The sequence below is a fragment of the Plectropomus leopardus genome, chromosome 22, assembly GCF_008729295.1.
Source record: "Plectropomus leopardus isolate mb chromosome 22, YSFRI_Pleo_2.0, whole genome shotgun sequence".
In the NCBI taxonomy this organism is placed as follows: domain Eukaryota; kingdom Metazoa; phylum Chordata; class Actinopteri; order Perciformes; family Serranidae; genus Plectropomus; species Plectropomus leopardus.
The window spans coordinates 4,023,041-4,130,385 of record NC_056484.1 but is presented as its reverse complement, the minus strand read 5'-3'; the positions used below and the strand labels follow the sequence as shown (position 1 = coordinate 4,130,385).

Below are 107,345 nucleotides of genomic sequence, written 5' to 3'. Positions count from 1 at the left end.
GAAAAAAATCAATCCAAAATTCAAATTGCTCTGATTTTAAGAAGTTAAAGTACAGTACTTCAGTAAATGTACTCAGTCCTACCACTGCATCCATTGCAAAAGGTTTACAGCTCAATTTACTCATATTTAGGTTGTTTTTTTCATTACTTTTTACTGTAGATAGAAAATGCGCAAAGAAATCTGAGTATTTTAGTGTTAAATGCAGAGTTTCTTAAAGCAGATTTATATCTACATTAACCTAAAATGAAAAATAAAAGCCGTGATCACAATGCAAATATCTGAACTTGGGGTATTACCACCCTGATGAATATTTGGTGAATTAGTGTGTAGGAGAAGAGTGCTTTAATTTTCATGACCTTGGATACAGAAACACTCCCAGTTGGAAACAAAAAACTTAACAGATTATAACGATTAGATGAGATTTCTCGAGTAGAAAAAAATGTATAAATATCTGAGAGTCAACAGAAGTTAATAGATGACATTTAATTGCTCCCTCTGGCATTTTAAATATATGCAAACTAAATATATTAACATTTAGGAGTCCCAAATGATGAGACTCAGTTAATATTGAGATCCATGTTTCAGCCTCAAGCTGCATATTTTCACTTTTTTTGTACTGTTGTTTTTTGTTACAACCCCACAGTGCATGAAAGGGGTTCACAGGCATTATTTTCAAACTTTATTCACCATGTAGCAGCAACATAAACAGGTTTAGACGGATACTTTGTCGGCTGAGCTGCTTGCTTCTTAATAAAAATCAAATATCAGCCACTGTCATTTAGTGTAGCCTAAAACCTCATATAAAGCCTGCCTTTCTCAGTATGAGGAGCTACTAACAGAGCTATCAGCTCAGCAAAATTTTTATTAATAATCTTTACTTGGAGTTAAGGTGACCCATAATGATCTATTTAAGTACTACATTTACATTTTAAACCCTTTCTGCGGAGCTGAAGTCCCCATTAAACTTAAAATGATATTTAAATCGTGAAATATTAAATATTGACCCCTCATAGAGAATGAGCAACTTGAGGCTGCACTTATTATCTCTCAGACGCTAATGATGATAATGATGTTTGATGAACAGCGTTAAGTTCGGCGTGCAGCATATTACAAATGCACAAGTAATTGTTATGCACATTAAATCTGATCATCTCAAGGACTTATTTCCATAACTGTTTGCCAAATAGCCCCATTAGTGTGAAGGAATGCACGCTCCCCGTCCCTGTGGGCTGTCATGGTGGTCTGAGGTCAACCCACCGCCTCGCTACTGTCCCCTCACCCCTCTGCCGACACTCTGCAGCCAGGAACCGTTCTCTTACAGCTGTTCTAACACCTGTTTATGAGTCATACCCGGAGACCTTTAAATCCAAGGTCGCCGCCTCAGAGGCTTTTAACCTCAACTTGAAAGGACGAGCTCCACCTTTAATTCTGACACCCCACTACCTCCACTCCCGCCCTCGCCCTCCCCGCAGTCACATATTAGATCACCCTGTCCCCTCCAGACATCTGCACACCGAGCTCGTGTCCGTGCACATTTGTCCTGGATGGATGTTAGTGTCGTTCGCATAGAGCATTACAAACCAGAAATTCACCACACATCATCGATTAAAGTAAGAATTTGTAGTCTTTTCTCATCACCAGTCGCTGTATCACAGTTGTGATTTTGCCTGTGAGCAGTTTGTGAAGCGATGGGATGCATTTATATTTAGGATGTGTTTGGAATAAATGCAATAAGAGCTGGTTAGTTAGCATAAAAGGTGACAGCCACCAATGATGAATACAAAGACAGAAGAACTAAGCCCCAGTGTTTCTACTTTGAAAGCTTTGCAAGCTACCAATTACTTAACATCAGAGGAAGATAAACTACAGCAAAGCTACCCCAGCGACAGGTCTACTGTTTGATCAGGCTACTTTGAAAAGTAGTATAACCCTTTGAAACCTGAGCAAATTTACTTGATTTCTTTTTAGAAAAAAACAGGGGAGGAAGGTAATGGGCAATGAAAGAAGAATTGGCCCAAAAATGAGCAAGAAATATGTAAAAAGTACAAGAAATTTACCTAAAAATTCTTAAAATAATAATAATAATAATATGTAATCATGATAATTATAAATATGTTTTTCCTCTAATATTTTTCTCCACTTAAAAAAAAACAATTATAAAAATCTACTAATTTCTTGGCATTCTGATAACATTTCTTACCAAGTTGCTTATTGCATGAGATGAACCCACCTTAAATTTCAATATGACAACTTTGACCACTCCGTCTGTTTTTATTGTCTCTCTTGGGTGACATACACTTTATTGAGGGCTGGATCCTCAGGCATTTGAAAAGGTATATTAATTTCAACAGGATTATATGAACTGCATATATTCTAATCCTCTCTTGGAGAAAAACACATAGCAAAATGTTTTCTGGGTGCTCCTGCAGCACTGACAAGCCTGACAAGAACTCAGTGCACAAACCTGATATATTATATCCCATAGAGAGACTTTCACTTCAGCCTGCTCTTTTTTGTTCTGAAAATGTAGCCATGCAGCTCTGTTCAGTTGATAAGTGCTGCTGGATGGAACAACGACTGACAACAACCCCGCCCACAAGTGCGAGCACTGTCTTCAGTGGAAACACTAAACAGATCTAGGGTCTAGGTACCTGTCCGTAGGTGTTACTTTTGGTTTCAAAGGTACTTTATCAAAAGGTTTCGATGTAAATGCAACCTAAGCTAAGTATTCTCTCTTTTTACCTCGGGTATGGTCGCCACCAGCTCCTGAAGGAAGTGTTTAGTACCCAAATACTTAACACTGTTCATCAGCTAGTCTCTTACTGTGTCTGTGTGCTGTTTGGTATGGTGTAGGATACATATACTGGGATACTGCAGGCTTCTCACAGGCAAGATTCATCAACATCACTGTGTGGCAGATGCACTGCTAACCGCTCACACTTTGAAAGCATCATTAGCATCCGAGTACGGGACATTCTGCTCACGTGCTCGGCTCAGAGGGCAGGAAAAGCAGCACAGACTGCTGTTTGATTCCTGTTTAATGCACCATGTGTTTAACTGCCTTCGCCCGCACCGCCTCAGCTGGGCTTCCTCACCTCCAGGGTCGGCCAGTCGGACGCTGCCAGAGGTTAACATGTGGCTTGTAACACAGTTGCTGCCAGCCGCTCGCAGTCATTGAGCGGATTTCAGTGGATTCTGTGGCATAATTTCCTCCTCATGTGGTGTGATGTGAACAGATTGATCTACAGAGTCGCTGAGGAACATGAGTGTGAATCTGCTTCATCAAGTGTGTGATGATTGCATTAAGGGGGCTGCTTATAGATATTATATTATATATATATTTTTAAACACTTTCTTTCTACTGCAGACTTCAGTTTATCAGAAACAGGTGCAACAACCTGCAAGAGCAGTTTGCCTGTCGTCTAAAGTGCAATCAGCCTCTCTGATTTATGCATGCATTTAACAGATGTGTCTGGTGATGGTCTATATTTTTCTCATTGCCCATAAATCCCAAAGGTGCAGGATAAACTAAAGCAATGACAGGCAGGTAGTGGATGGACACAGAAAGTTTCATTTTCAGGTGTATGTGCAGATTATTCCTTTACACTGCTGCAGTAACAGAAGTCTTTCATATATCAGTTCTGGCACGGTGGTTCCTGAAACATCTAGTAGCCCCCGGAGCGGGTGAAGTATGAGCCAGCGCAGCACGGATGAAATATAAGACGGCAATTCCTCCAACGAGGGCGTTGTAGATAAATAAATTCCAGCGGTTATTACATCTCAGACAGATGGAGTGTCTGTTTTATTTGGAAGTGTGTCCTCCTCTTAACACGTGTACCGCAAAAAATAACACGGAGGTCTGAGAGAAAATATAATGAACATGTCACCACAAAAAGCACCAGGGGAGAACAACAGTGGATTATTTCAAAAATAAAAAAAAAAAATTACAGCATGAGGGGAAATGTGTGTAGCCAAAAATAAAATAATATATTTGGGCTACAACAAAGAGTGAGGGAACTCTCGGTGATCTGCTAATGCACTGTAGTGATTTCGCTCCTTAAAAAATACATTTACAAAGGTGCATTAGGCTGCAATTACCTGCAGACTTCAGGTATGTACACTCTGCTCCAGCTTTACTCGACAGAAAGGGTGGGCCTCTCTAAATCCAGTCCTAAATTCTTTGTGTCTGTGGTGACGGACATATGAAAATGTGCAAGATGGATGGAAGTTCACCACACTTCATTGACACATATGACCCACATCGATATGATACCATGCTTGCTGAAAAATGCTTAAACTATCCCTTTAATACAGCTGAAAATACATTTGGTTTACACTGAGAGAAATGGAAACGGCCTTTTTTTGCCATGTTTATGACTGCTGTTCACTTCTAGCGTCTTTATAGTTAAGTTATTTCTGTAAATAAAAACATAAATTACGGATTTCTTTCATCTGAAAAAAACATGCAGAGGAGGACGCAGTTGTTTTTTTTGTCGGCACTAGGCTTTGCACAACCTTTACCAATAACAGGCGACACCTGGGGCAAAGCAAGTCTGCAAGCACTTAGTGCTGCTTATACAGTAAAGCTTAATGCTTCCAGAGCATTTTAATAAATTATAATTTAATTAAACAAGCATTTCAATATTTCTAATTCCTCTCTCATTTTGTGCGTTGGTAGCTGGGCAGTAAGAAGACATTGTTTAGAGCAATATTAGTGAGTAAATCAAGCGTGTTTGGAGATGCCTTTGGTCCCAGTAAGAGCTCTATTTAATTTCTGCTAATGCACACTGAACATCTTCTGCTGCCACTGCTCCACACTGAAAGCATTTTAGCCAATGTGACATTACTTTTGCACTGTTTGTGAGGGCAACTAAAAGACAAGTGATGCACTGAAAGTTTCATGTGGCTCTTCTCAGCTTTTGTGCTGCTGCAAGAACAGTTTTTATGTTGTAAAACAATCCTGCAGAATTCCTGCCGAGTTCAGTAACAGCAGGGGCCAGATGCATAAAACTCTGTGTAGATTCATGACTTAAATTATGTGTGCGCATGAAGACAGAAATATGCACATGCATTCTTTTCAGCAGATTTATAAAGTCATGTGTAGGCCTGATTCTGTTATATAAATGTCATGATTGTGGCGCAGGGCGCACAATCACGAGCCTCATTTCCACACTCACAGTTTACCATAACTAGAGAAACATCAGTTTGCATATTGAAACGTCTGCTCCTCCACCATTCGTTACACCTCAGTCAGTGCGTTTACATGATGTTAGAAAAAGTTGCATTGTGTTAGTCTGACTATAACTGTACTTTTACGTGAGAAATCAGTAAAGAAAGTGCATCTTCACCAACTGTGTTGCATCAGCGTGGTTCTCTAATGGTGCCACAGCATCTGTCATTACGGCTGTGGATATTTGTGGTGTCTCTAATTCATCACGTCCCTGCAAACTATGCGGTGAAATCTGGATCGTCATTATTATTAAATGTCAGAAGGATGATCAATGATTCATTCATAGCACTCATGTGGAAATTAGTTTCACAAAATGCTCCACATGAATGTATCACACATAAATAACTTACGACTGACATTTAACAAAATACAGCATAAGCTACAATAAAGAAATAAAATAACATTAGAACAAAATTAGTGGCAAACAACCTTAAAATATTGTTTTTCATCTCTCAATTTATACTTAATCCCCTTCTTATCAAATTACCTGCAGATATCTCAGCTAAAACTGTGTGTACACGTGCTCTGAAGTATGCACGAAGTGTGCACATTTTCACTGAACGTTCCTCCTTTATAGATACCAATTCATAATTGGGAAAAAGTGTAGCGTGGTTTTTGTGCGTACACATTGATTATACATCTGGCCCCAAATTAACTGTTTTCATATGTATTTCAGTAATTAGACTGCCAAAATACAAGAATATTCAGATATCCTCGGTGTTGGTTAACAAAGCGGCTGTGGCACTGAGTGTAAGGGTTACAGAATGCGGCAGTCATCGCAGCGGTCGGTTTATTTACTGTAATTAGGCTAATGTTCAGAATAAGAAATATTGTGCTAATGATAGGTTCATGTCAAAATGTTGCGTGCACCCTCCTCTGATATCACAGCAGAGACCTGGAACAAACGGATGACAGGAAGCAGGTGTTTCACGGTCAGACGCTACGTCCCCACATTCAAAATCAACACATTTAAACAGTTTGGATTGAAATCAATTTTAAGCTATTAGCTCAATATTGGAACAATAAACAAGATCACTTGAAAGTTAAGTGGCCACACAGAGCTGGTTGTCGGAGCAATTTCACACCCGACTTGTTTGGTAATTAATGGATGATAGAAGAGGCTGTTAAAGAGCAACATTCATCACTTTATCCATAATTTGATTCTCTAGAGGTGGAAAAATAAGTCTTTTATTTTCTGAGGTCACTATTATTTAGCCGCTCATCGTATTTCATGCCTGTGTCCGAGGGAGGGGAGCAGATCGCCGATGGCAGATTTGAGCAGTTGATGTTCTGGGTGTCTGCACTTTTCCTCATTTGTCATGACGCGTTGCCTTAAAGGATACGAAAACTTTCTCTGCCTGTTTTCTTTCATGTGCCACACTCTGTATGTGTGTGTGTGTGTGTGTGTGTGTGTGTGTGTGTGTGTGTGTGTGTGTGTGTGTGTGTGTGTGTGTGTGTGTGTATAGGCTCTATAGGCGCTGAGCTGACATATTGTGACCAGGTGTGACAGAGAAAGGCCGTTCATCTGTCAGCACAGCAGCCGCCCTGCAGGTCAGAGAGCAGCCACTAGGCAAATAAACGGAGTAATGTAATACAGTGCAGACCTCTAACAATGGGGCCCTCCATTCCTGAAGCTGGGTGTGCCTCCAACACAGAGGAAATATTCAGAGTGGACCTATTTTTAACATTCCTCTCATTAATTTTGATTTTTTAAAAAGAATACAACAACTAAGTACCATATACAGTATTTTTCAACACTGGTCCAGGAAAGCACATTCATCTTATCACCAGAGTGCAAACGTGTTAAACAGTGGTGTTATATATGAAAAAAACAATCCCTCAGCTCAGTCATTTATCTTCATGCTCAACTTCACATAATTGCCAGAAAATATAAAAATTTCTGTCAGTTTTACAGAAAGATTACTTCTTTCATCAGTACGGTATCTCAGCTTCCAACATGAGCTCATCCCAACTTGTCATATTTTTCATCTTGGGTAGAAGCCCCGTCATTAATAAAATGATGCCGGGGCAGCCTTTTGCGTTGTATCTTGAGGCAGAAAGGATCCGCAGTAAGTTGTCATGTGCAGTAGATGGATTAAACAAACCCTGGACTTTCATGTGTTCACTTCCTGTCTGAATGTCGAATGCTTTTTGCCTAAACCTAACCATCTGTGCCAGCGTGTGTTTTTGTTTATGTCCCAGCATTGGTTTCCTCAATATAACTACATGCAGCAGCATCCCACCATGTGCATTGTTGCAACACAATATCGCCATCCCGAAACGTCAACAGCAGATGCAGAAGGATACCTAGAGTTGAGAATCAATCTTTTTAATGTCAGCTTTCCTGTTTACTTTTTACTCCTTCACAGCCGTGTCAGAGCTGGACGTAATCATTGCAAATGCAAATCCGACATTTCCTACTGCTGCTGCCAAAAATTAATTTCTTCTTAAACCACGTTTTAGAGAAATGACAAATAAATCTACCTTGTGCCTTGTATGAAAAGCATTTAGCGTCCTTGTATTATGAAGCAGTCACAGGAAACAAAACATATTTGTCACTGTGGTTTGCACTGACAGTGATTGGTTATCAAACTCGTGTTTACATAACAAGACAATGGTTTCATTTTCAGTATTTTTTGACAGTGAATCGGTTTTAAATATTGCAGGGAGTAATGGAACAAGGAGCATCAAGTATGAACTCAGATCCATCAAAAGACTTCTTTATTAAAAACAATTTGTTTGGCTGCACTGTAACAGATACGGCAGATGATTTCATTTGTATTTATGACAAAGTAGCTTCTCAGTGACTGTTTGCTGTAGTGTTAAACTCACCAAATCAACCAGGACTAAAATTTGACAAATTACAACTTTATGCTACATCGACCAAATGATCGATTTGTGCCTTTTTTTGACAGCTGAAGACGTAATTGTCACTTTGAGTCTCAGGATGATATGTTGATGTGTATCACAGCCTGTGTGCTTTAAACATTCAGGCATCACTCTCTCTGTATTTTCCCGGGCTGACAATAGCCGGCTTGAAAAATGAGTCATCGTGTATTCTGCTGTGCATCGGCAGAGAGAGGAAAAGTGCTTATTCTTCAGGGCTGAGTGGATTTCACAAAGAGAGGAATCCCTCTCCGCTTGCAAATCTGCAGGAGTTGTGCGCTGGTTTGGAAGGGTACAGAAAATTGCACAGTGATGGCGATGTTATTTTTCTTCTTTTTCTACTTTTTTTTCAAGGAAGCAATTGCATTCTGAATACCTTTCTAAATATGATTTTAGCTGGTGTCCATATGCTTCAAATTTTCATCCATAAACAACCACAATTCTCATGATGGATTATCATTAAGCCTGTCGAATTCTTTTATAGCACACTACATTTTAACAGGATTTCATTAATAACACTGTGACTCAGGCTACCTTTCCCATCGTCTCTGCTCCATTATCCCACACTCACTATATGGATGGGAGATAATGGGCTAGCTCCACTCACACTGGCTAAGGAGCTTCACTGGGAGGTGTTACATTTCATCTGGAGACCGTCCATGCCAGTCCCATTTTTCATCATATTAGAGTTAAAATACTTCTCCTGCTTCGTCATGCATCATCTTTCCTAATCTCATATCTGACCCACTTCTCAGCACGGGTGATAGAAAAGAAAAAAAAAAGGAGAAAAATGAGTCAGTCAGATTTATTTTGTCTTTTTTCAGTTTTCTTTTTTTTTGTTTTGTTTTGTGTCCATCTACCACCATGCATGCGTTGCCTGTCGGTGTCCTTTTTTGTTTATTTTTTTGTACTGCCCTTTGCACTCACTAAAAAAAAAAAAAATCTCTTACGTTGACAAAAGCTCATAAAAATGCACTCAGAAAATGATGCAGTTTAAGCAGTAAGGTTGCATTTCATTGCTCCTTTTTAACTCATTCGACCACTGCAGCGGCTGCTGATAACGTCACCCTCACGTCCTTTTCAGTGTCTCTCTCTAATGGACATGTCAAGGCAGAACCGTATCTCAGCGCACCGGGAAAGGTTCCCGCTGTCATTTAGTCCTCTTCATTTCATTTTCCCCGTCCTCTCAGAGGTCTGCTGTGCCATTCACTCCCTCATGTCCGTCCATCATAGAGACATCGTGGTTTAAAAAAAAAAAAAGTTGACTTGGCTGTAAAGATGAGGCTGGCTCATTCAGTCACTGGAACAGGGTGCGGCCATTTTCCTTATCTGTCTCCCAGCACCTTTAGGAGGACGGTGGGGGCATGCTGACACAAACAACCCATTCTCCCAATCCTCCAGACACACACCTCTTCATCTCGCACAAAAGACACATGCTGGAAAATCTTGTAGGCTGTTGCTGCATGCTGCAGTAATTACGCGAGGCTGGATTCATTATTGTATAATGGTTTAACGTCCCTCGATACCTGCCACAGGATCCCACTCGCTCATCGCAGCTCGCTGCTGCAAAGATTACAATGACGATTAAAGAGCTGTTTGAGGGATACCTGGAGTATTATTTTCAAATGGAAGATGTAAGAGCTCATTTTCTTGGATAAATCAGTCAGACACTGGGGGTCTTTCTCAGTTTGTGTTCTTGTGTCTTCAGAAACATGGTGTTGGTAATTTCAAGGTCAAAGATATTAAGTTAAAGCAGAATGAATGTGACTGACAAGAGAAAGCTTATGTTTTTATTTTGATCTTCATTTGTCTCCACAAAGTGGTCAGTAGTCTTCATGGGTCCACACAAAAACAATAACAATAAAAACAATTTCAAATCACACAATTTCAATTAGACGATGAATGAAAGTAACTGTTAATCAAAGGATGATCTAGTGTGCTTGGCTTTGGTAAACTGCAAGTCAGATGATGTCCAGGTTAAACTAATTCAACCCTAGTTATTACCGACTGTACAGACCAGCTCTGTTCAAACTTTGTTAATGGGTTTGTTGCACAAAACTAGGTATTTTTTAACAATACGTCAGGACATTTACAGTTATTTGTTGCAACAACACTGGGTGTTTTTTAACGATTCGTTGGAACATTTCCAGCCATGTTTGCTGGGACAAAATTTGGTATTTTCTAACAATTGTTTGCATATTTTCCAACCCTGTTTAGTCCGACAAAAATGGGTATATTTTAACAACAAATTGCAATATTTCCAGGCGTATTTGGTGCAGAAAAAAACAGTTTAAAAAAACAAAATACATCATGCTATTCAATGCCGTGTTTGTTGCAACAAAACAGGGTATTTTTTAAACAACATTTTAGGATTGATGATTTGATTCTGGTGATTAGGACGACGAATCACATCCATTAGTTCTTATTAGCAAATGTTTGCTATGCTGACACACACAACCTAAAACTGAAAGATGTTAGTTCAAGCTAACAGATCTGTAAGTTAGCCATCAGTTCAGTTGGGTTGCTGTTATTTTCCTTTAGCTTCCATCCTTTTTTCCTCTCATCTCTCTTCCTAAAGCCTTGGGATAAGTGACAGGTTTTGCTTAAGTCGAAACATTTTCAGCTCACATTGAGACCTCACAGCTCCCAGATAAGTCGTCCACTTGTGTCTTTGCATTGACTTTATTTACAAGCTGTAAATATATCTTCCTGTTGGTCTGAAAACTTTCAGCAAGGACAAATAGCAACTTTCTCATATTTGTTATTCACCTTGGATCTCACTTCAGAAGCATTACTGGATGTCCTTTTGTCCTCCATAATCCATTGACAAAATTTCTAAAGGCTGATGTTCGATTCCACAACACAATGGAAGAACAAGGACAGACGGTGGATAAAGATCTCAGCAGTTTACTTGCCAGCAGCGGAGAATGCATCACATGGCGACTTGGCCGGCGGCAGCGATTGGGGGAAAGACGAAGGAGAGCCAGAGACTCACTTAAAGAATGACCCATCAAGCCCAAACAACTGTGTACTCCATTGTACAGCCCCAAAACAGCAGCGTGACTGATTATACAACATCAAATACAGGACCAATTTAAAACTGTAGGAGGCTTCTTGTTCTGGTGAGAGGTTCCTTCAAGGACACAAAAATTGACTGAGGACTCTTGAAGTTTATCCACAAACTTGTTATTGGAGATTAAGCTCTGAATACTTTCTTGCATGTTCATTTATAAGGTCGGTGGCCTCCGTTTATGTCTCAGTCTCAGTGTTGTCATTTGATCACGCCGTTGCTATGTTCGTGCAGCCAAAGCATTGGACTCTAATTAAAGTCTATTGAACGTACTGCATTTCTAACGAGTGCATGCGACTGCAGCGCCATGTGTGAGCGCTCAAGTGTGCAACATCTTTCCGGAGAGGTACAACACCCACAGGCAGATGTTCATTAATAATTATTACCCATCAGCCTGACATGTGAGAGCTGACGATGATACTTGAGCCTGCCTCTCTCAGCTCCTTGACTGCGAGTGACTTCAGCGGCTAAGGGACGAGCTGAAGTTACCCGAGTTTAACATCCACTTTACACTCAACTCCTGCTGCAATGAGACGACGGACATTACACCGTAGACTTCGCAGCGGTGCTGCTGGGAGATAATGCCGGCTTGCTAATTGAGTGTTTTGGAGGGAGCCCAGAAGGCTAATGGAAGTTTTGGGGTAATAAGGCGGTGAATTGAACAGGCTGCTCTTAGTTCTCACCTCACTGTTTCTGGAAAAAAGAGGGAAAAAAATGACAGGGCAGCTGTTTGGAGGCAAATACAAGCAGCGCTTTGATGAAAGAGGACTTCACGAAAGAGACTAATAGCTGTTGGTATTTGGACTGAACTCCTGTCATTAAGAGGGGCGTCATTCTCTGGATTCACACACAGCCAGTTTAACATCGAGTCATCATTCATCTGCTGTAAGAGGGCACTTTAATGTTCTCTGATGTTAGCTTTTTATTTAGCCAAGTCCTGACATACCGGAGCATTTTTACAACGTTATTGATGATTATAATATGTGGAGGTTTTTGAGTCACTGGGCAGCTCGAATTAGTATTTGAGAAAAGTTTAAGTGTTATTTTATTTTGAAGTGAAAAACTGGACACTAATTCCATATATAAAAAGGCTTGACGATGATTTTTTTTTTTTAATTTCACCGTGCAGGCGTCAGCTGTGTCTGGGGCATTATGTTTTTAGATTGTCCGTCCATCTCTGTCTTGTTAACGTGGTATCTCAACGAGGGTCAAAGATCCTGACTCCACAAAACATGTTTTTGTTCATATCTCAAGAAATCATACAACAACAATGACAGAATTTCAAACAAATGGGGGTCAGAGGTCAAGGTTACAGTGACCTTTTGTCTCGTGAACACAATATCTAATGTTCTTGACTGAATTTCTTCAATTTTTGCACAGATGCTTACTTGGACTCAGCAATGAATTGATAAGATTTTATTTATTATTAATCATCAAACTACATTCTGCCCACTCTCTTACCTGTGTTTCTTATTGATACTGCAAAAATGCTTAATGGGTGAACACTTATTTTACCCATTTAGTATACAGACTGTAGTTTACAGTGGCTATAACACACGTATGCACAATCATGTACCAAATATTATTAAAAGTGTAATCTTTTTTTTACCTAAGCAGCATGACTCCTGGTAGGCCAATGCTGTCTTTTGTTGGTGGTCCACCACTTTGGTCTAGACTAATACATCTCGACAACTTTTGTTCGAAATTTGGCACAGATATCTGGTATTCCCTGATAATGTATCCCAGTAACTTTGGCAATCCCCTGACTTTTCTTTTAGCATCACCATGATATTCACATTTGTAGTTTTTTTTTAATCTGTTCGATGGATTGCCATGAAATTTGGTAAACACATTTATGTTAACCTCATGATGAATTGTAACAACTTTGTTCATCCTCGGACATTTGACTAAATATTTCCCAAACCAATGACAATCCCATAAACCTTATCTGAAACTTTGTTTGTTCGAATTATCAAATGTTAGCATGCTAAGGTGATGAACATGATTTAATCGTACCTGTTGTTAGCATCGTCATTATGAACATGTTAGCATGGTGACATAGCATGTATCTCAAAGCACCACTGTGCCCAAATACAGCCTCGAAGAGCTGTTACCATGCCTTTACACTCTTAATCTTGTTATATATTCTACCATAAAGTTGTATTTTGTTGTATTCATTTCGCCTACACACTTCTTTTTACAGTATATGAGCTGTTGCTGCTGGTGCACACAAGTAGCAGATTAGTCTCTACAAAATGTTATTTTAATTTGATTTGTTGCTGCGTTTTGTTAACAGCAGGACCAGTAATTTCCAGCAGTACTGTAATTGTGAAGCATATCTTAAAAAAGGGAACAAAAGTAAGCCCTTGGCTGAAATATGAATGGCGCAGCACTATTTAAGCACATTTGATGCAGTGGATATTTAAGACCACACACAAGAAAGTTATTTATTATACACTGCAGCAGTCTGCAGCTTCTGTAGATCTTCACAGAAGAGCCATTAAAGTCCCTAAAAGAGCCATTAGACTGAATAAAGTGGCATCCATTTAGAGGTCCCCTCCTGTGAGTCGCAGGAAAGATGATGACAATAGAGCGAGAGAGACAGTTTGTGTAATCTCCTGCTCCATCTCCGCAGACTGGAAATATGTGGAAAAACTTAGACAGGATGATGAGGCAAAATGAAGCTACGGTTCAGAAGCCTCTGTAGACTGAGAGGAGTCATTATCAAGAAGGGTCTCATATTACTTTCAAGTTTTGCAGTAGTCGTTAATGAGCTGACTTTTTCTGGGCATCTCTGGGATTTTTACAAATGAACCATTGCAGATTTTTTCTGGTGTTGTCAGGTTGCTTTTGCTCACAGTCATCAGTCCAGGAGTGGACACCTGCAGCAGACGGGGGGCTTCTGGGATGCCGCAATGGCCAAAAAGAAGGAATTGTGGTTGTTTCTGCAGCACCAGTGCTATCAAATATGATGCAGAAACAGTGCAGAGATGAGCGCTTGACTTTCTTAGACGGGGATTTCACAACATTTGCAGCATCTTGCATCATGGGACCTTCCACATATTTAGTCAGAATATCCTCCAGGGAGGACGGGGGGTAAACTCTGGACATTTGACCTCTGCTTTCCCTGCTGATCAAACGAAAATAGAAATCTAGCCCTCTGAACTTCTTTAAATGAATCTAATATTTCTGAGATAATTTGTAATTCAAAACTAAACATTTCAATGAATTATTCTGTGCCCCACTGTTCTGTTGGAGGATCCTGGGGTAAAACAGATGGTATCATGCTGCTGCTGCCTTCAAGTGTTCCCTTTTAAGCGCCCACCTCCAGAGATAGACTCTTCTGTGCTGTAGTGGCTGCTTACAAACTGCACATTATCTCAGTTTTCAGTAGTTCATTAATAAAGTTGCAGGATCTGCATGCAACTTTGGAGAAACATTTAAAGATGCATTTATTACTTTTTGGCCACTAGGGGGGGTATAACAGGCTGAGACATGGTCAAAGTTACTAAGCAATCTGTTTTATCTTTTTTAAATCATTATAATTGCACAATAATCTTTTAGCACATCCTCTAGAGTATGTCAACCCTGTGTTTAACCCATAGACCAAGACATTCTCACTCCAAACTCAGTCAGTGATCTTCCACTTTATTAATTTAATTAATTTTTCTTGCTCCGTGATTACCATTGAATTCTCTGTCACTGACATAAGGTTCATATTCATCTTATTTTTGCCATTTTTGCTTTTAATGTGTTGTTCTGTCATACATTTGAGGATACATGTGAGTAATGTGTGATATTTTCAGACTCGGTTCAAGGCAGCACAATAGCGGGAGCATCGCTCGTGCTGCTCTGATGTCTGGTGCTTCAGAATGAATGAATCATTGGGTAGTATTTGTAGCAGGGCACTTTATTTGTCCTCTTTTTGGTTGTTCTGTTTTTTTCCCGCTCCACCTTTGCAGATGGTTCCCTGCTGCTTTTCCATGTTGCTGTGAGTTATTCAGAACACAAACAGTGTGTCACATTACTACGAGTTCAGTGCATAAAAAGATCAAATAGAGGATGCGTCAGTGGTCCGCTCGTGACCGGCCCTCCCTTTCCTACTTCTGCGGAAGAAAACACATTCGGATATATTTTTACCCTTTTGTTTTGTTCTTGTATTGCTCATCCGTGGCTCTCAGATCGACTGGCCCAACAGTAAATTCCCAGAAATGGTCACTCAGCCTCTGTTTCGCATCCTTCCTGGGTTACTTTAAAAGTGTGACTTTTAATTATGAAAATATCATATATATTTAAAGTCCCAAAAGCAGCTCCTGCAGTGTATCTGTCAATGGATCCTCTGCCTATTCAAACACTTACTGACCTCCCTTCACATGTCCCGTATTAAATGAGTCTACTGGTGATTTATTTCCACTTGAGCAGCTCTGGTAAAAGTATCTGCTAGTTCTGTGTTGATGATGACATGTCCTGTAATTGACTGTGATTAATAGTTGCCACAGAATTGCTAATGTGCCCCAAAGGCAGAGCTCTGAGTCGGTCGTATTACCAAGTGATGATTAAATGTCCTCGGTTCGGCCCCCGGGGAGCTGTAGGCCATGACAGTGTGTCAGAGGACAGCGGAGGAATCTTCCATCTCAGTCGTCCATTAGGGAACACAACAGTTGTCTCGCCGTGATAATCTCGGGTCACATTTGATAAGAAGTTCACCTCACTTTGTCTGCTTGAATTACAGGCTTGTTTGCCGGCTATGATTTTAGTTACGGGCAATATGCTCTTTAAAAAAAGCAACAACACTTACATCACATCTGCTCAATTAGATTTAATGCATGTCAGAATTTAAACTGTCATTTAAAAGAATCACAAATATGCCTTATTTAACACCCTAAAAGCCTAGAGTCTGCCGTGTGAATGGGTTTGATAGTAACACACAAAAGTTTCACACAAAAACTTTCAGCTGTTTCTGAAAAAGGAAACATTTCATGCTCAAAATTAATGTAAAGCGTCTATAAAACATGCTTTTGTTTAAAGAAGCAACAGATCAGAAAAGTGCAGCTTGCAGGCATTCGACCTTTACTGAAACGTTTTTGTTGAGTTATTTTTTTCAGTTGATTTTTGATGCCAGATACATTATCTTTAGTTTTTTCACAACACAAAACAGCTTGAAAACATCCAAAATAGGCCAAGTGTCTTCAGTCTCAAGAGTTTTCAGTTCAGTTTCACTTCCATAAAATGTCTCGTGCAGACACTAAGGTTTTCCAGAAAACTTTCTGCCCCTTCTAGCTGGTTTAGGGTTCATAAGTCAGCAGTCAGTGAAGGTATAAAACAGTCAGTAAAACATATTTTCAGCAACTGTGAATGATCCAATTCAAAGGATTATGTCGATAGAGCAGAAACGTGACGCCGCGTTAAGTTTGCTGTTCAAAAGTTGTGTGCATTGAGCCTGTTCAGAGATGAAAAGATACAAAATGCTGCCGTGCATCTCATCCATCTCATTATCATTAAACATTTTGCTATTTTGATGAATTCTGACTTTCTCTTTCCCAGACAGACTTCACACTGAGTTATCTGCAGGAGGTCAGTCTCCTGAATTTCCACATAAATACATTTTGAACTCCCATGAATAATTCTGCGAAAATACAGAACAGAACGAATAAAAAAACAGATATTGAATATGAAATATCAACATGAAATCTGCAGATAAGTGACAACTACATTGAAAATATCTGACATTTAATGATTTAAAAAGGTGTATTATTTGACTCATAATTATATCTTTTAATTCTTGTGTATTGCAAGAAGAACTTTAACATAGTTACTCTCGGTCAAAGTAAACGCAGTAACTCAACCACATCCCTGTGGCTTCTCTTCATGAGAACATAATTATGTTGTGATTAATTGCACCTGTTGCAGAGGAGTACATTAAGAAGTCAAAAATACATCCTGTGAAGTGAATGTTATTTCATCAATCTTTACTTAAAAAGAGAAACATTAATCCATAAACTGACACCAAGAAAAGAAAAGAGGTGTTAAGATGTACATTAAAGGTGAAACAGATACACTTTAGATTTAAATGCCGATCCTTTCATTTTCTAGCCAAAACTTCATGTTTACCAAACACTAACCACATAAGGGGTTTCATACTTAAAATTAACCAACCGTTAGCCACAGCATTGTCACAACATGAAATTAAAACATAACACAAAGTTTCAACAAACCTGAATGATGTATGAAACGTACAATTTTAACAAACAAACTCTGCCAACACTTATTCTGGCATTTGAGTTTGAAATTATCTTGACAGCTATTCGATGGATTGTCGTATAATTTGTTTCACACATTCATGTCCTCCTCAGGATGATTTGTAATAACTTTGGTGACATTATGACTTTTCATCCAGCATCGTCATCAGGTCAAAATGTCTCTTATACTTAGGTTTAAAACCAGATACCTGTAAACAAAAACAAGATTAATAGTTATATTTACTTAAATATTTAAAGGTTCCCTAGATTTTTTTTAAAGAAAATCATCTCGTCAGATTTTATAGTGTATGTAAATAGTAATAGAATTGGAGATGACACAGATTGGCTGAAATCATGTTACGCTCATAACACACTACGATTAATGAAGGGACTAAATGCAACCTCTTTGCCTCCTTTGTGCCCGAATTATGCACCACTTAACTAGCAAAAGTGGGATTGGACACGCCCTAAATGCACTTTAGACCATGATCCTTTAAATGGAGCTGGGAGTCTTGTTAAAGTTTTGTTTTGGTGGAAAGGTGAAGAGAGGTGCTTTTCTCGTGTTACATGAAAACATTGAATCATAAACTTACATTACGTGCTATGCATCGGCTGTAATGACGTCGAGAAGATAATTCCAGGTTTTGGAGCTGCTGTATGACAGAATTTACAGTGTTGACATTTCATTATAGCTGCAGAGAGTTTTTGCTCTGTGCTGTTCCACCATTATTTCTCAGGGAATAGGGAACAAAGTCCTGTTCTTTAATGAGTCCTTCCAAAAGGGAAGGACTTGGCTGGGAGAGAAAGAAGACACTAAGCTGTCCCCTATGATTAATTCAAAAGAGATGAAGCATGAACCCCATAGGAGTGTTGCTTAGATAATTACAGCAAAGGAGACGGGAGCAAATGTTGTCCTGCTGACAAAACCAAAGTCACAAGAACAATTAATGACGGCACAGAAAGCTCAATGATCGGCGCTGACTTTTAGCTCAAAGGGACAACAGAAGTTTGTTGTGGTAAAAACTAGTTGTCTGTTATTTATGGACGTGGTTATAGAGTTCTGTTTTTCCTCAGCAAGCTCTGCAAACCCCCGAGGGGCCCGATTTCAGTTGGTAGAGTTTGTTTCTCTGTTGTCTGCTCTATGGTTAGCTTACATTGTTTCCCACTGAGCGGGGGATTTTATGATGTAAATGCATATTCCAGTCGTATTTGCTTTATCTCCTTAATCTGTATTAATGTCTCGCTTCCTCTTAATATTCAGAGCAGTAGCACACTGCGTAAACTCACACTGAGTAGCAGGGGGACTTCCTGAGTACCTGGAGTGGAAAGGTTTTCTGTGCTGAATGAATTGATGGATGTTTTAAGATAAATGCTACTGAGCACCAAACAAGCTGCACAGTCGAGGAGAGAGCTGCAAGAAACGATTGCTGCATTCATTGATTAATGTATTGATTTTTTGTTTTGTTACAAAATAGTGGAAAAGACTTGTGACATGTTCCCAGAGCTCAAGGTGGCAACTTCAGTTTGGTCAGCAGTTCAAGTATCTTGTTCGTTATGATATTGAGCAGAAAAGTAATAAATCAATGAGATTTCACATTGCAAAGTTGGACAGGAGCAACGTTTGGGATTTTTCTTTGCTAAATGACTTAATAAATCAAATCATGACAAAACTGTTTTGAATAAATTAACTTAATATTTTAGTGGTTATGAAACGTATTGCACATCTTTATATAATAAAATAATAAAAGCTTCACATTTAAGTTTATTAATTGTCATTCCATCCATATCTGTAAGAATACATACATCAGAGTGAAATAACAGTTAAAGACAGACACAGTTAAAGATACTGAGCAGCAGTTAAAAAGAGACAAGTGCAATAGATAATAAAGTGCACGCAAGTGCCTGATTTAAAAAGTTAAAATGCTTGATAAATACTACTAAAAGGTTAAAATATTTTATGTTTGTGCAGGTTACAAAGCAAAAATATGCATGTTAGATATGCAAAAATATGTTGTTTGTGACTGCCCTTCAGAATGACACAAGCACGTGGTTTCTGATCATTTCTTCTCCAAAACCATCACAAATCACAGTTTCTGATGAGGAAAACCTGTATTTCTAGGGCCATCTTCATAAAGCCTCCTCACATAACCCTCAGTGAAGACTGCTGGAGTCGAGAGTACCGACCAGGTCTACCAGACACCTGCGGCCTCTTCACATGCATGAATGCCGACAGTGGAGGACTCTGGGGCCCTTTGACACACCAAACAATAACCACGGACAAATCATACATTCATGGTGAAATTTAATAAATTGCACCTTTATATATATATTTTAAATCTGATGCTTTTATTGGTTAGCTTAAAGGTCAATGATAGTTTGTGTTTTTGTCGTTTTAATCCCCTAAAACCTTGGCTTCATTTCTCAATGACAGCTGCAGCACTGGCTGTAGGTCAGACTGAGGGCACGTCTTGTCATGGTTTCTTTGCACTGAGCGCCTTCAGGAGCTGCCCCCGCTCCATCTGACTAATTGCACTACGTGACCAAACCTAATCATGTTTGTCTAATATGTCATACCTGCAGCTGGGAGTCTTATCCCGTCACACATCTTCAATTATAGAAAATAGGACACGATTCCCCTTGTTTTCTATTATTTATTGATATATTTAATTCTTTCTAGATAACCGTCTAGGGTGCTCCCTGGAGCCGGAGTGCAAACTGTGCTGTGAGCATCGTGCTCTGTTTACGTGTGACTGCCTGTGAACTCTGTCAGGGGCCTTTAGTCTGACAGATGGAGAAGCTTGGAGCGCACACTCACCGTGTCATTCTGTCTAAGCAATGAGGTTTCAAGACAGGCCAACTTTCCTCAGACTGGGTATTTTTGGGATAAACAATCAGACAAGATCAGAGAGAGAGTGTGTGTGTGTGTGTGTTTACTGTTGCACTGCAGAGCTTCACACATACTGTTTTATTCACATATTACTTGCGTATTCAGTAAGAGGATGCACAAACTCACAGATTCAGACTGCTGTTTTCTATCTGAACTCAGTGCCTGTGTTCTCCTTACGAGCCCGAAACCTCCCGCGTTTCCATAACCGGAGTAAATAATTAGATCAATGGGGATATTAATTTTTCTGAGAAATCGACCCTGCAGGCTCTCACTGCAGTATTTTCCCTCTTGGAGCAATATCGTTATTCTTAAATGCATCACTAATGACCTCATCGATAAACTGCTGCTAAGTTGCCAAAATCTTAAATCAGAGAGTTATGACTTTCTGAATGTCAGCGCTGAGTATCTGCCTCTGTTGCACACAGGTTTGGGATTTCAGTCTTTGAAATTCATACCTCCTCTGGTGTTCAAAACTATTAGAATTGTGGAATTTCTCTCTGACTTTCATTCATTCCCCGCTCCTGCTGCGTACAGACTCCGCTTGAAATCAGTTCATACTGAAAAGCAATGGACCACATTTATCAAGAAAAATAGCTGAAAATGTTCTCCGTGCGGCCCCCGAATAAAGGTTTACTCAATCTCTGTGGTTTGTGTAGTTTTTACAGAAATCCGTTCAGTCATGTTTTTTTTTAATGTGTGACTTCTCAGTATCTCGGGAATAATATTCAAAGATATTTTCCATCATGAATAAAGTGAAGTTTAGCTTTACTGAACAAAATGTTTGAGTATTGATTCCTCAAATACACACAAGAGGACATTTCATTAAATATCTTGGAGTCACCCTGATCAGCTGCTTCTTTAGAAACTTTTTATAGTGTTCGTACACCAAAACCAAAAGACATAACTGAATTTTAGGAATTTAATCATGCTTTTGGAGTATAGATGACAATGATGCTAACAGATCTGTTTTTGACAATTTTTTATTGCTCTCACCAAATACTGCTGCAGTTTCTGTGTCATTTGTAAATGATGTTGGCGTAACAACTACTTCACTCTATCAAAATAAGAGCGCAGTGCATTACTCACTCTGACTCATCACAAAACTGTTGATTTGTTAACAACCTGTTTGATTTTTTTAACCTCTCATGTTTAGTCATTCATGGTAGAAACATTATTAAAAAGCTACAGAAATACCTGTACTATGTTCTCAAAAATCAAAATGATCCCTGAATGTATCTGTGAACTTTCCCAGTCTACACATTTCAAATAACAGGAAGTTTACATGGTTTTAAATCGCTTTCCATATTCTTTTGACATTTTGCAGTGACACAGATACTGTAGTTTCTCCACAACTCTCCTTATGGTCATGTAAGCAAACTGGGAAAAAATAAGAACTAAAGATAAAATGAGGACAGAGTAAGAGCTTAGACTCTTAAGCGATTTACTGAGCGAGGCTTCATGTGCGTAAGATTTAATTTCAAGGCAGCAATTTCCCACTCAGCGAGGATTGTGTGGGCACATGTGTATGACTGAATGTGCGGTGAATCAGAGGGTTTGCGAATGAAGGAGCACATCTCTACCTCATCACAGAAGTGCTGCGAGTACTCGCCTGACAAAAGACAAAAATGAATTTGAGAGTAATGCGTAGGACTTTGTTATAATGACTGGATCTTCCCTCAGTGTTCTACACCATGTTATTATTCTGAATCTGTTTTTGTCAATTTTATTTTGCCTGTTTCTTTATCACATTATGTTGGTAAAATCCGTGCAGCGCTCTCATTTATATGAAATTATTCTCCAGGTGATTTGGTGTCGCGGGCCATGCATCTCCTGCAGCCGCTGCACATCAAGAACCCCAGCAACGGGACTCCAGTCCACCAGAAGACCACCAACACCGGCGTGCACTGGGAGCCCGAGGCTCTCTACACCCTGTGTTACTTCATGCACTGCCCACAGATGGAGTGGGAGAACCCCAACGTCGAGCCCTCCAAAGTCACCTTACAGACGGAGAGGTGAGTCCAACCAAAACCCTGAAATGATGCTACTCTCACACTTTTAGTTTAGTCCAAATCCAAGAACAGTTTGCCAAAAAAAATCTGTTATTAAGATTTATTTTTTTCTGTGGACCAAGAAGCCATATCCAAGTCCACCTAAATGTGGTGGTCTCAGATTAGTTACAGTTGAACAGCAGTTCAGTTTGGTTACTGTTACTGGAGAAAAATTCAAGATTGCATGAATTGGTGACCTTTGTAAAAAAACAGGAAAAATGAAGAAAAATACATTTTTGTCTTGTTAGAGAAGCAAAAACATGCAGTGCTTGTTCTTACGTATTTATGGCCTGTATGGATTTTTCAGTTTCTTTCAGTTGTACTCAGGTTTCTGTCTTGTTTCCCTGTGTATGTAAAAATGGGCATTATTATCTCTCAACAATGGGGTGAGCAGCTGAACTATGAAGAAATAATTACACTCATGCTGTACAGACAGCCTGTTCTCACTCTGAAGAATAACAGAACCGATGGCTTTGTTATTACACACCAGCGGACGCCAGGACGGCACGGGGCGGGTCCACATGTAACATGCACGGGCAACATCACTTGAGAACCGGCTGCGTGCACATGAAATGTTGAAGGACAGCGTCGGGTAATAAAGCTGCCGGTAACCCCGTAAGGAGCACGAGTGGGCTTATCGGGTGGGCGGGAGCAGAGGTGGATGGGTCCCACAAAACAAATGTAAAAACTGACTGGAACATAAAGGATCAGGGGAACTGAGGTTTTGGATTTGAACAAACCAACCCAGTGTGGAAGCTAACGCGTTATCGCTCCCAACACCCAATCCAGCATCATTACGAACACTGAAGTGGCTTTTTTGTTTGCCTAATTGAAGTGATTTGCGAAATTTACCTGATTTTCCAGCACCTGTGACTGTAACTGTGATCCAAAGACAAATTTGTGGTAAACATGTTACACTCATGATATTTCTGTACTCTGCTAGCTGTCAAGTTTCGTCTCTTTTAAGCAACGTAACTTAGCACAAAGGATTCATTTAGGCCATAGAAAGCAGCATGTCTTAGCTTTTTTGGCACAGACCTTGGCAGACACCTAATGGTCCCAAAACTGAATTTGTCCCCTAAGAGCCAAAAACAAAGAGTCATTCTGAAAAGATATTCAATTTTGTCAATTGGTTGACTTGTTCTCGATGATGTGTGGTCCTTTGACTTGAATTAAGCAGTAAGATGATTTCTGTTTGTGAGAAATGTTTGTATAGGTTAAGATCCAATATCCAAAAACGTCCCACACTTCTGGCAGAGTGTACACACTGTGAAAGCACTTAATTCAGCAGGCACAAACTCCAAAAGCTCTCCATCTTGATACGAGACACATATATCCTTTCAGCCACTCCACCTCTGTCAGTTAGCGGCACACCGGAGCTGCAATGATTTCAGCTGGTCTTAAAGGTTTAGTGCAGACATTCCTACTTTCTTGCACAAGTTTTTCGCCCCACAAGCGATCCCTATGTTAGATGCTGCGTGGGCTGGTCAGCGCTGACATGTCCCTAGGCATGGAGCAGATTGATGGGAACCAGAGGGACTTCACTTGGATGGACGGATGGACAGATTTTCCAACATCTTTCCTCCACTCTGATGAGATAAAACTCCATCCTGACGACCCCGGGGAGCGCAAGGAATGTCAGGCGGAGTGACATGTCAGCAGGCTCTCGGGTCCCCGGAGAGGAAATTCTCTATTTAGCATTCTGCTGAAAGGTTGAAGACGAGTAGAAAGGGCCTGAATAACACAGCAGGATGAGAGGGAGGGAGAATATGATTAGATGACCACCCTAAAATAATATTTTAGGGTGGTTTTGTTCAGTTCCAGATAAGCCTCTTGTAAGGTGAAAAATTATTGTAGGGAAGCAAATTGCTGAAATGACTTTTACACCTTTTATCTGATGTTAAATTAGAGGTAGAAAATTGGTTTATCGCCCCGTTATTTTGAACTTTATAAGAAAAGGGAAGAATCTGGAAGAATTTAAAATAGTAGCAGAGCTGCAGCAGATTATGTTTCGTGATAGATTCAGTGTTTTGGTCCAGGGAAGAATTTTTACTCCGGGCAGCTCTGGGTGTTGGTTGTCGCTGCAGGCCTGCTGTCTGTATGGATGGATAACATTACCCTCAGTGTTTTCGTTCCAGATCAGGCCTTTCTTTTGCAAACATTAGATATAGATACAGATGGTATTTATGGAAACTCCCACAAAATGTCACAAACTTTTTGGCCAAAGGGGAAAACAAAGTATTCGCCACCATGTGTTAAGAGTTACTATTTGGCTTTCCACACTTAAAATATACTTAATAATCCAGAGTTTAAGGGTATTTTACAACCTGGAACCTACTTTCCTATATTTTTGTGTCTGTCTGACTAATGGGAAGAAGTAAAAGTAAAAACTTTGGGCATGTTCACATCGTTTATTTATGTCCACTGAAAGTGCTTGTTTTTTTCTGACCGGCTCAGATTGTTGTTTTAAGTGTCTGACAGGATTATTGAAAGGAGATAGGCTTCTTTGTTAAAGAGTGAGATCCTCTTTGTTGAACTTAAAACGGCCTCAAATTTGCCATTGTCAAACCCACTATGCTCCATAATAATTTCATCATTTTCATTCAAAGTCAAACAAAACAAAATAAAATTGTGCCTATTTAACACACAGGTCTCAAAAGCGTTAAATAGCACCGCTGTAACTACCTGTGGAAATTAGCACCGCGCTTTATGAATTAGATAGTATTTGCAACAAGGCTTATTTGCATAGCAAGGGGTCAATTTTCTGCCAGTTTTTAAAATATTCATACACACAAATGGCACGGACGCACCCAAGACACTGTCTGCATGCAAGTGAAGTTTGCGTGCATTTCACCCTGTGTTTTCTCCCGTCACCACACCCCATAAATATGACTAGACAGCAACTGTATCTCATCAGTTAGGGAGGAGGTCTGAATCGTTTTATTAGTCAGACTGCTTAACGCTCAAAACCCTCGCCAGAGTTCAAATTCCTGGCAGACTGTAGGTGTAAAAACAAAGATAGCTTCGATGGTGGAAAGTGATTCACACAAAACGTAGACTAGTCAAACACAGTGTGTCAATATCTGAGAGCTGCTGCCTTGATTAAACATGTGCTCACAGCAGAATTACAGCAGGACCAGGCAGCTACAGACATGGTAAACATAACAGTCCCAAATGATTTCTCTGGTTGGTTACGTGCTTCTGTTTGGATTTTTGGAGAACTTGCAGTCGCCAGAGGGTCATGAGGGAATAACGCTCTACAGGGACCTTTACTGATGGATTCTTAATATAATTTAACTGAGTCTAACATGAAATTATCTCATTTGATTTAAGGTTTTCTACTGTGCGCCTGAGACTGCTTTGTGGTTCTAAAAGCCTTGAAGCAAAATCTGTCTTATTATCAAAAACTGAGATCTGGTGAGTCAGAATTATTCCTAACTCTACCATAATTAATGTTTCTTGTAGAATAAGTACATTTGTTGCTAAAAGTACCCTGAATAGCTGAGTTCACAAAGAGGGCATAGTCCTGATAGCAAAGTACAAATGAAGAAAAAAAATCAAGCTTAATATCTGCTGAATGAGAACCTTGTGAAAGAGATTCATCAAGTGTGTCCTCTTTACCAACGAACTGGAAAAAAGCCTGTATATACTATAAGCCATATATACCAAGGTTTTTGTGCTTATTAGTTTCTTTAATGTGGAGGGGAAAGGACCATTTTTATGAGCCTGAGAGGATAATTATTATGAATGACGAGGATTCACTGAAGGCACACTGCCAGTGGATAGACTCATAGCAATAATTTAGATCTATGAACATCATCAAGTCCAGGAAAACAATAAACTTTGTCATTTATGTTTTGTGTACATAATATTTTATAATGAATCGTGGCCAAATGAAACAAAAACACAGCTGATGAGGCAGTTAATGTGGTAATAAGTGTTTGATAGATTAAATATCGACAATAATATAAAAATACACAGTAGGTCATTTTTATGCCTCCGCGCTGACAATAGACGCGACATTATTTTATGTTTTTGGGTTGTCCGTCTGTATGTCCTTCATATTCTCATGAATGCAATATCTCTTAAACCACTGGAGGGAATTCCTTCAAATTTGGCACAAACGTTCACTCTGTCTCAACTATGAACTGATTAGAATTTGATGGTCAAAGGTTAAGGTCACTGTGACCTTGCAACCATCTCGTGAGCGCTATATATCTGAAAAAGGTCTTGAGGGTATTTCCTAAAATTTGGCACAAACATCCACTTCGACTCAGTTCAAGTTCTAGGTCACCATGACCTTGGCTGTTGCATTCTCGTGAGCGTGATATCTGAAGAACCCCTTTAGGGAATTTATTGAAATTCTGCACAAACTTCAATTTCGACTCATAATTGAGATGATTAGATTTTGGTGGTCAAAGGTCAAGGTCACTGTGAACTTGCATTTGTCTCATTTTTGTGGATGCAGTATTTTAAGAACATCTTGAAGGAAGTTCCTCAAATTGGGCACAAATGTCTGCTTGAACTGAACAATGAACTGGTTAGATTTTTATGGTCAATGGTCATGGTCAGTTATATATTTAAAATTATGTTACAAAAAAAAGTTATTGTAGCACTTTCTTGCAGTCGTTTCTTTGTTGTTTTTTGTTTGTTTGTGTATTGTTTTATTGTTGCTTTTTTTCTGGCAACATTACTATTTATTACTGTTTTTGTGCTATTTCTTGAGAAATCGAGTCAATTTATCAAAGGATTAAATTACCGGACATCACAGCTTGTCAAGAAGTGTTAGAATAAATATCTATGTCCTACTTTTGCCCAGATAATCAAGCCCTCTTGGATATAAAGAATGATTTCACAGTTCTTCTTACTGGTATTATACTGGGAAGACGCAGCTGAACAGGACTAAGAGCATTCTGACCGGTTTTTCTGTCTGGGTTCTTTTTTGTAGGTTATTTTTTCGTCTTGGTTGTGTGATTGTCCTTATTGTGGTGTGAAGTCAGTGTGACTGAATGGATGTCAAAGAACACCAACAATGTGCTAAAGAAGCACTTCACTTTGAGAGAGACATGTCATTTCATGATAAAATTGTCACCATTTTTCCAGAGTTTTGGCAGTTGTTCTGGGAACCTTCAATGATTTTTCCTCTCATAAAGAACTGAATTATGGGATTGTTCTCTTATAAAAACATGAAAGTGTGTCGACCTGGGCTATTGACATTTTCCAAACGTAATATATTCTAGTGTTATATTTGGTTTGATCAATCTAACTGTAATTTCTCCATGAATATAATGTGCTGCAAGCTCGAAAAACTTCAGCTGTTGATCAGACTGGGTTTTCGGTCAACTCAGGCTTTAAACATTAGCTTGCAGACCTCTGTGGCCTAGGAACTATGCTATGTTGAAACTGCCCCTATAGTAGTTATTTGCTGATCAACGTTACACTGCCTAACTTTATGTTACAATTATATCAAAATATTAGGTTGTATTGTTTCCCCTGGTGTTATTGGTAACAAGTGTGAGGCTTATACAAACTAATGAACACGTGCTATCATAACGTTAGGACCATAACGTTACGGTGTTTGTGTGTGCTGTTTTTCTTTTTTTAAACAAGGAGTTGGAAAGTCATACAGGGAGGATAACAAATTTATATTAGTGTCCTTTTTTGTAAAGCCCAACAGCTCATTTTGCTTGTGCACTGATGTAAAGGGGTTAAATGTCTGATGAATGACTGACCTGAATTTTGCTGCTGTTGCACTGTGAAGGAGAGAAGATAAATAACAGACAGAACAACATAAAAATGTGTTTGTGTGTATGAGAGAAAGAGAGATTAGGTGATTCACAGGTTATGTGATTAAAGACTACACACACACACACACACACACACACACACACACACACACACTATTCACACTATATATGATGAAATATGAACATGTCAGCCAGGCAAAGACCCATTACTGATTTTGATTAAAGAAGGTAATAACAGCATTTAGGGAGGTTTCAGCATCCAGATCTCTTTCTGTTCTGGACCATCTGAGTAATAAATTATGAATATTGATTTGGTGTAGTCGCCTTTTCGGTTATCTGTGAGCGCATCTTTAATTAGAAAGTTTGTGTGTTATCAGCGTTGGACCAGAGTCTCTATTAAGTGATTTTATTTGAAAGGGGAAAAGAGCAGCAATGTGTTTTTCAGGATTAGGTGATATTAAATCACTTTGGCATACAAAGGTCACATTAATCATGATAATGTATATTGATATGGTGGGTAACATTCTGTATGTTTACATTTGTATATGTGAATGAGTGGACTTTTTTAAAGTATTTCTCTTTTAATGCCTTCTCGAGACCTGTTTTTGTGCATATAACGTTTTTAGCTTTTGATTTGTACATCTTTATGTCACCGCTTTAGCAACAGCTGCGTCAGGAGGCTTTAAGTTTTCAGGTTGTCTTTCCGTACATATGTACATTTGTGTATCTCATTCTTATTAACGTATCTCAAGACTGATAAACTCACTGATCAGTGGACTAGATTTTGGTGTTCAAAGATCAAAGGTCAAGGTCACTGTGAACTCATTCAGATTATTCTTGTGAACATGGCATTTTAAGAACACCTTAAGAGCATTTCTTTAAATTTGGCACAAACGTCTATTTGGAGTCAAGGATGAACTGATTATATTTGGTGATCAAAGGTCAATGTGACCTCACAAAATATATTTTTGGCTGTAACTAGAATTTATTCACTAATTGTGTTCAAATTTCACACAATTTCTAATGGGATAAAATGATGACATTTTAAATCCAAAAGGTCAAAATCAACTTGACATGATAATGTTTGCATGGAGTCGTAGATGCTACAGTTAAAATTTAGTAGGTCAAAGTCTCTTAACACTTCATGGGGACAGTTAAGGAAAATGCAGGAGTGCCACCGCTCCACCCGGCTTAATCTCACAAAGGTGCTAGAAATATTAACAAGTCGAAACTGATAGAAAAGATTTTCACACCTTTAGATCTAAGATCAGTGTTTAACTTTATTGAGATTTCAGAAAAAAAAGCAAAGTGTGAACAGTCAAGGAAAAACAACATCTCACAGTATTACTTGCTCAAAAGTAATACCTCAAAAATACAGCTTATCTTTTTCACCAGGACTGTGTAGACGTGGTTTGATCAGATTTTGATTGACAGTGACCAAACAACTCACCGACAGTCATGAGATTCAGATTCAAACGTTAAATCCTGACTGGTGCACAGAGATATGTCACCTTTTTTCCCCTACAGAGTCCCACCTACTTCAAACCAGCAAAAAGAGAAATAGAAAAAGAAATCTCTCATGAGAAATAACCCAAACTGTTTGGTAGAAAATAGTGCCTTTATGTGGGATCCCATTAGTCATGGTAAGAAACTGATAATAAAAATAATAAGCTTTCAGGGCCTTCAAGGTCATCCTTTTCATTTTTTAAAATCCTTTTGTACCTAATAGGTTTAAATATTACATTAGTATGTTATTATTTATATCCTTTCTGCTTGTGGAAAATCCCATTTAGCTTTCAGTTCAAACAAATCACAATGATTTGCACATTTGATGTGAGCAAAACAAACCTCTGTTTTCCACTGCAGGCCGTTCCTGGTACTGCCTCCGCTGATGGAGTGGATCCGGGTGGCGGTCGCCCACACCGAGCATCGACGAAGCTTTTCTGTGGACAGCGATGACGTGAGGCAGGCCGCCAGGCTGCTGCTGCCCGGTGTGGACTGTGAACCACGGCAAATAAAGTAAGGATATGTTGCTAATAACAAAGTTTTACTGCAGCAAGCGAGCAGCTCTTGAGGCAGAAATGATCTCAGTGGTTCAGTTAAACGTCAGTGAGTGAAAACAGTGTGAGTCCATCTCACTTCTGGAAGTGTTTAATCATCATAAACTTTTGCCCATAAGTCTCGGTAGCTCAACTCATAAATCTCTCATGGCATACTAAAGGTCCAGCGACAGTGTACACACATCTGTTCAAATCCTCTATAAATTCTCTCTCAAGAGTGTGTTCATATAAATCTATAAAGCCATCTGTTGGACTGGAACTAATTATAACACGCATGTTACAGCAGCCAGATATCCACACTGTCATAACAACGGAGAGAGGGAGACAGCAAAAAAAAGGTTTATAAATGTTGTGTATAATTTTTTTTTTCTGTGTTGGTGTGGATGTTTGATGTGGTTGTGCATCATCTGTAAAGTCGCCACCTCAGAATTATACGGATTTATCTGTGTTCTTAGCAGTTTTGAGATATTGAATACAATGAATACAAACAATTCTGTTTTCTAAATAAAAAGTCCAAAAAAAATGCATTAAACTTAAAAAGCACCTCACATAATGTCAGAAAGTTTTCACAGAATGAGAGTATATGTATAACTCTATTTTGGCAAAATGTCACACAGAACCTTTTAATTCTCAGGTGGCAACTTTCTGGCACCGATTGAGATCGATCCCTTTATCAGTACAAAAGTAGGTCATGTTGTACGAGGTCTGTCTCTTTAAGGACAGTCTGGTCAGCCAGGTCAGTGTTAACAGGTACTTTTCTGCTCAAACAGATCATAGTGTTAAAGTACTATCATTTAGCCTGCATTGTCAGATAAGAGCAAGAGTCCAATGAGATCATTTTTTAGAAATATCTGAGGCAAGAAGTGGGTTAGATTTAATTTTAGCTGTGCTAGCTGCATTTTGGGATTGTATTTTGGGTTAGTAAATCAGTCTACCACATTAATCCAAGACTAAAATATCTTTTATGTGTTTCAGACCAGCTGGTTGACATTTGTGGTCTTCAGTAAAATGTCTCAAAAGCTAGTGAGTGGATTACCATGGAATTTGTTACACACAGACATGGTCCCCTCAGGATGAATTGTAATCACTTTTGCGATCCCATAACTTTTCATCTTTTCATCTTTTGTCAAAACGTGTAATTATGCCTTTCAGACCAACAAATACACAAAAGAAATCATAAGCTTTTCAGCAAAAAGAATGTTTTCTCAGGATTTCCCTCAAATTAATTTATTTGTGGCCCACAATTAAAACATCTACACCTATGTATTGACTTTCCCTTTTCGAAACCGGACCGTTTATAGGGAATGCCATTAGAATATATATATTGTTCAGTTATTCATCGCACCACGTTCTCTGAGCACAGAGTGTACTCTGGGCACAGATGGAGCAGCAGAGCTCCAGGTACAGTGAAAGTGAAACTTTATCTTTTAATTTATTGTGTCTAAAAGTTTGCTTTGCCTCACCTCTCTAGCAGCTGCTCCTCTCATCCATCGATGTGATCTGATCAGCTGTAATCAGACCGACAGATCAATCATCAGCCCTGCAACCTCTGTGCGAAACACAGATTCTGAAGTTATAATCACCAACATTTTGATTAACTGTAGTTTGATTACATATTTTTTCTCAGTACCTGTGCCAATCACAGTTACATTTATTTTTTTAATTATGAAACATTGTTGCATAAATAATTATTTCCCAACACAGCTTAGAAGTTTGTTCATGAGATGTTGCAGTTACTAAATGAAGTCCCTCTTTCAGTCACCCATCTGCCAGCTTCGTGACTTGGGGATAAATCTTCTCTCTGCGTGCTTCTGTCTCCTCCTGTTTCCTCCTCTCTCCCCCCACTCTCTTCTCTCATGCACAAACACACCCCAGCAGTCACGTAGCTGCGCTCAATATTTGTCACATGGCGGCTCCGTCAGCGATGTTGTGTTGGTGTCAGTGGGTTAAGAGTCGTATCACATCCTGAATACTCGCAGAGAAATAATTAATGAAACACTGAGAGGTGTGAATTGCCAATTAACATCTCTTTACACATGTCAGGTGTAATTGTCACGTTACATTTGACAAACATCATGAAACGGCTCCTCCGCGACCCCATAGAAACATCAGCTGTGGCAGCTGCTTGCAGCTTGGATTAAGAGGCTTTACGGGAGACATGAATGAGTAATAATGAGTCACCGCAAAAGCCTTACCTGGAGAAAAGCTACTTTAGGAAAGGAAGAAAGTAGGGAACTAGACGCAAGCAAAGAGAAGTGATAAATGCAAAGTGGATTGAGTTTAAATGCAAACAGTTTGAAATAAACTTAAAAAAGTCTCAGTTAATTTTGTAATATCGAGAGTTTAAGTAGCAGAGCAGCAGTCATTTTCAGTTTCCTTCAGTGTGAAATGGAGCTGTTTATCCACAGATCTCAAAATCCATTGGCGAGATAAGCTCCCACTTAATCACAGTCATGGATCTGCTGTTTCCATCTGCAGAGCGGAGGATTGTTTCTGTGCCACCAGAAAGCTGGATGCCGCCTCCACAGAGGCCAAGTTCCTGCAGGATCTGGGCTTCAGGATGCTCAACTGTGGACGGACGGACCTGGTCAAGCAGGCCGTGAACCTGCTTGGGCCCGATGGAATCAACAGCATGAGCGAACAGGTCCGGCACTTAACACACACTCCTACATGCACGCACGGCATCAGCATCACACACCTACACAGCGATAGTGGAGAGTTAAACACAATGAATTTCTAACAAGTATTACCTGGCAGTCTGTTCACACACACACATGCTGGGCGCAGGCTGCTGCCTATGAGTCATGCATTGTGCTAAAATCTCACGGTTTGATACAACTTTTCAAAATTCACATTACTTACAAGAAATGTTGGTTTCTTTGTGTCTGTGTACAAAGGTGTTTGCAGTAAGCTTGGGCAGTATGTAATATTTCATACCTACGTACCTTGCTGAAAACTGAAACACACACACTCCTTATAATTTCAGATCTTGGCTTTTAATAGTGCCTAAACTAACAATTACTTTCATTATCAAGTTATATGCAGATTTTTGGGACCCAAAGTGTTATATGCCCCCAGGCCTTCACCTGCAAAATGGCACTTAAATTAACAAGTACTGACCCGAAAGAGACTCAAAAAGACCAAAAAAAGATGCAAAGGAACAGCAAAGATTTTTTTTTGCAAAACAACCACAAGGACATACAAATACAAAATGTGATACAAAAAAACAAGCAAAAAAGATTTCTTGACTTTTTTTCCTACCAGCACTTAAAAACTCAAAGATAGTTTGTGTATGACAACAAAAGACAATAAAAGCAGCAAATCCTCAAAATTAATAAGATGGAGCTAGGCATTTGTTTACAGTTTTGTTTGAAAAATGTCTCTTGCTAAATTTATTATTAAAATAGTTGATTATTTTTCTGTCAGTTTACTAATTACTGAATCCATTAACTCTAGTTCTTAATTATTATTTGATACTGAAGACTTTTTCTTCAAATCCAAATCAGATATAAATAAAGATATTTTGGTGTAATAAACAGAAACTTATAGTAGCTGTGCATCATACTTTACTGTTTATCCATAAAAATGAAGAAGAAAGGATTGATGTAATGGTCGTTTTCTTCCTGATGCTGCAACACTGATCCTGCACTGAGCTTTGATGGGTTTGGTTTGACCATCGGGTCGATATCTCAGTTTTACTGCATCCAAGTGTTAATATCATTTGGGATTTTCCACCTTCTCCAGTCAATGGAAATATTGGTTATTTCTTGCACTCTAAGTGGAAGCTAATAGTGGAATCTGATATTCGGTGGTCCGGCAGCTGTGCTTGGTTGAGTTCAGTGAAGCTCTTGGCAGTTATCCACTCAGATACTCTAAAAAACTCAATGAAAAGCATCAATACTTGTACAGAGCCCCATTTTCGATCTTTTTTCATCTACATGTTTCTCATCTTCATGAAACCTAACATTTCTTTACATTTCAACAAAACTGTGTTAAAAGGTGCGCTTAGGTTTAAGTATAAATACCACTTGGTTATGGTTGGGGAAGAACATGTTTTAGCTTAAAATAACCTATTTCGGGGGCACAAACCCCTCTGGAAATGCTGTGATGTCTCGCTAAAAAAAGGATGCTTTTAATGGCTCTGTCCCAGCCGGAAATGCAGAGATGTATCAGTAAAAAAAAACAGCTTTTCGTGGTACTGTCCCCTTTGAATATGCAGTTGTCTCTGTAAAAAATGTTGCTTTTTGGGAAACACTATCCCTGCTGGAAATGCAGTGATGTTTCAGTATAAAACAGCTGCTTTATGTGGCGCTGTCCTTTCTGGAAATGCAGTTGTCTCAGTAAAAAAACAGCTGCTTTTTGTGGCACTGTTCATGCTGGAAATGCAGTAATGTTTCAGTAAAAAAAAAAGACAAACGCTTCTGTGGATATGAAGTTGTCTGTTAAAAACAACTACTGTTTGGGACACTATCCCTGCTGGAAATGCAATAATGACTGCAAAATAATACCCCATTTTTCGGTCACTATCCCCGTTGGTAACTCAGTGATGTGCCAGTAAAGAACAGCTGCTTTCCTTGCACGATCCCTGGCGGAAATACAGTGATGTCTCGTCAAAAACAGCTCCTTTGTTTGTGGCATTATTGCTGCTTGAAATACTTCAATGTCTTTGTAAAAAAGAACAGCTTTTTTAAGCACTATCCCAGCTGGAAATGTTACAATGTCTGTGAAAACAGCTGCTTTCCTTGTGGCGTTATACCAGCTTGAAACACTGCAATATCTTGGTAAAAGAAAAACACTTTTTTTGGCATCATCCAAAATGGAACACAGTTGCACAGTAACATTGAAATCATATAGGATGTAATTTCAGTATAACATTTCCCTGAAACTGAACCTTTTTTGATTTTATGTGACGAATAAATTTGATTGACTGACATTCATTCAGATTATTTGACTGGAACAAACCTTAATTAGTTTTCAGTATTTACAGGTCCTTATGAATGTGACAAATTGTATTGACTGACACATTTTCTCGCCTCTCTCCTCACATAAATAACAAACCGTGGTGACACACACGCTTTTTTATTCACTTGTAAAACCAGCTAAACAGTGCAGGCGACCAGGCAGCGCTTCAGGAGTAATAAAGTAAAAGCTGCGAGCCGTCATCGCAGCTGAGAGTCATTTGAACTCATCACGACGATCATCAGCCGTCTATCGCCCTTTCACTGTCTGCTGATTAAGTAGATTGGTGTCCAGGAAATATTTAAGCATGAATCACCACAAAGGGATATCAGTCTTCAACATAAAGTGCTCTGGTGTGTTATGAGCGAGTCGTAAAAGGCCCATGTTGAACATAATGGCCCAGATCAGACATATGATTGAAGGCCGTTTGATAGAAACTCGTCCACTTTAAACACGCTCTGTTTTAGGGCCGGATAGTCTGACAAATGGGAAGAACCTGTCACCTGTTTTTAATATAAAGTTCTTTTGTTATTTTTTTCTTTGCAATATCACTTCGATAAGGCTTCACCCTGCGGCTCGCAGCATATTGTGTGTGGGTTTGTCAGGCTCAAGAGAGCGCTCTGTGGATCCGGTGGCATGTAGAGATATATAAGACGTTATGTTAGGATCCCATCTGCTGTTGCTCTCATTGGAAAGACACGGTTATTTCGAGGTGGTTATGATTATGTCTGGAAAATTGGACCCCCAGAGAAACTGCTGGAAACATCTCTGGTTGATGAGGAGAAAATGGGCACTGAGTTGTATGTTATGTGTGAAAACTGAGTGTATTTTAGTGCAATCTTTAGTCATGGGGCTGATTAGTAGCCAGCAGGGAACACACAACATGAACATATGGTGCGTCAGAGGTTCCTCGTGACAAAACAGTGATTTAAAGAACATTACCTAAAGAGAGATTTGGACACTAAATGATTCTATGTTGGTTTCCTATAGAACTAACGAGCACAGCTGTTGGCGAGCTCCTTATAGATCTGCTAATGGTCTCTTAAGGGCTTTTCTGATGGCGCTGAAATGCACATTTTTCACCGCATAGTTAAGAGAAATGACCAGAGACTCATGTTTGGTGTTTGTAAGTTATGATAATGAATCAAGATGCTCGACTCCGGCAGGCGAGTGCACTTAATTAGGCGTTAAATACTTGAGAAACAGATAAACAGCAAAATACAAACAGAACAGCACTCCAATCAAGCCATTTTTTAATGAACAAACAAAAAAAGCAAACATCAGTTCTCGCTGAGAAAATGTCAGTAGAAATGTGGTTTGAAGTCTTAAAAAGGCAATAAAAACATGTCTAACTATTTTTTGGTGATGTCTGGATAGGTATTTGTCCATCCATCTTTTATGAAAATTGCCTAATTTGTGCAACAACCTATTCTTTTTTAGGATCAATAATTCTAAAAAAAAATCTTCTAAATTTAGAATTAATTGGCAAACTGACCCTGGTGCTGCCATTAATGATCGAGTCTCTGCCTTGATCTTCTAAAGCAGACGCTTTCGCCACTGATAACCTCAAATAAGTGTTTCTTAAATGGGAGTCTGCTGCACGGGGTGTGTGAGATTCTTTAAGAAAAATATTCCAGACATGCATACTTTCTAAAATAATTATGCAATAAGTTCAATAAAAAATCAAATGTAAGTACAAAATACCAGATTTTAGATTCATTATCACTTTTTTCATTGCAGTCAATCACTTCTGTTAACTGAACTTTAAGCTGCTGCAACAGATACAATGTGTTTATATTTATATCTCAGCAATGTGGTTTTTTTTTTTGGGAAAAATTGTTTTGCACTGATCAGATCATATTTGGCTAAAATAATATTTAAAAAGGTGTCCGCTCTCCTCCTTCCTCCTATCTGTCTTTGTTTGTGCTTTATAATATAGGCAAAAAAAGCCCCAAAATTAATTTTAAAAAATCAAAAGAAATAGAGACCAGTTCCCTGGAAATCATAATTTTATGGCACCACTGTTTAAACAGTTTTGTTTATTCAAAGAGCTGCTCAATAAAGACTGTTTTGTTTACCGTTTTGAAATAACAAATAGATAAAGTCTGTGATGGGCTGAAAAAAGACTCCAAAAAAATGAAAAATAAAAAAGCAGTTCATTACATCTCCTCATCCTGAATCCCAAAACTCTCTCCTCCTCCCTCCACAGGGAATGACCCCTCTCATGTACGCCTGCGTCCGCGGCGATGAGGCCATGGTTCAGATGCTGCTCGACGCCGGAGCCGACATCAACAGCGAGGTCAGTGTTCACGAGACACCATCAGTCTGTCGAAATGTCACATTGATTCCACATTTTTGTTTGTTCTTTTTTTTGTGTCGGAAATGTTCATTTGCATTTGTTGTGTGAAAACGATGAACCCACTTTGTGTTGCTGTCCCCCTCCTCTCTCTGTCTCCATCGTCTCACCTGCTGCCGGCATGCTCTCTGTTCTCTTGGCAGCTTATTACACCAAGTGCACTGATAAGCAATAAAGGAGGATCGTTTGCACAGTAACAATGATATACCATAATAATCCACTGATAGTCTCTCAGAGCAGCCAGTTACTTGATTACATTTTACACTGTAGACGTTCAGCAGCAGTTTGCTTTAAACTGCATCAATAATGCATTTCTGTTGTACAAGCGTGTGCACTTAGTGTAACTTGCTACCACAGACTGTACATGAAGCATGGACTTCTGTGCACTTGTGTTGAACTTCAGTAAAAGTAACAGTGAACTCTTATTGTTTTAAATCCTGATTGTGTCTCTGCAGTGTGTCCAGTGTGTCCTGTGTGTGTTTGTAGCTGCTTTAGATGGCAATAAGAATAATCCAGAATAGAAATGCTTCATGGACTCTCCACCATGGTGACCTCATCGTTGATTGTTGTGATTGCTCCGTTGGTTTAGTGCCTGTGTTCAGTGCAGGGGTGTTGACTCTAAAGCAAAGTGCTGCTGGAATACATAATGTAAAGCATCAGTTCGCCCAAATTACAGGAAACTCTCAGGTTCTCAGGTTTTTCTAATGGAGTCTGGTCGAGCAGATCTTTTTATATGCAGAGGTTTTTAGATACATTACACATCAGTGATTTCGGCCATCACGCCAATACAGTGGAGGTAAATGGACATTACTTTGTTTCCCTCCAGTACTATCGAGTACTGGATTTATACTCAAAGCAACGGGTTAACAGGAGTCCTGCCGCAGATACCCACAACATCAGATTTCACCCGAAGTACTAGTGCAGCTCTACTGTTGTGTACTACATTACCAGGCCAGATGGTGCGATGATTAAATTCACCAACATTAATTGTGTTTACATTCTTTCATTTACCTTGTGGTGTAGAGCTTTAATGGGCAATGCACGTACTTATGTAACAAAAGTTTCATCAACATAACTTGTATTTTGCCTCCTTATTACTGAATAGCAGATTATGCTTCTATTTACTGTGAGAGAGCAAGAATTGCAGAAAGGAGAAGGTTTGCAGTGGAGACGGGTTTGTTAGATGTGTGTTACTGAAAATGAGATTTCTTCTTTTCAACAAACTTCTTGTTAGCTTCACTCTCAACAATCTCCACCAGCATCAGAAACTTGGAGCAGAAAACTCAAAGAGCCTAAGTGTATCACTTACAGTTCTTTCGGTCTTAAAGTTGCATCTCTGTAACCCTACATGTGTAGTTACATTTTGAAGAAGTGGCATGTTAGTTATGGCTCACTAGATCGATTTAACCCCTTAACACTGCATCGGTTGGAATCCACTGACATTGATAATCCCCCAAACTTTAACAGGTGGAAAGGTTACTGTAAATGAAAATTAACCACAAAAGTGACTTTTCAATCACCTCCATTTTATTAACATGGCGAGAATCTCAAAACCTCAACATATAAAACCGAAACTATCTGTTTGGGAAGTGAGAAAACCAGCTGATGAAGGAAGTAGAAGTAGCCACCGTGATGTCGCCTTCTCATTTTTTCGACTCTCATTTTGAAACCCTGAGTTTGGCATTTAACCCGTCGCCTTCTTATTTTCTTCTGGCGTTGACAGTCAGAGATTGGAGTCATCAGTCTGAAACCCCTCAATCGACTGAGATTGCTTCAAGTCGAGCAGTTGTTTTTTTTGCTGTTATGTGTGCTGTGCAGTGTGCTTCAGGAAATGTTGTATGGAGCGAGCATTATTGACTTTTACTCTTTGGTACAGACAGCTGCGGATATGACGCAGCAGCTCGAGGAGGAGAGGCTTTGCACCGTAAGGCTCTAAGCTAAAACGATTTTCTCCCTTCTGCTGAGAAGTGGTGAACTAACAGCTCACAGCAACTTAACTCGACACCGCCTCTGGCTCTTATTTGATATCTAGTGTTGGCAAAAAATGTTGTTGCACTTTTGTGATCTGTCGTCAGCGCGGTTAGCTTGTTTACTCTAAAACATGTATGGCGCTGTCACACTGAACACTGAGCCCATTCAATAAATTGACAATTGAATTGACATGTATTTGTACTTTAGGGCGTAATCTGATTCGACTTACATAATTCAGGTACAGCCCTAGATCTGACTGAGAACCTGAAGGAACATGCCAATCACAAGGTAGCCTTGCCCCTGAACCTAGCCTGCTTTATTGTCCATTTTATGCTAAATAGGGCCATAATTTTTTTTAATGATTATCATGCTGTAATTAAGAAGACCTGAAACTAGTGGTTCGGACCATTAAAATGTTTATTGAGGCAATAAATCAACTAAGAAGTAAGGTCATTTTCACACAGACTTCTGCTCTATTAGACATCTTTTTGCCCCCTGCTGGCCACTAGAAGTAATGCAGGTTTAAGCAGTTTTCAGCCCCGGAGATAACTTGAGTGTAATTTGGGTGAACTGAGCCTGTAAGTAACATAAAAGCAGACAATGTAGCAGATCACTGATTAAAAATTCTACTAATTAAAACGTCTTGTTAAAACACATCTCTACAGTCTTGATATTGTAAGATATTGCAGTCATGCGTCTGCTAAAACGGCCTCATATTGTCAGCTAATTAATAATTAATCAGTGCAAACACAAAAACACTAAGAGTCCCACTGTTAACATCAGAGCTCAAATGAAATGTGACATTACATTAAACGTCTGTCGAAAAAAAGAGCCCTCCTCCAGGCGACATTTAGAAATAATTTTTGGTAATTTACTCTGTGATGAGGCCACTTTTGAAATCGCAGAACAACATCGGGGCTGTATGCCTGTTTAATTTTACCCCGACGCTGCTTTGTTCATGAGTCAGCACCGCCCGTCTTGACAGTGTTTGTAGTCTCTGCCAGTGTTGTGTTTTCTCTCTGGTTTCATTCCCCTTTGAAATGAAACACTAAAGATGGAGCTCGGCAGATAGTACAAAGTGTGGTCAGAGAGCCATGCCCAGTGCAAATATACTCTGAAGAGCGAGGACTGAGATGAGAAATAGAAGTCAAGCTGCTCAAAGATTTTTCTGTGAAACTCAAGAGGAAAATCTCCCTCTGCCATCCTGCCCTCTTTTGCTTACACTCTTCCTGCATACTGCTTCTCGCTCCCCTCTCCCTCCCCCTCATCTCCCGCCCTGAGCTGTGAATGTTAATGGCTGTATATCTCTCTCCCTGAACTTCACCTATGACTTCCCAGGTGCCAAGCACAGTAAACAAGCACCCCTCAGTTTATCCTGAAACGCGCCAGGGGACGCCACTCACTTTCGCCGTGTTACACGGACACGTCCCTGTCGTGCAGGTAGTGACGTTTATGACCTGTAACCATTAACCTGTGGCCCTTGCCCTGACCCTGAAAATGAGGATATAATGATGATGATTATTATTATTTTGCATTATAATAATAATAATGCCGTATGTCGTTTTTATTTTTCTCCTCCTTGATCCTGTGTAGTGATTATGTGGAGAGGATTTGGTCGAGACAAACTCTCCAAATTAAGTTTGTTTTTAATAATGTATGCTTTTAAATGGTAAATTCTGTATTTTTAACCATGACTCTATTTCCCATGTTTATGTGTCTAAGTGACTAATGGAAAGTTTTGAAATTGGTAATGTTACCACTGCGGACATTTGTGCATCATCAGTTTATGTCCGCTGAAAGTGTTTGTTTTTACCACTGACAGGCTCAAAATATTATTCCGAATGTCTGACAACATAATGAAAATAATTCCCACAGAGATAGACCTTAATATTAAAGAGCAAAATCCTGTTGTTAAGCCTTTGAAACCTGGGCATATAGGCTTGATTTCTTTGAAAAACATAAAGAAATTGTACAAAAATTAGCAAGAAATTATTAAAATGTACAAAAAATTACCTGAAAATACACATAAATAAATAAATAAAATGGGAAAGTTAAAGAAAGGAAATTACCTGAAAAAAGTGCCTTAAAAATATAAAAACTTTCTGAAATAATTTTAAATATATAATTCTGATAATTGTAAACATATTTTGTTTTAAGAAATATTTCCCTAGCTTTTGAAAAAAAAAAAAAAGTATCAATTCCTGACAAATTGCGTGACATTTCTTAAGTTGCTCATTTCCTTTTTCCCATGTTTACGAAATAAATCAAGCCAATTAGCTCAGGGTTTAAAGGTTTAAATTCCTATGACAGACATCTAAATACAGCACAAGAAAAGTGCTGTCCATCATAGGTTTCATAGGGTTAAGCAGATTTTTTTTTTTGATGCTAATGTTACTGTTTATTTATATGGGTTCTGGCGAGTTTTCTGATAGTGATTTCGGGGTTGTTTCTGGTTAAACTAAAAGGATCTTACTCTAGAACCAAACAGTCTAAGTCTGTAGGGATCCTTTCCATAATGTTATCAAACAATTAACAACAATCTGAGCCTGTCAGTGGCAAAAATTAAGCCCTTTTAGTGGATGTAAATAGAGATAGATATAGAGAATTTATTATCCACCTTAGAGGAAATTCAGTTTGTTTGTTCAGTTCATACAAACACATAATACAATGCACCATTAAAAATGCACAAATGTACAATATAAAAGAGCTCATCTTACAGAATAGTAGTTTTCTGTAATACAGTTATTCTGTGGTCATTACCTGACTGGAATAAGGAATAAAGCACAAATGCCCCGAGTGGTTACATTGCAGCTTTTTTGCTCAATGCTGAACCAGTGTCAAAAATTTGTGTTCCCATTATTCACTTGACACAAAAATGTCAAAAAAAAAAAAAAGGGTCCAGGTTGAAAAATACAGAAGTTACCCTTAAAGATGTGTAGATGAGTCACACTGCCCCCCCTGGTTTAAACCATAACTGAATCCAAGGATTGGTCCGACAGCAGCAGTGAGAAACGTCCGGAGGCGAACTCAACAGAGCAGAGCTCAGCCAGCCTGATACACAGCCTCAGGGGTGCCAAATTTCAGTGTTTTGTTCATTTTTAATATATAATAAATGTTGTTGCAGTAGTTATTGTATGAGCTGACATTGGCTGAAAGCCTGATGAACAGCGTCGCCCTCAGGAATTTTTCAATTATTAATCTTCACCACTGCAATCAGAGGCTTTTTTTTTTTTTAATAGAAACAGAAACCATTTTGATTCCTCCTCTCTCAGCTCAGGCACCAACAATAAGAAGCTAATGAGGAAGTGGAGATAGGAGTGTGTTTAGTATCCAGAAGTAGGACAATCTCTAAATGAGGTGGTTTAGGTTTCCATCAGTTGAGGCTTTCTCTTCTTGCCAAGCCCGAGTGTAACACACCGTCTCCCCCTCGCCTGTTTTCTCCCTCCCTGCTCTCCCTCCTGGTTTGTTTTCCCCTCCCTCCTTCCTTCTCCACCTCCCTCCCTCCCTCCCCATCACAGTTGCTGCTGGATAATAGAGCGAATGTGGAGGGCGCCCTGCAGGATGGGGCGGAGAACTACACGGAGACCCCGCTCCAGCTGGCCTCTGCTGCAGGTAAACACACATACAGGCAGCAAAGACTCATCCTCACTTTCACATTTTTATATGGTCACATGTGACCCGAGTGTTCTCATTCTTGATACGGCGAGTGAGGGATTAGTCATGACATGCTGGATTCAGAGTTCACCAGAAGGCATTCTCACTCCGCTTTAATCATCTAATTAATTCATCACTTTCAATTACGATCTGAGATTCAAGAATGCAGCACATTTTAAATGCTGCTCATCATCATTGTGTTGCTGTGCACCACAATGATGCAGAGGCATATAAAAGACAGTGATGGAAAAAGTATTTAATGCCTTACTTTAGTAAAAGGACAAAAACAAAGACTGAAAATACTCTACTACAAATAAAAGTTCTGCATTGAAACCTTACTTAAGTAAAAGTACTCATTGTGCTTTAAAATATCAGTATTTCCCTATTCTATCTGATGTTTTTGGATTAATGTTAATGTTGCATTAATGTGTATGTTGCATAGATTACGTTTATTTGAATTCCTTTATTTCCTTTTGGGTAGTTTTACTCCACAGTGGTGCATCAGATTCTGTAACATCATCATGATCATATATTCGTAGCGTGGCTGTGCTTTGAGAATCACGTATCTCTAAAAAGTCAGAAAAGCAGCCCCGTTTTCAGCTTTGTGACGATGCATTTTTTAGCAGATCCAAGAAGGTTTTTAAGGAGCTTATTTAGCTTAAGAAGTAGGAGAATTTTCTCAACACATCCTTCAGTTTGTCTAATAATATTCAAATACTCAAATTCAAAATCACCAAATCTGGTTAACAGGGGTATGAAAAATTGTAATTTGAAAAGTAAAGCTGTTAGACAAATATGGTGGAGTAAAAAGTACATTTCCCTCTGAGATGTAGTGGAGTAGAACTATAAATTTACATAAAATGGAAGTAAAGTACCTTAAAAACCTTGAACTTTTACTTTGGTGCAGTACTTGACTAATTGTGCTTATTATACCACTGATGGAAGAATATGCAGTTTTATTCAGTCAAAATGAGCTTTAACCTTTCTTTAGTTATCTGTCAAATTTGAACCAGATGTGCATTTGAAGGAATGGTTTGGCATTTGAAGGAGTGTGTGCACTTTCTTGCTGAGAGTCAGATAAGAAGATTTGTAGCACTTTCTTATCTGTTCATTGAATATGAAGCTAAAGCCAGCAGCTGGTTAGCTTAGCATAAAGACTCCAGCTGCGATCAGAGCACGAGCTTTTTTTGTTGATGCCTGCCCTGATCAGACAGAGAAGTTTTTTCAGCTTACTGCGTTTTTTTTTCAGTGTAGCTTAACCGCTATTTTGCTGTTAAGTCAACTTATATAGCTGTACCTTAAAATCAGCATAAAAATGGACAGATGGAGGGAAACGGAGATCTGTGTGGGTACATGAGACCGTTAGAAATGGGAGAAATCACAGGGAGTAACACCAGCTGGACCAGGATGAGGGTGAAAGTGTGCTTATGGTAGTGTAACACTTGCTTTTCTTCACCAAAAAACAGCAGTGACAACTTGAGGCGTTCATGGCACTCCTGCCAAATCATGAGGTGCGTAGAGCAGAAAAAATGTGAGGTGTTTAGCAATGCAAAAGCAGCGAGCAAAACACTTTACTCTCCTGAAAACAATTACTAAAAAACATCCCCAGGCTGCTAAAATAGCTCCGTCTGATCGAGGTCTAAAGTTCACTAATTGACACTCGAAGGCCGTAGTGTTCAATGAGACAAACTAAAGAAGTCTTTTCATCAGTTTGAGGCTACTAGACAACCATTAGAAACTCACGTCACTGTGCCCAGGCAAGAAATAGCCCTGCACATGTTCTGACACTGAGATTTTTTATCAAACAAAATATAACGTGTTAATTAGTGAGCTTTAGAGGTGCTGGTAGGTGGAATTTGTTATCATTGGACAGAACTGGCCTGGCTGTTTTTTCCCCTTATTTACAGTCTTTTTGTTAAGCTAAGTGGCCACTGCAGCCACATATTTACCACACAGACGTGAGAGTGATGTCAATCTTATTGGAAACAAAGCAAATAATTAGTTGTACTGTTCCTTTAACCCTTAGGGGCCACTTTAGTATTACACACACTCATGTGAACAAAATGTGCTTTTTTAAAATCAAGTTTTAAAAAATATGATACATTAATATTATTTCCTACTTTCATAGAGTTTATTTTTAACCAGCATCAGTCCTAATCATAAATATCAAATATTCATTAATTTTCTGAATTTTAACCCTTTAAATGCCAGGTAGGGATATGTCAAAGATTTGCAGCAACATTGATTGTGACCGTGCACCTAGTGGAAATAACATTTATTTTCTCCAAATGCCAAATATGGTTAAAAAAAAGACATCATCATGTGGTAAATAGTTAAAATGACAAAGTTCAAGGCAAAAACCCAGAATGACACCCAGAAATAATAATAATGTTTTAATGCTTTGATGGCTGTGGGATCAAAAATTGAGGTTGAATGACTTACAATGGCACATTGTATTTAATTTTAATACTTTAATTTAATTTTGCATTTAACAACAAAAATACACAGTCTTGCTAAAATGTATGACATATGCACAATCACAGCCAAATTTATCAAAAAAATGAAGAATGAAAAGCACGTAAAATGCTGCAGACAGTCCTAAAGTGTTAAATACATCACATATTTCCCTCAGGATTGACTTTTTCATTCACAAGGCTTATCCACATTGCTGCCTTTTAAATTAATCTAAGTTAAAGTTTTAGAAACATAAATCCAAGTTGTGTATCTCCATGTTACAGTGAACTCAGGAAAGTATGTGCAGGCAGCCGTGTTGCCACGGTAACAAGTGATTTAAAACACACAGCCAGGGATAATGAATACTATTAACATCCAGCTCATTAAATAATAAATAATGTAGATGAAATAAAGACCACAATCCCAGAGCTGGAATGTGTTAATGAATAGCAATAAGTGGGAGACTTTCTAAGCACAGAATGATTTTACTCGGGTTCAGGCTTTTATTTTACTTCACATTAACTTTACAGGGATATAAAAGCTGGAGTAAGCAGTGTATCAGTTGGTTTTAAATGAACTGTGTCTTCTTGACTGTATCAGATAAGATCAGTATTGAAGTCTTTAAACTGGTGCGTACAGTAGTTCCCGCTCTTCTGCTCAGCAGAGTGCATCAGGGATTAGTTATGAGTTGTTTTGTTCTCAGCGGAGCAGATCTCACTCGATTTAATTTACAGCGACCGTGTGGAATTCAGTGAATGTAAAAAGGTGTTTTGATGCGTAATGTTTTGTTGTTGTGCGCTTCAAAGAACTTAAAAAGCTCCCTTTACCTCAAACAACAAACACTTTCAGCACCAGTGTCAGTGAAGAAAGAAGCCTTCAGGTCCTTTATTTGAGTAAAGTATCAAACCAATGGACTGAATATTCTGAATATATAAGTAAAATACTTGAGTAATTGTACTTTTTTACATTCCACCACTGATCCACATGGTCGCAGAGCATTAAATGTGTGCTGTATTTTAGCGTATTCACCCTTTACTTGTGTGTTTCTTCCCGTTTAGGTAACTTTGAGCTGGTGAGTTTGCTTTTGGAGAGAGGGGCCGACCCGATGATCGGTACCATGTGTCGAAACGGCATCTCTTCAGCCCCCCTGGGAGATATGAACTCATACAGCCTGGCAGCAGCACACGGCCACAGGTAATACAGGCAATCACACACACATATGGGGACACATAGACACACACACAAGCGCCAGCCAGCAGAGACATATCTATTACAATGGTATTGATCCATTTACACACTGTGTCCTGGTCCATCTGCCTCTCACAGAATCCTGCAGTATATGTATGAGAGGCAGATATCTCGCTGTCAGACAGAAGGCGACGATAAGCGCCGCAGTCTATTCAGCAGCACTTATGGCTTCGGTTTGACATCATTTCCCCGCAGCTGGGTAAGATAAAGCCCATTAACATTCAGGGCAGTGAGAGCTGTCAGGAAGGAGCTGGAGTGGTAAGCCAACAACACAATGCAGCATTATTAAGACAATCAATTATAGTATGATGATGATGCTGCTGCAGCGCGTCGTGACCAGGTTCAAACTGCATCAGGAGCGGTGGTGAAATGATGGGGCGGAAAAGTTCACACTTAACACCAAGTTTGCTTACAAAGCAGAGAGAAAAAAAAGAAGAGGGAATGAGACAGCATCATTTACAAATATAATTATATTTTTAACATTTTGTAGGAATGTGACTCAAGACATGTCTAGACACCTAACTGTAGAGCGACATTATTCAGGTACTGAAAGCAAAACTTTATGCGAAATACACCAGTTTGTAGTCTTACAAAGTGTTACATGAGATGATTTTTTAAAAAAGTTGCACAGCCAGCCTGGCATGCATACTACAGCGTTTTTGTTGTTTTTGCGGATCCGTGTACACGAGGATCGTTTTCACAATGTTATCATATTATCATATATATCATATTTTAGCTGCTCTCCACTGGCATTTCAATACAACAGGAAAGTTTGGCCAAGAAGGTCTTCCTTTACAGATGTCTTTATGACTCTTCATTGAGTATATTTACATGCACAAAATACTACAATTTTTGCCCTTATTCTGAAAACAACAACATTCCTGCTAAGCTGTTTACATGTCCAATGAAAATGCAGTTCAGTGATTGATATGATTGACAGCTGCATTCTCTAAAAACGTCCTGTGATTGGCCAAAGAAAATAGAGCCAAGCAAAAGTTAAGAAGTGTAGAGCCCCGACCTCAGCCTCCATCCATCACCTTTGGACCGAGAGTCAGGCCTTATCACCCAACTTAAGTGCTGGATCTCGCTAATGCTCTTGTGCCTTAATGGGAACAAATCCCTGCAGCCAGTCTCCAAAATCTTTCATAAAGCCGTCCAAGAAGAGTGGAGGCTGCTTTTAGTATAAGTTAAATGCTCAAAGTTAAGGAGTGAGATGTTGAAAAATCCCAAAAAGATGTAACGTGTTGATGTCTGCAAACCAGAGAAAATGCAGATTTACACTGATGTATATTCAAAATCAGGGGACTGTTAGTGGAGATCAAACAACGTTTAACGAACAGCTTCAAAGTGACGGCAGTGAGCCTCCCTCAGTGATCAAACAAACTCAAAAACGGGATATGATGTCGTGTTGGACTTGGCCCCTAAACAAGCCCCTCCTCGCTGAAGCAGATGGTGCAGTGATGCATTCACTGGCTGTGATCACACTGCGTTCGTTACGTGGTGTTGCAGAAACAGTGCGTTGCAATGTTGTAAACATCACTAATGTATCTCAAAAAACTCAAATGTTATATTGCAACTTTTTTTTTTTCTTATTAGAGGTGATAATCAGTTTCAGCTTCATATATTTTGACTCAACAGGACAGCGTAGGCAATCAAACTTAATCAAGTGTATGAGAATATTTTGAGTGCCATCACAGCTCGAGAGCTGGATGGCTTTCATGTGGAGTCAACGCAGTGCGTGTGTGCTTAATTTAGCACTATTTTCCGGTCTGTGATCATCCACTTCACAACTTTCTTCCTAGTATTTGACCCCGGGTCGTGCTAGGTGTTTTGCAGTTTTCTCACCACCTCCTGACAGCTTGTTTCCCTCTTTTTTTACCTCTTCCCCTGACCATAAACTAATCTGTCACTCCGCTTCTCTTTAATCTCTGTCTGGGTTTTTATGCCTCCACACTAATGAGAGACGTGGCTGAAGGTATTATGTTTTTGGGTTGTCCATGCGTCCCGTTCTTGTGGATGTGATATCTCAAGAACAGCTTGAGGGAATTTCTTGATAATTAGCACAAACGTCCATGCAGACTCAAGGATGAACTGATCAGATTTTGAGGGTCATAGGTCAAAAATCAAGGTCACTGTGAACTTTTCTGTTGCATTCTTGTAAACATAATATTTTAAGAACACCTTGAGGGATTTGTTTTTCTTCAAATTTGGCATAAACATTCACATGGACTCAAGGATGAACTGATTAGAGACCTTGCATCTGTCGCATTCTCATGAATGCGATAGCTGAAGAAGGCCTTTTGAGGGAGTTTTACTTAAATTTGGCACAAATGTTCACTTAGACAAAAGGATGAACAGATTAGAGTTTGGAGGTCAAAGGTCAGAGGCTGAGATCACTGTGATCTTGTGTCCGTCTCATCTTTATCTTAAGGCCTTTCAGTGGTGTTTTGCTTAAATTTGGCTCAAATCCATTCGGACTTCTGAATGATCTGATTATATTTTAGTGGTATAAGGTCACTGTGACCTCGTCTGTCTCTTTCTTGTAAATGTGATATTGGACTCAAAGATGGAAGATTCGATTTCGGTGATAATAGGTTGAAGGTCGAGGTCGCTGTGACCTTGGGTCCATCTCATTCTTGTAAAAGCGATATCTTAAGAAGACCTTTCAGTGGTGGTTTCCTTAAATTTTGCACAAACGTCCACTTTGACTTAACAATGAAGTGATCAGATTTTGGTGGTCAAAGGTCACTGTGATCTCACATATGGGTTTTTGGCCATAATTCAAAAAATCATATGCTAATTATGACAACATTTTAAAAAATGACGAAAGGATGACATTTTATATCCGTAAGACCAACTTCACAGTGACATCATAATGTTTTCTGGCCATTATTCAACGACATAACTCAGGAGCAGAAGAAGAGATATTTGGTCAGATATTGATATGGTGACACTAATCTTGGGTGTCTCGTATCGATCTTGTGTGTCGCCGGGAGGAACATGTGTGTGAAACATCCATGTTTTCACAGACATGGATGTAAAGACTAACTGCAGCTTGACCGGTGTGTAGAAGCATAAATCCACACGGTGGTAACTCTGGTTATTTTCTTCCTCTGTCCCTGTAGGAATGTATTCCGGAAGCTCCTGTCCCAGTCGGAGCACGAAAAGGGGGACGTGCTGTCCCTGGAGGAGATCCTGGCAGAGAGCTCGGACCACGGGGAGAAGAGGTTGGCGCTGCAGGCCAACGGCGGAGGCACGCTGCGAACAGGAAAGGCCAAACTGAGGGCCCTGAGAGAGGCCATGTACCATAGCGCAGAGCACGGCCATGTGGACATCACCATAGACATCCGCAGCTTAGGTCAGATTTACTAATACATGCTTCACTGGCACACATGCATCGCTCTCTGGTGCCTCCAGCTGTCCTGGAGATGTGCTCATGCTGTGCCTGTCCTGTCCCGTCCTGTCCTGTACACTCTCTCAGCTGCTCATCCGACCATGAAACAGTCGTAGGACTTTTTATAGTTTAGATAGATATAGAGTTTTTTGGGTCAGAGGTGTGAAGAGGATGATGAAAAAGTGTCTTAATGCAGGGCTCATTCTATGCATGTAGCAATCATCAGCTTTCACCCAACATTGTCCAGGTAATTTGGAATTAGACTGAATGTAACTGATAAGGATTAACTGACTTAATTTATTTTAGTTGACAAAATAATCTCACCACAAGCGCATTTAGTAGCTCTTTTGAACATTTTGGTCATATTCATAGACTGTATATAAAGATGGTTAATGCATCTCCACTTCCTCCCACTCTATAAAGATTAAGCCAAAATATCCCAGATACAGGCCCTGCCATCCTGTGCTTGTGATGTCATTTGGAGCCAGAGTCTACTCAGTAGTGATTGGCCGGTGGAGCGATGGTATCGAAGTCGTCCTGTCCATACACCCGCCTAACTCAATCAGGAGTCAGTCATGATGTCACTCTTCATTTCATAGTGTCAAATAAAGAGCTATACTGCAGCCAGCCACCGGGGGTGATCAGGATACTTTGGCTTCACTTTTGGGAACTGTTATGTTATCCATCTTTGTATACAGTCTATAGTCATATTGCACAATCCTTAGCAGATGGAGTTTACTTTAAGTAATCCATGTTCAATTTAAGCTTGACGCTTCGAGAAATACTCTTATTTGCCCTTTTGCTGAAAGTGCAATGAAGAGATTGATTTTCTCAATATGAAGGCAGCACAGGCAGCAGCTGGTTAGTTTACCTGGTATAAAGACTGAAAACAGAAGCAACTGCCAAGTGTGAAAAGTAAAATGTAAATAATAAGGTGTGGTTTTACGGGGTGTTAAAGCAAGATAAAATGTGTTCATTAGCAAACATTAAAAAAGCTTTTGACACGCAGCTGATTTTGTTGCACTACAGACAAGCTGACTGCACATGTGCTAGAAGAGTTAACTGGACGATTGTTGTGTGCACTGTATGCATGCACTGTACCCTCTGTCCTTGGTTTTCCTTTTGTTGTCCTTTGTTTGTTGTTCAGCCAAATACAGCAGAGGAACTCCTCTTCTTCCTGTCAGGAGCTCAGCATCATATTTTTTTGTGTGTGTATGTCTGGAACATGTCTGCATATGAATATATGAATATATGAATGTTTGTATTTGAATATTGAAGCGTGTGTGTAAGTGTGTCCACTTCGTATGTGCAAGTCTGCAGCTGTCCGTGTCTGTACTCAAGTACGACGAAGGCTGTTTCCTCCTGTTTCCAGTCTTTGTGCTAACCTAAGCTAACAATCCTCTTGCTGTGGATTCTTGGACCTTGTGGTGAAATCGTTAAATCGTTTTGTCAGCTACTATTTTCAAGGTCAAGAATTAACTTTTAAACTCAACCATGTCAACTTTAGACTTGCATAAAACATTAAAATCAGTAAATTCTCCAATCTGAGTGGCTGGAATCTGCACGTTTTTGCTTGATAAATGATTAATCGCTTACTAGAATTGATTAACTTTCTCCACCATTAATCAACTTATCATTTCAGCAGAGCTGTCGATACACAAAGCCTCCGCTGTCATGTCATTATTCATATTAATCTCACATCCAGTGCTCATTGCATTGTTGCAGAACATCGCAGCCATTTTTTATAGGACATTTTTTAATTATATTCAAGTGCTGCCTTTATATTCCCTCCGGAGCCTTTCCGCTAATCCAACAGTCGCCATGCAATCGCCCTTCAACTCATGCAAACACCACAAAGTGATGGAAACATGGTCGGTTCTGTCGCCCTTGAAAAACTGCTTTGACTCTGAGCGGCTCTGGCGTACAAGAGTCTGTATTCACAGTTCTCGTGGTGGTGTTCCCAGGTGTTCCCTGGACGCTGCACACCTGGCTCGAGTCCCTGCGTACCTGCTTCATCCAGCACCGCCGGCCGCTGATCCAGGGCCTGCTCAAAGACTTCAGCTGCATCCAGGAGGACGAGTACACAGAGGAGCTCATCACGCACGGCCTGCCGCTCATGTTCCAGATCCTCCGAGCCAGCAAGGTCACCGGGGCTTTCTTTCATGTGCATGTAAACAAAATGCTAGTTAGAGGAACATCAGACAAAGTAAGGCTGGTTTTCTGCGAGTACAAACTGTCCTGTGCTCGTGTGCCGGGGTGACATTAACACTCATATTTGCATATATTTAGTTGCACTCCAAACCATATTATCATACATTTGCATAAAATTTTTAGCTCATGGAGAACAGTAGCCAGAAAACTCATCTGTAGAAAGTTTCTGTCCTCACTGGTGTTGCTGTCTGTCTGCAGAACGAGGTGATAAGCCAGCAGCTGTCAGTCATTTTCACGCAGTGCTACGGGCCCTTCCCCATCCCCAAGCTGACAGAGATCAAGAAGAAGCAGACCTCACGCTTAGGTAAGAGAGCCAGTTAAAAATAGTAACTGTTCCTTTCTTCTGCTTCCTGCATTAATGACGCTGAGTGACGAGCCACTGACAGCACAGGTAGAGTTAAAGTGAGAAGCTGAGAGTTTAAATGTTTTTGCTTGAAGATCCAAACACAATATGCCTGGAACGCACCGCATGCATGAGCAGCGCGTGACAGCAACCTCGCCAAATTTGTATGGTGTCCACACAGGCAGCATTGTTGCTTTGATGTTTCTGCAGGGCTGCCTGCCGCTATGAGTACTGTATTTCTACATTTATAAGTGCATTTTCTATTCATTTATGAAGCCGTGCAAACTCCTGCATTGACAACATCACAGTCCTGCAAATGTGTCACAAAAAACGCCTCGTGTCAACAACTGATGGGATTCTGTCGACAGAGACGTTGTTTTATTTTGAAACAGAAGCAGGAAAGTTTGAGTAAAACAGATATATGTGTCACTTTAGTAAAAGGTGGTACAGAGTCAGTATAATTATCAGAACACCATTTTCACTGTTTATTTCTGCTGTAGCTGCACGCAGCACGAGGAAAAAATCAGCGAGCCTCCGTTTCTCTAGTTGTGCTGCGGTCTGAGCAGCAGCTGAGACGCCTGACAAGCACTGCTCACGCAGGCAGTGTGTTCCAGGCCTGCGGTTGGTCAATGTTGGGCTGTCGGTGAGCATCTGTGTCAGTAGTTTTGCAATGTGTGCCACACAGTTGGCCACAGAGTGAGTGAAACTCAGTGAAAAAGATGGAAGTTAGAAAAGCAAACAAATGGCTAAAGCACTTTGTCATCATAACTGACTTGTGTGGTTGTGGAAATGACCGTCCCAAGGCACATCTGTGTGGTAATGATGCTGTTTAATTAATCTCAATATGCCAGGAGGTGGATGGATTATCTTGGAAAAGGAGAAGTGCTCACTAGCATGGATTTTAATAAATGTCTGACTTAACTAAAATGTAAAAGAAATATATGTATTGCGTGCGTGAAAAAAAATGTCTTAGATCTTTAACTTTGACCTGTGAAAAATGAGAGTAAAAAAAAACTGTTGAGTTTAAATTCTTCAGCATGTCTCGTTATGTAACAATAAATAATTGAGTTATTATTAACTAACACACACAACACAAAAATTTCCTTCTGACATTTGAAAAATATTGTAAATCACATTCTAGTTGTTTTTTACGGTAAGTTTTTTTCAGGGTATCTGCAGGCCTCAGAGGTATTAAAAAAGTCTTAAATTCTGTTTACAAAAGTCTTCGATATTTTCTCTCTCCTGCTGCAGACAGTGATGTTAGCTTTAAAATGTTTCTGTGTGCGACTGGAGGCTGCCACACATTTATAAACTCACTTTGAACATTTATCATGATGTGTTTCAGAAGCAGTTTGTACTCGCTTGTCTGTAATGATGTGATTTTTCGGTCTAATCTGGTGCTGAAAGCTCCTTTAAAGTTTGGAAGGTCACACAGTTTCCATTTTTTTAAAATTTCATGTAATTAGAGCCTGAGGAGGCGCTGAAACATTTAGTGACTGTACTGCAGCACCACCTAGTGTTTCATCAACAGCAGAGGTACATTAAAATGACAACGACTTTGAGTGTGAGGAGAATTAATGCTTTACAAACCTCTGACAGCTAATTAATTCATCAGGATGTTCTAGGATTCACTTAAAGGAACAGCTCAAGGGACCGGATATCAAATTCAACTTTTAGAATACTAATGAAATGGGAATTATTGTGATAATGCCGCGCTGATAGCTGAGTGATGAATCGCCCTCGGAATAATGAACGACCACATTGGCTTAATCTTCTGCCGTTTGCCGTTCTGCTTCCGAAGTTTAGAAAACTTGAGTAATGAAGCTTCATTTGTCTTTAAAATTTTTTTTATTGGATCTTTTGCAGATCCCCACTTCCTTAACAACAAGGAAATGTCTGACGTGACATTCCTGGTGGAGGGGAAACCGTTTTATGCACATAAAGTTTTGCTGTTTACAGCTTCAGCCAGGTAAATAAAAATGTTTCTGTTTATTGTTACAAATACATATTTGATTTTTCCTTCACAGCTGTAATAATGTCATGATTAGTCTCACTTATGTGCATTATTTATTTATTTATTTTGTCATGCATATGTAGGTACTGAACATGTATGTATGCATGTGTGTGTTTTTTTATTCTTATTTTTATTGAGCTCTGCCCGGTTAGTGCAGCTAAATTTTGTCGTGTATATCTGTACAATGACGATAAAGGTATTCTGATTCAGATTTCTTCTGCTGCATCCAGGTTCAAGTCCCTGCTGCAGAACAGACCAGCAGCAGAGAACACCTGTATTGAGATCAGCCATGTCAAGTACAATATTTTCCATGTAAGTCGTCATCTTTTGCTAAAACCACTGTTATTATGTCGTGGTGTTGTTTTTAAGGCAAAGGCAGCTTTATATGTATTGTACATTTTATACAACAGAGCGATTCAAAGTGCTTTAGACATCAATTAAATATGAAACACAATAAAGGATGCAGATTTAAAATGAAAGAGTAAAGAGAAAAGATATAAAAGGTCAAATTAATATCTAAATGATTAACTTTTTTTATGATACAAATCACCATTACAAATAGCAAAATTGCAGACGAGAGGTGCTAAGATAAAAATATGCTAAAAAATGGATAAAAAACAAAGTTATAAAATAGTTACTAAAAAGATAGATTTTCTCCACATAACGAACAAAACTAAATGTTGCATATGTAAATAACGCCCTTAATCTTTGTGCATCATCCATGTGTAGGAAATCAACATGTTTTTGTGTTACTAAACAAAAATTTGCGCAGTTCCACATAAAAAAGGGCAGCAGAAAACAAAATGAAACTCGTTTTATGTATCAAATAACACACAACAAATCTGCATTTCTTCCTCTAAATTCATACACCGTCCACTTTCAACCATCAGTGGTAAAATATCAATTCTCTGCTGAGCACATAGAAAACTGCTTTTTAGTTAAATTATATAAAACATAATTCTCAGTATAATATTCATATCTTATCATCCTAAATGTTGGCAGTTTTGGTTTGGTTCATATATCATATATCATTTGCAGTCAACACAGTGTGGAGTAGGCGGTGTAAAAAAGCCTTTTTTGGCTTTGACCTGAAAGTGGTCAGAGTCGGGGTTTATCCAACATCATCTGGGGAGTTATTCCGTGTTTGTGCTGCATGATAACAAAATGCTGCTTCACCATGTTTGTCCTAACTCTTGGGACAGTCAGTAGGCTGGCCCCAGATGTCCTGAGGGTCCTAGAAGGTTAATTTGTCACAAGCATGTCAGAGATAAATTTGGGCGGAAAAGCAGCAAGATTTTGATTTTAAAATCCAAAGTCAGAGAGGGCCGAAATGCTGCACAAACGATGACAGCGATGCTGCAGACTGAACGCTGTGCTGTTGTGTCTTTCAGCTGGTCATGCAGTATCTGTACTGCGGCGGCACTGAGTCTTTGCACATACGCAACACTGAAGTCATGGAGGTAAGAGAGACTTAACCAAAGCCTGCAGAGCGACGGTGCCAGTATCAGCATTTCTAATCCCGAGTCCTGTGCCTCATTCTGTGTGGCTGTACTGTTCCCCTGCAGCTCCTGTCTGCAGCCAAATTCTTCCAGCTAGAGGCCCTTCAGAGACACTGTGAGATCATCTGCTCCAAGAACATCACCACCGAAACCTGCGTGGACCTCTACAAACATGCCAAGGTGAGATCTTAACAAAACACTGATTAGAAATTTAGGATTTTAAAAAAAACCTGTCACACAAATCACACAGTCTTTTTATTTAAAGCTGCTTTATTCCACACTCACAAAGGATCTAATGACTGCTCGTATGTGAGGGTTTGCTTATAGTAATAAACCCGCAGACGATTATCTCCCAACGCTCCACTGAGTGTTTAACGTTCTTTCACTCATTGTTTTAGTTTTATGAGCCGCAACTTTACTGTTTTGGTTCCTTTCGGCGGTCTCAGTTTTGTTTTCAGCTGCAGCAGGCAGCTTTATTCAGCAAAAAGCTCCAAAAAACCCACTGTATACTGCCATCCTATCATCAAACAGCAGACAGAGAAAGTTAGCGCTGAGTATAGTCACGGATCTCTTGCCAAAAAAGGAACCCCCCTTTAACTTAAAAGTCTTGCTTCCAGGGGAACTTGGCAAAAAAAATATGATAAAAAATACAGAAAAGCAGCAGAAAAAGTCGACAACCATGTCCCCTAACAAGAAAACACTGCATTATGATGATGGTTGGTTTTTGTTCCAAACAAAAACCATCACTTTCTAAAATCACATAAAAATTTTAATGCTGGTGTTCTCATCACCCTTTAGACACTTTCTTTGTTTTATTGGATGTCCAATCAGTGTTTATGGTAAATGTAGTAAACTGAAACAATAAATTCCTTAATGCGCGACATTAACCGAAACAGCTGAGCAGTGTGCACATATTCCAGGATGCTTTGTGCATGAGCATTATCGGGCCAAAACATAGTTTTAGGTGACAAAAATACCAGCTCAGTGGTTATCAGCCCTCTTGATCCTGCTGGTCTTTGACTTCCATCCAGAGACCACAGTCAATGTCGTTTTGATGTAACGTGGTCGCATCACGCACTGACGTCACATGATGTAAATACGTCATGTAATGAGAATGTTAAATACAAAACAGAATCATTTTAAGACAAAAAATGATGTTTTTTCTAAACCTGATCAGGTTGTTGCTTAAAACTAAACACGACTGTTTAACACGTCCCACACGTTACTGTCACGTGTGTCAGCTGTGCATCACATAGAGACGCTTAAAGGTGCCCTGTGTGTTCCTGTAAGACACCAAACGCCATGATAAAGAGTCTGTGACCACCAGGGAACGACAACAGCTTTGCTCTTTACTTGTGAAGAAAACAGAGGAGACGCTGAAACTAAAGCTGCAGGTCATAAGCTGGCACTCCTTGTCTGAACAGCTCAGTTGATTAGCGCCGGCGCCAAAAAAGAAGTGGGCTGCGTTTCTCAGCATTTACCCCTCTTGGGGTGTATACTCTAGAATAAATACAGCTGAATATTCGCATATCCATAATACATTCTGTACTCATATTTTGGGAGGCCTTTCTCACTGAAACGTTAAAACCAGTACGTTCTGTTTTTGAGTGACATCTAAAGCACGCCCCCTGGCTCTCAGAGGCGGAGAAAGTCCAAGCTGAAACAGCCTGTAGTTTTTCCTGGTCTAATATTAGTCACCGTTAAGTCAAATGTTGGCGCTGGATGCAGAAAGAACAACAGATTACATGGTCAGTGAAGCTTGTGTTGAGGATTTTATTGCTTCAGTCGACCACGTTTAAAAACTCCCTCTGTCATTGTCTCGCCATCATCTTCCTTTAATGTAGTTCCTCGGTGCCTCGGAGCTGACGGCGTTCATCGAGGGCTATTTCCTGAAGAACATGGTGCTGCTGATCGAACTCGACGGCTTCAAGCAGCTGCTGTACGAACCTCCTCCGGCAGAGAGCCCCGCCTCCAGCCCCGGCATCTGCTCCGACATCCTCCTGGACCTGGAGAGAACTCTGGCCACACGCATCCACTCCATCCACCTCTCCACCTCCAAGGGCTCCGTGGTGTGACGCCGTCCTCTGCCGAGCGCCCTCCGATCCAGGCACAGCATCCATGTAACACCAACATCCAGTGCCATGCTACACAGCCCCGTCCACCTGTCCTGGCCCCACCGCTGACGTTTGACGGGCTGTCGGATGTTTTTACGTCAGGGATTCCCTTTAATTCTCGCAGCCGCCCCTGAAAGTTAAAGTTACAAAATCAGAGAGAACTTTGTGAACTCTGTCGGCTCCCACTGATCACTTCACACCCCTACAGTAGGAATAAAAAACAAAAAACTCGACCCAGCAGTTAGACCTAATCGTGATTATTGTATTTCATATAGGAAACATGCATGGAATACATTCTGTACACCTTTTTTCGCTTAAAAAGGTAGAGTAGAATTCAACTCAATAAAAGCAGCTTTCTCATCATCAATATGAGACTTTAGGTTTACAGACTTTACGTGGAAGTGGACGCCGTCGCAGTGTAAACACATGCCAAAATATAATCCTACTATACAACCAATAACAGTGACTCGTAGCAATGCCAGCAGACGGACTTTAGGTGGACTTCTTCTCATTCTGTCACTTCTATGTTGGATTCACTGTGTTCTCTATCTACTGTGTGCCGAGGCCAAACTGATCACAGGAACTTCCACCGCGGCCGACGCTGCAGCGCTGATCAAACTAAAGTCGGCCCACTCAGTGAAATCTATGCTGACGTATGCTTGAAACACGGATGTCCAACTGGGAAATTAACTTTTTTTTTTTTTTTTTGCATGACACCTCCTCAACTGAGCTGCCCTGATATTGCTTTTTATGCAGAGCTTACTTCACGGACCGAAGGGGAAGTATGGGGGAAAAAACGCTGCTTATTAACTTTCTATCCACTGCAAAACTGACTGAGCGGGATTTGGAGATGGATTTTGATTGGCAGGGACTTTCTCTAAAGATATTTAAGTGTAAATACGTCCTTAAAGTCATTGTGCTGGTCGTTCTTTTTCTTTTTTCTTTTTTTTTTTGTAAACTGATGTACAGTATTCCCCTCCACTCGCTTGGCTGACGACACCAGTCTCACTGAATGTGCTCCCTGGACTGTTTGTTCCTGCTGTATGTGTCTGTTTATGCAAAGTTGCATGTTTGATCTGTTTGTTTGACTCCTCTGTTTTTCGCTTTCGGTGTGCTTTCTGTGTAGGTCTGTAGGGCTGAGCAGGGTTGACGATTGTTGCAGTTGAGGTCCAGTCAGAGGAGCAGTTACTTTGCTGTTTCTGAAACATTCCAGATGATCAGGGTAGGTCACCACCAAAACGCATTTTAAAGTCACTTTTTGTTTTAGGTTTCACCTCAGCTGAGTTTTTTTCAGGAACATAAATTTTGTGAAAGAAAGGTTGAATTTCCAAAAACCTGTCAGAGTTTATTAGAGACAAAACAAAAGGCCTCATGCTGCAACATCCTCTGAAATTGATTTTATACATTTTCTATGAAGAGAGAAAAATAAGAATCAGGTTTCATCAAACTTTCTTAACCACCCAGATCTGCTCTTAGCTGTGCTCAGTGATCAATAAGAACATTAGTAACCAACTAGCACGTAGCGACCCCGAATCACTAAACAAGGGCAGGTGTGCTCAGGCACATGCACAAGAATTTGAATGATGGCACCAAAAAAGGCTGTAAGAAAATAAAATTGAGTTTCTGTTAAATCGATTTAAACTAAGAAAACATGATTTCCAGAGAGTCAGTGCTGGCGTTACAGGAAAACCAAAAACCGTCAAAGTCATGCTGTAAATGCCATGTCAGCTGCAGGGTGTTATTTACATCATCTACATAAATAATAGTACTCATCGTACTTTTAATGTATTAAAAGTGTGTAATGTAATGTATTAAGCACTAAATGCGGAAAACTTCAAATCAAATTTAACAAATTAGAATGATTAAAAGGAAAAGCAGCAAGTCCTAATATTTAATAAGTTGGAACCCTTTGCACAAAAAACATAATTTCATACGGTTTGTGGCAAATGGAGTAAAAAAAAAACCAATATTTCCCTCTAAAATGTGGAGTGGAAGCAGAAAGTGGCAAGAAACTAAAATACTCAAAGTAAAAGTACCTCAAATTGTGTAGAAAATATTCACTCAACCTATGCACTGGATAATTTAAGTTCAGCTAAATTTTTCAGAGAATGAATTGTCACATATATTTAAAACAGATACAGACAACTTTATTCAACACTCATTTTCTAAGCAGTTTTGAAATAAAATCCCAAGTCGTTTTTTTTTTTTTATGTAAGACAAAGAAAAGATGAGTAGAGCGTGACCGCGCCGAGTTTCGTAACCAACTTTCATTTATATTCAACTTATTTTGACAAATCCTGTTTGTCACATTCTGGTGTTTATCCATTATTAATGTGGGAGTTGTTGCAGGCGTTTTGAGATTTGTCTCAAGTGTTGAAGATTTTGCTCCCCTTTTCTCGCAGCCTGAGGCTTTAGTATAAAGATGAGTTGTTTCATATTGTGAATTTGCTGCCTGAAAAACTTCTGTGACCAAAATATTTTAAGCATCACTTAATGTCCTGAAGTTTTATGCACCAATTTATGGTGAAAATGTAAGAAAAACAAAATTCAGGCGGCAGATGATAATTCAAAATATAGAACTATAAAGGAAAATAATGCAGTGAGGCTCTCAGGCATTCTGTATTGCTTTTAAATATTTATTCTCCTGCAGGTCGACTTTTCTCATTTAATGATATCCCTGCTGAGTCATCACACTTACAGGCAAAGTTTACTTTTTCAACTTACTTTGTGTCTTTTGTTTGGGGAATAACCTCTTTAACCCTTTGAAACCTGGAGCGACTTCACTTTTCCTCCTTCAGATGCCTTCCACAAGGTTTTAAAACTTTGAACCCTGAGAAAATCGATTTATTTAAAAAACATGAGAAAAAAGGCTGTGAGCAACTTGGTAAGAAATGTTCCACAAAGTGCACAAACTCAGTAGATTTCAAAAATTATTTTTAAAGAAGCTAGGAAAAAATATCTAGAGAAAATTTTTTTAAAAAGCAAGGGAAAAAATATAGATTCATAATTATCGTAATTACTTATTTAAAATTATATTAAAGAATTATTATAATTTTTAAGCCCCTTTTTCAAGTCTAGTCTAGTCATTTTCCTGTACTTTTTCCTAATTTCTTGATCATTTTTGGGTGATTTCTGATGTTGTTTCTCAATAATTTTGAAATAAATCCAGCCAATTTGCTCAGGTTTCAGAGGGTTAAATGTGCATGTGGCACCTAAACTCATCAATGATTGATTAATTCATTTGAATTAATTCATAAACCTCTCGATTTTAATAGTTCATATATTTTTGAGCGATATTTCTGCACATTTAGAGCATGACTCGTGTATCTGCGTTCTCTGAGAAGTCGAGAGTAAAGCCGTAATATTTTTTAGAAGAAAGAAAAAGGTTGCAATATTTCCAAAAATAAACTCGTAATTTATTGAGGATAAGTCAAACTTTATTTGTGGAGCAAATTTTAAACAGCAAACCAAAGTGCTTTACAGTCATAAAATACAAAACAGATAAATTCAGAAACGATAAAAATATGGGAGAGAATAAACATTATGGAGCAAATTGCAACACAAGTTTGGATGAGGCACAACAAAAGATTAAATCAGTTTAAGTGGCCAGGCTCCAATCACATTGGTGGGTCTTCAGTAGCGACTGAAAGGTTTCTAATGTCGGAGCCGTTTTTATTTGTGTAGTTAAACTGTTTCAGAGTTTAGGGGCCGTCACCGCGAAGGCTCGCTCACCGCCTTCTTCTGGAAACATCCTGCAGAATCTGATCAGTCGACCTCAGTGCTCTAACAGTAATTCTTCTACGTATGCACCTCCAGACCGTTTTAAACATAAAAAAGGTTTTTACAGAACCCCATTTGGGACTCTGCACTGCTCTGGAATACCAAAACTAAAACGCGTTTGATCGGTTATAATAGTGTACTGAAAAGAAAACACGCTGTCCTTCACTGAAACAATACGAGACGCATTTTGTAATGTTTTTTTTCTGCTCAAAACTGTACGAATAAGGATAATGCAACAAAATCTGTATGCAAACCCGCTCGCTTTGTCTCTGACAAACTCAAGGGGGAAATTCAGCCTTTTAATGCACACGATTGCATTTTCCCACACACCTGTCCACAAGGTGTGCATAAGATAATACCTTTAAAAATGTAAAAAGGACCAAATGTTAAACCAGACATCAGATATTCCTGTTTTTGACTTGAGTCCTCTCACTCAGACACAATACATCTCAATTTAGGAGAAAACCATAGTATATTTTCTGAATGTAACAATGCAACAGGAGTTTAATATTTACATAAATGTGCAATATCTACAGTCCAGCAACAAACCAAAAAAAAATCTTCCTCGCTCTGTTTCCAGTGGCTTACAATGCAAACGTCTCTTAAAGTGTCCTCGTAGTCCGTGATGTTGTTTCTGCGTGAATCCGACTCAGACGACAGAGAAATATTAAAATATATTGTAGCACACTCAAAAATGACTTAAATATTTGTTTTCGGGCCAAACAAGAGAAACATATAGGCATATAATAGTTGGTTTTAAGTTCTGTAAATAGTTACAGAAATATAGATATTATCCTTATTTTCTTACCTACATACATATATATTTTATTTTACATTCCACAGCTATTTTGTTTTACAAAAGTGAAAAAGATTATATAAAAAGATGCTTTAAAGTTTTGGAATTAAGCAATATTTCCACGAGACTGTATTACTCTGAGTAGTGCAGGGAATAATATACAACAGGATATGGAGCTACGGTTTAAATGTCAATTGAAAGACACAGAACATCGACTAATGATTGACGGAAAAAAAAGCCTGTTTATATTTTTGTGTCATCCCATTGTGTATTTTATTTTTAAAAGACGAACTAAGAGGCTGCCATTTCACCCGTAAAGCTCTAACGATGCTGATAATTTATTTAGACTAACTCTGGTTAAAATCATAAATATTTAGCTTCATATTGAATCATTACACGCCCACATTTTAATTAAAACGTGCCGTTTTAAAGGTGAAATGTAACTCAAAGATGCAAACCGTTTTGTCTCCACAGAGGTAAAAAGGTTCATAATGATGTCAAGCACTTTCGGTGTTCCTCACACACACTCAGACGCGTTAGTATTTTAACAGTGAAGTCTTGTGATCAAACAGCTGAATGTGGCTTTAGAATAAGAAAATAAGCCAAAAGACTTTAGCACTGTTTTTTTATTAGACTTAATGTTATGCCATTAGCAGAAGACTAACTTTAGCTTGCCCCCGTGCTGGCGCTTTTGATTCCAAACTGGGTCAAACCCGTAGAGTAAATGTCGGTTCGCATGGCTCTTCTTGTTTAATGTTGTTGAGAATGTGCTTTTGTCAAACGACACTCTCCCCTTTGATTTGTCTGAGCGTTTCTTTGCCTGCGTATTTGTTCCTGGTAATAAACAACATTTCTCCTAGACACAGTGGAAACATGCATGGGATGTTCACTAGATCTCAGATCCACGTGGGGGGGGCGGGGAGGGAGGGGTGAACTTTTGCTATTATTTTTTCCTTTGATGAGAACATGTATATTGTACAAAATATATATATGAAATATAAATTATACATGGTGTGAGAAGCAGGGATGTGGTGGAGTATAACAACAAACAGGAATGTTACACTCGTGCTACAGTTTCTGTTGTTCCATGACATGCTTTTGTGGACAGCTAATAAACGACCAGAGTTTAACCATATCCAGGTCTTTTTTTTTTCTTTTTCTTATTCATTATGAGAAGCAACGCAATTACCAGACAGAAAGTTGGCATTATAAATGTTTTAAATCACGTTATATTTGTGCAATGTTTTGGAGCAGATATGAAACCTTACATTTCTCAGTGCTGTTTTTTAGTGTATTTATTTATTTATTATTTTTGGTAGTGTTTTGTGGTTATATTTACAAAACCCACTTGGTTATGGAGAAGAAAAGATAATTTTTTTGGGTCAAAATCACAGCTGGAAATGTCACTGAAACTTCGCAAAAAAAAACCTTTTTATTGTGTGTTGCTCTTGATCAGTGGTCTGCAGCGTACCATCAAGCCTAGATATCTTAAATAGCCAGTTTTGGAGGCACAATCTCTGCAGAAAATGCAGCCATGTGTTGATGGAAAATAAACTGCTTTTTTGCGTCAATTTGCCAGCTAAAACAAAAACCTTTAGTGATAAAAAAAGTCGCTAAAAAAGCAGGGATGAGTGTGAAAACTGCCCAAGTTCCAAGGTTCAAATTCCACTGGGAAATGCTGCAATGTTACGGTGAAGAACACCTGAGTTTGGTGGCTCAAACACTGCTGTGTGACGGTGGAAAAATGACCAGGATCGGAGGCTCCAAAACCACTGAGAAATGCATAATATCTGTGAAAAACATCTGTTTGGTTCCGCAAATGCTACAAACACTGCTGGGAAATGCCTCGATGTATCAATAAAACACCCAGGTTCAGTAGCTCAAACGCGGAAATGTTTTTATTAATAAAACACCTCGATTTAGTGACTCAAATGTGTCGTTATAAAACGCCATAGTTCTGTGTAAAACAAAGCACTGTTAGTTTGGAATAACTTTATTCTTTTACAAGGACACTGCAGCATCCCGGGAATAAAAATGTGACAAATCTGGCCCCGGCCCAGCAGCAGGGTGTTTTATCGATCCTTTTTACTTCGACTGAGCAAATGACTCAAGGTAGTAAAAGTCGTGACAGCTCCCTCACAAAGCCAGCGGGCTGTCTGCAGTCAGACTGATGAAGAAATACAAGGTCATAAAAAGTCTGGAGGAGAATTTGGCTTTGATCCCTTTTTGAGGGGTATTCCTTTTTTTCTGTCTCCACAGGGATACACTGCACCAACCGAGGAACTGGACCATCCCTTCATCACAGGATTATACCACATATACTGTATACAGCTGTAGAGGCTCAGTAACAGTCATGTATTCATATATATGTGAACAGGTAATTAGGTTTAAACTGCAGCAATATTGACAAATAATTTTCTTTGTTTTTAAGGCAAGAATGAGCAAAAAAAAAGCTCCTCAGATGTGAGTGTTTACTATTTTTTTATATCAATATTATTAACATGTTTTAATCATCATAATGTTAGCTGGGTTATTCTGACATTTGTATACAAAATGATTAATTTAAGCTTTCTGTTGAGAAGAATTTGCTGTATTTGCTACCACAGATGGATTACAAGCATACAGGGCACAAAAAAGGAGCAAAACAACAAAAAAGACACAAAATGTCCTTAAAGAGACACATAATAGGTACAAGAAGGGGCAAAACAACCAAAAAAGAGACACACACACACACACACACACACACACACACACACAGTAGCATGCACAGTAACATTACATTTTTCAAAGGTGAATTTAATTTTATTCTGTAAATATGCTGCAGGTTACTTTATTTATTAGAAAAGGAACAGTGTACGTTAATCCACATTTTAACAAAATGTAAATGCACCCGAGTCCGCTGAAGAGCTCTTTTTTATCAGTAGTCCCTTGCCTGATGTTAAAAGCCATCCTAAAAATAACAGTATGTACGATGGTTATACAAACAACGTTAAACAACAAGGCACGTAATCTAGTTAAACATTTACAAGTTAAGAATATACAACACAATTTAACAATATAAGTGGATACAATTTAATTAGCAGATGTTGTAGGCATAGTATGGGCAAAGGCCTTACTTTAATTAAATGTATATTCATTTTTAAAACAAACTATAAAAAACTATAAAAGCAATTTTTGAGAGGAAAAATGTGATTTGTCTCTTACCTCAGTCACTAAAATTATGTAAAATATTTATAATAATAATTACTATTACTGATACTATTAATATTTGTGGCATTATTATTATTATTGTTGTTGTTATTATTATTGATATATATATATAATGTCTTTTTAATACCAGGAGTAAATGCATGCAAACAGCCTGCAGGTGGCAGTAATCAACAGAGCAGCTTTCTGAGAAGCTGATATTCACCAGGCGAAGAAGAACAACATATTTCCTTTGCATACCGCCCAAAAGTTGTTCAAAAATCTAACAAAATGTTGTTTTCTCTTGACTAAAGTTAACAGAAAATATGTCTCGGCAGGTAGTATAAGTGGACAGTAACCCGTTTTAACCCGTTTATGTCTGGTTTCGCGGCTCCTGGTTGTGTTGCTGTCGACGCCTGCGCACTCCGGACACAATATCGAGCCGCCCTTCTTCCTCCCCGCCAGCTCGCACCGCAGGGTCGGGCGGACATCGACTCACAACAACCCCGAGTCCTTTTACTCCTCTAATTTCACATTTTCCTGGATAAAATGGAGAGCCCGTATCGCACCGAAAACGGTAAGACAACGGGATTTAAATCACATATCGCACACAGCGAGTTATCCGGTTTTCTTTCGGATTGTGTGCGTCCGATTTTGAACATGGCGTACCCCGCTCTGAGATGGCGGTGGCTTTGTGCTGAGAGCTGATGTGTGCGGCGGTTACTGGAAGCTAAGCTAGTTATTAGCACGCTGGTTAGTTATTCCGCGTGCTTAAAGGTAACAGGCGGTGACCGCTAACTGTTGACAGACGTTAGCATCAGTTAGCGGCTGAAAACTAGCAGGATAGCGGCTGACTGGTGCTGCATTCACGAGCTTCAAACTATAGCTGTGGAGTTAGCAGCTAACGGCTAAAAACAAAAATACAAGCTCTCTGACAGCCGAGCTGGCGTCTAAATGGGAACACGTTAAAATAACATTGATGTTGTATTTTCTGAGAAGATATCACCCTGCAGAATATAAAGTCACGACTTCTGCAGCCATATTTTCCACTTTGCGTTGGTGGTCATGTGTAAGTCATAATTACGACACAGTTTCCAGTCCGTGAAGGCAACCAGGACCAGTTTGAAGGAGGTGGAGTAACTGGTGTGCTGAGGAGGGTTACTGGGCGGCTGACCGGACCCAGACCCAACACGGACCCCAAACACCCAAACTCGCTCTCCTTTTGTTAGTTACTGTAATAAAAACTGATTTATTAAAATAGTTGTGAACAGTTTTGTCTCTAAATAATATATAAAGTGGCAGTTTACTGTCATTATTTCAGTTTACAGTGAGATTAAATGGGTGACATTCACAGATTAATGTGTACTTTAAACCCTTTGAAACCCTAACAAATTTATTTCTTTCAAAGCATGAGCAGATCATCAATGAATGAATGTGAAATGACGATGACATTAGTAAAAAGTATATGCAAAAGTACCTGAAAATAAGAGTTAAAAAAAAAGAAAGTTAAAAATTTTTTTTAAATATTTAAGTATAATAATTATAAATATATTTTTTCCCTGTTTTTTTCTTTGGCATTTTTCTGTAGCTGGACTACATGGTGGCTTAAACCAAAAATACAAGACAGGTAACCTTTCAAAGTCAAACCAGCGTCAAAATAGAAACAAAAAATAAAAGGAATTTTATTTTCTTTAAAAAGATATCGCCCTGCAGAATATAAAGTCATGACTTCCACAGCCATATTTAGCACTTTGTTGTTGTAATGAAAAATTGCATGACTGCTAGGAGACATAAAACGACTAAAAAAGACAAAATTTATCTAAAAACAACAACACAAAGTAAAGGAACTAAAGGAACCAAAACGAGACACAAAATGACTTCAAAGAGAAACAAAACAAAGAGGTGCATATTACCTAAAAGAAAAGAAAAACACATTCACCCCGTCTGCTGTGACGCCCCTAAATAAGACCATAAATACGCACACGCCATTTTCATTATTTTATTTTTCAGAATTTTTCAAAACCTTTTGTTTTTTTTTTTTATTTCACTCCACCAATTTCGACTGTTCTGTGGAGGTCCATTACAAAAAAAATCCCAATAAAAAATTACTGGCTGTAATATAACAAAATAGAAATACTTTTGCAAGGCACTGTGGGTGTTGATGTTTATTTAAATATTTTCCAGAGTCCCCGCTCCTGCTGCCGTCTCTCCGCCTCTTCATCCCTCCTCTGCGCCTGGTGTCTGCGGCCATGTGGCAGGTCGTCCAGAGGGGCAGCGTGCAGGACTACGGGACGGTGGAGGAGTTCATCAGCACAGTTTCAGACATCGTTCCTGATCTTCTGAATGCAGATCAGAAAGCTCAGCTCCTCCTGGGACTCAGAGCGCGGGTAAAACTGCACGATATTATTGATGAGTGTTCAGAAAACATGTTTTCTGTATGGAAACGACAAATGACAGCAGTTTGGTTTCTCCCTTGCAGATGTTTAAGCTGTCAAAACAACCTGTAAAAACCTGTTATTGTGCTTTCTAGTCGTCACCGTTGACTCAGTTGGAAAAGACGTCTTACTCAAAGCTTCTAAATAAATAAAAGCTAAATTATTGTCTGACAGACAGACAGTAAAGGTGCAGCAGATAAAGAGGTTTAATATTTCTTCTGACAGAAAATGTCAGCATCACTCGCAAGGCGCTGAATGTCTCCTCTGAAAAGAGGAGAAAGATTTAAATTTTCCATCGTCGCGACGTCACATTTATTTACCCCGAGGTGAAACATTTGTTGCAGGTGGTTCTTGAATTGTGTCGGGCCGAGCAGATACAAGACACAGAAACCATCGAGATGCACCTGGAGCGGATCAAGGCCCTCGTGTCCACCTGGGCAGCACAGGTTAGCTGCGTTAACCCTTTGAAACCTGGATCCACATCAGTTTTGTTGTGCTGCGGTCATTTGCCTTTCACAAGCATTTAAACCTTTGATGCCTCAACAAACCGATTGGATTTTTATTTATTTTTTAACATGATGGGGAAAGGCAATGAGCAAGTTGACAAGAAATGTTCAGCAAGAAATTCTCAAAAAAAAAAACCAGAGGGAAAATGCTACAAATTGTATATTTTTTAAAGAATGTTTATGTTACAGAAAATTAATGCATTTATTATTTGATTAATTTTTTTAAACTTTTTTTCAGGTTATTTTCTTGTTTGGTTGTTTTTTTTAAATATTTTTTTTACTTTTCTTTTTTCACCTATTTTCAAGTAATTTTCTTTTTTCAGGTCATTTTCTTGTTTTTTTATTTTATTTTTTTTAACTTTCTTTGTTTTAAATCTATTTTCAAGTAATTTTCTTTTAATGTATTTATTCATTTTTCTTGTTTTGGCTTATTTTCAGGTGATTTATTAATTACTAAAGTTACGTCTTGTAGGCCTAACTTTTTAGTCATATCTTGATAATTTTTTGACCATTTGTTATAAGTTGCTGAGTCCCGCCTTATGTTTCTTAAGAAGAAAAATCAAGCCAATTTGTTCAGCTTTCAAAGGGTTACATGTGATATTGAGGCCACCAGTGTTTTCAAATTTTCATTTCTCTGTGTTCAAAGTGCATCTGTGCTTTTTTCTGTTGCAGCCATGCTTTGCAGAAGTTGAGTTTCCAGAATCCAACTTTGTGGATCAGGTTGAATTGTTGTTGAAAGACGCTGAAGAAAAGGAGAAGTTTTTCCAGGTTTGTAATTTTGTAATTTGTGTCTTTATGTATTTTACATGATATATGTATATGTTTATATAACTGAAGCAGTCTTGACTGTAACAGAATGTATAATGTGCCGTCGCCGTGGGGTACATGAGCATTAAAACGTGATTATTTCCTTCAGGATGTCTTTCCTACAGATTTCGGGCCTGAATATGACGGCGCTCTACAGGTGCTAATGCTGGATTTCCTGTCCAGACTGGAGAAGCTTCTTCCAGTGCCAGACATTCAGCAGGTACTGCAGCATGAGTCCTCTCAGGAATCATATAAGAGAAAAAATGCTCCTTTTATCTCCAGAATTTTAAACATTTTAAAGTTTTTTTTCATGTTAATCATGTGATAAATGTCTGTACATGACCAGGAGATTACTTTAAAAAATCTGCAGATGCCTCCTGCGTTGAAAACCCGTGGACGTGATTTTCTGTCCTTTTTCTTTCTGTAATGTGGTGTTTTTTCCCTCAGACTGCCTCCATGCTCAGTGCTGTCCCATCTGCTCTGGAGGAGTGTGTGCACTCTGTTCCCGACCCACAGCACCTGAAAACTGTGCTCCAGTACCACACAACACTGGGACATTTCGACTTATCTGGTGAGTCACATGTGGGCTGCGTGCACAGTTTTATAGCTTTCATCCCGAGCTTTAATCTGGTGTCTCAATCTCAAAGATTTTTCATGTCCTCAGCAGGAAAACATGCTAAACTTTGATGTAAGAACCCCATTTCTTATCTTAATAATTTGGAGTTTGTGGGACCATGGGTTTGGAAGGCATGTTCTCACGAAAAATCACACAAAAAAGTTTCCAAAAAATGAAAAAAACAACTTTTTTTCCTTTAAGGCAGTTAAACAGAAAAATGCAGCTGTTTAAAGTTGTATGCTCCTCCCCTAAAGCCCAAATCAAAATCATGAGTCCCTCCCCAGTGCTTTTAAAATGATTTGACATTCCCCCCTGTTTGTATCCCCCCCCTTATAAAAGAAAAATAGTCCCTAAGTTATGTTTAAATATTCAGTATTTAAGTCATTATTTTTAAAAATAATATATATTTTATATTTTAAATCAATAGTCATTTCAGAGAATTTCTAATTTTTATAATTAGCTGCAAAGTCATGCGTATATGTGTATGCGTATGCATGTATACGTATGTTATCTGTTAATGAATCGAACGATAAAGTAAGCTGGATGAATAATAACACAAACTTGATGCATAATTAAACACTGTGAGTCTCAGTTTTTCTTACTCGAATATATGTTTATCACACAGATCTGATCAGAGAAGCTTTTGGCCAAAAACTTAAATTAATAGGAGAATCGCTCATCTTTAAATGTTACTTTTCACACAGCTGTTCCTGTCAGTGTCATTTAAACATCTTCAGGATCTTCCTCTTGCAGTATCTTAACTCCCCGGAGCCTCCTCACAATCCTGCATGCAGACTCTGAAGGACTCTGAGGCCTCCGAAAAGTACCCAAATATGACCACTGATGACTCATACATTCATACTCTCATGATGACATTTTTATGATTCAGTTGTATAAAATAATAATTTCTACGACACTATCTAACAAAACAGGATTAAACATCTCATTACAGCACCGCTCTTTATATGGACGGCAGGGAGACGTACGGTCTTATCTGATTGTTTTTTTGTTTATTGTTGTTTACCACGAAGCTGATGGCATACTTATTTCCTCCGCAGATGAAACTCAGACCATTCCTTCTTCCTTTGGGAACTGCATCCTGTCTTCGCTGTCCCTCCCTCAGCTGGAGAAGGTCGTCATCCACGCAGATCAGATCCAGTTACAGCCTCCGTCGGAGCAGATGCAGGGCTGCATGACTGTGCAGGTGGAGGGGGAAACCGTGACGCTGCTGGACTACATTCAGATTGAACAGCCGTCCGGTTTGGGCGATCCTGACGATGAAACGGAAAATGAGGTAAACGAGGACGGGGCTGAGGACATCAGGGACGCCCTGAAGCCGGCAGCGTTTCAACCGCTGAAACAAAGCAAAAGACTGCAGGTGAAGAGAAAAGCCATAACGGAAAAAGACTCAACGGCCGAGAAGAGGCAAAGAAAAAAGTACCCCAACAATAAAACCTGTCCTGTGTGCAATAAGGTTTTCCTGCGGGCTGCGGCCATGAGACGCCACCAAGAAACTCACTCTGCCAACCGGGAATTCAAATACAAGTGCGCCAACTGTGATAAACGATTCAGGGACCATTACGACATGAACCGGCACAACATGCGCGTTCACGAAAAAGAAGGAATCAGCACTAAAGAGGAGGACGCAGGAGATCCAAGCACCTCCGAGATGTCGGAAAACACAAAATCTGCGCTCTGTGCGGGAAGTACTTTGGCCGTCGTGTCGACATGGAGCGACACATGAGGTCGCACTCCGAGGACCGCCCGTATAACTGTTGTTTCTGCGAGAAGAAATTTAAGAATCCGTACGTTTTAAAGAGACACCAGAAGGAGATTTGTAAAAGCAGAGAGCTAAAAAGGTCGAAAAAGAGGGAGGTGCAGCGCTCAAATCCACAGCCGCCGTCGGAGGCGTCGACGGAAGGTAAAGTGTGTCCCATCTGCAGCCGGATCTTACCGTGCACGGCGGACATCGCAAAGCATTTACGATCCCACACGGAGGAGCGACCTTTTATTTGTATGACTTGCGAGAAGGGCTTCAAGTACAAGGACACGCTGAAGAAGCATCAGATCATTCACGGACACGAGGGGATCCGAGAGGAGGAGAGCAAGACGGTGGAGCAGATTTTGGCTGAAGCCGATGCAAGTATTTTTGACAAGAGAGAAAAAAATCCAGATGCAGATGCTTCCGAGGAGTCTTCGTCTGCACCTGTGCAAAAAGTCAGGAGAAAAGCCGCGAAAGTGTGTCCTGTGTGTTCTCGTGCGTTCGACAGCGTCAAAACACTCAACAGGCACATTCAGTGTCACACAGAGGACCGTCCGTACCACTGCATCCACTGCAAGAAGCGATTCAAACACATGCACGGCCTCAAACGGCACCAGATTTACGCCATTTGTCACAAAAAAATCACCCGATTCTCCTGGAAAAAGGAGCCGAGAGCGGGACCGAGCCAGAGCGAAGTCGCAAGTGTCGACCCCCAACAGGGTCCGCCGCTGAAGATCCCCGTGTGGTGCTCGAACTGCGGCAAACACTTCGAGTACCCGTCCGCTCTGAAGGAGCACCAAGAAAACGTCTGCAAAGTGGAAGTGAGCGAAATCATGAAATGCGACGACTGCGGGAAGGAGTTCAAGAGCATGACGATGCTCAAAGTGCACCAGAGGATTCACGACCCGCTCTACTGCAAAGAGTGCGGGAAGATACTCGCCAACGAGGCCGCGTTCGAGAGGCACAAGCTCATGCACAGGCCGATGCAGTGTACGATGTGCGATCAGACTTTTACGCTGCTGAGGCGCCTGAGGGAACACTACGAGAAGCAGCACGAGTTCACCGGGCCGTATCCGTGCGCACAGTGCGACAAAACGTTCATCCAGCTCTCCTACCTCGCCATCCACCAGAGAATCCACAAAGGCGAGTTCCCGTACATCTGCAGCATGTGTCCGGAGAAGTTTCGATCGTCAAACTGTCTGACGGTTCATCAGAGGAAACACACGGGAGAGAAACCGTTCCTGTGCTGGCAGTGCGGGAAGTGTTACCGCTCGGCCTCGGAGCTCACGGTGCACATGGGAACCCACTCCGACGAGAGACCGTGGGCGTGCACACAGTGCAACATGGCGTACCGCACCAAGCTGCAGCTGACGAACCACGTGGAGCAAATCCACATCGGAGTCCGGTACCCCTGCAACAGCTGTGGGAAGCAGTTCATGAAGGAGACGTCGCTAAAGAGGCACGAGCTCATCCACACAGGAGAGAGGCCGCACCAGTGCACGGTGTGCGGCAAGACCTTCCTCACCGCCAACGAGCTCAGGCTCCACAACCGCTACCACACCGGCGAGCGCCCGTACAAGTGCGAAGTGTGCGGGAAAGCCTTCATTCAGTCGGGGTATCTGAAGTCGCACATGCGCATCCACACAGGAGAGAAGCCATTTAAATGTGACATTTGTGACAAAGGTTTCCGGTTGTCGTATCACATGAAGAAACACAGGCGGACTCACGCCACCAAACCAAAGAGCTACATCTGCGAGGACTGCGGGCTGGGCTTCCTCCTCAAAAAGTCCCTGTGGGAACACTCGCTCAGTCACGACGTCAAAGTCGAACCGACGTTCACGGATGAAGTGAGAATAGAATTTCAATAGAAAACATTAAATTTAATGCAGGTTTTTTATTTCCGAGCTGGCGTCATCGTTTAGAAAAAAAATGAATGAGCTCTGTTTTTTTTATTTGATTTCTTCTTGTTGCTTTATTCTGTCGATTCACTCGATCTATAAAGCATATGGATGACCTGTGAGGCATGTACATAATCAAAGCCAGTCAATCATTTCTGCTTACATTGCTTTTGAAATAAATTTATCTTAAATGTAAATCTTGCTCCCTTCACTTTTATTAAAAAATAATGCTGAAAAGGTGAGTCAATGTCTCATGCTAACATTAATTTGAAATATAATACTGGTGACGAATGAAGTCTATTTGTTAGTTTTAAGTTGTTATTAAGTAACCAAAATCCAACATTATCTAAACATATATGATGTAGACATTTAGTCGTAGGATATGGAGAACAAAGTCTGCAAACCGTCATTGGACATTTGAAATATCGTCTAAAAACGTGTGTCTCTGCGTCTCTGTGACGTCTCGCTGACTCGTGGTGCCAGCCTGGAGGACGCACCTGCAGTCAGGATGCTGCTTAATCAGCATCTTGATGTGCCTCACCTGTCAGGTGGAAAAGTGCTCACCAACACGCATTTTAACAAATCTGTGACCAAACGTTTGAGAAATTATCTATTGTGTGCGTTAAAAAAGTCTGTGATGTTTAACTTAAATCTGTAAGTAAAAACAAAAGTGTTTCATTTTTTGTCCAGAGAGGTTCAGTCAGGTTGAAGAGAAGACAGATGTCTCTACGTCCGATACTCCAGATAAAGGTAAGAATAATATTTATTTTTGATTTTAGGGTGAACTTTTACCTTAAAGCTGAGCACAGAAAAAAAACTTTTCTCCTTCAGCAGCTCTAAACTGTTTTCTCGTGGTCAAAGTTTGTGTGTGAACACAAAAAAACTTCAGCATCCAAGTAACAGAAAGCAAATTTTAGAGAGGAGGTGGACTGAAATTTGACTAAATTCGCTGCATTTCTGGCCTGAAAATTAGTAATAAATAAATACATTTAAATAAAAAAAATTACCCAAAAGCAAAAAAATTAAAAGCGAAATGAAACGAAGTTGGACTGTAAGAGGGAGGAAAAAATTTCTGGACAATATTTCCACGTTTTTTTATAATACAGAATAGTCCCACCCAGCTCATATTCTTCCCATCTTTTACTATTTTTTTATATGAGTGTAAAATGTCTTGCCAAGTTGACCATTGCCTTTTTCCCCAATATTTTTTAACCCTTTGAAACCTGGATCACCATCAAATTTTTGTGCTGTTTTGAGACCCCTTTCACATTTAAATCTTTGAACCTTGAGAAAATTAATTTGATTTCTTCCTAAAACGGAAAAAAAAAATGCAAAGAGCAACTTTGCAAGAAATAAGTAGATTTTGAAGTAGATTTTTTTAAAGCTCATAAAAGAAGTCCAATGAGCTATATTTATAATTATTATAAAATCAATATCTAAAAATATATATAAATATTTAAAAATTATAATTTTTAAGCTGTTTATTTAATTTTTATTTTTTTTATTGACTCAGAAATTACAAAAAAAACCTAACAATCGATCAACATTTAAATGATTCCTGCTATTTCTGACCCCCGTCCTAACCAAAACTGAATTATAAATTAAAACCAATTCCTCACAAACGCAGCCCTCAAAAAATATTAGTCCCAAACATACTTCATGTCTTGCTTCTTTATCTATACCGTTGTTTTTTGATTCTCTGTTAGTGGTTTTGTGTAAAAATTGCACGGCTCTTTTTTGAGGGATAAAGTTTGTGTTTTATATGTATTTTGTTACATATGGGAGCACAAAGTACAGTTTGATATTTTAGACTTTATATCATTTATATGTGATTTCCAGCATAGTTTATAGTTTCAGTAGTTAAGGGGTTAAAGTATGAGTGTTTCAGGATTTTTCTGTGACTGAGAGAGTCCAGGGCTGTTTTGTGCTGTGACAGGGTGTGACAGTGCCCCTCAGGTCTCAGGTCTCAGTGTGCAGGCAGTGGTGCTGGTGAACCAGGAGATGGCAGCACAGGCGTGATAATGAGCTTCCGGGCTCAGCAGCTGGACCTCACAGGGGAGGGCGAGCCGTCAGTTGTGCCCCCTGCTGCCTCAGCTTGTGTTGGAGCCTCTTGACTCTGCAAGCCTCCTGATACATAAATAATCCGGTGTTTATCCTTCATTAGCCTCCATATCTCCGAGTCCAGCGCGCATAAAGGCATCTGTGTAAACGTGCGGGGCGGCTTGTTTGTTTATGCAGACTTTATGCAACATAAATTTCCCAACGATTGTTTACTCAGGGCTCAGCGGCTGCGGATCAATATTTATTTTATCCTCTGCTCTTCCTCGTGTCACCTGACTGTTTACTCAGCCTGAGTGACAGTTTGAACCACAGCGGCGGCAGCATCTCTGCCCAAATCCCGAGAAACGGCTCCCATCTCTCAGGAAAAAAAATCAAAGGCCGACTGAGTCAGAGCCTCTCCAGAGTGTTGGGAGCAGATCACTTTTTAACCCAAAGCATATTGATTTATATGGGGCTGTAATTGCTTCAGTGTGTCCTGGATTATTCCCCCCGTAATTGAGGCCTGGCAGAGGTCTCTTTCCTAGACATAGCCTCTGTGGTGCCAGGTGGTGGGCAGAGAGGAGCACCGCACCCACTCCCCAGCCAGCCGGGGAGAGCCAGGCAGCGGTGGCCCTCACCCCCCGAAACCCGCTCCTCGTCGTGGGATAAGCAAACAGCACAAACAGTACACTTCCCCGCATGCTTTGAGGCATCTCGCGCAGGCCCGCGTCCAGCTCTAATTGCAGTACGAGGCAGCACATTATGCGCAGAGCTGGATGGGACGGACAGCTCGCTGCAGGATCGCTGACACCAGAGCGTCCTGAATGTGTGCGTTTCTCTGGATGGTTGGCTCGTCTCTCCAGGATTAGTTGTGTTTACTGAAACCGCATATTAAGGCCATAATTACTGTACATGCTATTGTTCAAGTATTTGTTTGGTGTTTTTGTTCGTGACTCAGTGGAACATTCCTGGATTTTGTAATAGACGGAATGCTTGCACGCTCGAACAGGTCTCGAGATCACCGCGGTGTCACACGTGCAGGAGGGGAGACAAAATAATGTCAACACGGCTCATTTGTCTTTGTACGTTGCACCTGCAAAAAAAAAAAAAAAAAAAAGTGCACCTTTGCTGCACAAGGCTTTTCTCTCATTTTTGCTTCTTTCTTTTGCTGCATACTTTAACCTCTTTAGACTTTTAAAAACCTTCAAATCAAACAATCTAAGAAAATCACGAAAGGCCATAACTAGTAGACAAGGTTTTGCAATTGCATAACGATTGGTTTTAAGGGGTTGCAAGCCAAAAAAGTTTGGAACAGCAATGAAGCCACAAAAGATTATCACTCAATTCTGCAACCAAGAGGCAGCTTTTTAGCCCCTTTTAGCTCCTTGTTTTGGTTTTATGGCACATTCACACTTTGGTTCAGTCTATCTACTCATCAACTTTGTTTACAGTTGCAGAATGCAGAATTTTTGCTTCTTTAAAAAAAAAAAAACCTTTTTTTTATTAGAGCGCTTCAAGAAACAGCCACTTTTCAGAAGTCAAAAAAGATTAGAAAATAGATTACAAATATATAATAAAATGCATAAAACATTAAAATACACATGACATTATATTAGCAAAAAAGGTTGGGATAAAACAGCATGTTTGCAGGTCGTCGCTGCAAGAGTTCAGTTTTAATACCTTTCTACAGCCCCTTATACTTGTTCAAAAGGGGAATATCACTCCGGTATACCGCCTTGGGGCAGAGTTGTCTCGCCTTGGGGCAGAGTTGTCTCACCTTTGAGCCGACAGCGGAGGTATTAACAGCACTGAAACAATGTCTGTATTAACAGGACAGCCGGCAAGACGTGATTATGGGAGGGATAGGTGTGACTTTTTGACGATGTGTTAAGCCAAGTCAGCACTGTACAATTTTAGCCCATTTTTTTACCTGATTTTTGAGCTGCAAGACTCAGTTTAGAGTCAAATTTTGGCTTCGTCGGGCTTAGTTTGCCATGCAGTGTACAGGGGGACAGAGACCGATCATCTACTCCTGAGTGGCCTTCAGACAGTTGGATTAATTTCTTACATGTCAGAAATTTTTGTTGTTGATTTCCCTTTGTGAGTGCCTTTTTTTCTCACTGCGCCCGCGCAAAGTTGCAAACAGGGCATCTGAAAACGGCATGGCAACACAACACTGGACAGCCAACCAGTAAAAGTAGCAAGCTTACGTCTAGTTATCTATGCATAATAGACAAGGCATGCTGTCCATGTCCTCTAAGCCATCTGCAAGTCCATAAGTGCCGAGGTTTCGGCACACAGGATTGCACAGATTATTAATGCAGCACACGTCTGCCTTGTTAGCATTGTTGCGTGGTGGCCGATAGGCTGTTATTACACGTAAAGTGTGACGTCTCAGGTGGCTTGACGATCAGAACGTACAGCGTGAGAACATTAATCATGAACTTTGACTTCACATCGCTGACAATTTACACACACAGTTTGAGTTGGAATTAACAACATTTCTATAATTGTGCAGTGTATGCCCAGCTTTATGTGTGTGACCCACTGCAGGAGATTATAAAAAGCTGCAGTTACCCCTTACCCCCCCAGCACGAGATTAGCCGTTGTATAACAGGGACAGCAAACGATCATTACTGTCATGTTACGGCATTGTTATTGTTTGTAAAGCACTGCTCACGTGTATGTCACACTAGAGGCAGATGCTGTTGTGTTAGATGTCATGCCCATTAGGCTTGTTTTGCCTCTGCAATGCCGGCATGCTGTCTAAAATCACACACTGGAGTGCTATAATGTGTGCTTGTTTCTAGCAGCCCTATACTGCAGTATCTGTAAAAGGTGATTATAGTTACACTGGGTGGGTTTCCATGACAGGTTTGCGCAAAACTTAGGTGATATTGTGGAAATTTCGATTTCGATGAGTTCTTGGTTGAAGCAAATAGTAGCCCGGGCTATTTATTGCAGTTTTACGGTAAATCTTTTGTTGACTTCCCGTTTATGTTCAGCTGAATTTACCAGTAAGAGAGCAACGTTAGAAATTGTGGTTCTATTGTTGTCATCACCAGTAACTGGTGGTTGTAGCTTCCAAGTTTAGTTTCCTGAGTAACTGATGTGATTGGATGAAATCCTGCCACTTCCAGCATGTTCAGCGATCACAAACAGTTAAACTGTCCCGGAGATATTTTTTGAAAAAGTAGGTTTTGATCATCAACAGGCACCACGGAATTTCCTGGCCTTTTTGCCAAAATACTGTGACCCCTGCGAGTTACTACGGAAACACAGCGTATCAAAACAAGCGCCCCATTTCTTGCTTTTGCTCCATGACGCACCTTTATTTCTTCCATATGAACAGTGTATGGCACAGCAGAGGGCTTTGATAACAATATCTGCCTTCAATGCACGGACAGCGGTGCCATGCGCCAACTCGTGCACGCCTGCACCACACCCTGTTTAACCACCGAGCTTGGGAAAGTAATGCACACACAGAAAAATTACCCAGACAATCACTTGCAATCGATACTTTCATTGTTTTTGCAAAGCTTTTTTTCTTGTTTTCGTCAACTGATAAAAGAGGAAGTATAACAGAGAGCACACAGAGCTGGAAAAACCCTCAGACTAATCAGGAGAACAGAGGATTGCTGCACTAATCAAGCATGTGTACATGCATGCGCTTGCATGTGTGTCCTCAAGTGAGCCCTGCAGTCCCCACACTCTCCCGCCTTCCATCCTCCCTCGATGCTGTGGTGTTCACGCGGGTTTTATCTCGTTTTTCATCAGCTCTAATTCTTCCTCCGTCCTCTCACTTTCATCCACTCGCGGTCATTTGCATTCTGCACCGCTGTCTGTATGTGTGTCCCTCTGACTTGGACATTTGTTTGGCAGGAGAGACCAGACGGGATGCTGTTAACACTGCAAAAAGTGTCTGTTTTTGCGTGTCTGTTGCTTTTTGTTAACATAAAGAGTCGTCCAAATAGGGTGCAATAACTCTGCTTACTGCCAAATTTGTTGCACAGATTTTCATTTGCAAGTCTAACTCCCTCTTAACAAGTCACCCAGTTAGCAGGGAATGTTCCCTCAACACTGGCTAACGTTACCTAAAAGTTGTAATAATGTTTCATAGAAAACATTTAAATCTAATGTTCTAAAAACATTATAATGATGTTCATCTTTTCAAATAATGTCCCTATGAGGTTAAATGCTGACTAAGACGCAACGTTTTAACTGCAGCATTCTGAGGATGTTTTAGTGATGGTGAGAGGTGACAGATCATGGATTGTTTTTTATAAAATGTTCCCACAATGTTACATGAGAACAAAGATGGAACATTTTCATTCTCAAAACATTTTTAGAACCAAAATTTGCTATCTGCGAAGATGCATCACCTATTGTCAATGAAATTGGCCTAAATTTACGAAAAAATCCTTTAAAAAGTGCAATTGCTTTGTAAAAAAAGTCAAACTATTTTGGTAGCATCATTTTTAAACACTTATTCTGGAAGAAAATGTAATTTTTAAACTCACTCTTGATCAAAAATTCTTGCAAAGATGCACATTTTTTGCAGTAGGCACTTTCTCCTTCCTACACCAGAAGGGAGTGAAAACAAGCCTTTCCCTGGTCAATGAGTTCACTCGGGCGGACGTCTCCTTAGACAAGGCTGCAGGGGGGGTTAGGAGGGGGAGCTGGTGGGGAGGGGGGTTCAAAAGTCTTGCAATCGAAGAGAAAAGAGTCGGAGTGAGGGAGGGAAAGGGAGAAACCTGGCACCAAGACAGTTCAGAGCGCTGGGTATTAGAGACGGCGAACAAGGGAAGGTCAGCCCCCCGCCCTCCTCCTCCTCCTCCTTCTTCCTACTACTGCATCAGCAGATGTACAGCACAAGCCCATCATCAATACTGCCAGACCACAGTGATAACAGGAAAGTCCGTGATGAAGCATTTGCATGCTAGATTGTGGGGTTTTTATGTCAAGACTCGGTGAAAGATGAGATAATTTTACATCTAAGATCAGCTACTGACAGAGAGGCTTACGGGCATCAGTGACCGGCCACGTCCCTGATCTGATGCTAACAAGGTCATCCTCTGGTCTGAAAGCAGCTTTGTCCCTCTAATCAGAGAAGCATCATCATCATATTCCACATTGTATCAGCAGCTCTTGGCAGTGACGCAATTCCCCAAGGGGACGCAAACGGAGACATCTCAAGCTGCCGTCCTGAGAGGAAGATAAATCAGATCACAGATTGATAAAGAGCTGAGATTTTGAACCCGGATAGGTTATTTAATGCATCGACCGTCTGCAAGAATGCACTTTGTTTCCTCTGCCGAAAAAACAGCTAAAAACCAGCTTATGCTGTTAGCTGTTCAAAGATGGTCTTAGATGGTCCTGACCCAGTACTTGCTGGTCTTTGATGGTTTGACATGCTGGTGTGGCCAGTCTATTAAGCTATTATCTTTATGTATAACACATGACAGAAGACTTACAGACTCATGTCCTTTGAGTACCTACTCGAGGACACTGATTCGGTTTCAATTTTACAGGAACTTCAATAGATAAACCAGCTTAAGTGAGTGACCATCACAAGCCCAAAAAATAAAATGACAGTTTGCAAAATTGCAATGGAAACACTTTTGTTTTGCTGTTTGGCGGCCTCGGGCATGATGCAGCAGGTGCTACAAAAGGTGTTATTGCATCGCCTAACTCTTCAAAAGTTTAGCAAATCATCAGGAGATTTTGAATCCACAATTCCTCTGTGAAATTGTGGACTATCACCTCCCAGAAGTCCCTCATACGTGGCTGTATAAGGAGGTACAATTTACAACTTTTACAACTTTTGTTAAAGGAAAACCAAAAAAGAGCGGGGTCAAGTTGAGTAGAGCTATGCCGTACCACGCAGTATAGGAAATATGAAGATGGATCAACATCACCTTTCTAACATATTTGGCTTCTGACTCTTTAAAACGAAGCCATGTCTCCTTAAAAGGCTCCATCACTGGTTTTATGATCATGAGCTGTGAGAAGTTCACACAGAGAGCATGTTTCCCTTCTTAGGTCATTTTATTTGAATTGTTTCTATGAAGCAAAAAAAAGCTAAAGTTTAACAAAAGTCTGATAAAATGAACTTGTATTTTCTTCTTTTCAACTTGTGAGCTCTCACATGGATTTGTGTCCCCTAAAACAGCCTCATCCCTCATGTTGTAAACCAGGCATTTAGATAAGTTTCGAGCCCGAGTGGCCTCTGCAGCCTCAGCACCATGAGTGTGACTCTGTTCTATCCGTGTCACTCGGGGACATTTGATCGTGCTTGCGTTTTGACCCACTTTACCCCGACAACCCTAACTGTTGCGTGTCTTTAGCCGCGGTCCCCTTTGGATCCGACCCTGCTTGTGATGCACTTACACAGGCCGAGCATGCTGGGATACGCGCTGGTGTCCTGTTTTATGATTGGGTCGCAGCACTGATCTCATGTTTAGCGATTGGATCAGTGTTGATATGCTGAAAACAAGTCTCTTTAAGCCCTCGCCTCGTGTGAAGCTGTGGCCTGTCAGTGCTGCCGAGGCTTTTTTTTCTTCTGCCGCGCAGTGGGAACACGGGGGCCCTTACTTTAACATGATGAGGATGGGTGGCTCTGCACAATGGGTGCCATCAAGTGTTTGTCAGGCTAGTGGTAAAGCATCCGGCGCGGGAGTTTGTTCCAAGGATGTGCAGAGAAATCAGAGAGATATTAAATTGATGTCCTTTTTGTCATAACTGCATTTATTTGTTTTTTTTCTGCACTTTTTTACATCAGTCACTCGTTAAAAGCATCAGATTTTAATTGCAGACAAGCTTCAACTCAGTGTCAACACAGAAACCAGAGAAAGTACGTGATTTTGACTTAAAACGGCACAGACAAAGTACAAAACAGCAGCAAATCTTGCACAGAAGCTCAAATTTACTTTAAATGAAGCTTTTCTGATTTATATTTGTCATGCATTGAAATAAAAATGTCATTTTTCCCATATTTACGTTTTGTCATTAATGCAGGTGATTATTTTGTTTGTTTTTCTGCATTTTTTTAACACAGAAATTGCTTATTAGATCCCGAGCATAAACCATGCAAGGAATTGGTATTTTTCTCCCCATTGAATTGTATTTCTGGAGGCCTAAACACGGCCAAAAACTCATGAAAAGTGGTACGCTCATCCGGCCTGGTGAAACATTTCATATTTTGGTGGCTTTGGAAACGGGCGTGTCAAAATGGCTGCACAGCGCCCCCTAACGTGTAGCTCCTATGCCCAATTTAACCTACATTTATGAAAATCGGCGCACTTATGTATCATACCCAGATGTACAAAAAAGCATCTTGGTCCCACCCCCCAAACCGACAGAAAGTGGGCCATTTTTGATTTTGTGCTGATTTTTGGCGATTTCGGGCCTTGTACTTGTTCTACAGGATTATACCGATCGACTTCGAGTTGGGTGTGTCCAATCCTAACCCCTTCATGATTAAAAGTTATCAAAGGTCCGCGCAAGGATGGTTGTCCCGTTACGCGGTGTACAATTTTGATGTCTCGCCATAAAACAGGGAATTGTTGTAACTTTGGGGTACACTGTCTGATCTGCCTGAAACTTCATAGGTTTGATGAGGGCCCTGAACACATCCGTATGACAATATTCACCAGTCGTAATAGTGCCACCTAGTGGCCACAGGAAATTATGTTTTTTTTATACTTTTACAAATTTGTCCTACACAATTAATCCAGTCCACTTGAAATTCTGTCTGTATGATCTAAAAGACCTTTGGATTGAAATTTATCAAAGGTCCACACGAAACTTTTACCGTTTGTCTGTGGCTTAGCATCGAATGCGGCTTATTATAATTTTACTGTATATGCCTGAACGTTCTCCAAACATGGCGTGGTGGACAGCAGTCTAGCCCTGAGCAGGTCTCTATGCAAATTTTCTGTCAGCGTGGGAACATGCCGCTGTAGCGCCCCCTATATTTCAAAATGGCAGCCCTTTCACTGAATTTCACTTGCATGTATGAAATCTGGTACATGCCTCTATCATGTCTGCCATTTTGAATTCTGTGCTGATATTTGGCGATTTTCCAGCCCTCGTACTTTTGCAAACTTGTCCAACAGGATTGATCTGATTGAGTTCAAATTTGGTGTTTACAAACTCAACCCCTTGCTGATGAAAAGTTATCAAAGATCTGGCAAAACTTTTACGGTTTTCCAGTGATGCGGCGTAACATTTTGATGTCTCGCCATAGAACAGGACAGTGTTATAAATTTGGTGTACATTGTTCAATCTGCCTGAAACGTCATAGTTTTGATCAGGGTCCCATCCTGAACACATCTGTATGACAATATTCACTAGTCATAAACGTGCCACATACTGGCAAGAGCAAGTAAGTTTTGAGGGACAATTTTCATTGGATTTACATGATATTTACATGGTTTGGTCTACAAATTATGTACACCAAGTTGACATGGAATTTGTGTCCTCTCTTCTGCCACCTAACTGCTACTGGAGGTACTACATCGTGTAAAATAGCTCACTCCAGGGTCCAGCCTCTCCATGTGCATTATCTGACTTTCACAGTCACAAACAACCACTTTAGTTGGTGTCCCATCAGTACCCCAACATACATGGGGATGCAAGGGCCCTTTCATCGCTGCTTGCAGCTTTAATTTTTTACATTAAATTGCAGAGACAAAGTGCAGAGAAGCAGCAAATCCTGTTTAGAGAGCAGGACTTCAAAAGAGGCTTTCCTGGTTTATTTTTGTTATGCATTACTATAAAAATGTATTTTTTTTTTTCAAATCTACTTTAGTTCACATGTATGAAGCCTATTTTATTTAGGTTTTTTGTGGGTATGAACACTGGTGGTAAAGTGGGAAAGAGTTTTACAGACTTATCTTAGCGTTAATAACATTTGCAGACAAATTTTCATGAATTGACTCATTTTCAACACAGAAACAAGAAAAAATGTTTGTTTTTGACATGAAATTGTAGAGACAAAGTGCAGGACAGCAACAAATCCTGCACCAAAGCACAAAGTTAAGAGAGAGCAGGACTTAAAATCAGGCTTTTCTGGTTTATATTTGCTCTTTAATGAAATAAAAATGTATTTCTACTCCCATATTTGCACCAGTTGATATTCATTTAGATTTTTATTTTGTTTATATAAGGCGTTAAAGACAGTAACACACTGGTGGCAAATTGACGAAGTGTTTTCCTGACTTATTTTAAAGTTTATCTAATTCAGACTTTGCATAAAAAGGCTGCTGAATTACGCGGTGCCAAATTACGCACAACAGTCCCATCACAACCTCCAGCTTGTCTTTAACTTCTCATTCTTTCAGCGCATAGAATAGTGTGTGCTGTGTGAGTGTGAGCTGCTGCTGGTGGTGGGGCAGCACCGCTTTTTCTATCTTGATCTGAACTACTAACCAAGTCTTAGAGAGAGATCAAAATTCAATCCCGTTCTGAGAAAAAAAAAATCGAGAAATGACGTTATTTGAATATGTGCCCAAAATCCTTAATGAATAACTTAGGACGAGTAGGAGGCAAATGCTGCCCCAGCTGTTTCCTGTTGAAAATGTCTGTGTAATGTAGATAAATGTGAGGGATTTTCTCTCTAAATCCGTCTCCTGTTCGCTAAATCTCACTTCTCCAAAACGAGCCTGCGCAATGGAACAAAGTCGGAATATTGAGATGTGACATTGCCCGCATCTCATCCTCTTTCTCCCCGTTTTTTAATGACTTCAAACAAGTTCATTTTCGCCGGGCTTTGTCTTGCGGAGACCCGTGGGGATGTCTAGCGCTCTTTCCTTTCAGTGGCATTTATGTGATGTCTTCAAGGTAACTTACCTGATTTCCTTTGACACTATATATTATCACCTTCACTTGATTTGCACAGAGCATCCTCAGTTTTAACTGGAGCACTACTTGCTTCAGTTTATTTTTGCAGCTTTTAAATGCATGATTAATGTGGATTTATTCTGATTTTGGTCTTTTTTTATTTAAAGAGTCTTGCATGTTTTGATGTTTTTTATACATCTGCTTTAATTGACTTTTTTTCCTCTTTTGGAAATCCTGATCGTGCATGAGTTTCCCTGCTCGGATGAATGGGTTTTCATCCCCAGCGCTTCTGTGCGCCCTGCGCTCTTTTTCACCAGAAACTCCTAATGCAGTTCTGCAACTTTCAGAGTAATTACTGCTGAGTGTGCATTATTAAGTGCTAAATATCTAACCTGGGGCTGCGGGGTTAAAGAGAGAGGACATGAAATAGTTCGGGGCGTCGGGACCGTGCGGTCGGGCTTGTGATGTAGATGGATAGTGTCCTGTGTTTATTCTTTTTATTATGTATATTTGGCCCACTCAGCTTCCTCGGCTGGGTTTGGCGGGAGAGCCGTTTTCCATCTCACAGTTTGGATCGGAAAGATCCCTGGCGCTTTTTGCATCTCTTATTCTGCTTTTAGGGAATTTTGAAGCACTTTTGTGCGTAATAACGCGCTGACAGCTTGTTTTTTGGCACGCGAGAGAAAGCTGAAGCCTCACGAGCGAGTGGTGATTAATGATAAATTGATTATTGTGGATTGTCGTTAAAGTGTGAGGACGCACACAGAGGCTGATATGATAAGGAGAAACGTGTGTTTCCAATTTGGACGCGCTCTGCTCGGTTGCGCACAGGCGCTCCGGAGCATCAGAGCTGGTCAGCCTCCTGTTTGACTGTTTGGCACCAAGTTTGGATTTAATACATTTTCCTCCACATCTCCAAGCTCCTGTAAAGTTACCATCTGTGGCCACTTTTATTTTTTTAGCAGAGTGAAAGTTTGGGAAAGAAACTCAAATCTGATGTGTTGCCACCACCGATGTGTCACTGAGCCACCAACTGTCACAGCAGATCTGCCAGCAGTGTAATATGAGAGCAGTGGCTTTAAAGTGTGACTTAAATTAACTGCAAATCTCTCTGTGATGATGCTGTGTGTTTAGTGGAAATGTTAAATCTCTCTCTCTCTCTCTCTCTCTCTCTCTCTCTCTCTCTCTCTCTGTCTGTCTGTCTGTGCTGCAGAGTGCGATGTGCTGTATCTCCTGTAGCCACACCCTCTCACTACTGCTGTGCGTCCTCACCCTGACTCCGACGGCAACAGGGGCGGGCCCAGAGACCCTGTGCGGGGCGGAGCTGGTCGACACGCTGCAGTTTGTGTGTGGAGAGAGAGGCTTTTATTTCAGTAAGTGCACCTTTTTATTTATTCATAAAGGTTGGCTGTATCTGTCCCAGAGCTCTCCACCTCCAGCTAGCTCATAAATAAAAAAGCAGCCAGTTTGACATCTTGTCTTTGACTTTCCTCTGCATTAATGCTCCCTTTCTTGCTTCATTCATTCCTCTTCCAATGTTGCATCTTCTCTCTAAGTTTCACATTAATGCTCAGTGACTGAGCCCAGATTTTGAACAATATGGAATTATGATAACTATATTGTTGGTGGCAAATTGCATTTTTTTGCCCTTAAAGTGAATTTTGGCTGACTATCTCCTGAGAAAGAGGAGGGGTTGAAACTAAATGTTGCAGTGAAGTTTTTTCTTTTTTTCCACCAGAGAAGGGAAAGCGACCCAAAGAAAACCCTCCACCAACAATCCAGGATTTAAATCTCAGATTTTTCCATTAAGGGTACAACCCAGCCCAGAACAGCACAGGATATATGGAGCTACCGAGGTTAGGTGCAATGTTCCACCAGCTGCCAGGGTTTCTCAGGACATGTATCCTGATCTTTCTGTCAGAGACAAACAGAGTGACTCCACATTCGCAGTACGACTGGCTCAGACGCCGCAGAGAGGAGGTTTATTACCTCATTATTCACGTTTCTTTGGCCAGCGTCCACCAATTAAGCCAATTTGCATGGAATGCCCCCAGAGGAGCATCGTATCTCCCTGAAAGTCATTTTAAATTTTCCTACAATAATTGATTGTCCCTGTGACTCTTGCGCAGCTTTGACATAACAATCCATCATTAATGGTTTGGTTCAGTCCCAAAGTTATGAAAGATTTTCCACATGTGGTAGACTTTGTCAGCTGCCAATTTCAAAAAGAAAAGAAGATATAAGATTTCTGTGGGAAATCAGCAGCATCTATAGTGCTCTCTTTTCCAGTAATTGATTGCTTTCCCCTCAACCTGAACCTGGAGTGGTTTGTAGATACACCTTCTCAAGAACTTGGTGAATGATAGAGGATTAGGGGGCCAGGAGGGGGCCAGCCTGTGAACCCCTGCCTCACTACAGCAGATGTACAGCTCATGTAGCTGATATTAAATGCGAATCTAAAGCCTTTACAAGCCAAAAACAGATAAGTAAATTTCAAGGTTCAAGAGTTCTTTATTAGTCCCTGGGGGTAAATATGTTCTGCAGACATCCAAAATATGACATCACAGTCATTGCATTTACATGCACAGTTAAGCCAAGCTGTAGTTATAGCTGATTTAATTGGACTGTTGTCCTTGTCCCAAAATACAAGCCCTCAGGAAGAGCGCCAGACTTTGAAGCAAAGTTTACATAGTGGACAAAAGTGGAATTACACTGTCCAGGTCCATCACGTGATGCCATGAGGCCCAGAAAGACTTTCCCCCATTGACTTACATTGGGAATAATTCGTCTGCAAATCAGTGGATACATTCTTGAGTGTCAAAAGCTCTGCAAAATTACTTATTCCGCTGTCAGGATTTAACCCATTCAGTTTGATAAAATTTGGAAAGTCTAAAAGAGCCACAAGATTAATTTATTTGATTGCCATGAAGCAATGAACTGGAAGTCACTCAGTTGGTGGAAGTTACCCACTCAGGCACAGGGCGCATGCTCTATGGGCCTGGTAATTTGGAAGATTTGGGTACTTTCGTTGTGCATAAATAAAGTGTTTTTTGCTTCATGCACTACTGAGCATCTCTTGTAGGAATGAGCCGGGCCCCGCCTTCATTGCTGTATCCAGATTTTCTTAATACATCCATGCATTCAGCTAGTTGCTATTGGTCTTCCAGTTGACCTATTACACCACATACCAAACAACTTAGCCAACCTCAAAGACGAAGAAGCGACAAATGTCAAACAGTAAAAAACATTGATAACTTTTCCGTGCCCAACTGTATGTGACCTAAGATTACGTACTTTGCATAGTTAAGTCATTTTGGTAAAGTCACATAACTACATTAACTTTTAGATTCACACAGGACACACACAGCAGTCTCCTGGTTGAAAGTCTATGTTTGTTTAACCATTCACCACCCCTAACACCCAACCTACGCTGACTTTCTTGCTTTTTCTGCTTAATTCATGTGTCTACCACATCAAAAGATCATCAGTGACATTGCGTCTGCTTTTTTTTCATGGTGCCAGCATATAATTTTAACACATTCTGCACCCACCACCAGGTAATGCACTGTACCACAAGTACTTCTCATCTTAATACGTCTCAGAAACCCAACTGACAGTTTTTACATGGGACTTTTTCCTGCTTCACTCAAATCAGTGAACCTGCCATGCTTTGCAGAGTGTTTTTCTGTTGATTATGTCTGTGATACATGCTGCAGTCTGTAGCACCTGCTCATGGTACCAACACAGTACCGTTTTACCAAACAGCAAAAGATGAGCTCAGACACTGTGCTTGTAAAACACGTGATATGATGCTGATTGCTCTACTCTGCCTCAGAGGAGGTTTGAAATGAGCAAGGAAGCACAGTGCATCTTCTCAGCGCTTTGACTCATCCAACACTATCACCAGTGAAGAACATTGGCTGTGGACAATTCAGCAAAACCTTGGATTACATTCAGTAAACATCAAATGACAACATTTTAAAAATGATCTGTACATAACACATACGTGTATGGTTACGGATAGGGAAAGGGACACAAACTTTGGTTCCCTACACAACAGTTGGACGTGCTACCTCCCCAACCTCTATGCTACATTAAGAGTGCGTTACTTCTTACACAGGCACTGCAGAGTGGCACTCGATGCAAAGAATATTGTTGTCTAATATAGACATAATTCTCCGTAAATCCATTATATGTGTGCTCTCATACTGACCTTGTTCAGCTCTTTACGGCTGACAGTTAGGTTCAGTGGTTGATGACGTAGCCCAGCTGATGCGAGATGTTAATAAGACTTTACGTCGAACAGACAATTTGGTTAAAGTGAAAATCAGTTTGACGATATTTTAAAAGTCTAACGACGTTAGAATCTTATGTTGTGTGGATGTTAACATTATGACATTTTGCAGACGTTTGGTCTCATTCTCCATACCCTAAGACAAGATGTTATTCTTCGTCAAGATGATGTTAGCACAAGACATCCTAACATTGAATTTTGGTCACCCAGTATCACAACCTACATTTAACCAAATATTAACATCTATTGATGTTGGTAGCCAGCTGTGAAGGGTGTGGGAATCTGAGTTTGTTTCCAGTCACACTGTGGGTGTTTTATAGCGACACAGTGCTGGTTTTCCAATGAAATAATGCCACAAAGAGTAGTGTTTTTTACAGAGATGTTGTTGCTTTTCTAGTGCGGATTGTGCCGCCAATACAGGGTATATAAGCCAAAACATTATATTTTCTTAACAATAGCCAAGTTTTTTGTGTCTAAACCTAATCACAGCACTTTTGAAACATAAAGCTTTGACGTATCCATGGTTTGCAGAAATGTACTATGCCAACATTTATTGTGGTGATTGGGTTGGGGCCTAACCCTAAATTAATCAAGTGTTTCAGTTGCCTAACGTTAACCATACCCTCATTTTATTTTCATTTCCATAGAAAGACATTATAGAAATACTTTAAGAACGATGGCATAGAACATTCACAATGTCACTGAACGAAATCCAAAGTTTTTTGCTGAATCATGCAATATCAGCGTTCTGTCTGGCAGCCGTGTCACCGTGCACCTTGCTGCCGCCCTCCTCCACCCCTGCATGCAGCTTTTCCAGGACCAGTCAACATCATTCTCTGCATCGGGCCCTTTGTACGGTGTTTGCCAGCGAGTCTGTTGGAGAGCCACCAAGCTGCTGCAAAGCTGCGAGTCTTGTTCGTCCAGATGCTGCTGGCAACACCCACATGTTGTGAAGTGGTCATGACAGCCTGCTCGATTGCCAGTTTTCTGCCAGTTAAGACTTTTTGGTCTTTGGATTCTCTCTGCTGCAGCACTTCTCTGGTATAAAAGACCATGTTCTCTGCAGAAACAGTGGAAGATCATGGACTAGCTGATTAAAGAGAGCTTTTTGGTAAATTTTGCATCCCTTTTAGTGTCAGTAGGGTACAAGGATCAAATATTTAGCACCAATAAGGCTTTCTCTGCTCAGATGGTGACACTTTGGTCGATCTTTTTCTTGCTCATTGGTAAATTCCAAATGTAAAATGGACCCGAAAAGTGTCTGCAGCCTTTGTTTAAAGCTGATGAAATGTTCAAGAGCTTGACAAGCTCTGAGGGTGTCCAGAGATTGGATGATGTGAGAATGTGACAAAGTGTTGGCTACTGATAGCAGAGTTTTACTACAGCTTTGTAAATGTTCTCACAGGCCATAGAAGCACAGCACTACTGTCCATATTCATCTCACGAGAAAGTGTTGAACGGAGGCCAAAGTAACTCATGAATCCTCATGCAGGATACACTTCTTAAACAGGAACAGACCTTTTTGTGGTATGGGGAATGTATTTATCTTTCCCGCATTACCTTACACTGTGCAGTCACTGAACTGCACAGCATCCATCTATCAATGCCACATTTTCCTGTGTTGAAAAAGAGGTGTATTTCACGAACACTCCATCCTTTTTCTGAAAAGACGATGAGGTTTGAGCAGCAGGGTGCTGTGCCTCGGAAAATATGCTGCTCCCTGTCTTCCTCCGTTTCTCTCGCGCTCTCATATTCTTTCTGTCATGCTTTTTCCTCCTCCTCTTTCTCGGTCGCCACACGTACCAGCGGCTGAGTGCGTAAAAATATCTGGAGAATGCATTTGTCGTCTATGGGACCCGGCAGCGTAACAGCTTGGCCAAAGGAGGCGTACTCCTTTCCCTGAACTCTTCCCCTCCAGTCTGGCCGTGTTGAACTTGGCAACCCTGTGATTGATAATGTGTCCAGAGACAGTGTTGCAACGACAGTGGGCTTTCTGTGCTGAGAGTGCTTTTTGCCAATCCACCTTACGCATGTCACCAGTAAAGTAGCACACTTGCATTTTAAGACTACAGGTTTCCTACCCTGACAGAAATGCTAAATACTAGTTGGTGGAAATTTTTTTTTTTTTTAGGTAATGAAACAAACTGCGGTCTATGAAACAGAAAAAAACCCACAACCGTAGTCAGTTTTTCCAATTATTAGCCTGACCTAGAAATCCTCAGTTGTCTTTGTAATGCTTTAGCAGGCAGGACCGTGGGGTGATTTCACTGCGATGTTCATTCCATGAATCAGATCTGTTATGGGAGTTTTTTTGGCTAAAGTGTGAGTGCTAAGTGGCTCCCAGTCCTAAGTCACTTCATATTTTATCAGTTCATGCTAAAATATTCACATTTATTCTAGAGTGAGCATGAGATATGTAATGTTACAGCTGATTTCTGCGAAAAGAACGATGCGCAAACTCTCTTGAATTATGACAAAATGGAATACCCCATGGCCAATTTTTGGTACACAAAGTTCAGCCAAATATAAAACGTGGTAAATTTTTAGGTGTTTTGGCTTGAACTGATGGCATGTGAGCTGCAGGTGGAAAGGAGAAGGAAAACTGATGCCATTGATGAGTTTTCCCCTTCAGTGTTTGTCCCTGTCAATTTTATTCAAAAGCCACTGGAGCTTCAGAGAGGTAGAGTGTGCAAACAGCACGTCACATGCATGCACTCACACACGCACGCACTCAAACACACGTAGCTCGGCCTCAGCAGCAGGGGATTATGTGGATTACAGGATGATCAGGACACCCCCCTCCCTCCCTCCCTAGTTTTACACAGGACCCGAACACACAGCAGAAGGCACTGAGATCTGAAGAAAGACCTCCTGTGTCTCCTCTCCATCGCAGAGAAAAGGTGTCGTTTTCCCATCAAGACCTGAACTAAAAATCTCTGACCCCTCTGTGAATTACTGCTCGGCAGAACAAAGAGGCATCTCATGAAAAGGACAGGCAGGCGTCCTCCAGATTTAGATCTGTACATTAGCTGAAGTTGAGACATGAGGGATTTGAGGACACTCTCTGGGACTAAACAGCACTTTACCTTTGAAACTCTTCATCAGTTTAATCCAATCACATAATGTAGGACCACTACAAAGAAAAATGAGGATATATCTGGTTACATTCGTGCAGAGGTCACGAGGGTTCATAGTTGATATCTTGGACCTTTCTAGCATTCTTTCTTCACCGTAGGTAGTCTCATAAATTTTCTTTCATTCCAGTTGTAAATGAATCAAAGAATCCTGCACACTATTGATCACTTGCGCTCTATGTATCACCAATGTTTCTACAAAATTTGGTATGCTATCAAGCAAAAACACTGTCTAACTGCTTCGATAATAACATATCTTATGATAAATACCCATTGGCCATCAAATAATCCAGACACACTGCAATAGTTTGCACTCATTTACCTCAGACCTTCATTTTTTTACCTTCATCAGGTACATGTGAATGCCAGTATGTAGGATTTTTTCCAGCTGCTTTTTAGGCACCAAACATGGGTGTTTCATAGTAAGACATCGCTGTGCTTCCAGCAGCTTTTTTGCACCATGAATGGTTGTTTTGTAGCGACCTGTTTCTGTTTTTCCAGCTGCTTTATAGGCGCCAAACGTGGGTCTTTTGAGGCGAGTCATAGCTGCATTTCCCACAGCTTTTTAGGCACAAAATGTGGGTGTTTTGAAGCAACGTGTCACTGTGTTTCAAGCATTTTTCTAGGCATCAAATATTGGTGTTTTGTAGCAACTATCACTGTTTTTCTAGCTGCTTTTAAGGGACCAAACATGAGTGTTTTGCAGCAACCTGTCACTGTGTTTCCAGTGGCTTTTTAGACATCAACTGTGGGTGTTTTTTGTTGCAAATTGTTGTGTTTCTAGCTGCTTTTTATGCACCAAACATGGGTGTTTGTAACATGTTGTCATGGCTTTTCCAGCTGTTATTAAAGCAACAAACAGGTGTTTTAGCAGCCCATAGCTGTGTTTCTAGCTGCTTTTTAAGCACCCAGCATATTTTTTTTTTAGTAACCCATTGCTTTGTTTCCCGTGGATTTTTAGGCACCCAAGTGTGTGTTTTGTAGCAACATGTCGCTGTGTTTCCAGCTACTTTTTAGGTGCCAAACATGGGTTTTTTTATGGTGATCTGTTGCTGTTTTTCCACTGGGGATAGTGCCATGAGAAACAGCTGGGTTTTTACTGAGACGTCACTGTATTTCTTGCCAGGATAGTGGCAAAATGTTGCTTTTTCCAGCTGCAATTGTGCCTCCAAAACCAGACATTTTAGGCCAAAAGATGATGTTTTGCTAACAATAACAGAGTGCATTTAATAAACATGATAAACAAAATGTAATGTTTCCATGGTTTGCAGCAACGTACAATGCCAACATTTTTTCTTGCGAATGGGTTGAACTCTGTTCATTTGTTTTTATCTTCTGTTTCTATCTTTGTTAAATAATTTAGCAATTGTTTCTTATAATATATTCAGTTTGATCTCCAGTTTGACAATACCGTGAACAACACTTCTAGTTGCAGTACCATTGGATAAGCTTCCAGTGTCACGGCGCCCTGATGTGAGGAACACTTCACACATGCCATAAACTCTTTGTGGTACCAGTGATAAAGAGGTAGTTTCCAGTACTTTAGCAGCTCTTACAGTCCCTGCCCAGCTGTAAACTGCTTGACACTTTGCAGGAAGAGCAGTGCACAGGCTCCAAGAATCTACTGGTTTTTATTGACCATGACCAAGCTGTAAAACTCAGATGCTTTCTGTGCCACTCTGGAATGGGGGAATCCAGCCATCTCTCCCCAGTGCCGCTCCTTGGAGGAATGAACACTATGTGTGCTGAGGCTTTCAAACACCAAACCAAAAGATGTTTGATGGAGCAGTGCAGTGGCATCAGATGAAACACTTAGTCAACACTAAATTTGACAGGTTGAAGACAGTTGGTGCTACTGCATAGTTCTCCGCTAAGGAGGATGCTGGCACTGCTTTATAGTATCAAGCACATAAAAGGTGGGTCTGAAAAGTTTGTAGCCTGCTCATTTGTTGAGGACAGTGGCTGTAGTCGGCTTGGATTCATGTCAGATGCAATTTATTCGAAAGGCAACTGAGAGTTACGGAAAACAGAAAATGCATCAGAACATATCAAAACATCCTCAGAAACTCGTAAAATATTGTCTGCAGCAGAAGGCCATGTTCAAACATGCAGCCCCACTCGTTCATTTTAATGAGACCTCTGTCAAAGTTCTGATAAAAATGACATCATTTGTTGTGGTGCTGCACTGGTCAGTGAAACACTTCCATGTGCACATCATCGCTCATCATTCATAGAATAATTTGTACAGTGAATGGGTTAATGCCACCTCGAAATTGTTGCGACAGAGCATAGAATTATTGTCCAACCCGTTCTCACTCCCAACTTGTCAAATACCGATGTTTGGGTTATGGCCCTTGGTGTCTGATAATGGCACACAGATGCTCCTTTGCTGTCAGTGTGAGACTCATTGGGCTGCATTGTTATTAGATGCTCACAGCTACTGACATTGTATAAAGAGCTAGAAAGTCTGCACAAGGGGGAGGTTGGGGTGGATGGATTGGTCAAAAAAACATAAGACTTTCACCCTGAAAGCCATTGTTTGTGTCCTGTGTGAAACCAATCTAATTTTTAACCCAAACCATTACCCTCTCCTAAGCCTAACCAAGTACTTTAGTTGCATAAACTTACCCAAATAAACCTAAAAACGAAGTAAACCCATATTAAAAGTTTCAAAACCAGGCGGGTAAAGCAGCAATGTCTTAGTAAAAATCTACCGCTTTTTGTGCCATTATCCCGTCAGGTGAAACAGCCTGCAAAACACACACAAAAGTCCAGGGTTTGTTTGATCCATCCACCGCCAGATGACAAAATCAGCTCTTATAATTAGGAACACTGACATATGTTTGAAAAGTGCAAATATACCATATTTGTGATTCACAGAAACATTCAATGCCAACATTTTGACGACTGGTCTGGAAATATATTTTGAAAAAAGAAGTAAACTTTACACATGTAGAAACTTTGCATTTTCTGTGAACACAGAGGTTTACTTTGAAAAGAAACTTGCATGTTATGAGCAGAAAGGGACGCCATGTCTTTGACATGTCCAAAATTGACTTAAGCTTTGAGAGGTTTCTATAGATGTTTTGACTCACTAACGTCCCCTGCAAAGAAACAAGCTATCAACCTTTTGCAACTGTATTGATGAATATTTGATAGTCAAAAGATTGATTTTTGGTGGCTTTCTGTAGTTGGGGCACTTCTGCCATTGATTTCTAAATTGCTCTAAATCTGCAGAAAGTGTACTTTTACCATTTCCTCTTAAAACATTATAAATCATTGGTGTTAGAGGATAAAACTCACTCACTGCACTCTGCCTCGTCACGATGGCTGAAACGCTGACACGCTCTTTCTAATCTGACCTGAAACCCTCCTTCATCATCCTCCGTGTTTCGTGCATCCTCCTTCTCGAGTCCCTGTCAAATGGCAGAGGGCCGTAAGGCGGAAGAACTGGCAGAAAACGTTGTTTACCCTTATTTGTTTAACAACAGTCACAGAAAACAACCTTTTGTTTATGAGGGATTACAGCAGCTATCCATGGAATTGAAGCATTTAAAACCTCCCAAAGCTTTTAGACCTGATTATTTTATGCGTGTTTTTCCCCAAACCTGCCCGAGCTGATTATCCTACATGTTACAACCGGTGCCAGCTGATTTTTCTCTCCCTTCCAGCTGTTTGTGCAGCAGGGTTGCAAGCTATTTTCAGAATAATAGCGGATGTTAATTTGTAAGGCTTTATTGGGAGGGATTGAAAAACAGGCCAGGCAACGAGGCACGGCCCCTCTTTTGGCTTTCAGCTGCCATTATATAATCGCCAGCCAACGTCATATTTCTCTCTTACTGAATTTCTTGACATCAGGTGTTAAAATCGCAGCCAAGGCTGATCCCACTGTTACACACCGCAGGGAGGAAATATCAGGTTTTGTTTGTTCAGAAAGGACTGAAGAGAAAGAATTACAAAAGGTGTAGCTGTCGGTGCATTTGGAATTAATAAAAATGTCAAATTACGATTTTTGTCATCTGCATATTTCATTTAACACATCCCCCTTTGCACTGTAAAATCTGACAAGTTGATTTAACTTCTGGGAAAATCTAGGAAACTGATTTGAAAAATGTAAGTAAATGTAACGTCTTAATTTCAGTTTACTTTACAATGAAAAAAGACAAATGGAAACTAACTTAAAATAATTGCTTTAATCAGCGACACATAAATGAATTAAGTTTTCTCAACTCGCTTTCCAGGCAGTTGTGTTAATTGAACTTGATAACTTGATTGGAAAAAAATTAATTAATGTGTCACTGAAGTAATTATTCACTTTGGTTAAAAAGGGTCTTTCAGGGGGTATATTTAATTGCTAAGTTTACTTTAAATGTAGTTATATTTACTTAATTTTGTGAATTTATTGCAACTTAAAAATTACAAGTTTTATTAAATCAATCTTTCTAAATTCTAGCAATTTTTAATAAACCAAGTATGCTGTGCTATATATCTGTATTGTACTGGCTACAAACTGGTCAATCACATTTTTATTTTCTTAAACATGCTAACAAAACAGAACTCGCAGATCTCGTAACTTTATTGTTGCTAAAAGCCTGTTTCAAGGATCAAGTTAAGTCAGACTAACTTAGTTTACTGAAGCTGCTAATACTTAGAAAAAGCAAGGTGATTTTAATTGTCATTTTTAAGTTGCAAGAATTTCAACAAAATTAAGTAAATGCAGCTAAATTTTGGGTAAACTTAAAAAAAATTATGTTAAATAAACATGTATTAGGATTAATAGTTATATCTACTTTCCTTTTTCGAGTCAGTCCAAGATTATTTTAAGCAAGATCACCTTGTCAGATTTTACAGTGTGGCAGTTTGAGATCTGGGTGAATCTGGTTCTCCTGTTTCCTAAATAATGCAGGTGCGCCATGTATTTTTAGCATCATTCTACCTGATGTACAATGTGAAAGCCTCCCCCCCGTTTTCCTGCCTCTCATTCACACCTCCGTTATCTCCCACTCTGCTTTGTGTCGGGGGTCCGAGGAGAAAGATGCTTCTGTTTCTGAATGAAAGCCGCTCTCTGTCCAGAACAACATTGTCAGGACAAGGCAGACAGAGAGCAGAAGTTAATGCACTTTGTCAGCACTGGCAGGCTTGTGAGCCAGGAGCTATTAACTCTGAGAGGGAAAGGCATTTCCTCCTTGTAAATGCCATATTAAATTATTATTATTTTATTTGGTAACAGGGAAAAACCCATCAGGGCTATATTGCTCAAGGTGAGCGGGGAATTGTTAATGGAGAGTCTGCGTTTTTCTAAAGGCCACCAAAAGAGGGTGGGTTTGGGGGGTAAGGGAGTTGAAAAAGGAAGTGAGTATTGGCGTCATCGTAACCTAATGTGGTCACCAAGTCAACAAGCCGAGGTTCACACCTTTAAGTAATGTTTTACCCATTTTTTCAGTGACAATATCGACAACAACCAATCAAACAGTCGTTTCTTCATCATGCCACCATCTCCAGCTCCTGCCAAATGAAAATGTGAATGAACAGTGGGGGTATAGCCAACTGTGGGGGGGTGCAGACTCAAAGCCCGCCTGGCTGTTCCTGCAGGTTGATCAGACCCAGAGGGCTTGTGGTTTGGCCTCGCCGGACGGGCCTCTGTGTAAAAGATACCTGGGCCAAAATGGCTGAGCGTGATATTCTCAACGTTCGGGTGACTGCGGCCCCTTTTTTACAGGGAAGCAGCTGCCAGAAAGGGTCCATAGTGTGCAACGTGATACACTGTAAATTATACACGGAAGAAATCCATGTCATTAAGGCTGTTCATGTATCGAAGAATCAGATCCATGACCTGGCCATTATCACTGCTTTGTTACAAGTATAGTGTCTGGCCACCAGCCACAATTAGTTTGCTTGAATCTGATATTAGATGTAAAGTAATGCAGAGGAATAAGCAATTGCATTGACTGTTTGCAAAATCCCTCCACCCTTACTTACTGTTGTTACACCTGCACTTGCATCTTAAAAATATGAAAGCAGATTTACCATGAAATTCTTTCAGAACAATAGTCCCTTTTTATACAGAGGTTTCAAAATACACCCGTCATTTTGCCGGCTTTGCATTTTTACACAGACCCAAACAACGGCAGCATAATACCGCATTTTTGGCATGTTGATGTGTTTTAGGCAGGAAGAAATTATTTGTAACAAAGGAGTCACAGGACTGTTTACTAATTGACTGCGGTCAATTTATGGCTTCAATTTGCCGCTTAAAGATCAACTTTTCCTAACTAAGTTTGGCTGCACTTTGCTGCAGAATCACATGGCTGCAGCTCGGAGCGACCACCACAGCTTTCTTTAGACTTCGCATGGCATCTTCCTGCAGGCTGCACAGATGTACAATAATTATAGTATTTGTATGATAATTTTGACCTCTGTACGATCAATAATTCCAAAATTACCGTAAAGTACAATAATTTGACCATTGTCATTACAATAAGAACTTAGTTTAGTTTACATGTCTCATTTTAGCTCATTTCCTGACTCCAGACGTCTGTGTCTAAGGCTGTGGGAATGGGTAGATGTGTCAAAAAGTTGTTTAGTGTTTACAAAAGTTACAAATTTAACCCATTCGTTAAATTCGTTAAACTGAAGAGAATGGATGTTTGAAGTGCAGTTTGAATGGTAAAAGTCAGTTAACCCACTGAGGAGATATCAATGTCTAAAGTCAAGAAAGTTCAAAGTCTTGCCTGCAAATTTGAGGGCGTACGTTTCCAAGAGTAAGCTGTAGGTGGGTGAATTCAACCGAGGGCAAGAACATTGCTGAGAACATAAAACCCTTTGAAACGTCTCCTTAATGTGTCATATTAAGAGGATATTGAGCAGGGGGCATAGATACACTGCAGGGCAGGAAAGAGCATGTAAGTGTACACTTTGATATAGCAAAGTCCCAGACCTGCACACAGTGGGGGGAATACTACACACTGGATTTTTAGTCATGAAGAGCGCTTATTTTACCTTAACCCTTTGAAAAAAATGCTATATAAAATACAGCTGACCTTGGAGGAAACGTTGGGTTTCTACTGTAAGCTAGTTAGCCAGACATGCTAACGTTTGTGGCTAATGTTGGAGCAGATTAACACACAATTGAATCCATGCCTTACACTTCAGCTCTTTTATTTTTGGTTTTGGAGGGCGTGGAAAAGACTTAAAAGAAGAAGAATACCGAATTTTAAATGCTGCTTGTTTAAACAATAAAAAAACAGCACTGAAGAATTAGTAAACCAAAGATTCAGCAGTATTGGTCCGCTATGTTATCGCCAAAACTAACTCCCATTCCTACTCTCAAAACAGGTAAACCAACAGGCTATGGCCCCAATGCACGGCGGTCACGTGGCATTGTGGACGAGTGCTGCTTCCAAAGCTGTGAGCTGCGGCGCCTGGAGATGTACTGTGCACCTGCCAAGACTAGCAAGGCTGCTCGCTCTGTGCGTGCACAGCGCCACACAGACATGCCGAGAGCACCCAAGGTTAGTACCGCAGGGCACAAAGTGGACAAAGGCACAGAGCGTAGGACAGCACAGCAGCCAGACAAGACAAAAAACAAGAAGGTGAGCACAGCACCAAACAGATACACTCTAAAAAAAGATTAACTCAACAGGAAATGTGCAAGAAATGAAAGATTAGGTTTGATGTTTGCATCTGTCAGAGCATGCACACATCATATCCTAAGAATGTTGCAGAAAATTATTTGACATTTGTTTTGTTTGAGTGTTAAATGAGAAGATTGATACCACTCTCATGTTTGTGTTGTATGAAATTACAGCAAGCAGATGGTTAGTTTAACTTGAGCATTCAAGGAGAATCAGAAGTTTAAGTTAAAGTATATCACTACCAGCATACTGTTTACACTCAAGTACACTCAACACGCTCTCATCCCAAATTATCCCATTGCCGTTTTGCAGTGGACTTACACGTCTATATATTACGATTTAGGTATCATTCTGCGTCTGCTGTTTACATTCCAGGATACCGCTACCGTGATGTCAAAAAATGCACAGGGTGGGATGATGTAGCACATGGTTATGTTTATGCAACAACAGCACATGGCAACCAATGCTGGAACAAACGCACATGCTGGAAAAACAACGCCACAGTTAGTCAGAAGGAACACCGGACTCCAGCATGAAAGTCCCGCCTTATAAGTACCTCTTGGGTCTTATATTACATAGTTACCGACAGCATTTCAACCTGACACCGTCCTGCTTGTGACAGGTTCTGTCCAGCTGCATTCTCAATTGATGCCGCCTGTGCACGTATCATGTAGATGAAGCACCGTGCGCCGGCGTACAATCACACCTCGACAACTTCTGTACGACAGTGTTCCCAGCTGATGCGGCGTTTCATGTGCACATGAAAGGCACGTATTTGGTGTTGTAAACTTACACCAAAAGCAATGTCAACGTGACAATATTTTACAAGTTCGGATTGAGAATGGGCTGGTACACTCAAGCAATAGAACTTTTCTGCAGAGAGGTGCCCCCAAAAAAGTCCATTATCCCGAACAAACATGATAATGGGCTGTCAGAGAAATTGGCTTCCTGTTCCTGTTTGGTACTAACAGTAGGTAGTAGGCCAAGAAACAATCATAACCATCTGTTAAACTATAAACTGTCCATACTACATGGAACCAAGGCTACCTGTTTACCCCTGTTTACAGTCTTTATGCTAAGCTAAGCTAAGCTAACTGACTGATGGCTTTATGCATACAGACATGAAAATGGTCTCAAACGTCTCATCTCACAAAGTGTTATTTTACTTTAATTGTAAGAGTCAATAGGTTCAAGTTTGTTAGCAGCTTGCTGTATAGCAAGATTAATTAATCCAGCATATTTAAGTGGCTTTATTTTCCTCCCACAGAGACCTTTACCTGGACATAGTCATTCAACCTTTAAGGTATGCATGCCTGTGGATACTTTTAATTTCACTGTATTGTTATTTTTCATTCATTTAGTAATTTAAACTTCTGTAAACAGCCTCCATCCTGACATTCTCAGAGATTCATTTAAACAATCTTGAAATCTTAAATCTCTTGGCCAAAGAAAGAAAGCGTGAGGTCTAAATGCAGACTCTGTTTCACCCTCGAGTTGCCAACCTGTGGGAGAGCGTGATCCTTTTAAGATTTGACCGTGTGCTTTTTACCCTTCTCTCAAAAAAGAAAACCATTAGCAAGAGAAGGGACTAAGTGTTTTTTGTGGTAGACCGAGTGGCACTCCCGCTCCCCAGGCAGAAGCTCCACTCTGCTACTGTACATGATGTGCTGAAATTCTGCCGTCTGGCCATAAAGAGACTGACACATGCAAGAGTCCAGAGATGAAGCATGCATGTCACGCTTAGTGTCTCTCCATGTGCAGTGGCTTCCACATCACTCATCTGTTTATTAATTTGTGGATTGTGGTGCAGCTGTAAACGGTACAGCAAATTAATTCAATCCTCCTCTTGGTTTTACTGTTAGTGATTTAAGACATCTGTCCCTTAACAACACTGAACACTTAGGGGAACCCACCATGCTGTTAAGTTGCTCGGCTAACTAGCTTGCACCTAGATTGTTAACTTAAAAGGAATGATTTTCACTAGATAATATGTTTCATTTTTGTTATTTCAACACTTAACTACCTCTGAGAAACATCATAGCTCTGTGGCCTATGAACATTGTTATGTTGATGTAAAAAAAGAGTTCCTCTCTTTCAAAAAAAAGACTCATAGCATTGTACATGCCATTGTTTTTCATAATCTGACCCTTGTCTTAAGTGAGAAACTATAACACATCTGCTGATTTGAAAGGAGTACACCGTAGGGCAACGCTTTGCGATTCTTTAACAAATTAGCGCCCGCCCACTCAGATTTTGCACCAATAAAATTGCAGTACCATTGTTTTCAACACTAAAATAAAATTTACATTTTTTTCTTTCTGTAATAATTAGAATTGTGTCAAAATAATTACACAAGTCAAAACAAAAAAACAGGCAAACATAAATGTTTATTTCAGACTTTAAGAGAACAGTTACCTCCACCAACCACCGTTATTTTCACCATCAAAAGACCATAGATGCAGATTTTCCCAAATCTGTCTCAAAGCTTGCCCACTTTAACTTCTACCAAGTCCCTGCTGAATGTTTGAAATGTGTTTCTCTTTTGTTGCAGGAGGTGCATCAGAAAAACTCAAGTCGAGGCAACACGGGGGGCAGAAATTACAGAATGTAGGGAGGGAGCGAATGGACAAATGCCCAGCGACTTGGGAAGAGAGAAGGGAGTGGCCTTACCTGGTACCCCTGTGGAATGGTTCACTGTAAAACAAAACAAAGAGGAAGATGACAAAGGTCCGAAACCTCTTCAAAATGATTGAAACCTGAGAGCTAAGTGATGTTTAAGGGTTTGATGAGGGATCTTGTGATTATTTTATACACTGCACCATTCCATATCGGGAGGAATTCTTTGTTAATGCAATGTAACAGACTAGTTTAGCTGCTGAGACACGAACAAGAGCTTATTATACCTCCAATGTGTGAGCTGCAGCGTCCCCCCTGGCTCCAGGAAAGGTGGAAACGGATCTGGGCTTCAGCCAATCAGAGAGCGGCAAGCTGTGATTGAGAATGAGTGGTCCGTCCTGTCCCCTGAACTTTGCGGAGGTAAATCTTTTCAGTCTTAGAGAGTGGATTAAATTCACTCCTTTTGCAAGATTTCTTTGTCACCGGTCAAATAACAATTACTACCCCAGTTAAGAAATGTTTTGATGCACCATGCATGAAAACAAGGTTTTCTTTAAAGGAACAGTGTGTAGAATTTAGAGACATCAAGTGGTGAGGATTACAGATTGCAGCCAACTGAAACATCTCCCATGTGTCAAGCTTGAACTCCTGTTTAGAAATTACTTCAGTGTTCATTGTTCAGGAGGTTTATACTGGGAGCTGAATTATCCACAGAGGTCTCTTTCTCTCTAAAACAAACAGATTGGACAATTCAAATGGTTAAAAACAGTGAATAAAACAGTTTCATGTTAAAAATGAGTGTTTCTCCAATGCTGTTCGGCATGTTGGAGACGAGTAACTAGTCCTGCACCTTTTTCTCTGATAACTTTAAATTCAAAAGTTCAGGAGGTTTTAAGCGGTAGCTGAAATATCTGCAGAGGTCTCTTCCTCTCAAAAACACGTGGGCCCAGCAATAAAACCTGGTAAAAACACAGAATATAGCAGTTTCACATTAAAAATCAGTGATTTTCCAAGGCTGTTTGGCTCATCACAGACGGGCGGCTTGCCCAGCACCTGCTGATGTGTGCTAACCTTTTTCTCTGATAACTTAAAATCCAGAAGTTCAGGAGCTCAATTATCAGTAGAGGCCTTTAACTCTCCAAAATAAACAGACATATAAACCTTCAAAAACACTGATTAAAGCCGTTTCAAGATGAAAAAAATAATGTGTTTTTCTATGCTCTTGTTGCAGAAGTGCTGCTAACTACAGTGGCTGACGCAAAGAGCCAATGTTTGTTTGGTTTGTCCGTTCTGCCCTACTGTAGAAACATAGTGGTGCAACATGGCAGTTATCATAAACAAGGACCCACTCCCTTTATAGATATAAATATCCCACTCTAAGGTAACAAAAACACAACAGTTCTTATTTTCAGGTGATCATAACCTAAAGAAAACATACCTGTTCTATTATATTCCATTCCTGCCAATATATCTCCCTAAATCCTACACACTGGACCTTTAACAGACAAAGACCAGATGGTTCATTATCAAACTTTAAACACTGTTGTAGTTATTTTACCTTGAGCCCAAGTCAAATCCCCACTTCTCATTGACTCCTGAAGGCAGTGTGTCTCAGTGGAGTCCCTTGAAGGTTTGAGTCCAATCCAAATCCCACCTAAGCCTCAGGAAGTGTTGAGAACCTGAGGACTGAGTCTACAATCCAAACAATTCTACAACAACAGATCAAGCACCATTAGAGGGGATTTTGAGAAAGGTGGGAAGTACAAAAACAAGAGTGTGCCTGTTTTCAAAAAACAGAGAGTAATTAACCAGACGCTAAATCAAATTAAGTTTTATTTTGGCCAGACGGTGCTTGTTTGGTTGTCAGAAATGGGTCAGTCATTGGATTCAAAGTGCATTTGGCATAAGTCAGTGGAATAAGTCAAAAAAACAACAATCAGGCAACATGTTTGTCATGGCCAAATCTGATTTTTGTCAACAATCCAGTAACCGGTGATCAACATTTGAGTGGAGGCCTGTGTTCAAGGTTAAGCGCAAGTCATGAAAGTTTAGTCACAGCAAGTCAACAAAGAAGAGTGAAATAATTTTCCTGTTCTCTTAAAGAACCAACGCTTATGTCTGAAGCAAAAGGAGAGGCTCTGACGATTAACTCGATCTTGGCCATTTTGTTAGTTTAGGGAGGCTGAGAACTCTGCTACTTCAGTTGTCGCTTGGACTGCATTGCCTGCCATCGTGGCGAGAGTACAACGAAAAATCCACAGCGTCTGTTGCTCCAGTCCTTCGGAGAAACAGATTGAACGATTTGGTAAATATTGCAAAAATGACAAATCATCCTGGAGATGTGAGATACGGCGCACATATAACAGTACACAAACACACATACAAAGCACCCACAGTGTAAATGAGAGTTGTGCAACTGTGAGCAAGGGTCAAACACACACACACACACACACACACACACACACACGTTTCATGAAACGCCAGTTCTGAGAAGTCCTTGCATGAGGGCCGACAGTCACGGCTGTTTGTTCAAGCCTCCATGCGGATTTACAGTCGTTTTTATCGCACAAAACGCCCAAGACATCTCTGGCTCTGCCTCCTCTGCCTGTGTATAATCAAACAGTACTCCCATTTATGTTAACCTATGCATTACTATCATTCAATGTACATGATGGTTTCATATAACAAAACTGTATTAAGAATCCTATCCACTGTATAATGGTGCTATTTTGTAGTTTGTTACTTGCAAGAGATGGCTAAGACAGACAGATGGCAGGGCTTACATCGGAGGTCTTCCCTTTTGCACAGCCTTGTGGCCACCATTTTAATAGTGTTTTTATTTGTAAGCTGTTTCAATAAGGTAGTAGTGTAAGCGAGTAAATGTATCTGTGTGAAATCTGTGAATGCATGGAGATAAAAAAAGAAGAAAATACCATGTTGTGGTCCCAAGAAGGCAAAATGCTATTTTTTCTACTGTTTTTGAATTATTTTCTCAATATAGATCCCTTATGCCAAATAACTTGACAAAAGTACTGTGAACTGTGATTCTTCCAATTGTATTGACATTGTTAAAAGTCATGGTGTGCTTTTGTCTGCCCTGAGATGTGCACGTTCATGCACCTCACTGGAAGCCAAGGTATTGATTATTAAAAAAAAATCAAAAAACGTGAGACTATGTAGCTTTTGCTCAACAGCGGCCACTGTGGCTACAAGTGGTAACTACAGGATAATGGCATTTTAAATTTGCCTTCATATCCCAAGATTCTCATGAGTCAAACAGCATTACCTTTATCTGTGACATGCTAAAATGTAGTGTAACAGGAGCACCAGTACAGAAGAGTCATAACGTCAGCAAATTTTCTCATTAAAGTTTAGTATTATTATTAATGTTGCACAGTGTCCAGCTTAAAGGAATAGTTTGAAATTCTGGGGATTTCACTTTCTTGCCAAGAGTCACTTTCATATCCGTCCATAAGCTGTATAAAATAATGGATGTAGCCACTGAAACATCACTCATGGGTTTGTGGACGACACCCACTTGTCACTCAAAGCAGCCTAGACCTTTAATATGGATAACTTTAAGCCAAATTTGAGCCTTAACAACATTTAAACGT

At 40.0% G+C, this 107,345-nt stretch overlaps 4 protein-coding genes across 4 annotated transcripts; all 4 read left to right on the top strand.

Annotated features, from left to right (window-relative positions):
- The first annotated feature begins 22,119 nt into the window (after nt 1-22,119).
- On the top strand, nt 22,120-61,257 carry btbd11a (BTB (POZ) domain containing 11a). Its single transcript, XM_042511052.1, has 15 exons — nt 22,120-22,324; nt 29,974-30,126; nt 32,646-32,811; nt 37,336-37,425; nt 40,792-40,893; nt 42,972-43,065; nt 46,620-46,755; nt 49,935-50,167; nt 52,168-52,346; nt 52,613-52,718; nt 54,624-54,726; nt 55,002-55,083; nt 56,163-56,231; nt 56,337-56,450; nt 58,115-61,257. The coding sequence occupies exons 1-15, from the start codon at nt 22,134-22,136 to the stop codon at nt 58,343-58,345; spliced, it is 2,049 nt and encodes a 682-aa protein (XP_042366986.1). The 5' UTR covers nt 22,120-22,133; the 3' UTR covers nt 58,346-61,257.
- A 5,214-nt stretch (nt 61,258-66,471) lies between these two features.
- Nucleotides 66,472-72,254, top strand: LOC121961687. Its single transcript, XM_042511753.1, has 7 exons — nt 66,472-66,723; nt 68,331-68,533; nt 68,926-69,027; nt 69,760-69,855; nt 70,004-70,114; nt 70,342-70,465; nt 71,569-72,254. Exons 1-7 carry the CDS (start codon nt 66,696-66,698, stop codon nt 72,252-72,254), a joined length of 1,350 nt encoding a protein of 449 aa, XP_042367687.1. The 5' UTR covers nt 66,472-66,695.
- LOC121961686 (zinc finger protein 2 homolog) lies at nt 72,251-76,284 on the top strand. Its single transcript, XM_042511752.1, has 3 exons — nt 72,251-74,119; nt 74,863-74,920; nt 76,127-76,284. The coding sequence occupies exons 1-3, from the start codon at nt 72,251-72,253 to the stop codon at nt 76,282-76,284; spliced, it is 2,085 nt and encodes a 694-aa protein (XP_042367686.1).
- A 9,495-nt stretch (nt 76,285-85,779) lies between these two features.
- On the top strand, nt 85,780-104,470 carry igf1 (insulin-like growth factor 1). The gene is made up of 5 exons (XM_042511315.1): nt 85,780-86,053; nt 87,267-87,426; nt 100,817-101,073; nt 102,383-102,418; nt 103,667-104,470. Exons 1-5 carry the CDS (start codon nt 86,006-86,008, stop codon nt 103,724-103,726), a joined length of 561 nt encoding a protein of 186 aa, XP_042367249.1. The 5' UTR covers nt 85,780-86,005; the 3' UTR covers nt 103,727-104,470.
- Nucleotides 104,471-107,345: the final 2,875 nt, after the last annotated feature.

Coding starts and splice junctions, on each gene's coding strand:
- btbd11a (XM_042511052.1), top strand. CDS start 22,134: ATGCATCTCCTGCAGCCGCTGCACATCAAGAACCCCAGCAACGGGACT. Junction 32,812..37,335: donor TCAACAGCATGAGCGAACAG/GTCCGGCACTTA, acceptor CTCCCTCCACAG/GGAATGACCCCTCTCATGTA. Junction 54,727..55,001: donor CTGTTTACAGCTTCAGCCAG/GTAAATAAAAAT, acceptor TGCTGCATCCAG/GTTCAAGTCCCTGCTGCAGA.
- LOC121961687 (XM_042511753.1), top strand. CDS start 66,696: ATGGAGAGCCCGTATCGCACCGAAAACG. Junction 69,028..69,759: donor TGTCCACCTGGGCAGCACAG/GTTAGCTGCGTT, acceptor TTTCTGTTGCAG/CCATGCTTTGCAGAAGTTGA. Junction 69,856..70,003: donor AAAAGGAGAAGTTTTTCCAG/GTTTGTAATTTT, acceptor TATTTCCTTCAG/GATGTCTTTCCTACAGATTT.
- LOC121961686 (XM_042511752.1), top strand. CDS start 72,251: ATGAGGTCGCACTCCGAGGACCGCCCGTATAACTGTTGTTTCTGCGAG. Junction 74,120..74,862: donor AACCGACGTTCACGGATGAA/GTGAGAATAGAA, acceptor TTTTGTCCAGAG/AGGTTCAGTCAGGTTGAAGA. Junction 74,921..76,126: donor GTCCGATACTCCAGATAAAG/GTAAGAATAATA, acceptor AGTGCCCCTCAG/GTCTCAGGTCTCAGTGTGCA.
- igf1 (XM_042511315.1), top strand. CDS start 86,006: ATGTCTAGCGCTCTTTCCTTTCAGTGGCATTTATGTGATGTCTTCAAG. Junction 101,074..102,382: donor ACAAGACAAAAAACAAGAAG/GTGAGCACAGCA, acceptor TTCCTCCCACAG/AGACCTTTACCTGGACATAG. Junction 102,419..103,666: donor ATAGTCATTCAACCTTTAAG/GTATGCATGCCT, acceptor CTTTTGTTGCAG/GAGGTGCATCAGAAAAACTC.